General features: G+C 45.2%; 2 protein-coding genes and 1 non-coding gene across 3 annotated transcripts; all 3 read right to left on the minus strand.

The window, feature by feature from the left end:
- Nucleotides 1-23050: 23050 nt before the first annotated feature.
- LOC116649155 (multidrug and toxin extrusion protein 2-like) lies at nt 23051-76859 on the minus strand. Its single transcript, XM_032431683.1, is given in 18 exon segments — nt 23051-23068; nt 23070-23290; nt 23583-23637; nt 24611-24705; nt 32471-32603; nt 33715-33784; nt 37371-37446; nt 38237-38345; nt 51764-51831; nt 52939-53052; nt 62364-62461; nt 64187-64284; nt 65560-65604; nt 66356-66398; nt 67192-67340; nt 70212-70280; nt 76463-76564; nt 76698-76859. Coding segments are annotated over 18 exon segments (1725 nt in total).
- Nucleotides 76860-78653: 1794 nt separating this feature from the next.
- On the minus strand, nt 78654-115385 carry LOC116649156 (multidrug and toxin extrusion protein 1-like). The gene is made up of 17 exons (XM_032431685.1): nt 115068-115385; nt 108891-108992; nt 107330-107398; nt 106243-106391; nt 105341-105383; nt 104087-104131; nt 100937-101034; nt 100578-100675; nt 100359-100472; nt 100206-100273; nt 95582-95690; nt 95390-95465; nt 91614-91683; nt 91001-91133; nt 82012-82106; nt 81218-81287; nt 78654-79239 (listed from the first exon to the last, which is right to left on the minus strand). Exons 1-17 carry the CDS (start codon nt 115383-115385, stop codon nt 79004-79006), a joined length of 1893 nt encoding a protein of 630 aa, XP_032287576.1. The 3' UTR covers nt 78654-79003.
- A 24724-nt stretch (nt 115386-140109) lies between these two features.
- On the minus strand, nt 140110-140181 carry TRNAW-CCA. The gene has a single exon. It is a non-coding gene; the product is annotated as a tRNA-Trp (tRNA).
- Between the last annotated feature and the right edge of the window lie 3998 nt (nt 140182-144179).

A 144179-nucleotide genomic window follows, 5' to 3' on the forward strand; every position in this document is an offset into this window, starting at 1 on the left:
GAGGCGGTTGGCCCCACTCATCAATTGCCATCTTCCGGAGCCCCTGTCTTGGCTTGCTTTCCACCCCTCTGCACGCTTCTGGTTTTCTTTTTACCTCCCCGGCGGAGCCCTCTGGGATCTCCTTTGCTGGACCAGCCTTTGGACCACTTCTCTTTTCACAGCCCAGGACTTCCTCATCTAATCCCGTGGGTGGTGGTCAGAGACGGCTTTAAACTCAGTCTCTCGTTCCACCCTTTTCTCCAGACCCCCAAGGACCGTGTTTAACTCCATCCTGTTCATCTCTGTTTGAATGTATTAATGGGCATCTGAAGTTCACTTTAGGTAGAACTTTTCATTTACCCTCATCCACCAAATACAAGGCACACCTCCTCCAGTGTTCCCTACTTCAATAAATGGTATGTCCTTTATCCCGTTTACTCAGGCCAAAGTCCTTGAAATCATCCTTGACTCTTCTCTTTGGCCCTATCTTCAAAAAATATGTTGAATTCCAACCACACGTACCCTAGTCCAAGCCAAATCATTTCACTTGCACGGTCTATAGCACTAGGATCCTACTGCTTTCCCCGCTTCTACTCTTGGATTCTGTGGAGGTTACATATAGGTCATTTCTCATTTCTATACTTGCCCTTGTAGACTACTGTACCGTGGGGGCCCAGAGTGTATAGACTACTTTCCCCAGGTTCTCATGCCGGAGCTTCTACCATTGGGAGGTGTAAGCAGGAAAAAAGAAGGTAGGAGGTGGAGAGTAACCTGCTTGCTTCTGGATTCAGTAGTGTAATAGTTGCTGGCCACTTCTCCGGTGAAAGGGGAGGTAGGATCATTCCTGACTCCAGCAGTTCCATCCTCTGTCCAGGCAACCGTCTGTAGTAAATAGAGGATGACGGTGACAGGCACCAGAACTGATGCAGCTCCCGCGGGTTTCGCCAAGGGTATTTTTAGCAGCCTCTAATCTTTGATACCACTCCATTCTTCCATTTGCTATGTGACTCCTAAAATTCTGCCTGAAATAACTAGAGTGGTTTCTCTTTCCTGGGCTGGACCCTGACTGACACACTTTGCTACAGCCTTTTCTCCAGCCAGCTGTCGTGGGTCCTTGTTTATGCCTGTCTTCCCCATTCGAATGTCTTATAAAGGCAGGGACTTTGTCTTGCGTGTTCACTGTAATATTAGCATCTAGTGTAGAACGTGGCCATTGGTTGGTATTCAATAAAGATTTATTGAAAGAATGAATGAATGATACACTGCTGATTAGTCTCAGTGTCTTGGCACTGTCCACATTTGCGGCTTCCTCAATAGCGTGTAAAAATTGAGGCTTATTTAGAATCTTAGGGAAGGAAGAAGTTGTCATGACCATCAAACTCTTCTCTACTTCTCCCTTGCCTTTTTTTGGCAAAAAGAAAGGGCGGGGGAAGGCAGTTCACGGGCGCCTGGGTGGCTCAGTTGGTTAAGCGACTGACTGCCTTCAGCTCAGGTCATGATCCTGGAGTCCCTGGATCGAGTCCCGCATCGAGTCCTGCATGGGGCTCCCTGCTCGGCAGGGAGTCTGCTTCTCCCTGTGACCCTAACCCCTCTCATGTGCTCTTTCTCGTTCTTTCTCAAATAAATAAATAAAATCTTTAAAAAAAAAAAAAAAGCCAGTCCACATGGAGATACCATGGTTAAAGGGGAGAGTGCAGGCTTCTTACATTCAGGAAAAGCTATAATCTCTAACACACACCAAGTCTTTAAGCCAAGTCCATAACTAGCAGAGATGCCTGTGAATAACAGGCCAGCCATCTAATGTTAATATTTAGACTTGTGGAGCAATGTTTGAATTATCCCAGAGTTCACCACAGAGTATACCCAATTATCTTTTTAATCTGATCTGCGTGGCCATTTTTTAACTCATTATGTAAATCATTATGTAAAGGACCAGCTAATCGAAATGCAAATCTTGCCCAATTAAAAAAAATGTAAATGATGAACATAATTCCAAAGTGAAAATAGAATGGGAATCAGTATCCTCTAAGGCAGGTTAATCTCTAAGCGGCAGGCGGAGAGCTGCTTCAGCTGAGGATAAGGCGCGAGGATTTCTTTAAAAGAATCTATTGTGATTCTAATGGCACAGTCACGGTAAAGAGTTTGACTCTTCACCGATTCTTTTTTTTTTTTTTTTAAAGATTTTATTTATTTATTTGAGAGAGAGAGAATGAGAGACAGAGAGCATGAGAGGGAGGAGGGTCAGAGGGAGAAGCAGACTCCCTGCTCTGCGGGAAGCCTGCTTCTCCCTCTCCCACTCTCCGTGCTTGTGTTCCCTCTCTCGCTGTGTCTCTGTCAAATAAATAAATAAAATCTTTAAAAATAAATTAAAAAAATAAAATCACATCCAAATACTTTCACAGAACAAGGTGATATATGTATGGAACCAGTGAGAGACTGGGGATTCTTTGACCACATTCCCAAGTTGAAACATTCTCCCTTTCAGCCTTTGAATATGATAAACTCATTGATTCAAGTAGCTGTGGGCCAATGAAATCACCCCTGCAAGATCCAGGACCAGGAAGTGAGGGCTTACAAGCCATTTCTTCCAGGAGATGTAGTAGACTGGTGATTTTAGTATGCCTGCCCATCATACTCTTCCTACCTCCCTCCCTTTTTGTTGTAAAAGAAAGTTTCTTTATCAAGGATAATCCACTCCATGACCCCTCATCCTCACCTCAGGGTTTCCATATGACCCATGCCTGTCTGGTGAGAGTATCAAATCTTCCTAGCCACAGTGATTGAGTCAGGAATATCCAGGTGACCCAGAGACTTTTGTTAGAACTATCATGAAAGAGACATGCTTTTCTTTTTTTTGTTTTTTTTTTAGTTAAGGACTCTCTACACCCAATGTGGGGTTCGAACTCACAATCTTGAGATCAAGAGTCACATGCTCTACCAACTGAGCCAGCCAGACACCCACCCCACCCCGCCCAACCAACAACCCCCCGGGGACATGCTTTTCCCTATGGGATCACCAGCTAATTTGCTGGCACTCTGAGAGAAATGACTTGCTGAGAAGAAAGCTAATACAGAGGAAGGCAGAGCTCAGAGACAGTGTCTTACTTAGTAAGATTAGTTGTATCTGGTAAGGCTTGAAGCTAAAGGTTCATCTGTGAAGTACATCTCCAGTTTCCTAAGCCAATAAATTTCCAAATGTTAGGGACCCGAAATTTGAATTGAATCTTTGCCACTCGCTACCAAAAGACACTTTATTATAGAGAGACTTGCTACACTTCACTTAATTCTGTTCTCCATGTCCTTTGATTAATTCCACTCTGGGATAAAAGGAGTAAAAAGATCTTAAAAGTGTGAAAATATACGTAAGCAATCAATATACTCCTTGCAGAGGAGCATAAGGTATGAGCAAGTCATCCAACTTCGTAGGAATCCAAATTAGGGCCGGAAGGAAGAGAGAAGTCCTGGGCATACACTCACAACCTTAGCCCCTCTGAGGTTGAGAGAATTAAGGGTGTGTATTCTATCTTTCCCTTTAAGAAAACTCTTCCTGCTGACAATTGAGATCAAGTGTCTAAACTTTGCATACAGGCTACAATTGTTTTAAATAATAAACATTACATTTTTTATTTGCTGTGACACAAATATAAAATAGTGTGTGAATTAGAAATGTATACGATGAAGGGACGCCTGGGTGGCTCCGTCAGTTAAGCGTCTGCCTTCTGCTCAGGTCATGATCCCAGGATCCTGGGATCGAGCCCCATGTCAGGCTCCCTGCTCGGCAGATAGTCTGCTTCTCCCTCTGCCCCTCACCCTGCTCTCGTGCTCTCTCTCACTCTCTCAAATAAATAAAATCTTAAAAAAAGAGAAATGTATACAATGAATTATTAGAGTCAACCCACCTATGTGTCTACCACCCAGAACATTACCAGCATCCCAGTTACGCCCCTACCCAAACTCTGCTACAGAACTTCTGGGTGAAAGCAAATAATGTCGAACATGTTTAACTTTCAAATAATTTTCCAACATGCTTACACCAATTTATATTCCCCACTGATAACATATGACAGTCTATTAGCTTTACAGCCTCTCTGTGCCTCATAATGTCGGTTTTGAAAAATGAACTCTTCTGGTGGGTGTGTAGTCTTAGGTCATGATGATATTACCTTATATAACATTTCTTGTTAAATGTATCTCTGGGTGTTTAATCTTTTTGTTGCCATTGTAGGTAAGGCCTTTCTTTTCATTATATACTCCAGGTGGCAGTTGTGGGCACAAGGGAGGGCTGTTAATTCCTGTATGTGAATTTTGTGTCTTGTTAAAATTTTGAATTCCTCTTAATCGTTTCCAGTAGTTTTCAGCTGATTCTCGTGGGTTTTCCAAGGATACAATTGTATCACCTACTGAATAAGCTTAATCTTATATTCTCCATTCCAGGTTTATACCACTGATTTCTTTCCCTGCTTAATGGCTTTAAGAGTGTAATAAACTGACGTGATAGTAGAAATGCTGGTTGTGTTCGGGACTTCAGAGATAACGTTTCCAATGTTTTTCTACTAATAGTATGCTGGCTTTAGGCTGACATACACACACATGCAAACACACACACACACGAGTAAGTTTATGTGTTCATGTTTTGTAAAATCATGTTCAGGAAGTATCCAGGGAGTCTGCTTTATTGAATGTTCTAACAGGAATGGTTGAGCATTTTGTTCAATGACTTCATAGTGCTCATAGAGATGATCCTCTAGTTTTCCTCCTTAGATTTATTTTTTTTTTAAAGATTTTATTTATTTATTTGACAGAGAGAGAGACACAGCGAGAGAGGGAACACAAGCAGGGGGAGGGAGAGGGAGAAGCAGGCTTCCTGCTCAGTAAGGAGCCTGACATGGGGCTCGATCCCAGGACCCTGGGATCACGACCTGAGCCAAAGGCAGACGCTTAACGACTGAGCCGCCCAGGTGCCCCTCCTTAGAACTATTTTGATGATAAAAGATATTAATTGGTTTCCTCACGTTGAACAATTCTGGTTATGTGCTATTTTATTAAGTTGCTAGATTTGGTTAATATTTTATTTAAGAATTTTTCAGGGGTGCCTGGGTGGCTCAGTCAGTTGAGCATCGGACTCTTTGTTTTTAAGATTTACTTATTTTTTTGGAGAGAGCACAGGGGGAAGGGGCAGAGGGAAACTGAGAGACAAAATCTCAAGCAGACTCTTTGCTGAGCATGGAGCCTGACCCAGGGCTCAGTCCTACAACCCTGAGATCATGACCTCAGCCCAAACCAAGAGCCAGACACTTAACCCACTGAGCCACCCAGGTGGCCCAAAGCATCTGACTCTTGATCTCAGCTCAGGTCTTGGTCTCAGGGTTGTGAGCTCAAGTCCCACTGGGCGTGGAGACTATTTTAAAAAAAAAGAATTTTTCAACGATATTTTTAAGTAAGATTAGTCTATAGTTTGTGTGTGTAATCTTTCTTAGGTTTTGATATTAATGATATTAATATTATTCTTAACTTCATAATTAATTTTTTTTTCCTTTTGGTATGCCCTGGAACAATTTACATAGAATAGGAGTGGTCTGCTTTTTAAAGGTTTGGTGGAATTCTTTTATGAAACTATTGTGACCTGTGTTTTGGAGGAATTTATTCTTACAGATTTCATGATTTTTTTCTCTGAAAATCAGTCTGTTTAGACTTTCTATCTTTTGTTGGGTCAACTTTGGCAAATTATATGTTTTTTAAATAAAGTTATCCATTTAATTAAGATTCTAAATGTATGGAATTGCATACATGTGCTTCTGGGATAAACTGTTATATATATGTTCTGCAATTCAATCCACATACGCATTCTCTATAGCTATCCTTCAGTAACAATGATTGCTTTTTTCTTTAGAAAAAAAAGATAAGAGGACTGACTGAAGTCTGTAATATGTATTCAAATAGCTCATTTTTTTCTGTATCCAACCAGTACACTTTACCATGTAAAAATTTTGAATCTGTCCCCATTTCTCTGTGAAATTTTAATCTTGAGGCTGTCCTAAGATCCTCCCTGTGCCCACACAAAACAGGTGCTTAGTTTCTTATTTTAACTTTTTGGAAATGTTATTTGGTGGCTTAATGAATAACTGTCTTCAATGTCATCTCTCTTTTTGGTACAGGCTGGGGGCCTATGGGGCATTTGACTGATATCCAGCAGGACTTTGTCATTCTCTATTTGGGACACAACAACTGCCAAATGTTTATTACTGTCTCATCTCTACCAAGAATCGTCCTAAACACCAGGAAGTACCATTTAACCAAATTGCAAGAGCCTCTGCCCTAAGAAGGCTGCTGGGGTTTTATAATTCAACTTTAAAAAAGCAAAAAACATAAAATCTCTTCCCTATTAGCCTCTAAGCTTCTTTAGAATAAAGACATGTCAGTTCTTCGTCCACAAAAGTACTTCTTGCTATTGTACTTAGTAGGTACTCAGATTTCTAAAATTACCCTTTTAAATTATTAAAGTTATACTTCAACAATATGGAGTACTTGTGAAAATGCATAAAAATATAAAGCAGAAATTTTAAGATACCTATAATTTCACCCCTAACATATAAAAACTGAAGCATTTCAATGTATTCTATTCCAGTATTTTTTCTATTATTCACAGATGTAGGGTTACACTGAATATGTGATCTCCCCCATCCCACGTTAAAGACATGGTTTTTAGTGCCTCTATAATATTTCCTTGTATCATTTCTTTAATGCTTCCCTGATAGTAGACATTCAAATTGCTTCTCTTTATAAATAAGATTTTTTTTTTCCTAAGATTTTATTTATTTGACAGAGACACAGCGAGAGAGGGAACACAAGCAGGGGGAGAGGGAGAAGCAGGCTTCCCGCTGAGCAGGGAGCCCGATGCGGGGCTCGATCCCAGGACCCTGGGACCACGACCTGAGCTGAAGGCAGACGCTTAATGACCGAGCCAACCAGGCGCCCCTATAAATAAGATTGTGATGAGCATCCTAGGTGTATGAATTACTAACATCCCTGAATCTTTCCTCAGGACAAGTCCTAGGAATAGAATCACTCCATCAAAGGGTGTAAATTGTCAATCTACCTGCTTCTCAATTGAAGAGTTTTGTTGAATTCTCAGGGGTTTTGTTGAATTCCAGGTTTGTTTCATTACCAGGAGTCCACAGAGGACCAGCCTCCATGTGCCTTTGCCAGTGCAGGGCCCCGGACGTGTAATGAATGAATGAATGGACTAATTCTCAATCTATGCCATATTCCATCTCTAACCAACAATGACCTATTTCCTGAGAGCACGCTTCTGCCCGTGTCGTAGAATTGATGGTGTTTTACTTGGTGCTTGATCTTTGAAAGGTGCGGTCTCAAGCCAGGGTTCGCCAGAGAAGTAGAACCAGCAGCAGATATATACATCGGTGTTTATATCCATTTGTTACGGCAAACTGGTTTATACAGTGCTGCTTAAGCAATCTCTGTGAGGTTGTTGACAGGGCCTCTGGAGCTGGAGCCTGGAGTTGGTGGGGGAGGCCATTGGGAAGAGAAGATGAATATAAAGCAGAGGAGATCAAGGGCAGGCAGGGAACCCCAAGAAGCTGGGACCCCATGAGGAGAGACTGAAACTCCCATCAGTTCCTGTGGCCTTTAAGCTCGGGGACAGAGGCATACCGCTGAAGTTAGCTGCCATCAGGGGGCTAAGAGCACCCCATCTGGCCCTGGAGTCCAAGAAACTGGAGGTAAGGTAGGGCAGGTGAACTACTGCCGATCAGCATCAACGCGCCCTTCTTTCCCTGGGTTTTGCCTACTTCTTGCTAGGCCTCGTTCATAGGTATTCAGATTTTCTCTTGGTGTATTTGTTTTCACTATTGTGAATATGATCTTTTTTTTAATTAAAATTTCTAATTGGTAATTGATGATGCAGAAAACTCTTGGGTTTTTGAAAGCTGACTTTGCATCTTACAAGTTTCCTAAATCCTCTTAATTCTAATAATTTTTCAGCTTTTCTCTAGTTTCCGGGTGGGCAATCTTATCACATGCAAATAATTGCATTCTTGTCTATCTCCTTCCAGCATTGGCACCTCCATTGTTTGACCCGTCTTATTGCCCTGGTTGGGTTGAAGAGGAGCGGTACCAGCAGGCTTCCTCACTATTTCCAGAGTTAACTGTGAGGTTTCCTCTGAGGCACTTAATTCTGTGAGCTCTCTGCTGCTACAGTGTTTATGGAGAAACGAGTTTTCAGGGCTTTATCCTTGGGCAAATGTGGCTGCCACCAGCAACTCAGCCTACTGAGGAGGGATAGGCCTGTCTGTCCCAAATCCCCCAGAGAGCCTACTTGAATTATCCTGGTGATGCCCCAGAACTCCCTACTGTTCTCCGCATTTAACTCTAAGCTCCATGATTCCCTAGCATTTTGTTGGAAACTGCTATTATAGTACCCTTCTACTTAGGGTTTGGACTGCGTCTTCTCCTAATTTTCTGTCAATCTGATCCCATCAGCTTTTTATCACCTAGGCATTCCCCCAAATGTCTAGTTCAGTAATGGGATTTTTACCGTGTCAAGGGGACTCGGAGCAGGAAGAAGTGACGTTAAGTGTTTAGTCTGTATTGACACCTAATCTCCCCTACCGCTAAATTTTTTTTTTTTTAAGATTTTATTTATTTGACAGAGAGAGACACAGCGAGAGAGGGAACACAAGCAGGGGGGAGTGGGAGAGGGAGAAGCAGGCTTCCTGCGGAGCAGGGAACTGAGCCACACAGGCGCCCCGCCTACCATTAAATTTTTAACCTTTCTTCTTCATTTCCATTGTTTCCTGACCACAGCATATAATTGTTTTTTGAACCATATCTGAGACAGGAGAAGCCAAAGCTCCCATTACTCTTCCAACTTACATCTAGCCCCTCACCAAGAGGAATCATCACTAATCATAAGTGGGTCGGATCCCGGGGCCCTGATGAAGCCATATTTATTAGTGGAGTATGAGCTTCTAAAAATTAAGGAAAAAAACGAAAAAAGGAAAGAGGAAAAAAGGAAAAAGAGGAAAGCTTTCATTGCACCAATGTGGAACTATCTCTAGAATACATTGTTATGAAAAAAACCAAGACGATGTACAGTGGTATGCTGCCATTTGTGTAAGAAATGGTGGGAAGGAACATACATTCATATTCCCTTACTGTTGCTTAAAGAAACAACTGGAAGACTGCAGAAGAAACTAGTGAGGGGCGCCTGGGTGGCTCAGTCATTAAGTGTCTGCCTTTGGCTCAGGTCATGATACCAGGGTCCCGGGATCTAGCCCCCCATTGGGCTCCCTGCTCAGTGGGAAGCCTGCTTCTCCCTCTCCCACTCCTCCTGCTTGTGTTCCCTCTCTCGCTGTGTCTCTCTCTGTCAAATAAATAAAATCTTTAAAAAAAAAAAGAAAGAAACTAGTGTTTCCTCTGGGCAAGTGCCCTTGAGGGCAAGGGTGCTTCCTGAGGAGAGGAGTGGAGGCCTGCTTCAATAGCGTTCAGCTGTTCACGTAGGGCTGCTTTTTTATTATTTATTTTGTTTATTTTCCCTTCTGTAACTCTACTATCAAGTGAGAATTTTTGCATCCATGTTCATCAGGGATATTGGTCTGTAATTCTCCTTTTTGGTGGGGTCTTTCTCTGATTTGGGGATCAAGGTGATGCTGGCCTCTTTATAAAAAGAGTTTGGAAGTTTTCCTTCCATTCTGATTTTTTGAAACAGCTTCAGAAGAATAGGTATTAATTCTTCTTTAAATTTTGGTAGAATTCCCCTGAGAAGCCATCTGGCCCTGGGCTTTGTTTGTTGGCAGATTTTTGATTACTGCTTCAATTTCCTTGCTGGTGATGGGTCTGTTCAGGTTTTCTATTTCTTCCTGGTTCAGTTTTGGTAGTTTATATGTCTCTAGGAATGCATTCATTACCTCCAGATGGCCTGATTTGTTGGCATATAGTTGCTCATAATATGTTCTTATAATTGTTCTATTCGGTGTTGGTTGTGATCTCCCCTCCTTCATTCATGATTATATTTATTTGGATCCTTTCTATTTCCTTTTTTTTTTTTTAAGATTTTATTTATTTATTTGAGAGAGAGAATGAGCGAGACACAGCACAAGCAGGGGAGGGGCAAAGGGAGAGGGAGGAGCAAGCTCCCCATTGAGCAGAGAGCCCGATGTGGGACTTGATCCCAGGACCCTGGGATCATGACCTGAGCTGAAGGCAGACACTTAACCAACTAAGCCACCCAGGTGCCCTCTTTTCTTTTTGAAAGTCTGGCCAGAGGTGTATCAATCTTATTTATTAATCTTATTAATTCCTTCAAAGAACAAGCTCCTAGTTTCATTGACCTATTCTACTATTCTTTTGGTTTCTATTTCATTGATTTCTGCTCTAATCTTTATTACTTCTCTTCTGCTGGGTTTAGGCTTTATTTCCCATTCTTTCTTCAGCTCCTTTAGGTGTAGGGTTAGGTTGTGTATTTGAGACTTTTCCTGTTTCTTGAGAAAGGCTTGTAGTGCTATATATTTCCCTCTTAAGACTGCCTTGGGACGCCTGGGTGGCTCAGTCGTTAAGCATCTGCCTTCAGCTCAGGTCATGATCCCAGGCTCCTAGGATCGAGTCCCATATGGGGCTCCCTGCTCAGCAGGAAGCCTGCTTCTCCCTCTCCCACTCCCCCTGTTTGTGTTCCCTCTCTCGCCGTGTCTCTCTCTGTCAAATAAATAAAATCTTAAAAAAAAAAAAAAAAAAAGACTGCCTTTGCTTCATCCCAAAGATTTTGAACAGTTGTGTTTTCATTTGCACTTGTTTCCATGAATTTTTTAAAATTCTTCTTTAATTTCCTGGTTGACCCTTTCATTCTTTAGTAGGATGCTCTTTAGCCTCCATGTATTTGAGTCCTTTCCAAATTTCCTCTTGTGATTGAGTTCCAGTTTCAAAGCATTGCGGTCCGAAAATGTGCAGGGAATGATCCCAATCTTTGGGTACCGGTTGAGACCTGATTTGTGACCCAGGATGTGATCTATTCTGGAGAATGTTCCATGTGCACTCAAGAAGAATGTGTATTCTGTTGCTTTGGGATGGAATGTTCTGAATTTATCTGTGAAGTCCATCTGGTCCAGTGTGTCATTCAAAGCCTTTATTGCCTTGTTGATCTTCTGCTTAGATGATCTGTCCCTTGCAGTGAGAGGGGTGTTAAAGTCCCCTACTATTATTGTATTATTATGGATGTGTTTCTTTGATTTTGTTATTAATTGGCTTGTATAATTGGCTGCTCCCATGTTAGGGGCATAAATATTTACAATTGTTAGATCTTCTTGTTGGATAGACCCTTTAATTATGATATAGTGTCCTTCCTCATCACTTATTACAGTCTTTGGTTTAAAAGCTAATCTGTCTGATATAAGGATTGCCACCGCAGCTTTCTTTTGATGTCCATTAGCATGATAAAGAGTTTTCCACCCCCTCACTTTCAACCTGGAGGTGTCTTTGAGTCTAAAATGAGTCTCTTGCAGACAGCATATTGATGGGTCTTGCTTTTTTATCCAATCAAATACCCTGTGTCTTTTGATTGGGGGCATTTAGCCCATTTACATTCAAAGTAACTATTGAAAGATATGAATTTAGTGCCTGTAAGGTGACTATTACTGTATATTGTCTCTATTTTTTTTCTGGTCTCTGTTACTTTGGGCTCTTTCTTTGCTTAGAGGACCCCTTTTAGTATTTCTTGTAGGGCTGGTTTGGTGATCACAAATTATTTTAGTTTCTGTTTGTCCTGGAAGTTTTTTCACTTCTATTTTGAATGACATCCTAGATGGGTATTCTTGGCTGCATATTTTTCTTGTTTAATACCCCGAATATATCGTGCCCTTGTATAATTTGCTCCAATATACCTTCTGCCCTTCTCTCTCTTTCCTCTTCTTCTGGGATCCCAATTATTTTAATATTGTTTCGCTTTATGGCATCACTTATCTCTCGAATTCTCCCCTCGTAGTTGTTTATCTCTCTTTTTCTCAGCTTCTTTATTCTCCATCGTTTGGTCTTCTGTATCACTAATTCTCTCTTCTGCCTCATTTATCCTAGCACTTCAGAGACTTCATTTTTGATTGAATCTTTTAATAGCCTTTTTGATTTCAACTTGGATAGATTTTAGTTCTTTGATTTCTCCAGAAAGGGATTCTCTAGTGTCTTCTATGCTTTTTTCAAGCCCAGCTAGTATCTTTATAATCAGTATTCTGAGCTCTAGTTCCGACATCTTACTAATGTCCATATTGATTAGGTCCCTGGCAGTCGGTACTGCCTCTTGTTCTCTTTTTTGAGGTGAGTTTTTCCGTCTTGTCATTCTGTTCAGAGAAGAATAGATGAATGAGAGAACAGAGTACTAAAATGACAACAACCACCCCAGAGAAATATACACTAAACAAATCAGAAGAGACCCAAAACTGGGGAGTGGGAGCAGAATATAATCAGGCAGGTGAGCAGAATAAAGCAATACGCTGGATTCTGTGCGTATTTTGGTCTCTTTTTTTTAGAAGACTAGATCCCAAATTTGTGAAAAAAGAAAAACTTGTATATGTACAAAAATAAAATAAAATTAAATACATTGAGAGGATAGAATATAATTGTAAAGATGAAAATTTAAAAAGGCTGTAACAAAGCAAAACAAAAAAAAGGGAGAAAAGAAAAAAAGAGAGAATATGATCAGCGGGTGACTAGAACAGAGCCATACACTAGATTTTGGGTGTATTTTGGTCTGTTAGAAGAACTGCATCCCAAAATTGTAAGGAAAGAAAAACTTATATATACACAAAAATAAGGTTAAGTGCTGTGAAGGGATAGACTATGACTATAAAAATGAAAATTAAAAAAAGATTTTAAAAAAGGAATTGATAAGTTGGTTGAAAAAGGAAAGAAGAAAAATTTTTTAAAAAGAGAAAAAAAAGAAAATTAAAAAAATTAACTTTGAAAGACTACAGAATCATGGTAAAAAAAGCCATGAATTCTATGTGCATTATTCCCCCAGTGCTGGAGTTCTGCTGTTCTCATTGATCGGTAAACTTGGTCTTGGCTGGCTGTTCTCGCTGATCTTCTGGGGGAGGGGCCTGTTGCCGTGGTTTCCAAAAGTCTTTGCCAGAGGCGGAATTGCCCCGCCCTTGCCCCGCCCGGGCTAAGTAATCTGCTCGGGTTTGCTCTCCGGAGCTTTTGTTCCCTGCAAGCTTTCCGTACAGCTTTGGAGGCGGAGAGTGAAAATGGCGGCCTCCCAATCTCCGCCCCGGAGGAGCCGAGAACTCGGGGCCCCGCTCCTCAGTGCGCCCCCAGAGAAAAGCCGTCAGTCACTCCCGTCTCCCCGGTCTCCGGCCGCACTCCGCGCTCACCAGGCCTGTGACCGAGCGTTTCTATCTCTGGCACCCGACCCCGTGTGGAGTCTCCAAACCCAGCAGATCCCCGCGGTGCGCTCCTGCGCCGCTCCTCCTGGGGGAAGAAGGGGAGTCTCCCCGGATCTGCCGCTTGTTGGGTCCCTGCTGGAGGAGCAGTGGCCCGACTGTGCCGCGGATCACGGTTTATGGCAACCCCGAGCTGAGAGCCCGCGCCTCGGCTCCGTCTCTGCAGCTGGCTTCCCCACTCCGATACCTGGGAGCTCTGCTGCACTCAGGCACCCCCGGTCTTTCTGTGACCCCGAGGGTCCTGAGACCACACTGTCCCAGTGAGGGTTCCACCCCCGCTTAGCCACTGGAGTGACGTTCCTCATCGGAGCCGACTTCTAAAAGTTCCGATTTTGTGCTCCGCGGCTCTATCACTTGCCAGAAGCGGCCGACGGAGGCTCAGACCCCCCGCAGTCTAGCTTCCCAAATATCGCCTCGGATTCACTTCTCCGCACGTCCTACCTTCCAGAAAGTGGTCGCTTTTCTGTTCAGAGAGTTGTTGCTATTCTTTTCTTCGATCTCCTGTTGAGTTTGTAGGTGTTCAGAATGGTTTGATCCCTATCCAGCTGAATTCCTGGGACCAGATGAAATTTAGGTCTCCTACTCCTCCGCCATCTTGTATAACGCTATTTTTAAAAGCAAATTTAATTTTACCGAAATTCAACGAAAGAGAAAGACCAAAGTGAAACTGAATTGCCAACTTTCAAGTGAGGTTTCATCACATAAGATATTATTGAATTAAAATATCCCTTAAAGTAAAACACTTTTAAAATTTTATTTAAGAAAAGAAGTTGGAGGCTTATTTATACCATACATTTTAACCCTATGCAGGATCTACTCATAGAAAACTTAGGAAATTAAAGAACTTGCACTTTCTCCCACCTCCCAATTTTTATTTAATTTTTTTAATACCTGGTAATCCCCTTTATCTATTTCACCCATCCCCCCACCCACCTTACCTTCCCACTGGCAACCACGTGTTTGTTCTCTGTATTTAAGGGTCTAGATCTTTTTTGGTTGTTTCTTTGTTCATCTTGTTGGTTTTATAGATTCTACACACAAGTGAAATAAAATTGTAATTGTCTTTCCTTGTCTGCCTTATTTCACTTAGCATTACACCCTCTAAGTCCATTCATGGTGTGGTTGCAAGTGGCAAGATCTCATTCTTTTTATGGCTGAGTAATATTCCATTTCATATACATATATATGTATATATATTTTTTCAAATTACTGTTTTGCTCTCTGTGTAAATACCTAGGAGTGGCATTACTCAATCATCTGGTATTTCTATTTTTATTTTTTTGAGAAACCTCTATGTTATTTTCCTTGGTGGCTGCACCAGTTTGCATTCCCACCACCAGTGCATGAATGTTCCTTTTTCTTCACATCCTTGCCAACACTTTTCATCTCTAGTCTTTTTGATTCTAGCCATTCTGACGGGTGTCATGTGATATTCTCATTGTGGTTTTGATTTCCATTTCCCTGATGAACAGTGATGTTGGGGATCTTTTCATGTGTCTGTTGGCCATCTGGACGTCTTCCTTAGAAAAATGTCTATTCAGGCCCTCTGCCCATTTTTGTTTTTTTGGTGGTGGTGTATAAATTCTTTATATATGTTAACCCCTTATTGGATATGTCATTAGCAAATATCTTCTTCCATTCTGTAGACTGCCTTTTTGTTTTGTTGATCGTTTCCTTTGCTGTGCAGAAGCTTTTTATTGTGGTGTAGTCCCAGTAGTTTGTTTTTGCGTTTGTTTCCCTTGCATGAGGAGACATATCCATAAATATGTTACGGCTGATGTCAAAGAGATTACTGCCTATGTTTTCTTCTGGGATTTTTATGATTTCAGGTTTCACATTTAGGTCTTAAATCCATTTTGGGTTTATTTTTGTCTGTGGTCTAAAAAAGTGGTCCTTTTTACATATGGTTTAGAATCGTATGTTTCAAGGTTCATCCAAGTTAGAGCATATATCAGAATTTCATTCCTTATTAAGCCTGAATAATATTCCATTGTATGTATACACAACATTTTGTTTATCCATTTACCTGTTGATAGACGTTTGGGTCTCTTCCACCTTGGCTATTGTAAATAATGCTATGAACATTGGTGTACAAATATCTGTTTGATTCCCTGCTTTCAGTTCTTTTGGGGTATATAACCAGAAGTGGAATTGCTGCATCATATGGTAATTTATATTTCGTTGATAAGACCACACATACTATCTGCCACAGTGGCTAATTTACATTCCTTTCAGCAATGCACAAGATTTCCATTCTGTCTACGTCCTTGCCAGCACTTTTTTCTGTTATTTTTATAATGGCCATTGTAATTGGTGTAAAGTGAAGTCTTGTGGTTTTAATATGCCTTTTCCTAATGACTAGTGATGTAAACAATGTTCTCTTGTGTTGATTGGCTATTTATCTTTCATGGAAAAATGTCTATTCAAGTCTTCTGTTTTCGAATTGGGCCATTTGTTTTTTGTTGCTGTTCATCTGTAGAAGTTCTTCATATATTCTGGACATTAATCCTCTTCATATATAGGATTTACAAATATCTCCCTCCAATCAGTGGGTTGCCTTTTCATACTCTTGAAAGTATCTTTTCATGCACAAGAGTATTTAATTTTGATGAAACCCAGTCCATCTATCTTTTCTTTTGTTGCTTATTCCTTTGGTATCATACCCAAAAAAATCATTGCCTAATCCAGTGTCATAAAGATTTTCCCCGGGGCACCTGGGTGGCTCAGTCATTAAGCATCTGCCTTTGGCTCAGGTCATCCTGGGATCAAGCCCTGCATTGGGCTTCCTGCTCAGCGGGAAACCTGCTTCTTCCTCTCTCACTCCCCCTGCTATGTTCCCTCTCTCACTTGCGTCTCTCTGTCAAATAAATAAATAAAATCTTAAAAAAAAAAAAAAAAGATTTTCCCCTATATTATTGTTGTTGTTGTTGTTTTACAGTTTTAGCTCTTATAATTAGGGTTTTATTTTTGCCCATTTTGAATTAATTTTGTATATGGTGTTAGGTGAAAGTCCATCTTCATTCTTTTTCATGCAGATTTCTGATCTTTCCAGCACCATTTATTCAAAAGACTGTCCTTTTCCCCATTGAACGGTCTTGGCAGTCTTGCTGAAAATCATTTGACCATATATATAAGCAAGGATTTATTTGGGGTCTCAGTTCTATCCACTGGTCTATATGTCTGTCTTTATGCCAGTACCACACGGTTTTGCTTACTCTATCTTTGTAGTAAGTTTTGAAATCAGGAAGTGTGAGACTTCCAACTTTGTTCTTTTTCAAGATGTTTGGGCTGTTTGAGTCCCTTGAGAGTCCACGTGAATTTTTTTATGGCTTTTTCTATTTTTGCAAAATGTCTTTGGGCTTTTGATAGGGACTACATTGTATCTGTAGATCACTTTCGGGGCTATCATCATCTTAACAATATTAAGTTTTCCAGTCCGCGAACACAGGATGTCTTTTCTATTTACTTGTCTTCTTTAGTATCTTTCAGCAATGTTTTATAGTCTTCGGTGTAGATTTTTTGCCTCCTTGGTTAATTTACTCCTAAATATTTTATCCTTTTTGATGCGATCATATAATGGGATTGTTTTCCAACTTTCCTTTTTGGACTGTTCATTGCTAACGTATAGATAGAGATACGACTGATTACATGTGTTTATTTGTATCCTTCAACTTTGCTGAATTTATTAGGTCTAACAGTTTCATCAATCTCAGGTTTTTTACTTTTAAGATCATATCATTAATGAAGGTAGATAATTTTACTTCTTCCTCTGCAGTTTGGGTACCTTTTTATTTCTTTTTCTTGCCTAATGCTTTGGCTAGGCCTTGTAGTACTGTGCTGAGTAGAATTGGTGAAAGTGTGCATCCTTGTCCTGTCCCTGATCTTAGGGGAAAAGCTTTGAGTCTTTCACTCTTGACTTTGGTTGTGAATTTTTCATAGAAGGCTTTTTTTTTTTTTTTTAAAGATTTTATTTATTTATTTGACAGGGAGAGAGAGAGAGCTAGAGAGGGAACACAAGCAGGGGGAGTGGGAGAGCGAGAAGCAGGCTTCCCGCCGAGCAGGGAGCCCGATGTGGGACTCGATCCCAGGACCCTGGGATCATGACCTGAGCCGAGGGCAGACGCTTAACGACTGAGCCACCCAGGCGCCCCTCATAGAAGGCTTTTATCATGTTGAGGACATGCCCTTCTATTCCTAGTTTATTGTTTCTTTGCTTACTTTTAAAGTCAGTGTGTGAATACTGATATAGTGGGATTAATTATCCTATTTGTTACTTTTCTACGTGCTGCCCTTGTGCTTTCATTTTTCTCTTTCACTTTCTTTCTGCCTCCCCTGGTTTTAATTGAGCATTTTATGATTCAATTTTCTCTCCTCTGCTAGCATATCAATTATATTTTTTCTTAAAAGTTTTTAGTGGTTACCCTAGGGTTTACAACATACATTTACAATGAATCTAATTCCTCTTTTTTTCTTTTTAGGTGGGGTGGGGGGGCAGAGGGAGAGGGAGAGAGAAAACCTTAAGCAGGCTCCTCACCCACACAGGGCTTGATCTCACAACCCCGAGATCAGGACCTGAGCCGAAATCAAGAGTTGGACACGCAGCCAAATGAGCCACCCAGGTGCCCCTCTAATTCTTCTTTAAAATAACACTTCATGGGTAGTGCAAATGCCTTATAACAGAGTATTCCCAATACCTCCCTCCCAACCCTTGTAACACTACTGTCACTCATTTTAGTTATCCATAAGATATAATAGCCAAATACATTGTTGTTATTATTTTCAACAAACTTTTTCTCCATTAGATCAATTAAGAATATGAAAAAAATATTACCTTCATTTCTAAGACTGTTCTGTTCTTTATGTATATACAAGTTTCTGATGTATATCATATTTCTTCTCTCTTAAGAACCTCTAACATTTCTTGCAAGGCAGGTGTACTGATGAAAAATTTCAATTTTTATTTGTCTGAGAAAGTCTTTATTTCCTTTTCACCTTGAAGGATGATTTCCCCAGATACAGATTTCTAGGTTGATGGTTTTTTACTTTCAATACCTTAAATATTCCACTCCATTCTCTTCTTGCTTGCATAGTTTCTGCAGAGAAGTCTGATATAATTCTTCTGCCTGCTCCATAATGGGTAGTATTTTCCCCCTCTGACTTCTTTTCAAGATTTTCTCTTCAGTTTTCTGCAGCTTAAATACAATATACTTAGGTGTAGAGTTTTGGGTATTTATCTTACTTGGTATTCTTTAAGTTGGATCTGTGGTTTGGTGTTTGTCATTATTTTGGAAAATTCTCAGTCATTAACTTTGTCTTCTGTTTCTTTCTCTTTTTCTTCTGATACTCCCATTAACTGCACGTTACACCTCTTATAATTGTCCCACAGTCCTTGGATGTTCTTTTTTCCCCCATTCTTTTTCTCTTTGCATTTCATTTGGGAATTGCTATATCTGAATATTTAAGCCCCCCCCCCCCCATTCATGTTTAGTTCTAATTCCCAAGGGTGATGGGATTAGGAAGTAGGGCCTTTGGTAAGAGAATGGATGGGATTAGAGTTCTAAAAGAGGCCCCAGAGGAATCCTTTGTCCCTTCCACCACGTGAGGACACAGTGAGAAGGCACTGGCTATGAACCAGAAGAGGACCCTCAACAGGATGAGACCATGCTTGCATCCTGACCTTGGACTTCCCAGCCTCCAGGACTGTGAGCAGTAAATTTCTGTTGCTTATAAGCTACTTGGTCTATGGGTATTTCGCTATAGCCCCCTGAACAGACTAAGACAGGAAGTTTTTATTGATATTTCTAAAAACTCACTGATTCTTTCCTTGGTCATGTCTAGTCTATTAAAAAGCCCACAAAAGGCATTTTTTTTCCCTGTTACACTGTTTCCTATTTCTAACTTTTCCTCTTGATACTTTCTTAGAATTTCTCTCTCTCTAGTTTACATTACCCACCTGTTCTTGCATGTTGTCCACTTTTTCCATTAGACCCTTAGCATATTAATCCTAGTTATTTAAAATTTCCAGTCTGATAATTTCCAAAATCTCTTCCATATCTGAGTCTGGTCTGATGCTTGCTCTGTCTCTTCAAACTCTGTTTTGCCTTTAAGAAGCGTGCCTTGCAATTGCCTGTTGAAAGCGAGGCTTGATGAACTGGGTAAAAGGAACTGAGGTCAATAGGTTTCTGATGTGAGGATTTAGGTTTATCTGCTTGGGACATAAGCTATGTGTATTGTTTTTGCAACTGTAGCTGCCAGGGGCAAAAATTTCCCCTGGTGTCTGTTGATTTTCTCTCTCCTTATTTGTCTTTGGGCTTTCCTAGAGTTAAGTAAGGTTTGAGACATGCCGTTCTTTTGACTGTCATCTCTTGGTATGATACAGGAGCTCTACTGATGTGATGGTAAGGTGTGGGGGAGGGAAGTGTTCTACAGTTCAATGATAAGGTCTCAGTCTTTTAAAGAGCCCGCATCTCTGGGCTGTTTGCTTCATACTCTTACTGAATGAGTCTCCATTTCACCCATCCCCTAGGATGAGAGAAGGGGAGAGAGGGTGGAGATGGGTATTTCACTTCTCCTTGTGGAAGGCTGGTGGGGCTGGAGTCTAGTTTTCCCTCCCACCAGGTTAGGTTCTGACAAAACCCAAGGTAGTTGGTCTCTGGTAAAATAGTTTCCCTTGATGGCAGGCTGTGGTTAAATAGCACAGAATGCTCTGGGCATATTCTTAAACGGTTCCGTTTCCCTTATCTCCTATAGAAGCATGAAAGGATTTTTCTCTGATCTACACCCTGAGAACCTGCTGGGGCCCTGAAGATAAAACTCATGGGATTTTATGGGGCCCACCTAAGACGAAACCCCCTTGAAATTTTTAACTCATAAGCTTGTCTGCATTAAGCCTCCAGCAATTTGTCAATTAGAGTTTAAGTTTTCCTATCTGTTACCAGCTCCTGCTGCCTCCACTTGGGTAAGCTGTATCTGCCAGTCTCTTCAATTTGCGGAGAAGTTATCCTCGTGACCTCAATTCTCTGATGGAGCTAACAAGAGTGGCTGATACTCAGTTTGTTCAGCTATTCTCCTTTTGTTATTGTGATATCTGTGTCCACAGTTTCTGGTACCAGAGCTTCTAAATCTCTTGGAATTTCCTGAGTGATAGGGGTGAGAGGGGCATCTTTTGTTATTCATGATGAGTCCCTTTTAACCTTATCTGAGCTTATGCTAATAAATTAATTCTTGGTGGGCCCCTAGATAACTTCAGGATGGGGAATGGTCAACAGAAAGACCAACATATGATTAGAGGGTTAGGACCTGCAGTCCCACCCCCCAACCCCCAGCAAGGGGAGAGTGGTTGGAGATGCGTCCAATCACCAACGGCCAGTGATTTAATCAACCGCACCTCTGTAATGGAACCTTCATAAAAACCTCTAAGCAACAGGATTTGTAGAACTTCTGGATTGGTGAGCACATTGAGGTGCTGGGAGGGTGACATGCCCAGAAAGGGTATGGAAACCTCTGAGCACCATCACCCCTGTACCTTAATCCCCTATGCATCTCTTCCATTTACCTGTTCCTGACTTGTAGCCTTTATAATAAAACAGTAGCCATATGTAAAGCATTTTCCTGAGTCCTGTGAGCTGTTCTAGCAAATTATCAAATCCAAGAAGTGGGCCATGAAAACCCCCAACTCCCAACTGACAGCTGGTCAAAGTTTGGTTGGCCTGGACTTGCAATTGGCTTCTGAAGGTGGGGGTCAGTCTTGTGGGTCTGAGCCCTTAACTTATGGGGTCTGACACGGACTCTGGGTACTTAGTGTCAGAATTAAATGGAATCATCAGACCTCTGGTTGGTGTTGGGAGATTTGGAGAACTGGTTGTTGGTGTAGGAAAACCACACACATTTGGTGTCACAGGTGACAGTAAAAATAAGTTCTAGAATTCTTGATTGAGAATTCTTTTTTTTTTTTTTAAAGATTTTATTTGAGAGCGTGGGCGAGAGAGAGCAAGCACAAGCAGGGGGAGGGGCAGGGGGAGCGGGAGAAGCAGACTCCTCTGAGCAGGGAGCCCGGTGTGGGGCTCGATCCCAGAACCCTGGGATCACGACCCGAGCTGAAGGCAGACGCTTAACCGACTGAGCCACCCAGGTGCCCCTTGATTGAGAATTCTTGATGACCTCCAATCTCCTGACATGTCACACTGGAAACACAGTCTTCTATTTTGTTTTTAAATTCTTCCATAATACTTTTTAGATTCCAAGAGTACTTAAAAATTTTTTTCTTATCATGTGGCAACGGATTCCTAAGATATGATGACAAAAGCAGAAGCAACAAAAGAAAAAACAGATGAACTGGGCTTCATCAAAATTAGAAACTTTCTGGGTGCCCGGGGGGCTCAGTCAGTTAAGCGTCTGTCTTTGGTTCAGGTCATGATCCCAGGGTCCTGGGATTGAGCCCCATGGCTGGCTTCCCACTCAGCGGGGAGTCTGCCTCTCCCTCTCCCTTTGTCCTTCCCCCTGCTTGTGCTCTCTCTCAAATAAAACCTTTACAAAAAAAAAAAAAGAAAGAAATGGAAATTAACACCACAGTGAGACACTTCATACCCACTCAGATGGTATAATAGTTAAAAAACCCAGCAAATCACAAGTGTACTAGATGTACAAAATGCCACTGAATTATACACTTTAACTGATTAATTTTATGTTATGTGAATTTAAGCTCAAAAGTTTTCCTGCATGTTTTATTCTAGAGCATCCTGTTCTAGATCATGGTTGCAATATTTGGGGTTATCCTTTTCCTTTCCCTATGAAGTCTCAGTTTCTTTTCAGTTGCTTTCTTGTATAACTGGTTTTCACAGCTGTCTGGTAATCCTAGGCTCCTTGTTCCCATTTCAGAGAAAGAGATGAAAAGCCAATGGGGACACTGGTCACTTGGTGGGCTTTGTGGAGGGAATCCCCAATATTAGTACTTATTTTTAGTATTTTCTATTTGGGTTGATCAAACTCCCCATAAAGGCTTTAAAAATCTGCTGGGAGGGGACAGCATTTGGGGAGCTGAGCGGCAGAAGAGAACACAGATTGGATTTTTAATATGCAAGTTGCCACAAAAATGTGTTCAAAGGCCCCAAACTAAAAGTTAGCATTTCGATAGATTTTATAGCCTCAGATATTATTAGCACGCATTTTCAATTTTAAGGTGTTTATTTTATAAAAGCTTATACAATACCTGAGATAGGACTTCAACAGGCACTTAATACACACCCACTGATAAGAGTAAATATATTAACAGAGAAATACAAACAAAGCTGGATCAGCAACCAGTTTTAGAGGGCAATGAACTTTCCTGCAAGAGGGAAGATACTCAACATAAGAGTGCAGAACACTTCCAGCAGGGAAAATCAAATTGACAGATTTACAAACCATGATAGAGTTAACGTTTGGGAGAAACTCAGAAGTCTACCTCCTTTCTTGATCTCCATGAGGATAGTGCAGATTCTCGGGATAACTAAGAAGACATCACTGATATCCTTTCCACCCACAGCGGGGAGCGAGACACCACTGTCCATGTGACCAGGTCACCTCCCACACTTCACAGATCAATAATAATGATCCTGTCTAGTTTGTGGGCTGGTGATAATCCTTCTATTTTAGCCACGGTCATTGAAAAACCCTTATTAAAATGCCTGCTAAAAGAATAGCAATGGCAACAGCTAGAGCTATTCCACGATAGAAAATCAACTGGCTCACTGTCAAAACACCCCCAATGGTGGACACGGCATACTGGTTGCTCTCTTCTAGTACCATTAGTTGGAGGGTCTGGCTCTCGGGTGTGATGATATCAGGCAAAACCACTCCATCGGTTACTTCTTTCTCCAAGACGGGTAGATCTGATTGCAGACAACAGTGGAGTATATACACTTATGTACAGGGTTCAACAAAGGGATATTATGGAAAGTTACGTAAGAATACGTTGTAGACAATGACCAATTATTGATTGGTATATGTGAAATTACATTAAGAACATTTCACAGGAGAACCCAGAGTTGATCACCCAATTATTAAGCAGAGACAAGGTTTATTATGCAAGAGAGCAGGATCTCATAAACTAAGTAACTCTGGCTACATTAAGTTTTGGCCTCATGAGGCAGATCAAGGGCCCTAGACCGTGTTGTCTGTTACCTGCTGGTGATGGTGTGGTCTCTTTGATCCCCTTCAGCCCAGCTCGGACCTGTGCCTGAGAATAAGTGTCACAGAAGTAAATGAAGTGTAAGTCAAGTTAGGCAAATATTCTCTTGTTAAAATTTCACCTGAGCTACTGATGAAACCACCCCTAAAGCGCTCTAACATCTAGCACAGTCCTCTCTGGCCAATGACCATAGAACATAACACTGGACAACCACTATTCTCCCCAGTGCTCAGATCACAATAATAACGTAAAAAAAAAAAAAGCAACTTGTGCCTGTAGTTGCAAATTTAACATTATTTTTCTTACACTGTGCATTTCAGTGTTTCTAAGCACTGATATAAGGAATAAAGTCTAAAGACAAATGGTGTTATCATATAAAGGATGGTTTATGTATGGCCCAACTCAATGTCCTGTACAATTCACTCCCTCCATAGATCACACAGATAGGAAAGACATCATACAGCACAATTAGGAAAACCAAAGGCATGTGAGACCTGGAAGGGTGGGGGGGACAAAACTGAAGCAGGGACGCTTTGTGCACTAAACTCATCCCCCCTCCCCATCAGTACCACGTCCCCTACGCCAACCTCCCATCCATCTCATTTCGACAAATAAACACAGCTCACAATTCACACAGAGAGATGCCTATCATACAGTCAGGATCCCGTTCCTCCACCCGTAGGTTATGGTTCTGCCCCCAAGCACTCCTCACTGATCATAGATACTTAGCACACTGCTTTTTAGGAAAACATGGACCAAAAATGTTTCTAAAAAGAGGCCTAAAAACAGATAAATCAGTATAATTGTTAAGCCCTTGTGAGTAGACACTGAACTAACTGTATGAGGAAGAAAACGCGCTGAAACATGATGTCCTTCTGCCCCCTAACTCTCATATTAGACGCTTTCCATGAATCGAAGCAAGTCATGCTGCCAGTGGCATTCTTAGCATTTTGACCCTCGAAGATTCCTTACAGCTACGGGGCCAAGAAAGAGCCACACTTCCAGAAGGACGCGCTGTTACCTGCTCTGCAACTCTCTTCCAGTTCGTCCTCCAGATGAGCACCATATAGAAAAGGGCTTGAAAGAAAACACAGATGATCAATCCAGACCAGAGACCTAGGGATACAGGATGAGAACCTCGGCTTAGATGTTCTTCAGTTATTTTCCCGTCATCATTAACATTCTTCCAAAATTACTGTGTCCACAGAGTTAAAATAACTTCCTTAGAAATTTACATAAGCATGGACCGGGAGTAGACTCAAGCTTACCACTGATCCATCAGTGGAAATCACTCTGCCAATAAGCAGTGAAAACACCTCAGAACCGTTCGCTGCTTGTATGTTGATTAAACAAATATGTCCTGGCTTTGTTTGTGGCAGGTCTTGTTTTAAGGGCTGGAAACACAGAATTGGACAGGCTGCCAAGATCAGGGCCCTCCTGGAGCTTACATGCTACTGGGGGAGACGAACAGCAAACGTGCTAGCTGGAAGGGTGAGGAGGGCCACGGAAGACACCGAGCAGAGCGCCGTCATAGTGACCTACGGCCCTGAGTCCGCGAGGAGGGCAGGTGGCTCTCTCCCGTGGGGGAGGGGAGGGGCAGCTGTGACAGCTACAGGACAGGCCCTGCAGGCAGAGGGAGGCGCAGGCCCAGGCCCAGGGGAAACCAACTGCGGTGCGGAAAAGTTTACTGAGAATATGAATGGATCCATTAAAAAAAAAAAGATATAAACAATGCCTATCCACTTATGAGAAGAAACTATTTAAACTAAAATATCCATTATATACCAAAGTGGATATAAAAATATCCACTCGTATATCAACAATTTCGCTACAGAGCAGGCTGCTTTGGTTAGAGATGGAATATGGCATAGATTGAGAATTAGTCCCTTCATTCATTACACATGCGGGGCCCCACACTAGCAAAGGCCCAACGGAGGCTGGTCCTCTGTGGACTCCTGGTAATGAAACAAAACCTGGAATTTAACCAAACTCCTGAGAATTCAACAAAACTTCTCTTCAGTTGAGAAGTAGGTGGATTGACATCCCTTTGAGGGAGTGATCCTATTCCTAGGAATCCGTCCTGAGGAAAGACTCAGGGATGTTAGTAATTCATACACCTAGGATACACATCACAACCTTATTTATAAAGAGAAGCAGTTTATTTACTTATTTTTTTAAAAATTTTTAAAGATTTTATTTATTTATTTGACAGAGAGAGAGAGGGAACACAAGCAGGGGGAGCTGGAGAGGGAGAAGCAGGCTTCCCACCAAGCAGGGAGCCCGATGTGCCTTGGGAGCCTGCTTCTCCCTCTCTCTCTCTGCACCTCCCTCTGCTGTTCCCCTGCTTGTGTTCTCTCTCTCTGTCAAATAAATAAATAAAATCTTAAAAAATAAATAAACAAAGAGAAGCAATTTAAATGTCCACTATCAGGGAAGCATTAAAAATGATACAAGGAAATATTATAGAGGTACCAAAAACCATGTCTTTAACATGGGATAGGAGGAAATTACATATTCAATGTAACCCTACATCTGTGAATGATAGAAAAAATACTGGAATAAAATACACTGAATGCCTCTGCTGTTACAGCTCAGCAGTATAATTAAAGGTAATTTAATTTTCCGTATATTTTAAGCATTTCCCAAAATTTCCATACTGTTAAAGTAAAATTTTAATAATTTAAAAGAACTTTTTAGGGGTGCCTGGGTGGCTCAGTAGTTAAACATCTGCCTTCGGCTCAGGTCATGATCCCGGGGTCCTGGGATCAAGCCCCACATCGGGCTCCCTGCTCGGTGGGAAGCCTGCTTCTCCCTCTCCCACTCCCCCTGCTTGTGTTCCCTCTCTCACTGTCTCTCTCTCTGTCAAATAAATAGATAAAATCTTAAAAAAAAAAAAGTACTTTTTAACAAATCTGAGCACCTACTAAGTACAACAGTAAAAAGCCCCTTAGTGAACAAAGAGAGGGAGATCTGCTTATTCTAAAGAAGCATTAGATTCTAATAAGAGAGAGGTTTTTGCGTTTTGTTTTTTTAAGTTGAATTGTAAAAAACTAGCAGCTTATTAAGGACAGGGGCTCTTGCTATTTAAGTAAACGGTACTTCCCCCATGTTTAGGGCCAGTGTTTGGTAGCACTGTGAGACAGTAATAAATATTCGGCAGCTGTGTGTCCCAAAGAGAGAATGATGAAGCCCAGCTTGACATTAATCAGCTACTGCGCAAAGGCCCCCCGGCTGTACCAGTCATTAAAAAGAGAGATGACATTAAAGACAGTTATTCATTAAGCCACCAAGTAACATTTCCAAAAAAGTCAAGATAAGACACTAAGCACCTGTTTGTGTGGACATAGGGAGGAACTTAGGACAGCTGCAAGATTAAAATGTCACAGAGAACTGGGGCAGATTCAAAATTTTTACATGGAAAAAATGTACTGATTGGATACAGAACTAAAGAACCTATTTGAATACATACTACAGCATTTCATCAGTCCTCTAATTAGACTATTTTTTTCACTAAAAAGAAAAAAAATTCACTGTTACTGAAGTCTATAGAAAATACAGATGTGGATATAGATGCAGAACACATGTTTAACAACTTACCCCCAAAGCACATGATAGATTACTCTGCACAATTCTGTACATTTAGGATCTTGATGATGGATAATTTTCTAAAAAAAAAATAGTGATTTGCTAAAGTGACCCCCCAAAAGAAAAAGGTCTAAACAGACTGATTTTTCAGAGATAAAATTGAGAAAGCTATAAAAAGGATAAACCCCGGGCGCCTGGGTGGCTCAGTTGGTTAAGCGACTGCCTTCGGCTCAGGTCATGATCCTGGAGTCCCTGGATCGAGTCCCGCATCGGGCTCCCTGCTCGGCAGGGAGTCTGCTTCTCCCTCTGACCCTCCCCCCTCTCATGTGCTTGCTCTCTCTCATTCTCTCTCAAATAAAAAAAAAAAAAAAAAAAAATCTTTAATAAAAAAAATAAATAAATAAAAAGGATAAACCCCTCCAAAACATGAGGTCACAACAGTTTCAAACCTTTCTAAAGCAAATCGTTCCTATACTATGTAAATTGTTCCAGAGCATACAGAAAGGGAAGAAATTTAATTCCTTTTATGAAAGGAGTATAACATTAATATCAAAAGCTAAGAAAGATTACACAAAAAATAAAACTACAGACCAATCTTACTTATATCATTGCAAAAAAATCCTTAAATAAGATATTAATAGAATCTGGCAGCTCAATAAAAGAACAGCACATAATAACCAGGATTGTTCAATATGAGGAAACCAATTAATATCATTTATCATCATAATATATTTAAGGAGAAAAACCATAGGATCATTTCCATAGACACTAAAAAGTTACTTTTTTAAACAAAAGTAAAAATAAAGTAGACGAATATAAAAATAATGTTAAAATCCTATTGTACAAGTTCTTGCCAGAACAATAAGGCAAGAAAAGAAATAAAAGGCATAAAAATTGGAAAGGAAGAAGTAAAATTATTCTTATTTACATATGATATATAATTCTTTTTGACAAAATACCCAACCATTCTGGTTGGAAATATTCAATTAAATAGACTGAATGGATACTTCTTTAACATGATTTAAGAAGCAAGTACACATACACTTACTTATGTGTGTTTGCATGTGTGTGTCTGTTAGCCCAAAATCCTGCATGATATTTATTATAGAAACACTGGAAGCATTATCTATAAAATCCTGAACAAGACAAGCATTTTCACAAATACTACAACAATTTATTGTATTACTAGAGGCATTAAGAAAAAGAAAGAAAGAAATCAGTGGTATCAAATCTGGTAAAGACAATATAAAATTATTTGTAGATGATAACAACTCTATACCTGGAAAAGCCATGAGAACCAATGGAAAACTACTGCAGTCAAGAGGAATTCCAAAGTAACAAGATAGAAAATTCACATATAGTAACTAACAGCCCTCCTACACATAAACAACAACCACTTAGATTATATATTGGAAGGGAAAAACTTCATTTACAATGGCAACTAAAGGATAAAACGTCCCAGGCTAAAATTAACAAGAAATGTGTAAAAGCTTTTGAGGAAAAGGATTTTTAAAAATGCCTGAACAGAAGCTAACACTTCCAAAATGAACATAAACAACTGAGTATCAGAGATAAACCCATTTCATGGAAACACAAACGGCCTCCAGGTCTGGGACTAACTGGTGGCTGGATTTCAGAGTTGGCTCTGTCATCTTTTGACGTGAATGGATTTATTCCCTACACACAGAAATCTACAGGTACTATTTTGAGATTAAACCCAGGAGAGAGGGGCGCCTGGGTGGCTCAGTCGTTAAGTGTCTGCCTTCGGCTGAGGTCATGATCCCAGGGTCCTGTCGACAAGACAGAGAGAGAGAGAACACAAGCAGGGGAACAGCAGAGGGAGCTGCAGAGAGGAGGGAGAAGGAGAATCCCCTGCCACGTGGGGCTCCCTGCTCAGTGGGGAGCCTGCTTCTCCCTCTCCAGCTTCCCCTGCTGTGTTCCCTCTCTCACTGTCTCTCTCTGTCAAATAAATAAATAAATAAATAAATCTTTAAAAATGAATGAATAAAAAATAAACCCAGGAGAGAAGAATTTCCCTGAGAAAGAAAGAAGATGTCTGAGAAACAGAAGCGGCCCCACGTACCTCTTCATTTGCTTGCTCTGCAGGAAAACACATGCTGAATGGTAACACCTTCATGAGAGTAATAAATATCTGAGTTAGCTACGTAGTTTACCAGAGATAATAAACGCTAAGATAAATGCCATACCCATTATAAATTCTCAACTCTTCCTCTCTGAAATAGGGATAAATCCCTCGAAGATATGAAAGATTACAGAGGCAGAACTGGTAAGACTTGGCAGCATCATTGGGGCAGAGTAGTTGAGCCTGGAAGACTAGATCAGAAAGGGGGCCAGGAGTCAGAGATGTTGGCAGGACCACCTTGACTACGTGGGGCAACTGAAATACACAGAGCAGGACCTCAGGCATGAAGTCAGGCCCAGAGATGGAGATTCAAGAGCCACAGGCACCAAAGACTGAGGTGAGGCCCTGAGGCTTTTGAGGAAGAGAATGCAGAACAAGAGAAGCAAAAGGATCATCTCCTGGGCCTTGGTGAAGGACTACATTCAAAGAGCATAAAGTAGAAAAATTGCCAAAGAACATAAGAGGAATAAATGCTAAGAGCTGGTACTATGAACTCACAAAAGATAGGGATCTTGTTTATCTTTATATTCCCAGATTCTAACATACCACAGGGCCTGAGATACACAGACAAACCTTTGTTGAATGAATGAGGGAATTATGAAAGTCAAAGAGATGGATATAATGTGCACACAACAGTAATAAGTATGACTTTGGAGGCAAACTATCTGGGTTCAAATCCTGTTTCATCACTTGCTATCTGTGGGGAAAAATTACTTAACCTCTTCAGGTTTTAGCTTCTTCATACTTAAGGTGGAACTAGTGGGAGATCATATCTTATGTGGGCATCATAAACTTTATAACATACATAAAATCTTACCATATTTCTGATAAAAGCTCTTTATGAATATTATCTTACATCATGTGAATTTCAGTTTTTACATTTTCTTTTTTTTAAAATTTTTTTATTGTTATGTTAATCCCCATACATTACATCATTAGTTTTAGATATAGTGTTCCATGATTCATTGTTTGTACATAACACCCAGTGCTCCATGCAGAACGTGCCCTCCTCAATACCCATCACCAGGCTAACCCACCCTCCCACCCCCCTCCCCTCTAGAACCCTCAGTTTGTTTTTCAGAGTCCATCGTCTCTCATGGTTCGTCTCCCCCTCCAATTTCCCCCCCTTCATTCTTCCCCTCCTGCTACATTCTTCTTCTTCTTTTTTTTCTTTCTTAACATATATTGCATTATTTGTTTCAGAGGTACAGATCTGAGATTCAACAGTCTTGCACAATTCACAGCACTTACCAGAGCACATACCCTCCCCAGTGTCCATCACCCAGTCACCCCATCCCTCCCACCCCACCCCCCACTCCAGCAACCCTCAGTTTGTTTCCTGAGATTAAGAATTCCTCATATCAGTGAGGTCATATGATACATGTCTTTCTCTGTTTGACTTATTTCGCTCAGCAAGTTTTTACATTTTCTAAACTTAAAAATAAAAGTACTGTAGAAGAATATAGAAAAATGTTAAAACCCTATTGTAGAAGTTCTTGCCATAATAATAAGGCAAGAAAAAGAAATAAAAGGCATTAAAATTGGAAAGGAAGGCAAGAGAAGAGTCTTTTTAATAAATGGTTTTGGGGAAACTGGATAGCTACATGAAAAAGAATGAAACTAGACCACTTTTTATACCATACACAAATATTAACTTTAAATGGAGTGAAGGCCTAAATGTGAGACCCCAAACCATAAAACAATCTGAATTAAGGGATTAATACCCAACTTTTTTATAGATATTTTGGGTATTAATCCCTTAACAGATACATCACTTGCAAATATCTTCTCCTATTCGGTAGATTGCCTTTTTGGTTTTTTGATGGTTTCCTTTGCTGTGTGAAAACTTCTTATGTTGGTTGTAGTCCCAGTAGTTTTTTGTTTTTGTTTTTGTTTTCCTTGCCTGAGGAGATATGTCCATAAATATGTCTAAGAGATTACTGTTTATATTTTCTTTTGGGAGTTTTATGGTTTGGGGTCTCACATTTAGGAACAATCTGAAAAGGAAATTAAGAAAATAATTCTATACACAACTGTATCCAAAAGAATAAAATATCTAGGAACAAATTTAACCAAGGGGGGCGCCTGGGTGGCTCAGTCGTTAAGCATCTGCCTTCGGCTCAGGTCATGGTCCCAGGGTCCTGGGATCGAGCCCCGCATCAGGCTCCCTGCTCAGCAGGAGGCCTGCTTCTCCCTCTGCCACTCCCCCTGCTTGTGTTCCCTCTCTTGCTGTGTCTCTCTCTGTCAAATAAATAAATAAAATCTTTAAAAAATAATAAAATAAATAAACTTAACCAAGGAAGTGAAAAAACACTGAAAATTACAAAACACTGGCTGTAAGAAATTAAAGACCCAAATACATGGAAAGACATCCTGTGTTCATGGGCTGGAAGACTTATTATTGTTAAGATTCCAATATTCTCTCCAAAGCAGTTTACAGATTCAATGCAGATAAAAATTCTAATGGTTTTTGGGTTTTTTTGCAAAAATGGAAAACCTGACCCTCAAATTCATATGGAATTCCAAGGATCCTCAAATAGCCAAAACAAAATTTAAAAAGAACAAGGCTGGAAGGCTTACACTTCCTGATCTCAAAACTTATTACACAGCTACAGTAATCAAAACAGAGTGGTCCTGGTATGAGCCAGACATAGAGACTAACTAGAAGAAAGAGTCCAGAAATAAACTCATATATCTACAGCCGACTAATTTTCAACAAGTATGCCAAGGTCATTCAGTGGGCAAAGAATAGTTTTTCAGTAAGTGGTGTTCACGTCACCTAGGTGATTGGTCATGTTGCGGGTCTGAGGCTAATGCACGACTACTTCAGGGCAAGCCAGTTCCGGCAACTCCGTCCTCCAACCCACAACGGGTGCTCACAGGACCAAGCTCTTCTCTCTTGCAGGACGGAACCCAAATGGAATTACTGACTAATTAATTAAGCCTGGCCTCATCCTGAGGGCCCAGATCATGTCTATTTCGTTCAAGACCACATTTCCAGTGTTGTTGTACAGAGGACGCAGGGAGTAACTGTTTCAGGAGAAAATGATGCCACAGGGGTTACTTTCCAGTCAACTGCTTTATATGTCAAGCAGTTTATCTTAATAAGACAGATGAGATTTGAGGTTGATCACAGAAGAATCAAAAACATACCTATTATCCCAAGTTTAGCAGCAAACATCAGAGATACTCCAATGGGAAAGCCAAAAACATAATAACCAATGGCATTCAAGATAGCACCAATCTTTTGTTTTCCTGTACCTCGAAGGACGCCCCCGCAGGTGCCCTAAAGAGAAGAATACCAAAACCAACATTGCAATCATTTACCCGTCATCACATCAGGTTTGGAATACTACGTTAATACATCACAGGTCTGGATACGGTCAGTTCTCAAAACGAAAACTACATATTATGTAAGAGATAAAAAAAAACGTTTTGCTTCTAAGGTTACATTAACAGCTTTCATCAGAAAGCCATCAGGTAACATTATTTAAATCTCTATTTAAAAATATTTTGTCAGGAGGCTGGGTGGCTCAGTAGGTTAAGCATCTGACTCTTATTTGGGCTCAGGTCATGATCTCAGGGTTGTGGGATCGAGCCCTGCGTCCGGATCCACACTCAGTGCAGAGTCTGCTTAAGTTTCTCTCTCCTTCTCCCTCTGCCCCTCCCTACCAAAATAAATAAATCTTTAAAAAATATTTTGTAAAAGCACATGTTAAAAAATGTAGAGCTTCACTGATGGAAATCTCAGCAGAAACTAGTCTGGTATCATGGCTGAAAAATATTAATGCGATCATGGGCTTCAAAAATGCCCAGAACCAGAGTGGCAACGATCGTCTTGTTTTCTTCCACATTATTCTTAACACAGCCAGTGTTCAATTGGGTACCACATCTTCAGAGTGACGTTAACAAACAAGAAATTCCTTGGGGGGAAAAAGCAAGATGGCAAATGTACCTAGAAATCACCTCATGAGGACTAATTGCTGAAATTGGGAATAAGCCTGAAGGCATCATTCCAGGGTACAGAAGAAGGGTTTTCAAATACCTACAAATCTAGAGAAAATCAGCCTAGGAAAGACTTTTTAGTGGTCAGAGTTAACTCAAGGGTGGCCTGGCCTGCCTTGGACAATATAGCAGAGATCACCTGATCACTTGGTTAGGATGTCACACAGGGCATTCAGGCCCCAGATAAAGAAGAGGAGGTTGGATGACTCTGGTTTCTTCCACCCTGAGATGCCATACTCTACCGTAACCCATCTTTTCCACAAATGGCTAAGAATGCCTGAAGCAAGAGCTCTCTCTTCTCAAAGATGAAATCACAGACGTTTAATTCAAAAGTTAGAAACACAAATTTTGCCATGTATATTAGACAGAGTAAAATCACTCCAAATACTCACCGCAAGTGCATCAAATAGATGAAAGGGAGCAAAAATAGGCATCACTTGGCTCACAAGGTAAATAATATCTCTGTTGGAGGAAAAGAAAGTAGTCAGCGACTCAAAAATCACATATAAATGGAGTACTAATTAACTACGGCTCTGACAAACCTAAGAAATTGATCAGGTATTTCGGTGAAAACACTACTTTTCTATTTGACAAAACGAGTACACAATAAAGCCTCACTAATTTAAGTTCTGTTAGTTAGAATTTGGGGTAAAAGGGACACGGTCTAGGCTGCCACTATGGAGGATAACTGTTGAAGTTTTGTTTATAAGTATAAAAATGTGCAGGTTGGAAAAAAAGGTTTCAGCCTGTGTATGGTAATCTTCCCCTGTGAATGGGAGTCTTCCTCAAAACTGGAGTTGAAAGTCAGTGTTCATACAGGAAACATTCATGGATCCTCTGAACTCTGATTATGGTGGGAGATCTGCCTGGGGAGGGACTACAGCGGAGGTCCTGAGATTTTGGAGAGAGACACAGCAGAGCTGGAGGTGACTAAGGTCCTGCACGATGGAGCCAATGTGGTTGTGAAGACATGAGACAGGCAATCATGTGCTCCCTGAAGGAAGTTGTCCTGCTTCCCTACCATTCACCCTAAATGGGAAGACTGCTGGTCGACAGGACCACCACTACAGCCTGGGGTCAGCCCTCTCACCAGGAGTCACCTCTTTGGCATAGACATAGGACTGTAAAGTGACCTACTCTGTACACTATTCTCTACTAATCAAAACGACAATGTGGTCTTTCCTTCAAACGGACATTAACCCAGTGTTCACCAGCCACTGAAGAAAATCCACAGCACAAAAAAACGAAAGACCAAAATGAGGGTGCAGAATAGTTGACACAAAGAGCTGACATTTCTCTAAGCAAACACAGAACGCAAGGAAAAAGAAGCAGATGGAAAAAAAAAAATGAAACAAAAAAGATGAACACTAAAATAAAATTTTCTATTTAAGGACCAGATAAGGAAATAGACTTGGCAAAACCCTAAATTTCAATTTGAAAGATAAAGCTGAGGAAATATGCCAAAACACAGAGACAGAAAATGAGAGGAAAGAGACAATTCGGATTAACCCGTAAGTTCTACCATTTATATAAATTACCCAGAACTAAAGAAAAATCCAGTGCTTCAGACTGAAAGTCTGTCAAGTGCCACACTGAATAAAAGAAAAAAGACTCACCTATACCTAAGCCCATCCAAGGACAAAAAGAATATCTGAAAGAGCTCCAGAAAAAAAATTTTTCCTTCAAAAGATAACAGATTAGTATGAAAAGTCTGTATCTGGTGGACTAGGAAGCTCCAAGAATCAATCCTTTTACCAAAACAATTCTTGAACTGGCAGGAAAGGTCAAAATCAACTATTTTCAGAACTCTGGAGTACAGCTGAAAACTTGCAGCAAGAGTGCTTGGTGAAGGGCGCCTGGGTGGCTCAGTTGGTTAAGCGACTGCCTTCGGCTCAGGTCATGATCCTGGAGTCCCGGGATCGAGTCCCACATCCGGCTCCCTGCTCCGCGGGGAGTCGCTTCTCCCTCTGACCCTCCCCCTTCTCATGCTCTCTCTCTCAAATAAATAAATAAAATCTTTAAAAAAAAAAAAAAAAAAAAAAGAGTGCTTGGTGAAGCAAGAGGCTAGTAAGTATGCATGAATTTCGGTGTTTTGCAGAGTAGCTACCATTTCCCATCCCCTGGTCCCAGGACAGGCAGCTGCAGGGACGGCTGCCTGCATTCCTGATGTGGCTTACTGGCTGCATGTTGGACAATAAGGATCGCTTCCTCCAAAAATCAGAGTTGCATGTTTTGCTCTCCTTGGCAGTTCACTAAGGGATAGGGATAAAGGCTGCCCACTGTCTCAACCCTTTTGGACTGAAGTGCCTTCCCATGCAGTGCCTGTCAAATAATTTAAAGAGACAGAACTTCTAAAAAATATTTCTTTTTGGGGCGCCTGGGTGGCTCAGTCGTTAAGCGTCTGCCTTCGGCTCAGGTCATGATCCCAGGGTCCTGGGATTGAGCCCCGCATCAGGCTCCCTGCTCGGGGGGAAGCCTGCTTCTCCCTCTCCCTCTGCCTGTTGCTTGTGTTCCCTCTCTCGCTGTCTCTCTCTGTCAGGTAAATAAATAAAATCTTAAAAAAATAAAAAAATAAAAAATATTTCTTTTCTTATTGGATCAAGACATTTAAGGAAATCTGTCAGGCCACTGGCTGACTGAGGAGATAAGAGACACCATGCATGACAGGGAAAACAGTCTTTGTAAAAAGTGGTTTGGAAAATCACTAAACAAATGGACAACTGCAGAACAGCAACGAGAACAAGCAAGAACAGCAGTACCCAAGGAAAGAGAATCTGATTTCCAGAGTTATCTCATTACAATATTCAAAAGGTAATTTCAACAAAAAAATCACAAGCATTCAAAGAAAGAGGAAAGTATGGCCCATGCACAGGTAAAAGATAAAAATGTCAGAAACTGACAAATATTGTCAGAATCAATTTTTTCAGAACTCTGGAAATTAACCAAAGGCTTACAGTGACCTGGGGAGTGTTTCTTCAAGAAAAGTTGATGCATCTTGGTAATAATGATGAGCTTTGTGGTGTTTCAACTGACCTTAGTACCATCCCCTGCTCCCAGCTCAGCTGTAACCTTGAAAAATAACAGCCCATATTTCCAAGACTGGAGGAGGAAGAATGAGTTGAACTTTTTGAAAGCTTCATTCCCAAAGAACAGTTATTATTTTGCAGATAGACCACCTGTCTGGTTGTTCCTTAGAAGACTCCACTTGAAAGGCTGTCTTTATTTCATCTGACTCAAACTGGCCCAGTGCTAGTGCTGATCTCTGAGAGGTGTTTGTCAAAAGTATTATTCAGTAATAAAACCGAATTTCGGGGCACCTGGGTGGCTCAGATGGTTAGGTGTCTGCCTTCGGCTCGGGTCATGATCCCAGGGTCCTGGGATTGAGCCCCACATCCGGTTCCCTGCTTGGTGGGGAGCCTGCTTCTCCCTCTCCCTCTGCTGTTACCCCTGCTTGTGCTCTCTCGCTCTATCAAAGAAATAAAATCTTAAAAAAAAAATGAATTTCTTCAGAGGAGTAATCTGAGGCAACCAGTGCAAATTACTGAAGCTTTTTCATAAAGAGGATCTGGTTTATTCAAAAGACACTTCATTATATCAAGATAATTGTGCAAACACATAATTACAGAAAACATGGTAAAATTCAACCTAAGATTGAGTTAGTGATCTATACAAATTCCGCCCTTTTGATTCAGGTGTGCAGGGAGTCCATGTGCTGTGCACTGGAAGGTGCCTTTCTGGGGATGAAGATATTCCATGTGCTTTTTCTGTGTCTCTCTGAACAAAACCAGCATTGAGCACAAGAGAAACCCCACTCAGGTTTGATAAATAAAGAAACTGGGTATTGGAGGAATGGGGATGGTTACCATGGGCTTCCTTCACCCAAATTCATTCAAATTTAGTACTGTGGTTCTCATTCCTGGCTGCACTGCGGATTTTCCTACGAAGAAAAATAGTACTCACCTCTTAGAACCAGAAAAGTACACTGAAAAAAAAAAAAAAGAAAGCAAGCATGAAACAGAAAACATTTCTCAAAAAGAGGAGTACATACCTGTCACTGGTAAATATGTAGGCAACCACATCTTTCAAAGCTGCAATTAAAACGCCCACTACGAGTGCGCAAACACCTAGAAAATACAGAAGAAGCAACCGGAAATGAAAATTCTCCCAAGTGTAATAAATCCTAATGCTGGATCCTCAGGAGATAGTTGTGTCAAAGAGTTAAGAAATGTGATAATTTAGGGCGCCTGGGTGGCTCGGATGGTTAAGCGTCTGCCTTCGGCTCAGGTCATGATCCCAGGGTCCTGGGATCAAGTCCCGCATCGGGTTCCCTGCTCAGTGCAGAGCCTGCTTCTCCCTCTCCCTCTGCCATTCCTTCTGCTTGTGCTCTTCTGTCTCTCTGTCAAATAAATAAATAAAATCTTTAAAAAAAAATAGAAATGTGATAATTTAAAGTGTTTCTTCTTAACTGTCTATGAAGAGAGCAAAGATGATCATATGATTCTGACTCCTTTTTCTAAGGCAGATTCATAGGAAAGATGTCAGTAAGATGTCAATACAATCAGAATCATCTCTAACTGCTCAGATTCCACAACATTAAAGCTGCTAGAGGAGGCAGGGATCCAGGAACGTGGAGAAGCAGTCACCGAGACTTTGGTCAGAAAATAAGCCTGCAGATGATAACAACTGGAACACTTTTCAACAGTACCAAGTGTAACATTATGTCATTGGTACCTAATGATAGAAAATCATAATGAGAAGTTTTATTTAACTGAATAAACTGGAAAGAGCTTAAGGAATACTTCAGTTGAGTTTATACAGGTAAATCAATTCCCTAGAGAAATTCTGATGTGTGTATTTTAACTTAACAGACAAAACTCAGGGCTGGCGCCGGGGAGCCGAACCGCTCGAACTCACCCGCACACAGGAGAACGGTGACGCTGGAGTGCCGAGCCTGCTCAGCATTCCCTGCACCCAGAGCATTGCCCACGCGGACACTCGCCGCCACACCGAAGCCAAGGGGCAGCTGAGAATGAACAATCACAAATCATAAGAAGTCAGAGAGCCTGACGGTTAGAATATTAGTGCCCCAGAGTCCAAACGCATGGGAACCCTAGAGACAGTAATCTGTGTTCTAGAACTGGTTCTATCACATCCGAGCCATGTGAGCATAATCAAACTGCTCAGTCTCACTGACTCCCAATTTCTTCATTGCTGAAGAAATCTAGGGGCTGCCCTGACTGCTCCCTGTTGTCAAGTACATCAGGGCAGAATCCCTTAATGAAGCGGGACTTGAAGACAAAGCATCTCCTTTATTGGCTAAACACATACCATCAAGACTTAATTCAACCTAGCTACATTCTACAAGAGATTTAACGTATTACAAATATATAAATAATAATCTGTAAAAATTAAATGAACCCTGTGAAAAAGCACTTAGAACAAAGCCTGGCACACCATAGGAACTCCATCAACATTGATGGAATCGGACTCCATTAACTCCATCACGTCCAATATCCCATACAGCTAATAATCCAGGACACTGACTTATGTCCCTTCAAAATAACAAAATTTTATTTTTCATCATTCATTATGGAAATCTGAAGCTATAAGCTTCCTTGCTTCTCGAATAGACCATTATTCACCCTTCAGGGTCATCCTTTTGACCTCCTATTATTATTCTGTAAAACAGTGTGGCCCTCGGGATCTGTTCAGGTTGTTACAGAAAACTCTGGTTTTAGCTGTCATGTCTGCTGACAATTTATACATCAGCTTGAACTTCTCATTCCTACTCGAAACAGCATCTTCCCAACGACCTCTAACTTGTTACTGTTTTGATAACTGGCCTGAATTGGTAAAAAAAAAAAAAATTAAAATAAATAAATAAATAAATAAAATTATATATATAGAGAGAGACAGACAGACAGACAGACAGACTCACTACAAACAGCACAGCCAGATCCCGCTGCCTACCTGGACCTCCCTCGCAGCCTCACCTCACACAGAGAGACTAGGCTAAAATAGAAAAGCAAAGTGGGGGAGCTCCCTGTGTGGTATGAGCACCTCAGAACCAAGCCCTTCTTGTCTTGGGGACGGTGGGGTGGAGCAGCAGTTGGCTGAGGAGGTCAGGCTGCCTGCTCCCCGTTCCTCGCCCACAAACCCTAAAATGAAGATGTCACTTGATAGATACCACCTTTGTACTCCGTTCCCTACTGGTCCTTCCCACTTAGGGGAAAGGTCTGTTGGAGAAAAATTCCCAAATAACAAGGTCAGAAAAGCCATGCCAGCCATTTATAAATCACTGTATTGATTCTCTCATAAGTACAAAGGGACTAATAAAGATCATCAGATCTTTGAGGAAAACCAAAGAACATATCCCCAAAAAAGACCAAGATAAATAAAAGACCAACTGAGCTCAGAGGGAACAATGAGGTGATTGAAAGCATGGAAGAGGGGCGCTTGGGTGGCTCAGTCGTTAAGCAGTTGCCTTTGGCTCAGGTCATGATCCCAGGGTCCTGGGATCGAGCCCCGCATCCGGCTCCCTGCTCGGCGGGAAGCCTGCTTTTCCCTCTCCCACTCCCCCTGCTTGTGTTCCCTCTCTCGCTGTGTCTCTCTCTGTCAAATAAATAAATAAAATCTTTAAAAAAAAAAAAAAGAAAGTACGGAAGAGAACGTTTGAAGGTTCACTTAGTATCCTAAGACATTTAACAGATAATGCAGCATAAAACAAGAACAGGTTCCCATAAAGAAGGGATTGTAAGAGAAAAAGAAAGGGTTCTTGGAAATTAAAAACAAAAGTGAAAAGATTTAATAGCAAAAAGACAGAGATTTTTTTACTGGATGAAAAAAAAACAAGTTCAGTACTGGAGGTCAATCGCCACCTAATAGGAAATTAAAAAGAGAGAATAGAAAAAAGGTACAGGAAAGGGAGAAAGAGTAATATTTTTAAAACTTCTCAGAGTTGAGAGAAACAAGTCTTGAGTCAGAAAGGGTATACCAAACGCTGATAAGCAGGGTAAGCAAAGAAGAACCTTCACAGAAAAACACACTTGAGAAATTTCACAACTACATGGATAAAGAAATAAATGCTAGAACTTTCAAAGAGAAAAACCATGTTGTCACAAAGGAATAAGAACCAGATTAAGATCAGACTTCACATGAGTAACTCAATGCCAGATGAACATACAGTAATGCCTTAAAAATTCTGAGGGAAGACTGCTTTGAACCTACAATTCTATACTCAGCCAAGTTACTGAGCAAGTATATGGGCAAAATAAAGGCTCTTTCAAGTATGCATGGCTCACAGTTTACCTTCCATATAATCTTAGGAAAAAGTTCTTTGACTAAATAATCCAAATTTTTTTTAAGAGGGTGGGGAGGGGCAGTAGGAGAGGGAGAGAGAGAGAATCTTGAGTAGGATCCACGTTCAGTGCGGAGCCCAATGTGGGGTTTGAACTCACAACCCTGAGATTATGATGTTAGCTGAAATCAAGAGTCGGATGCTTAACCAACTGAGCCACTCAAGCGCCCCAATAATCCAAATATGTTTTTAAAGGAATATAATAAAGTAGAAGTGAGATCCAAGAAACTGTAGACTTAACTCATGAGGACAGTGAAAAATAATTGTGGTATTAAAATAAATAAATAAAGAAAAGAAAAAAAAAGAAAAATAATTGTGGTATGACAGCTGTGGGGCACCCCAGGAAGAAGTCTAGAGCTCAGGGACACAAATTAAAGCAGGGAATCAAAGAGCCCTAAGCTCTTCAAGAAGAAAAGGGAATCTTACCAAACGGTCTAACACTGCGTGACCTCAGTTGAAGGGTGAGGGTATACGCCGCTCTGTCGACAAGAAATAAACCCTATGAAAAAGGCCTCCAAAACTTAAAAAAAGGCTGTAGAGAAAAGCCATAGTCTAAATATGAAGCAAACTAAAATACATGATTTTGATAACTGATGAAAGCAAGAAAAAAATAATACACACCACCTTTTACTTGTAAGTGTCTCTTTCCAGTGGAAGTCTAGGTGTCTACTGGGATATTTCGTCCCCATCCAATGCAGACTATCACTTGGGTCCGCACATGATTCTATACAAACAATCCTAATATCCTAAGTGTTACTTATTGGTTTCTAGACTTTCAGACAAGTTCTAAAACATGAAAGAGATGACGGAACACAATTCAAAGGTTATAGCCTTTACAAAATAAAGACAAGGACAGAGCTGAAAGGCAGCATGACGCCATGATTAAGAACTTGAACTCTGAGGGGAGGCCTCTGGGATCAGATCTTAGCCAGTTACTTCCCTGAACTTGGACAAATTCCCTTCTCTGGATCCCAGTTTCTCTGTCCGTAGACAGGTGGGAAATAGCAGGAAGTACCTCACATGGCATTCCGTGAGTTACTCTTTGTAAAGTGTTTAGAATGGTGCCTGTCCCATGGCATGTGGCTGTTATTAATACCTTATGGGATCTGGGAGGCAACTAAGAAGAGAGATGTAAAGAAATATAAGTACACAATGTTCCTCATCTTTTAACTTAAGAGATTAAGTTGCAGTGTCTATGAAGTTGATGGGTCAAGGAAGAGAGGTCTACCTTTATTATTTCAGGTCACAAAAGTAACAACCAAGAGAAGGAGAAATAACCACCACCTCAAAGTAGAGGGAGATGTTGTGGAAAGTGAGTGGTAATCCTCATCCTCTCTAACAGGGAGTCAAAGGCGGTAAGAAATGTAGGAATAAAGCTCTGGGGTCAATCATCAGAACTAAAACCAGAAACGGTTCCAAAGTGGCCAGCTCTGGGGAACCAGCCTCAAAAGGAGGAAGCAAATTTACTTTCAGTTTGTAACCCCCTGAACTATGTGAGCATACTATGTGCTGCTTAGTATGAATTGCTTTTATAATAAAACATTAAGAATACATAAAAATTTAAAGGAAGGCAGTGAGAGGAATTTGCCACAAATACAACTGATATAAACAACTTTTGAGTCTAGGGGCGCCTGGGTGGCTCAGTCCGTTGAGTGTCGGACTTGATTTCAGCTCAGGTCATGATCTCAGTGTCCCGAGATGGAGGCCTGTGTCAGGTTCCATGCTCAGTGGGGGGTCTGCTTGAGACTCTCTCCCCCTCTCCCTCTGCCTACCCCTGCCTGCTCACGCTCATTCACTTGCTCTCTAAAATAAATAAGTCTTTATAATAAATATAAAATAATTTTCGAGTATAAAGAGTTCATATAAATTGATAAGAAAAAGAACCTCACTAGAGCCCAAACTTATAAACAGGCAAAGGATATAAACAGGTAATTAAGAGAAAACTACTTAAAGATAGCCAACCTCACTAATTAGAAAAAATTAAAATAAAGTACCCATTTTTCATATGTTCAATTAACAAAGATTTTTTGGGGGGAATACTCATTTCTAACAAAATTTTCTTCATTTGAGATTATATTCTCAAGGATACAATTCTATGTGTTAGGAAGATATTCACTGAAACAATACTGGTGATCATGAAAAACTGAAAACCAAGGCCAAGTCCAGTCACAGTGAAGCAATGATGTGAACAGGGCTATATGCAGGTGCTGATCACACCGAGGCAAATCGGATTTTTAACTGTTCTTCAGAAAAGCCTTTAAAAAATGAAAAATGTTTATGTGAAGATGTTAAGTGGCAAAAAAAAAAAAAAGCAGCGTAACCCTGAGGAAAAAATTACCCCTTTATTCCCCCCAAACTTAACTGCTCATAGTCTACTGTTTTTTTGTTTTTTTTTTTTAAAGATTTTATTTTTTGACAGAGAGAGACAGCGAGAGAGGGAACACAAGCAGCGGGAGTGAGAGAGGGAGAAGCAGGCTTCCCGCAGAGCAGGGAGCCCGATGCGGGGCTCGATCCCAGGACCCCGGGATCATGACCTGAGCCGAAGGCAGACGCTTAACCGACTGAGCCACCCAGGCGCCCTCATAGTCTACTGTTAACCAGAAGCCTTACTGATAACATATACTGTTGATTAACACATATTTTAAACGACTTATGTATTATGTACTGTCTTTTTACAATAAAGTAAGCTGGGAAAAAAAAGTCATTAAGAAGATCATAAAGAAGAGAAAATGCACTTATGGTACTTTACTGGAAAAACTCTACATACAAATGGACCCAGGCAGTTCGAACCTGTGTTGTTCAAGGGGCAACTGTATTTGGATTTAATTCCACCATCTTATTCTGTATGAATTATAATGCTTTCTTTTTTGCTTCGTGATCTTCATTATTTTCACTGCCTTATGTTGGATTGATCTTGTTTTCTTAATTCCCTTTTTTATCTGGGCCACTGGCTTGGAAATACATTCTATTTCCTCTCTCTCGGTTAGTCCCCTTAAAATGTCAACATGCATACCAACTTTAAAATTTTAACTTAATCAGCTATCTCCCACCCTCTTCCCTGATGTCTAGATTGTTTAAACTAAGAAAACCCTCTCCCAATCTCACCTCTTATTACTATTCAGTATTTTATTTCTACCTAATTTTGTACTGTGCAAACTGGTCGCATTTTTTTATTTGTAGTCAGTGCTAGTTTAGAGTTATCCACATTTGTCAATTTCTTTGCTCACCATTGTTTTGATACCACTGATTTTTTCAGCGACAGTCTGTGATCAGTGATGTCTCTCAGTGTTTTAATCTGTTCTCTTTATTGAGCCCTAGCTTAGCTGGGTAAGGACTGGCATTGCCCTCCAAACACTTTGATGATATCATTTCACGGTCTTCAGGGTTTTACTGCTGTTATTGAAGGGTGAGTCATCCTACCCTGTTCGTTCCCAAGCCTGTTTTGACTATTTGGGGTCCTTTGCATCTCCATATGAATTTTAGGATCGGCTTGTCCAATCTGCAAGAACGGCCAGTTCAATCACTTTGGGGGGTGCGGCCATCAGACAATACTGGGCCTTCTAATCCATGAACATGGGAAATCTTTTCATTTACTTAGGTATTCTTTCATTTCCTTCACCAACGTTTTGTAGTTTTCAATGTACAAGTTTCAGCCTTCTTTGGTTCAATTTACTAGTGACTATTCTTTTTGTTGGCGGGGCGAATGGAACTGTTTTCTTAATTTCATTTTCAGATTGTTCATTGCTAGTGTTACGGAAATGCAACTGAGTTTTGTGTACTGATGTTGCATCCTGCAACTTTTCAGGACTCATTTATTAGCTCTAGTAGTGTCAGTGTGTGTGTGTGTGTGTGCGCGTGCGTGCATATTGCTTAGGGTTTTCTGTAGATAAAATCATGACAGGTAGCTGCAAATACAGATAGTTTTACTTCTTCCTTTCCAATCTGGATGCCTTATATTTTCTTTTCTTGCCCCAAAATTGCCCAGGCTAGAATCTCCAATACATATTCATTACAATTGCCCAGGCTAGAATCTCCAATACATATTCATTACAATTTCTGAATACTGAGATTCGTGTCTTACTTCAGGTGTCTGTCTCTTATTAAATGTCTCTGAATATTGCATCCCTAACAGTCTGTTATTCTGTGTATTTCCTACTGGATGCATGTAAGGACCTAGATCTTTCATACATTCCATCTCTACTTTTTCCCATTTTTATTTATTGTGGTTAAATACACATAAAATAAAATGTACCATCTTTAGAATTTCCCCCTTATTACTCCATTAATTTTTATATATTTTTTTAGCCATATAGTCATTTTTATATGTACAGTTTAATGGTATTTTTTTTTTAAAAGAGATTTTATTTTTGGGCACCTGGGTGGCTCAGTTGGTTGAGCGACTGCCTTCGGCTCGGGTCATGATCCTGGAATCCCGGGATCGAGTCCCACATCAGGCTCCCTGCTCAGCGGGGGTCTGCTTCTCCCTCTGACCCTCTTCCCTCTTGTGCTGTCTCTCATTCTCTCTCTCAAATAAATAAATAAAATCTTTAAAAAAAAAAAAAAAGAAAAGAGATCTTATTTTTATTTATTTGACAGAGAGAGAGACAGCCAGAGAGGGAACACAAGCAGGGGGAGTGGGAGAGGGAGAAGCAGGCTTCCCGCCGAGCAGGGAGCCCGATGTGGGGCTCGATCCCAGGACCCTGGGATCATGACCTGAGCTGAAGGCAGACGCTTAATGACTGAGCCACCCAGGCGCCCCTACAGTTTAATGGTATTAAATAGATTCATAAAGTTGTGCAACCATCACCACCATCCATCTCCAGAACTTTCTTCACCTTGTGAAACTGAAATAAAAAATAAATAACTCCCCATTCCTCCCTCCCAACCCCTGGCAACCACCATTTTACTTTGTCTCTGATTTTCACTACTCTAAGGACCTCATATAAGTGGAATCACACAATATAGGCATACCTTGTTTTATTGTGTTTTGCTTTAGTGCGCTTTGCAGATACTGCGATTTTTTACAAATTAAAATGTAGCAACCCTGCGTCAAGCAAGTCTATCAGCACCATGTCTGCATCACATTTTGGTCTTGCAGTATTTCCAACTTTTTCATTATTATTATACTTAAGATGATCTGTGATCGGTGATCTTTGATGTTACTGTCATCATTGTTTTGGGACACCACAAACTGCATCCATTTAAGACAGCAAACCTAATTGAGAAATGTTGTGTGCACTCTGACTACTCCGCAATCAGATGTTCCCCCATCTCTCTTCCCTTTCCTCAGTCCTCCCTCTTCCCTGAGACACAAAAATATTAAAATTAGGGCACCTGGGTGGCTCAGTTGGTTAAGCGACTGCCTTCAGCTCAGGTCATGATCCTGGAGTGCCAGGATCGAGTCCCACATCAGGCTCCGTGCTCAGCAGGGAGTCTGCTTCTCCCTCTGACCCTCCTCCCTCTCATGCTCTCTGTCTCTCATTCTCTCTCTCACAAATAAATAAAATCTTAAAAAAAAAAATTAAAATTAGGCCAAGTAATAACCCTATAATGGCCTGTAAGTGTTCAAGAGAAAGGAAGAGTCCCTTGTCTCTCACTTGAAATCAAAAGCTAGAAATGATTGAGCTTAGTGAGGAAGACCTCTCAGAAGCTGAGACAGGGCTGAAGGTGAGGCCTCTTGCCCCAGTCAGCCAAGTTGTGAATGCAAAGGAAAAGTTCTTGAAAGAAAGGAAAAGTGCTACACTGAACACACAAATGATAAGAAAGCAAAACAGCCTTATTGCTGATGTGGAGAAAGGTTTAATGGTCTGGAGAGAATGCCAAACCAGCCCCAACATTCCCTTAAGCCAAAGCCTGGCCCAGAGCAAGGCCCTAATGCTCTTCAATTCTGTGAAGGCTGAGAGGTGAGGAAGCCGCTGGAGGAAAGTCTGAAGCTAGCAGAGGTTGGTTCAGGAGGCTTAAGGAAAGAAGCCATCTTCATACCATCGAAGTGCAAGGTGAAGGAACAAGTGCTGATATGGAAGCTGCAGCAAGTTCTCCCGAAGAATGAGCTAAGATCATTAATGAATGCGGCTACACTCAACAATGGATTTTCAGTGTACGTGAAACGGCCTTATATGAGAAGATACCATCTAGAACTTCCATAGCTACACAGAAGTCAATGTCTGGCTTCAAAGGTCTGACTCTCTTGCTAGGGGCTAACACAGCTGGTGACTAAAGCGGAAACCAATGCTCATTTACCAGTTTGGAATTCCTAGGGCCCTTAAGAATGATGCTAAATCTACTCTGCCTGTGCTCTATCAGTGGAATATCAAAGCCTGGATGACAGCACATCTGTTTACAACATAGTTTACGGAATATTTTAAGCCCACTGTTGAGACCTACTACTCAGAAAAAAAGGTTCCTTTCAAAATATTACTGCACATTGACAATGCATCTGGTCACTCAAGAGTTCTGATGGAGATGGACAGTGAGATTAATGTTCTTTTGAGGCCTGCTAACACAGCATCCACTCTGCAACCCATGGATCAAGGAGTCATTTTAACTTTCAGGTCTTACTATTTAAGAAATACATTTCATTAGGCTATTGCTGCTACAGACAGTTATTCTTCCGATGGATGTGGGCAAAGTAAATTGAAAACCTTCTGGAAAGGGACTCCTGGGTGGCTCAGTTGGTTAAGCGTCTGCCTTTGGTTCAGGTCATGATCTTGGGGTCCTGGGATTGAGCCCCGCATCAGGCTCCCTGCTCAGCGGGTAGTCTGCTTCTCCCTCTGACCCTCTTCCCTGCTCATGCCCTCTCTCTCTCTCAAAATAATAATAATAAAATAAAATAAAATAAAAATCTTAAAAAAGAAAAAAAAAGAAAACCTTCTGGAAAGGATTCACCATTCTAGATGCCATTAACATTCATCAACATGGGAAGAGGTCAAAATATCAACATGAACAGGAGTTTGGAAGAAGTTGATTCCAACCTTAATGGATGACTTTGAGGGGTTCAAGACTTCAGTGGAGGAAGTCACTGGAGATGTGGTGGAAACAGCAAGAGAACTAGAAGCAGAAGTGGAGCCTGAACATGGGACTGAATGGCTGCAATCTCATGATAAAACTTGAATGAATAGCTGCTTCTCATGGATGAGCAAAGAATGTGGTTTCTTGAGATAAAATCTACTCCTGGTGAAGATGCTGTGAAGATTGTTGAAATGACTACAAAGGATTTAGAATATTACATGAACTTAGTAGATAAAGCAGCAGCAGGGTCTGAGAGGATGGACTCCAATTTGGAAAGAAGTGGATGAAACACTATCAAACAGCATCCGGTGCCACAGAGAAATCACTCATGAAAGGAAGAGTTAATCAATGCAGCAAACTTCATTGTCTCATTTTTAAAAATTGCCACGGCCACCCAACCTCTGGCAGCCACCACCCTTCATCAGTCAGCAGCCATCAACATCAAGACAGGACCCTCCACCAGCGAAAAGATTACAACTTGCTGAAAGCTCAGATGATGGTTAGTACTCTTTAGTGATGAACTCTTTTTAATTAGGGCATGTACATTTTTTTAGACATGTGCCATTACACACTTAACAGACTACAGTATAAACATGACTTTTATATGTACTGTACAACAAACAAACAAAAACCCTGTTCATTCACTTTATTGCGATCTTCAGTTTGTGGTGGGGTCTGGAACCAAACCTGCACTATCTCTGAGGTATGCCTGTATGACTGGTTTATTTCATTTAGCATAGTGTCCTCAGGGTTCATCCATGTTGTAGCACCCGTCAGACCCTCCTTCCTTTTTAAGGCTGAGTAATCCTCCATTGTTTGTCTATATCGCGTTCTGCTTCTCCACTCATTTGTCGGTGGACATTTGGGTTGCTTCCACCTTTGGCTCTTGTCAATAATGCTGCTATGAACATGGGTGTGCAGATAGCTCTTGGAGATCTTGTTTTCAGTTCTTTTTATGTATATCCCGAAGTGACATTGCCGGATCATATGATACTTTTAATTTTTTGAGGAACCACTGCACTTTCTGTCCATAGTGGGTGTGCCATTTCACATTCCCACCAATGGTGCACAAGGGTCCCAATTTTTCTGTACCCTCACCAACACCTGTTAGTTTTGTTTGTTTTTTTTTAATAGTAGCCATCCTAACGGGTATGAGATGGTATCCCAATATAGTTTTTTCGTAAATATTTCCTAATCATCAGTGATGTTGGGCATATTTTCATGTCCTTATTGTACGTCTGAGTATCTTCCTTGGAGAAACTATTCAAGTCCTTTGCCCACTTTTGAATCCGGTTGTTTGTTTGCTACTGAGTTTTAGAGGAGTTCTATGTTCTGGATATTAATTGTCTCCTGGTGAAGATTTGTGAATATTTTCTCCCATTCCATGGGTTGCCTTTTTATTCTGTGGATATTATCTTCGGATGCACATAATTTTTCAGTTTTCGTGAAGTCCAGCTTGTCTGTTTTTTCTTTTGTTGCCCATGCCTTTGGTGTCATGTGTAAGAAATCATTACCAAATCCAATGTCGTGAAGCTTCTGCCTTACGTCTTCTTCTAAAAGTTTCATTGTTTAGGGCTTACATTTAGGTCTTTGATCCACTTTGAGTTAATTTTTGTATATGGTGTGAGGTAAGAGTACAACTTCATTCTTTTGCATGTCGATGGATATTCAGTTTTCCAGTACCCATTACTGAAAAGACTGTCCTTTCCCCATTGAATGGTCTTGGCATCTTTGTTAAAAATCATCTGATCACGTATGCATGGATTGGTCTTTGTATCTAATTCCATCTATTTATATATCTTTGTTTTATTCTGGAATTTCCATCGATTGGTCTTCAAGTTCATCATTTGATTTTCCAGCTTTAACTAATCTGTTTATGCTATCAAGTGTTACATTTCTATGGCTGTAATTTGTAATTTTAAAAATCCTACCTGGTTCTTTTCCAAATATTGTTCTTTTGGTTTCAGCTCCTTCTTTTGTTTAATGACTTTAAACATAATACTTTTCTATTCCCCAATTATTACTCCATCATCTCAAGCTCTGAACTCTTAATTTTTCTGTTTGTTGTATCTGTTCAAACTCTTGCTCATGGTGGGTTATTTCTTTGTATTTTGTAATTTTGATTGTAATCTCACCCCTGTGGGAACTTGTTTTTTTCCACAGGAATAATGAAGAAGTATTGCCTTACTGCCTCTAACAAAGTAAAGCCTGTGACAAGAAACAGAAAGTGGAATAGTGGTTGCCAGAAGCTGAGGGCAGGGGAAGTGGGTAACTGTGGAATGGGTAGAGTTTAGAGTCTTATGGGATGAAAAGGTTCTGGAGCTTGGCTGCACAACAATGTTAACACGACTAAATTGTGCTCTCTCACGCACACTCTCAAATAAATTAATGAAAAAAATGGTAAATTTTATGTTATGTGGTTTTTAGCACAATTAAAAATAAAAATAAAACAAAAGGAAGGCTATGATAGAGCAGGTAGAAAAACAGAAGCTCTGAAGATGACAAATGTAGAAGATGGTTACTGTTGACCACGTACCTATACACAAGCTCTAGTAGCTCCATTTAAATCTAAAAGCAACACCAAAACCCTCCCTTGATGGGATTCTTTCTCACCATCAACTACCAAACCTCCAGGCAGAACTGTCTACCTCAGGAGCTTCTGCTCCTTCGCCATGGTTCTCACTTCCCATCTAAGGTCTCCGATGACCCGAAAGCTAAGGAACACTTTCCATCCTCACCTTATGGGACCCCGCAGTAACCCTCCACCCAACTGTCATTCCTTCCATGAATGGTTCTTCATTGCTGGCTTCCTGCATGACACGTTCTCTTGATTTTCTTCATTCCACACTGGCCTGTCCTCCCTTTTGGCTGAGTTGTCCTATTCCTGACTTCTACATCTTGGGGTTTGCTCCTCGACACTCACCCTTTTGATTCTTTAATGATGTCATCAATCCCCACTAAAAAAAACCCTGTTTTCATTTTTGAGAATAAAAGAAAAAAACATGGAAACAAAAATGGCCCATAATCCCACTGCCCAGATGGCCTCTGTTGAGCTTTAAAAAAAAAAGGCGGGGGGAGTATTTGTACAGGTTTGGAATATTCCAAAAGAATCAAGAGGTACAAGGCGGTTATTCAAGCCAGAAACTCGGGGGCCGTTTGTGATTCTTCCTATTCATTGCCTTGCCTTCCACATCCAAACCCTGGTCATGTCCTACCAATTCTGCCCTACAACACAACTAACTCACCCACTTTTCTCCCCATCCACCAGCAGCCTCCTTCGTGCTCACCTGGGTGATTCCAGTAGCCTCCATCAGAACCCCCCCAAACACCTGTTCTCCCCTAAGCCAGCTTCTACAGGTCACACCTTTCTTTCCTCACGAATCCCTTCAGCCCAGTTCCTATTTTGGGTCCCTGAACACACCATGTGCCCTTTTCCAGCAGCTCTCAGCCTCCGGCTTCCCGGGCTGGCTCCCTCTCCCCTTTCCAGAAGGACTGTTTCCAACTGCCTTCCCTAAAAAGGCATCCATCTCTATTTTTATGCATCTCAGACTTTTTTTTTTGCTTCTTCTATGGTACGTGCCATATATGTTTGGAATGCCTTCATGTATCTGTTTACTTCTTTGTCTCTGTCTCCCTACCAGACTACAGGCCACGAGAAGGCAGGGACTGTCTCCATCTCTCTATCGTACCCTAGCACCAACTCCATATTTGTTGAATAAACATGCCAGGCATTGTGCTAAGTGCTTTAACACATTATCTATCCTATTCAGTCTTCACTCCCTACACATGTATTATTTTTTTCCCATTTTGTACATGAGAAAACTGAAGCTCAGGAAGGTTAAGTAATGAGCCCATAGTTGCAGTTGGGAAGCAGCACGGCAGGACTCAAACCCAGCATCTGGCTCTAAAATCCACACACCCCCCCCCCCCCCAGTATGCTGTGCTCCCTCTCCTGCTGTCTACCTCTCCTCTCTCCTCAGCGCATGGCATGGGATGGCAGGCTGAATGGATGAGTGACAATGGCCCAGCAGAGTTTATGCAGAGATGGTGCTGGGTCTCACCCCTTAGGTTCTTACCATGTAGGCTGCAGAGGCCAGTTCGTAAATGATGGCCTGGGCCCCAAGCTCTGTCACACTAATCAGTCCTGAAATGTTGGCACAGACACACATAAAACACATCTTAGAAAGTGGGCTAAAGCAAACATTTTCCTTAGGAAACTAGAATATATCTTAATTTAAAAGAAGCGAGAGGGTGTTTGGATAGCTCAGTTGGTTAGGTGTCCACCTCTTGGTTTCCGCTCAGGTCATGATCTCAGGGTCGTGATACTGAGCACCGCAGGAGTCTGCTTGAAGGCTCTCTCCCTCTGCCCCTCCCCCCGACTCGCTCACATGCTCTCTCTTACTCTCTCAAATAAATAAATCTTAAAAAAAAAGAATTTAAAAAGAAGCCAGGATTGGTCCCAGAAGCATAACCCAATGGCACAATTCACTATCCAGACTGTGCTGAGGAGAGCCCCAGATGTCCACTTCCAGAAAGCTTCCAAAAACTAGGGCAGCTAAGACCTGATACAGGTTCAACCCATAAGCCCCTGTTCCACCAAGGAACAAAACGTCAGGTTTAAAGTAGAAAACCACGGGGCTCCTAGAGTTGCAGGTCATTGCTTGGGGAGCTGTAGGGTCACAATGTGGGAGGGGAAGAACGGAGGGTATGGAACTCTGTATAGACGTGGTGGGACTACTGGAGTATTCAACTGTCCCCAGAAACTGTAACATCAATCATTATCATCCTCTGTCTCTATTATTTCCTCTATTACTTTACTAGCAATAAGATGGGTAAGGTAAATACCTATGACCGAAATTATTATAGCTGATAGAACCAAATCAGTCACTCTGTGTTTGTAAATGGTTTAAACACTTGCACGATGCCTAGCAAAAGTCAGCAGAAGCAGAGGGCCTGAGTGAGTCAGGAGACCCAGATTCGGGTTTCTGTTCTCCCTCCCCATGACCTTGCCAAACCTTTTAACTGCGGCCTCCCTTTCCGTACCTATAAAGTGAAGGGCAGTGAGGCCAACCTAAGCCCCACTCAACTTGAATACGCTTACGGTCAGACAAGGATTTAAACCTATGTTGAAACTTCCATGAGCGCTTGACACAATGGAAAGGAAGGAGAAGTAAGGCCTATGTCTCTTGAGAAGCTCTGGAGACAAGAGTGGCCAGGCTGTTCTGGGATTTCTACTGGATTGTTGACAAACCTGCAAGGAAAGTTCCGATCTCAAAGGTCCACCACTCAATGCACACCATGAACATACTGGGAATAGCCAGCTGGATGTAGGAGCCCCATTCCTGCAAACAGTCCCAAGTCCAACCTGGAGAACAGGGAAGAAAGAAAACAGCTTTTACCTTGCAGCAGTCTCTGATGCCAACAATTCTATTTCACATGCCTGCCTCCTCCAAATGGCCAGAGACTGGGAGTAACCACAGTTGTCCAGAAAAATAATACATTTAAAGAGGTCAAATAAGACCAGAGTTCGAGATGGTGGGAATAGGGCTGGCAATACGTAGTGAAACTGAAGTATGTATATGCCCTCCCACCCACACATTTCACACCTGGGTGTAAGTGGCAGAGAGACTTTCAGAGAGCTCTGTAAGAACACATGTAGGCTGTTCACTGAGGCAGGTTGTGGTTGTGGGCTACTGGGGGCATCAAAGAGATCATCACTGGGAAGCTAGAGAAGCAAACTATGATCAATGCGTATTACAGTTAAAAGCAGAACACCAGATGCATATATGGCAATATGGTTAGATCTGAAAATCTACTGCTCACAGGCAACTAATGTAAAAACAGATCCTTCCAACTACATCAAAATTTAAAACTTCTGTGCATCCAAGGACACAATCAACAGAACAGAATCTGGCAGCCCACGGAACGGGAAAAAATATTTGCAAATCATATATCTGATAAGGATATCTGGATATCATAATAACCAGAATATACAAAGAACAACAACAAACAATCCAATTAAAAAATGAGCAAAGGACTTGAATACACATTTCTCCAAAGAAGATACACAAATAACCAACAACCACATGAAAGAATGCTCAACATCACTAATCATTAGGGAAATGCAGATCAAAATCATAATAAGATGATATCTCACACCCATTAGAATGACTTCTTTAAAAAAGAAACAAAAAATAACATGTCTTGGTGAGGATGTGGATAAACTGTAACCCTTGTGCACTATTGGGGGTAATCTAAAGTGGTGCAGCCACTACAGAAAGAAAGTGTGGTGGTTCCTCAAAAAATTAAAAATTAAAGTATCATATGATCTGGAATATCACCTCTGAGTATACATAAAAAGACTTGAAAGCATGACCTCCAGGTCTGCTGGTATCTGCACACCCACATTCACAGCAGTATTATTCATAAAAGCCAAGAGGTGGAAGCAGCCCAGATGTTCATCGACAGATAAGTGGATATGCAGAATGCGATACAGACATACGATGGAGTATGATTCAGCCTTAAAATAGGAAGGAGGGTCTGACAGGTGCTACAGCAAGGATGAAGCCTGAGGACACTATGCTAAGACACATAAAGACAAATACCGTATATAATTCCACTTATATGAGGTATCTGGGGGAGTCAAAGTCGGACACAGAAAGCGGAATGATGGAACGGTGGTTGCCAGGGGACGGAAGGAGGGGGAACGGGAGTTTCTCTTTAATGGGGACAGAATTCCAGTTTTGCGGTATGAAAAAGTTCTGTGAGATGAATGCTGGTGATGGTGGCCCTACAGTGTGAATGTCCCTCACACTACTTAACTACATGCTTAAAAATGGTGAACACCATAAATTTTATGTTATGTATATTTCACTATGACTTAAAACAACAGAATATTGTGCTAAGTCAGAGAGATCAATAAACTTCCGTAAAGGGCCAAATAGCAAATATTTTCAGCGTTGCAGGCCAGATGGTCTCTGCCACTGTAGCAATGAGGGAATAGCGACAGGCAATGTGCAAGTGATTTGGGGCGGCCGTGTTCCAACCAAACTTTAGTTACAGAAACAAGCTGTGGCTGCATTGGGTCGGTGGGGTCGTTTGCCAATCTCCGTGCCAAATGAAAACAATTTATGGGGGGAGAAAAGAAATCTAAACTATAATACTATTAGGCAAATATAAACATACAGAAGGCCCAAAAAAACCACTTTGCATTTTTCAAAGATGCAAATCAAAAGACATATATTAAGCACAGAGAGGGTGCCTTCAGAGAGGAGGGTGGGAATTGTGAAATGGAGGCAGAAAACACTCTAAAATGGGAGAAGGGCCCCGTAAGACACAATGGCATATGTGTGCCATGAATTTGAATGTGAGAAACTCAATGCTTTGGATCTAAGGTCCAGGACACGAGAGGGAGAGAAGGGGGAGGGGAAGAAGGCACTGAAAAACACTGAGGAGTTTTTGTACATAAGGAAAAAGAAAGACACCAACAGCCATCTTGCCACTCACCTTATTGGGTCCCAGGAGAAAAAGAGAGGGTCTGGGGCCCCACCCCATCCCCCCAAATTTGGAGGTGAAGGCTTGATGGGAGAACAACATCAAGAACCAACCAACAAGAGGAACATGGCAGAGAAGTAAGAGACCTATATTTCATCTGGTCCCAGGAATTGAGCTAGATAGGAATCAAACCATTCTGAACACCTACGAACTCAACAGGAGATCGAAGAAAAGAATAGCAGCAACTCTCTGAACAGAAAAGCGACCACTTTCTGGAAGGTAGGACGTGCGGAGAAGGGAATCCAAGGCAATATTCGGGAAGCTAGACCGCGGGGGTCTGAGCCTCCGTTGGCCACTTCTGGCAAGTGATAGAGCCGCGGAGCACAAAATCAGAACTTTTAGAAGTCTGCTCCGCTGAGGGACATCGCTCCAGTGGCTAAGCGGGGGGTGGAACCCTCGCGGGACAGTGTGGTCTCAGGACCCTCGGGGTCACAGAAAGACCGGGGGTACCTGAGTGCGGCACAGCTCCCAGGTATCAGAGCAGGGAAGCCGGCTGCAGAGACGGAGCCGAGGCGCGGGCTCTCAGCTTGGGGTTGCCATAAACCGTGATCCGTGGCACAGTCGGGCCACTGCTCCTCCAGCAGGGACCCAACAAGCGGCAGATCCGGGGAGACTCCCCTTCTTCCCCCGGGGATGAGCGGCGTGGGAGCACACCACAGGGATCTGCTGGGTTTGGAGACTCCACACCGAGTCGGGTGCCAGAGATAGAAACGCGCGGTCACAGGCCAGGTGAGCATGGAGTGCGGCCGGAGACCGGGGAGACGGGAGTGACTGACGGCTTTTCTCTGGGGGCGCATGAGGAGCGGGGCCCTGAGTTCTCGGCTCCTCCAGGGCAGAGACTGGGAGGCCACCATTTTCACTCTCGGCCTCCAAAGCTGCACGGAAAGCTTGCAGGGAACAAAAGCTCCCGAGAGCAAACCCGAGCAGATTACTTAGCGTGGCCCCAGCAAGGGCGGGGCAATTTCGCCTCCGGCAAAGACATTTGGGAACCACGGCAACAGGCCCCTCCCCCAGAAGATCAGCGAGAACAGCCAGCCAAGACCAAGTTTACCGATCAATGAGAACGGCAGAACTCCGGCACTAGGGGAATACTGCACATAGAATCCGTGGCTTTTTTACCATGATTCTTTAGTCTTTCAAAGCTAATTTTTTTTTCTTTCCTTTTTCAACCAGTTTCTTATTTTATCAACCCTTTTTTATTTTTATTTATTTATTTTTTTTTTTAAAGATTTTATTTATTTATTTGAGAGAGAGAATGAGATAGAGCATGAGAAGGGGCAGGGTCAGAGGGAGAAGCAGACTCCCTGCTGAGCAGGGAGCCCGATGTGGGACTCGATCCCGGGACTCCAGGATCATGACCTGAGCCGAAGGCAGTCGCTTAACCAACTGAGCCACCCAGGCGCCCTTTATCAACTCTTTTTTAAAACCTTTTTTAATTTTCATTTTTACACTTCATTGTATTTAATTTATTTGTGTGTGTGTGTGTGTGTTTGTTTTTCTTTCTTTACAAATTTGGGATGCACTTTCTTCTAACAGACCAAAATATACCCCAAATCTAATGTTTGGCTTTGTTCTATTCACTTGTCTGATCATATTCTCTTTTATGTTGTTGTTGTTTTTTCTTCTTTTTTTTTTGTTTTCTTAAAGGCTTTTTTTTAAACACATTTTTTTTTTAAGATTTTATTTATTTATCAGAGAGAGAGAGCACCAGCAGGGAGAGGGGCAGAGGAAGAAGCAGGCTTCCCCACTGAGCAAAGAGCCTGACGTGGGACTCAATCCCAGGACTCTGAGATCATGACCCGAGCTGGAGGCAGACATTTAAATGACTGAGCCACCCAAGCGTCCCTGTGAAAGGCTTTTTAAATTTTCATCTTTACAGTTACATTCTATCTTTTCAATGTATTTCATTTTATCTTTCTATGTATAAGTTTGTCTTTCTTTACAATTTTGGGATCTAGTTTTCTAAAAAACAGACCAAAATATACACAGAATCCAGTGTATTGCTCTATTCTGCTCACCTGTCTGATTATATTCTCTTTTTTCTTTTTTTTTCCCCCCTGGTTTCGGGTCTCTTCTGATTTGTTTAGTGTATATTTCTCTGGGGTCGTTGTTGCCATTTTAGTATTCTGTTCTCTCGTTCATTTATTCTTCTCTGAACAGAATGACAAGACGGAAAAACTCACCTCAAAAAAGAGAACAAGAGGCAGTACCGACTGCCAGGGACCTAATCAATATGGACATTAGTAAGATGTCGGAACTAGAGTTCAGAATAATGATTATAAAGATACTAGCTGGGCTTGAAAAAAGCATAGAAGACACTAGAGAATCCCTTTCTGGAGAAATCAAAGAACTAAAAGCTAACCAAGTTGAAATCAAAAAGGCTATTAATAAGATGCAATCAAAAATGGGAGCCTCTAACTGCTAGGATAAATGAGGCAGAAGAGAGAATTAGTGATATAGAAGACCAAACGATAGAGAATAAAGAAGCTGAGAAAAAGATAAACAACTACAAGGGGAGAATTCGAGAGATAAGTGATACCATAAAGCGAAACAATATTAGAATAACTGGGATCCCAGGAGAAGAGGAAAGAGAGAGAGGGGCAGAAGGTATATTGGAGCAAATTATAGCAGAGAACTTCCCTAATCTGGGGAAGGAAACAGGCATCAAAATCCAGGAGGCACAGAGAACCCCCCTCAAAATCAAAATACAAATAGGTCAACACCCCAACATATAATAGTGAAACTTGCGAATCTCAGAGACAAAGAGAAAATCCTGAAAGCAGCTCAAGACAAGAGCTCTGTATCCTACAAGGGTAGAAATATATAAGACTGGCAGCAGACCTAACCACGGAGACCTGGCAGGCCAGAAAGGACTGGCATGATATATTCAGGGTGCTAAATGAGAAAAATATGCAGCCAAGAATACTTTATCCAGCTAGGATGTCATTCCAAATAGAAGGAGTGATTAAAAAAAAAAAAAAAACATCCAGGACAATCAGAAACTAAAAGAATTTGTGATCATCAAACCAGCCCTACAAGAAATATTGAAAGGGGTCCTCTAAGCAAAGAGCACAAAAGCAACATAGACCAGAAAGGAACAGAGACAATACACAGTAACAGTCACCTTACAGGCAATACAATGGCATTAAATTCACATCTTTCAATAGTTACTTTGAATGTAAATGGGCTAAATGCCCCCAATCAAAAGACACAGGGTATCTGATTGGATAAAAAAGCAAGACCTATCGATATGCTGTCTGCAAGAGACTCATTTTAGACCCAAAGACACCTCCAGGTTGAAAGTGAGGGGGTGGAAAACTCTTTATCATGCTAATGGACATCAAAAGAAAGCTGCGGTGGCAATCCTTATATCAGACAGATTAGCTTTTTTTTTTTTTTTTTAAAGGTTTTTTTTTTTTTTTAAGATTTTTATTTATTTATTTGACAGAGAGAGACACAGTGAGAGAGGGAACACAAGCAGGGGGAGTGGGAGAGGAAGAAGCAGGCTTCCCGCGGAGCAGGGAGCCCAATGCGGGGCTCGATCCCAGGACCCCGGGATCACGACCTGAGCCGAAGGCAGACGCTTAACGACTGAGCCACCCAGGCGCCCCAGACAGATTAGTTTTTAAACCAAAGACTGTAATAAGTGATGAGGAAGGACACTATATCATAATTAAAGGGTCTATCCAACAAGATCTAACAATTGTAAATATTTATGCCCCTAACATGGGAGCAGCCAATTATACAAGCCAATTAATAACAAAATCAAAGAAACACATCCATAATAATACAATAATAGTAGGGGACTTTAACAGCCCCCTCACTGAAAGGGACAGATCATCTAAGCAGAAGATCGACAGGGAAATAAGGGCTTTGAATGACACACTGGACCAGATGGACTTCACAGATATATTCAGAACATTCCATCCCAAAGCAACAGAATACACATTCTTCTTGAGTGCACATGGAACATTCTCCAGAATAGATCACATCCTGGGTCACAAATCAGGTCTCAACCGGTACCCAAAGATTGGGATCATTCCCTGCATATTTTTGGACCACAATGCTTTGAAACTGGAACTCAATCACAAGAGGAAATTTGGAAAGGACTCAAATACATGGAGGCTAAAGAGCATCCTACTAAAGAATGAAAGGGTCAACCAGGAAATTAAAGAAGAATTTTTAAAAATTCATGGAAACAAGTGAAAATGAAAACACAACTGTTCAAAATCTTTGGGATGCAGCAAAGGCAGTCCTAAGAGGAAAATATATAGCACTACAAGCCTTTCTTAACAAATAAGAAAGGCCTCGCATACACAACCTAACCCTACACCTAAAGGAGCTGGAGAAAGAACAGCAAATAAAGCCTAAACCCAGCAGGAGAAGAGAAATAATAAAGATTAGAGCAGAAATCAATGAAATAGAAACCAAAACAACAGCACAACAGATCAACGAAACTAGGAGCTGATTCTTTGAAAGAATTAATAAGATTGATAACCCCCTGGTGAGACTTATCAAAAAGAGAAAGGACCCAAATAAATAAAATCGTGAATGAAAGAGGGGAGATCACAACCAACACCAAAGAAATACAAACAATTGTAAGAACATATTATGAGCAACTATATGCCAACAAATTAGACAATCTGGAAGAAATGGATGCATTCCTAGACACGTATAAACTACCAAAACTGAACCAGGAAGAAAGAGAAAACCTGAACAGACGCATCACCAGCAAGGAAATTGAAGCCGTAATAAAAAATCTCCCAACACACAAGAGCCCAGGGCCAGATGGCTTCCCAGGGGAATTCTACCAAACATTTAAAGAAGAATTAATACCTATTCTTCTGAAGCTGTTTCAAAAAATCGAAATGGAAAGAAAACTTCCAAACTCTTTTTACGAGGCCAGAGAGGGTCCTGGGATCAAGCCCCCACATCAGGCTCCTTGCTCAGCGGGAAGCCTGCTTCTCCCTCTCCCACTCCCCCTGCTTGTGCTCTCTCTCTTGCTATCTCTCTCTCTGTCAGATAAGTAAATAATCTTTAAAAAAAAAAACCCACAGGAAATCAGCAAATACTCTGAAACAAAAGAAAACAAATACATAACACACCAGATGAGATACAGCAAAGGAGCACTCCAACAGAAATTTATAGCTGTAAATGCCTAACGTCAAAAAAGAGAGAAGCTCTCAAATTGATAAAACTAATCTTACACATTGAGTTTCAAAACAGAAAAAGAGCAAATGAAACCCAAAGCTAGAACAACATAAATACTGAATATTAAAGCAGAGAAAAATGAAATACAGAACAGAAAAATAACAGAAGAAACCAAAAATTGTTTCTTTGGGGGAAAAAAACCAAAACAGATCAACGAAATTGACAACACTTTAGCTAAACTGACCAAGAGAAAAAGAGCAAAGACTCAAATAACTGAAATCAAATATAACAGTGGGGACGTTACTACCAACTTCACATTAATAAAAAGGATTTTAAGAGAGTACTAGGAACAACTGTATGGAAACAAGTTAGATAACTAGATGACATGACAAAATTCTTAGAAACACGGGAATCACCTAAACTGACCCAAGAGAAATAGAAAATCTCAACAAATCTTTAATAAGGGATTGAATAGGCGATGAAAATTTCCCAACAGAGAAAAGTCCATGACCTAGGGCTTTACTGGTGAATTAAAGCAAACATCTGAAGAACTGACACCAATCTTTCTCCACCTCGTCCAAAAAAGAGAAGAGTAAGTAACACTACTGAACTCATGGCCTCGTTCTATGAGGCCAGCATCCCCTGCTACCAAGGCCAGATTAAGACAACCCAAGAAAAGAAAACCACAGAGCAATATCCCTTATGAATATGGATGTAAAAATCCTCAACAAAATACTGGCAAACTACACCCAGCAGCATATTCAAAAGATTGTACACTGTGACCAAATGGGATTTATCCCAGAAATGCAAGTAATGACTAACACCAATCAATGCAATACATCACATTAATAAAACGAAGGGGGAAAAACAAATAGTGTTCATCTCAGTTAATGCAGAAAAAAAATCCAACAGCCTTTTATGAACAGAAACACTCAACAAACTAGGAATAGAGGAAATTTTCTCAACCTGATGAAGCGCTTCTATGAAAAATCCCACACGTATCATATCAATGCCTAAGACTGAAAACTTTCCCCCTGAAATCAGAAACAAGACGAAGATGCTTGCTTTTACTACTTCTATTCAACATTGTGCTGGAAGTTCTATCAGACTGATGAATCAAGAAAAGAAATAAAAGGCACCAAAACTCCGAAGAAAGAAGTAAAACGATCTCTATTCACACATGGCATGATCCTGTATGTAGAAACACCCAAAGAATCTACAAGAAAGCCGCTAGGGCTAATGAATGACTCCAGCAAAGTTTCAAGGTACAAGATCAACAGAAAGTAGACTGGAATTACCGGGGGCTGGAGGGAGGGAAAACGGGGAATTATTGCTTAACTGGTACAAGGTTTCTGTTTGGGGTGATAGAAATGTTTCTGAAATAGATGGTGGTGATGGTTACGCAACATCATGAATGTACTGAAGAGCACTTAAAATGGTTAAGACGGCAAGCTTTACATGAGATATACCTTAGCACAATTTTAAAGATTAGAAAACAAAACAAAAGAAACCCATTTTACTAAATTTACAAATGCATGTTAAACTATTTAAGGGAATTTAGCTAACCTGTAAGTAGTACTGATTGTTTAAGAGAGTTCAATCTGTTCACTTGAGTTGGTAAGACATTAATCCAACTTCACTTTAATATAGCAGGGTAAATTGCAAAGAACAGTTAGGATTTTTGTATCCACAATTTTAATTCATTAAGTATCAATTCTTACAACCCAACAGCTGCCAACAGTTTTCTATGACCAAAAGCTGCCTTCATAGATATAAAATCTTTAAAAAATCTCATATTGACCTGTAATTTTTTTCACTACCTTAAATATTTTCTGTAATTTTTAAATTTCCCAAAAGATCTAAAAATAAAAAAAAAGAACAACTCTCTGTGGGGGGAAACAATTCCCCAAGCCAGAATTACATCCTTCTGAATAATAAATAACAAAATGTAAGAAATCAAAGTCCTCGTACCTCCCCAAGTGTCGACGTGGATTTTTTTCCACCACACATACAGGAAAAGAAGAGCAGACAGGAGGAACTGGGAAGTGGTGTTTGCCCAGGCAGATCCTCTGAAGGAGAGAACGTGATCATTCCCTGTGCGTGTCTTCCGTCCAAGTACAAAGAAACAGGCTACCCCCGAAGAGCTTTGGCTTCATTAGAGAATCACAGTCTTTAGAAAAGCCTAGAACCCATGGGCTATCTTTTAATGATACAGCACCCACTTATGATGGACTTGTTTTCTTTCCACCAACACTGAATTTTGTGGAAGAGCCAAATGTGACTATTCGTCAACCCAAAAAACGAAAGAACATAAACATGTCACCATTCTTTGTCCTCACAGCCTGAAATAACCCATCGGATAAATTCTTACACATAATTAGTTACATAAAGTATCAAAACACAGCTACTGTGTTCAAAATACTGGTCTAAGGTTCATAGTTGTTTTATTTCCCAGGATTATAATAAATTTGTTTGCTATTACAAGATAACCTTAGAGCATCATTGACAGATGACATTTTACCCCACAAATAAAACGATGCACAGAGAGCCCGGGACTGCTTGCTGTCTATTTTTTCACTTTACTCTTCTGACCAATCCTTGAATTTTATCACTGATTAATCCATTCCCATGGATTCTTCTCCTCTTACCCAACTACCCCCAACAAACTGTCCTTCGTAAAGCTGTTCAAGAAACTTTTTTTTTAAAGATTTTTATTTATTTTGTTCAAGAAACTTTGAAGAGAGGGTCTGTAATGTGCACCTGAAGGGGAAACCCGGACCCCCTACTCAGGCGTTTATGTGGGTTGATGTCACCAGCTCGCAAACCTGCCTGCCGACTCTTACAGCCAAAGCCTCTTTCAGTTTCCTGGCATAAGGAAGATGTTACCAACATTTTTTCATTCATTATTCTTTTATTCCACCTCTCCACTGTCCTTTACTTAATGGCTTTTATATATATGTTTCCTACTGCAACTAACAGTAAGAAATAAATTTCCTATCACTACCTGGTACCCACAATAATATGTGTACGCACAGGAGCACACACACACAGAAACAAACGTCTCATGAAAATACCCCCATACCTTCTCATTTTCTATTCTATTCTATTTCATTTTATTTCATTCATAATACACCTCATTTTTTAAAGTGTCCATCATGACCCACTAAACTAGTTTTTATTTATAAAGAACCACGCTGCCCTAAAGCATCTAAAAACTGCCAGGGCTCAGGGCTGGGTCTCCAAGCGCTGGTGGGACCACGTCCGCCACATGTGAGGGAGAGTGGCTCTGGGCCAGTGCACCAGAAGGTTCGACCGAGGGATGGACCAACAGCATGGCGCCTCCGTGAGAGGTCCAATCTGACACTGCCTTCTACGGGGGACCCTCCTATTCTCAAGCTTCATAAAGATGGAACTGGCTCAGTTTCTTACAACTCAGAGAGAGCAGGAGAATCCCTACAGTCCTCTGCCCCCCTCCTGCCTTCGCTCGGGGCACCCATCTCCATCTGCACAGGCTCCTCGGGCTAACTCCACTCCGACATGCAGGTGTCAGCTCACACATCACTTCTTCCACAGCATTCTCCCTCATCTCCCCCAACTAAGCCTCTCACTCCTTCCAACAGCCTAGGCTGGCTGCCCCTCCCGGTGCCCTGAGCACCGGCCCCCGCCCTATCATATGGAGCATCTCTCAGTGCTCCCTCCGGGGCTGCCTCACTCCCCTGTATCCCAGCCCCTGGGACTGGAGCCAGCACACAGCAGACACTCAGGATTTGGGGAATGAGAGGGTCACTACTTACACCACGCCGAGGTCCAGGGCATAGAGCAGGAGGGCATTCATGCCCACGTTGATCACGTTCACTGCAATCCCAGTGATCACTTGCGGCATGATGATGCCCTAAAATCCCCAGACAAATAAGAAAACAAATAGCATTTTCAAGAGCTAATCAGTTAGGTGGTGTGAAATAACGGAAAACATACATATTGGTCTCTGCCCCCGCCCCGCCCCCGGTTCCCAGCACAGAGCTCCTAAATCCCTGGTAATTTCCCCAGTGATAAGAGCACTAGGGGAATCCTTTGTTCTAATACATGGTTTTCAACACGGGTTCTTGACACGGAGTCCCTAAATCCTTTGGAATGTCTTGGGTGACAAGGGTGCCTTTTGTCGTAATGAGGGGACTCTCAGTGGGCTCCTGGATGGGAACTGGTCACGAGAAACACCAAGCCATGATTAGAAGCTTGACTTTTTCAGCCCATCTCTCATTTTCCAGACAGGGGAGAGGGGCTGGGAACAGAGTAAATGGTCAATCCTGCCTATGTGAGGAAGCCTCCATAAAAATCCCAAAAGCACAGGGTTCAGAGAGCTTCCAGGTTGGTGAACATGAGGGCGTGCTGCGAAAATGGCACCCCTTTCCCACAGACCTCGCCATCTGGGAGTTCGTCGGCATTCTTTGCCATATCCTTTGATAATAAACTGGTAAAACCCAACCAACCAGCAGTGTGTAAATGCTTCTGAATGACCCGCTGGGCCCCAGGTGGTATCACAGAGAGAGAAGAGAAGGAAGGATCGCATGCACAGCAACTCGGTTCCTGGCATGCGGCGTCACGGGAAGACCATTTGGGAGACACTTCTTGGCCAAGTGACTTCTCCACAGGGCCGCGGTGGGGGTTCATGAAATCATCTCATACAGAACACCCCCAGGCCGGGCCCCTAGCAGGCGTGCGGTGAAGGTTCCACCCAACCCCCTGGGCTTTACAGGGCCATAGCTCCTCGCTGCTTCTGGGTCTGTGGCCCACTCTACCCTGGTCCTTGGATAAACATTTTCTTTAGGATTCTCCATGTGTTTAAACAGAGCTGGCCACCATCAGAGTAGAGCGGCTTCTGTGGACAGAAGTCACATGAAGGCAAGCAGGTGGCTCACGGAAGAGGTAGGGGGTGGCGTGTGCGGACTGCACAGTAACACCAGGGGCGGGCGCAGGAATCTGACAGCTGGAGACGGGCGTCTCCTGAGCTGGACAAAATCCATCTACGAGATGTCACGTCTCCCCAACAAGGAGCTCTGGGTAGAATTCCGGGAAAAAAAATTGTGAATTGCTTTCATGGAAAACTCCCTAAGAATATTTATTATACATTTCCAGTACCATGAAGTAAAAATAGAAAACGAATCTGTACCTGACTTTGTAAGTACCTCGTCTGCAGCTGGAACAGGAATGCTGCCTGTAAGATGAAATAGAAAGACAACCTCTTGTTAATATGAAAGTATAATTCTAATTCCAACAGTTTCTGCCAATTCTGTTTTTCAAAAAGGTATTTCTTCTTGATGAGACCTCAAATTTGGAGAACCAGAGCCACACCAACCAATGCTAGGATGCTGTTTGGAATTTTCCAGAAAGGACTCCCCGACGAATGGACAAGTCGACTTCTAACTGGCTGAAGCAGGAACCGCTCACTCCTTTGACATCTGAATGGCTCCCAGGGTGCTAGCTGGGGGTACCTTCCCCAGATCCCAGGGGAGCCCCGGAAACACCCTGATTAATTTGCAATCGAAAGTAACCATGGCATAAGGAAGGAAAGTTCTTCTCCTGATCAGTGTAAGCTGTGGGACCTCAAAGTGGTACAAGCTCTGAGAATCAGTAAGGGAGGGATGGCAGGTCCAAGACATACTTGTTGAATGTACACAGGAACAGCACTATGATAAAACAAAGGAGGGAGGCACACACATGACCACATTCATGAGCTGCTTCGTGCATTGCAACGCAGGGCGCCTGGCTGGCTCAGTCGGTTGGGCGCCTGCCTTCTGCTCAGGTCATGATCCCGGGGTCCTGGGATCGAGCCCCACATTGGGCTCCCTGCTCATCCGGGAGCCTGCTTCTCTCTCTGCCCCTCCCCCCTGCTCTGCTCTCTCTCTCTCTAATAAATAAATAAATATATCTAAAAAAAAAAAAAAAAGAATATCCTTGACACTTACAGGAAGAGCCGGAATAAAAATCATCACATAAATCTGGGCTATCCTGAAATAAACAACAAACAGCCTTCAGTTAATATTCAAACAATTGCTGGTCCCATTTCTTCAAATTGAATCCATACAGTATTTTCTAAAAATTAAAACTAAAAATAATTTAGATGGGGAAATTTAGTAACACTCTTAAGAGACCTTTTCTACAACCCAAATTAACACTACATCAGGCCTGCTGAGGGTCTGCTTTCTAAAGGGAAGCCGGACTTCACATCTTTCAGCTCCTTCTTAGCAGGAAAGGTAGAATGAACACAGCAAAATGAATTGAAAGTTGGGCAAAATTTAGAAACGTTTTGAGTCAGGACTGTAGGTGTGTCTCACACTAAAGCCAGAGGAACGGTCTTCTAGGAAAGGAGAGATGCCTCCCTGGATCCCACGTACCCTGAAGACGATCCCAGAGAGCTTGCTGGAATTGTAGGTTTAAAAAAACCCCAACTCTAAAAACAAAAGTGAAGGCAACTGTGTTCCTATTCTGCTCTGGGAGGAGAGAGATACTCTGTGCGTTTGCAAAACACCACGATGGAGGAACTCTGGGAAAGGTCGACTCGGGCCAAGGGTATTACGTTCTTGTCTTGTAGCTTTTCACTTTGGGCACGGCACCAGGTCACCGTGTCACCCCGTGTCAGGTGGACCCCACCAGCCCTCTATCCTGTGGTCTGCACATCACAGCTTCCATTTGCCACGGAGTTCGAGTCCAGGGAATCGGCTGAACATGTCAACATGGGTAAGAGGACCAGACAGTGACTTACTCTGAACCTGGGGTTCTGACATTAAGAGGCGCTGCTGACCTGGAGACTTCGGGGTCTTGTTTCAAGAGCAGGAGGATGCGCTCCGTATTGATGAAGAGGGCCCAGCAAGGAAAGCAACACAGCACCAAGATGAGGATTCCTCTTTGAAGGATGATCCCCACGCGTCTTAGGTTCTTGCCTCCAAAGGACTTGAGAGAAGAAACACAACAACGTTAAAGAATGCTAAGGTGTGCTGAGAGCCATGTGGGAGAGGTCCGGCGGGGCGGCCCGCGTGGCTGGGACCGGGGAGGGGCCCGGCAGCAGGCCCAGCGGCCTCCACAGTGCGACAGGGTCAGCGGGAGGTCCCAGCAGGGAAACGACAGAACCTGCTGAAGTCTAGGAGGGACGAGGGTCCAGAAGCCAGAGGTGAGCAGCCACCGGGCGGCCAGAGTGTGGAGCAGAGAGCGGGTCCGGGGAGGAGCAGGCCCCAGACAGAAGCAGACCCGACCGAGGCCGAGGGGCCGCGTCCCCACAGTGGCCTTGGCCGAGTCTGGGCCTCGCGGAGCTTTTCTCACGCTCCCTTTCCTTCAAGTAACCCGAATGACCATCTCTTTCCACACCCAAAAAGGGGTCAACCTTAAAGCACAGTACAAGAGGCAATGGAAACAGGGCGCCTGGGTGGCTCAGTCAGTTAAGCGTCTGCCTCCGGCTCAGGTCATGATCCCGGGATCCTGGGATCGAGCCCCGCATCAGGCTCCCTGCTGAGCAGGGAGCCTGCTTCTCCCTCTCCCACTCTCCCTGCTTGTGTTCCCTCTCACTGTGTCTCTCTGTCAAATAAATAAAATCTTTAAAAAAAAAAAAAAGAGGCAATGGAAACAAATTAAATAAAAATCATGGCAAGATAAATGACATAGGATATTATGTAGATATTAAAGGGACAGTGTGTACCTACTTCACTCCATGTGTTCTCCAAAACACATGGTTTAATGGGAGGAAAACGTAATAAAACCACGTAGATTTTAGAATGGTGTTGGTGTGTAAGCGTACACAGATGGAAATATTTGGAGGACATTCACTGAAAAGTTAATAGAGTTAATGCAGAAGGGTTAAATTTTAGTGATTTTTTCCCCCATCTTTTTCAAATACTTTTCTAGATAACCTAAAGTTTCTATATGTGCTTGACTTTTAACTACCTTCTTATTTTATTTTATTTTTTATTATTTTTTTTACAATCTTTTTAAAACGCTATTTAAAATCCAGGTAACTCCTTTGCTTCATTCTTGTGAAATAGTAAAACTGGGCATGATTCTTAAATAAAATCCAGGTAACAATGTACTATTATGGAATATATTTACTAATACAGAAAGATGTCCATTAGATGTTGATAGGTGGGGCAATAAATTAAACATACAGTCTTTTCTTTTTTTTTAAAACCATATGAATAAAAATAACAGAAATGGTGCAAAAAGGTACAAAAAACTAGTTTAAAATAAAAATTCATATCCTGGGGCACCTGGGTGGCTCAGTCGTTAAGCGTCTGCCTTCAGCTCAGGTCATGATCCCAGGGTCCTGGGATCGAACCCCGCATCGGGCTCCCTGCTCGGCGGGAACCCTGCTTCTCCCTCTCCCACTCCCCCTGCTTGTGTTCCCTCTCTCACTGTGTCTCTCTCTGTCAAATAAATAAATAAAATCTTTTAAAAAAAATTTTTATAAAATAAATAATAAAAATAAAAATAACAATTCATATCCTATGCCATGCCAATCCAGAGCTAACTTTAGCCTAAATTACATTAAATCCTTTAGAGCCATGTTTAGCTTAGCCCATAAAAACTATCTCAGGACACCTTCATGCACAAACTGCTGGGGAGCTGAGTGCAACAGCTCAGAAGACACCACATACGCTGAGTGCTGCTCCTTCCTTGGGATATAACCTTGTCCTCACTCTCCCAGGCATTGGGGTTTGAAGACAGGACTCATCTGATACATCCACCCACCCATCTATCCATCATCCATCTATTCACTCATCCATCTACCACCCACCCAACCATCTATCCATCCATCCATCCCTCTACCCACCTACCCATCCATGCATCATCCATCTACCCAACCATCTACTTAACCATCCATCATCCATCTACCCAAGCACCCATCCACCATCCACCTAAACATCTATCCACCTGTCCATCCATCATCCATCTACCCAACCATCCACACAACCATCTATCTAACCATCCATCTGTCCCTCCACCCACCCACCTGGCCATCCATCATCCATCTATCCAACCAACCATCTGTCCACCCATCTACCCATCTCTGCTTGCTTCTCTGCTTTCCTCTCACTCATTCAACAAACTTCCAGGGTACCCACTACATAGCAAGCACAAGGCTGAACCACAGGGATCCAAAGACTGAATGGGAGAAAGCCTTTCTCCCCAAGCACCTCGGATCCTAGTAGGGAAACCACTATGGTTGTAAAGCGGATGGGTGAGATGGAAGACGGAGCCAGGAGTAAAAGGCCTGGACCAGAATCTGACCTCTGATTATGCTAGCACACCAACCCAGAGTTCCCAATCCCATGACAGCCAATGAGGATGGAAAGAAGCAGATTCTCTGCTACACATGGAGATGGGAGATAAAGAAGGATTCTGATTTGAGCAGAGGGTGGTGTATTCTTGTGAGAGAAACAGTTCGGGTGGGAAAGCCTGACGAGTTTAGTTCTGGTCGAGCTGAGTTTGAGGTGTCTGGGACGTGACCGACATTCAAGCCTGGCCCTCAGGAGAGAGACATGGGGGTGGGAGAGGGAGCTGTGAGTCTTCAACATCGGGTGAGGGAGGACAGTTTTAGGGTGGGAGAGATCACAACGGGAGAGAAGAAGGAAAACCCAGCCCCACCTGAGCACACAGGCCCCGAAGACACAATTAGGAAAGCCGACCCTCCTTGTATCTGCAGCCGTCAGCAGCATGGTATTTGACAAAGAAGAGGCAACAAAAGCCACGGAGGGGACAGTCCCCTACGTTGTGTCCCACAGGAAAGGGAACTGACCACAACAGGCGTGTGGGGGAGGGCAGGAGGGGCCTCACCTGAGACATGAGTGTGTCGCAAGCCGAGGCCAAGCCAGTCCCCACAGAAATCCCAGTAACGTTCACAACCTGCAAGGAACAAGAGAGTTGCAGCCAGGACTCCGGGGCCCGGCCGGGGCAGCCTCGAGGCCAGCAGGCCCCTCCACACCAAGGAGTGACGTAAGGCAGCTTATCTCGAAGGAGCACCCCGCGATCCCACACTGAAGGCCTTCCACTGTCGACTGTAAACACAACTAAAGCCTCCGACTAACGGATCCCAATCACTTCGAGTCAACCAGCGTGGGTCACAACCTAATTTTTCTCAACCCAGCACCCGTTACAGCGTCTACGTGAAAAAGTTGTGACTGATACCTAACAGCAATGCCCCTGGGCTGCGACGTGCATTTAATAATAACGACAACAAACCCGCACTGAGCGTATGTGACAAGAAGGCCCCATCCCAGGCCCCTACCACGCGAGGTGTCGTGAGCACTACTCCCATCTTACGGGTCACTTGAACAAGTCACGGAAAGCTGCGTTCATTCAGCTGGTGGCCTGAGGCTGGGAAGTCTGGCCCCAGGCTTCAATCCTCTAGTGAGAAACGGGGACTCATTCTGTGTCACCCTCTCGCCTCGGCCTCACCCGGGGCCCCTGACCATTAAGGGCACAGACAGTAACCTGCAGGTAAGGGTCAGAGCCCAAGGTGCTGTTTTGCAATGACAGGGGTTGGGGAGAGCTGGAGGCCCTCGTTTTCATCCCCGGTCTCACATTTAGCAGGGAGGTCAACCCCCACTGAGTTAGCTTCTTGGCTGACCAAGGTCACGGACTCTAGCCCCCCGGGAGTCAGTGACAGGCCACATGCAGAGTGAGTCCCCTGGGCCCTGGTCCAGGGAGCAGTAGGAGGAGCCCACACCCAAGACACCCTGTGCTCTGCCTGCCAGTCCAGGGCAGCGTCGGGGCTAAAGCTCCAAACACGCCTCCGCCTTCCAGGAAAAGAAAGGAAAGCACGGCTATTCCTCTTCCTCGACGGCTTCTAGTGTCTCCCCAGGTCAAGTCCGTTGTCAGAGCCTGCCTTGATTCCCGTCACGGGCTGCTAACCCTGAGCTCAGACATCATCCCTTCCCCCTAAAAACGACCGCCTGCATGCTCAGCTGGTCCTCCACTTCACCCAAGGCTACAAGAGACACTCCTCTGACTCAACATCAGGAAAGGCCATCCTTCCCCCGAAGAGATAGCTCAGTAACATCTGGGGCGTGCTGGGAATTTCTGGAAACTACCAGGGCAGGGAGTCCGGAGGGCCATCTGCAGCTTCTCCCGTGCGAACCCCTCCCAGCTGAGTCTTTTTCTATCCATGTTTCTTTGACCCTATCCTACCGCTAATTATTTACCCTTCTGTCTTGAAGGTATTTTTATAAACCAATTCAAACTCTTCATGAAACACGGTTCTCGGGGCGGGGGGGGCACCTGGTGAGCTCAGTGGGTGGAGCATGTCACTCTTGGTCTCGGGGTCATGAGTTTGAGCCCCATGTCCGGGGGAGAGGTTACTTTAAAAAATAAAATCTTTTTTTTTTTTTTAAAGTTCTTTTATTTAAGAAACAAACACTTTGGGGCGCCTGGGTGGCTCAGTCAGTTAAGCATCGGCCTTCAGCTCAGGTCATGATCCCGGGGTCCTGGAATCGAGTCCCACATCAGGCTCCCTGCTCAGCGAGGAGCCTGCTTCTCCCTTGCCCTTCCCCCTGCTCATGTTCTCTTTCTCTCTCTCTCTCTCTCTCTCACAGATAAGTAAATAAAATCTTTTAAATTAAAAAATATACATATAAAAAAGAAACACTTTTGTAAGTCCTCTCATTCCAGGTACAGAATTTTTCACAAGGCAAAACACTCTTAAACGTATCTGGCTTTCATGAATAGTTTTCTTGATATTGGGCCTGCTGTTGTCTCAGCAATTAGTTCCAGTTTAACAGCTGGTTAAAGGCACAGTCTAACCGCCCACTGCCCAAGGAAGGACAGGCACAGACCCCCTGACCTCAGACCTTAGCTACAGAAATTCCTCTCTTTGGGATATACCAACCTTCCCACATTCCCTTTTCAGGCCTATTGACTGAATTTTAGGTTTCTAGTTCCTCTGTACCTATTAATCCTTTTCTTTAAATAGTAGGAACTCTTCTTATGCTCTTATCATCGGGTGACTTGGGACGGAAAAGCATAAAGGAACAGCACTGGGAAGATGATCAGGAGGTGCCCAGGTGAGGCCCAGCTCACAGTTCCCCAGAACTATGTACTTCTCTGAAATACCCGCTTGGGCCAGATCTATGCCAGGAACCAGGCTTGGCAAAACTTAACATGAGCTGGTAGATCAGCAGGAGGGCATATAGAGACAGAGAATGTGGCAGAGCACCCCAAGGACAGGCCCTGCCTGAGCTTCCCTTCCGGGAAAGCGTTCTGCAGATGCCCCTAAGCCGCGTCTAGAAGGATCCGCCCCAGCCTCACATGCAAGTCAAAGAATGCAGTGGGCAACCACAGGCAGGATGCCCCATGCCTGGATTTCACTGTCTGGTGACGGGACCAATGAAGGGGGTTAAGCCGGGGAGTGGCTTGATTTTTTTTTTTTTTTTTTATGGCTGGGACCGGAGGAGGACGAGATGGGAATCAGGGCCGGGGAGGGGCGGCCCAGGGCTGGCAGGAAGGGTGAAGGCTGGGCCAGGATGGTGGTAGCAGGAAACAGAAGAAGAGGAGTCATTTTAAGAAAGGCGGGAAATGAAGTTAGCAGGGCTTGCTGGCCGATGGGGAGGTGGGGTGTAAAAACAGAGGGGAGTGTCTAGGTACTGTCGGGGAGGATGGCCATTAGGGCTTCACACATTTTCTGAGTGTGAGAGGATCCTGGCGAATTCAAGCCGATAGATCCTGAGGCGCTTAGGCACGGGCAGGGGCACGTTGGTCAAGGAGGGAGACACAAATTTGAGAGGCACCAATGAACAGGAGGAGGAGGGGAAGAGACAGAGGTACGCCTGTCAGAGGGGCGCAGGAGAACCGAGGAGAACTAGCAGTGGAAGCAAAGAGGAGGCAGAGTCCCCAGGAGGCCAGGAGATGCTGAGGCCAGGTTAGGGAGAGGCCTCTAGAGAAGGGAGAACAGGGGTGTCACTGACAACATTAGTCAGGGTACGTTAAATAGAGTGGTAGAGAAATACAGGCCAGGCTGCAATGGGGAGAAAAGGAAATAGAGACGTAAGACAGACTTTCTGGCAAAGAGCATAAGTGGCTAGAGGCCAGACAGGGGGCTGGGCAGGGAGACAGGCAGCTGGAGATGGTTTTTACAGAAAAGGAAAGAGTTAGATATGTTTATCAGAGTGCAGAGGGACCAATTAAAGAGAAGAAATGGAAGAGGAAGGATGGTTCTGGAACACAGGCAGAAGGCTGGTCTTGAAGAGGGGAGTAATGGAGATCCGGTGTTGAAGGGCAGGTGAGGGGAGGTCAGGCATGGACTGGCCCACCATCCCGGGAAGGAGAGAAGATGGCGGGGCCACGGCATGGGAAGACCCCACGAGGTCAAAGGGCAGGTAGGAGGTGTGGGGAAGTGACAGGATAAAAGGTTGCTAGCGGGAAAGTAAAGTTTAAAACATCTACCGTGGGTCCATGCTGAGGGACGAAAATGTGCAGTGTGTGAGTCCTGAAGTGGATTTGGGGGGTCCCGGAAGCCAGTGAGATGGAGGGAGGTGGGGCCCACACACCCAAAGAGATGAGCACGCAGTTTGATGAACACCGCCTTTTCCGGCCACTGGATAGCACTGACAGGGAGAAGTACAGGATGATACATCTGGAGGGAATGTCCAAACACAGGCACTGCAAAAAGACAGACTATTCAATAAAGGGTGTTGGGAAAACTGGACAGCCACAGCGCAAAGAATGGGACTGGGCCACATTCTTACACTATATACAAAAAAATATCTCAAAGTGGATTAAAGGCCTGAACACAAGACCTGAAGCGATTAAACTCCTAGAAGAAAACACAGGCAGTAAGCTCTTCGACATTGGTCTTGGCGATGATTCTTTGGATTTGACACCAAAAACAAAGGTAATCAGAAGCCAAAACAAGCAAGCGGGACTACACCAAACGCAAAAGCTTGCGCCTGGTAAAGGAAACCACCAACGAAATGGAAAGCCAACCTACAGAATGGGAGAAAATATTTGCAAATCATGAATCTGATAAAGAGTTCATCTCCAAATAGATGAAGAACTCATCCAACTCAAGAGCAAAAGAAGCCCAAACAATCCGATTAGAAACTGGGCAGAGGATCTGAATAGAAATCTTTCCAAAGACAACACACAGATAGTCAACGGATACTAGAAAAGATGCTCAACATCACTCATCCTCAGGGAAATGCAAATTAAAACCACAAGGAACTATCACCGCACACCTGTGAGGGTCTGTGACAGGAAATAACATGTGTTGGAGAAGATGGGGAACCTTGTGCGCTATTGGAGGGGATGCAAACTGTTGCAGCCACTTGGGAAAACAGTAGGAAAGCTCCTCAAAAACTTAAAAATAGAACTACCATATGATCCAACAATCCCACTCCTGGGTATTTAACCAAAGAAAACGAAAACACTAACTCAAAAAGATATCTGCACCCCCATGTTTGCTGCAGCATTATTCGTAAGCCAACATCTGGAAACAACCTAAGTGTCCACTGATGGATGCATGGATAAAGAAAAATGTGGTCCACACCCATGTGCACGTGCATGCGTACACATGCACAGTGGAATATCATTCAGCCATAAAAAAGAAGGAAATCTTGCCATTTGTAACAACATGGATGGACACTGAGGGCATTATGCTAAGTGAAATAAGCCGGTCAAAGGCAAATGCCATATAATCTCACGTGTGGAATCTAAACAAAGGAAAACTGAACTCATAGAGACAGAGAGCAGACTGGGTATTACCAGAGATTGGGGGGGGGCCTACAAAATATGTAAAATGTGGGGATGCAATGTACAGCATAGTGACCATAATTAATAATACTGTATTGCACATTTGAAAGTTACTAAGAGTAAATATTAGAAAGATTTCATCACATGTAAAAAAATCCGTGTAGAGTGACAGACGTTAACTAAATTTATTGTGGTGATTCTTTCACAATATATACAAATATCAAATTGTTACATTATATACCTGTATGTCAATTATATCTCATAAAAAAATTAATTAAAAGAAATTTTTAAGAAAGGACATGGGGAAAGAAAGGTTTGGAAGCTGTGATAGGAAAAGTTAGACCCCCAAATGTGGGCCCTGTAGAGAAACAGAGAGAAAGTGTCCCTTCAAGTTTCCAATAGTAACCCACTGTTACTATCTGTTCACAGCCAAAAGAATGACCAGGAGTACAAGGTGTCTCGGGCTACAATGGACCTATGTGGGGAGAGGGGTCAAGTTCATCGTCTCCAGGGGACACAGTAAACAGCCTGTATTTAAAGCTTCTCTGCTTTCTTGACTCTTTCTAGAGGCCCCATCTAAACTTTGAAAGGAACCAGAAATATTCCTTCACCTGAATTAGTTCACTCAATAACAGACCTGTAAATAAAATGTCTGATTCCACATACTGAAGCCATCCCAACCATAAAGCTGAAACGAGAAACTTCTGTGGTCCCGCCACAATCTTAGGGCATATAAGCACCTCCGGTGGGGACGGAGGGGACAACTTCTAAGACTGAGAGAGACCACCTTTGCCATCACCACCTTGGAAGTGTTTTTCACTTTCTCTGAAAGCCTGGATGAGACGCAAGAGGGAGGCACCTTTCCACCACATCACTAACCAAAACCCAGGGACAGAAGACTTCAAAGGAGGTGCAATTTCAATCCACGGCCCACAGGGAGACACGTTATTACGAGTGTGAAATACTGCGCCCATGATGAATTGTGTAATTCGGAGTCATGGCAGACAACCTACATCACCTCTAAGTTCTTTGGTTTGATTTTATAACGGGAAAAAAAAAAAATGCGGTGCTGTTCGATTCACCAGCACAGTTTCTACCATTGCTACCAATTCCTTGCAATCCCGGGCCGCTAGGCCACGGCGGGATGGCTACAAAGACGAGAACTCCTCCTTAAGTAGCTGACCCAATCTTCCTTCAAATCTAAAGATAAGGCAAAGCAAGGTACCCCTGGGTCAAGGTCCGACTCTGCAAGGGAAGACAGCAGCCGTGTAATACAGTGCAAATTCCGAGGCTTTAGCACGGGGTCGACCCCAAAGAAAAGATGAAAGCAACGGAACACCTACCGACACCGCGAGCGTAACGGCGTCCAGCTCCACTTTGCCCAGATGCCCGCAGAAGATGGAACTGACGACGCTGATGAGGAAGATCATCAGCTGCGCCAGGAACTGCCGAGGGAAAAGGAAAGACAGCACGAGCTGACACCGACCCCGCCCGCCCGCCGGCCCGGGGGGGGGGGGGGGGGGCCCCCGGGGGGCCGGGGCCGGGCCGCCGGCGGGGGGGGGGGGGGGGCGCACTCACCACGGGGCCCGCGAGCGCCACCAGCGCGGCCGCCTCGTGTCGCACGTCGGGCGGCAGCGCGCCCCGCAGGCCTCGCAGGCAGCCGCGCCAGCCCGGGGCGTCGGGCCGCTGGGCGCTGTCCGGGGGGGCTGCGGCGGCGGCGGCGGCGGTGGGGGGCTCCATGCTGGCGCGGGCACTGGCGCGCGGGAGGCGGCGGTGGGCTGGGGGCGGCCCCGCCCCGCCCCGCCCCGCCCCGCCCAGCGCGCCCGCGGACCTCCCCACCTGCAGACGCAGCTGGGGGTGGGGATGGGGATGGGGCGGGGGAGGTGGGCGGGCCGCGCCACCCGGGGCGCCCCCGCCAACCGTCGCGGTGCGCAGATCCCCGGGGGCTGGGGGCGGGGCGCGAAGACCCTGAGGGGTCGGCCGCGATCTGGGGGCGTGGGAGGCCGCGTGGGGGGCGCTCTGCGAGGACAAAGGAGACTGTAGGCCGTTAGAGTGAAAGACGCTGGGGGGGGTTCGGAGAGGGCGAATTCGTAATTCCCCGCTCCGCACCTCCGGAGCGCTTTGCTGCCCTTTCGGGTGACCTCTCCTTCTGCCTCGGGTTACGGGTGTGTTAAAAGTATTCCCCCGGGGATGCGCTCCTCGCAGGCAGTTTGGGATCGGGAGATAAGCCTCCCCATCCCCCATCCCCCATCCCCGGGGCTCCTACCTGACGAAGAGGGGCAGATACTGTGAGAAGTCTCTAGAAGGCTAGGGAGTATCTGTCGGAGACCGGAGGAGGAGGGTGTGTATGAACTTCCTAACAAAGAACTGAGAGAGGAGACGTTGCTGGGGCCCAACCTTAAGGGCAGGCCTTTATCTTCGCCCCTGCAAAATGGTCCTCCAAGAAGCAAGCATTTGAGGGTGGAGATGCCTGAAGGTGGCCCTGGGTGCTTTTTACTCGTGGTAGCAAACTTTTTTTGATCTGGTCCATTATCTGTTCTTTCAAGGTAAAGGCCAGGCCTAGCTCTTTGTATCCATCTAAGCACCCAGTGTACTTAATACTGAGGCTTGCTGCGGGGAAGGCTGAGTCCAAGTAGGACTTGGTTACTGCTTAATCCAAGGCCACTATTTAAGTCTTGGGCTCTGACCCCGGAGACGAATTAGCAATGGTAGTTTGGACTTTCACAGCTCCAAAGACGTGAAGGGAGGGGGGCGGGGAGGAGGGAGCATTCATGGAAACCCCATCCTTTTGAGACACAACTACACAAAACCTCCTGGATATACCATGTTTGCCACCCAAAGTTGGGGTGCCTTTTTGGTGCATTTTTTTTTCCTTTTTAAAGATTTTATTTGACAAAGAGCACAAGCAGGGTAGTGGCAAGCAGAGGGAGAGAGAGAAGCAGGCTCCCTGCTCAGCAGGGAACCGATGTGGGGCTCCATCCAAAGACCCTGGGATCATGACCTGAGCCAAAGGCAGACGCTTAACCAACTGAGCCACCCTGGTGCCCCGCTGGGGTGCCTTCTTAAAGACAAAGACAGGACCCCCGCCCCTAGCCTCCCCTCTCCTGGACCCCTCTTTTCATTTCTTCTGCCTTCCAACTTTACAATCCCCCCTTCTATCAACACAGGAAAGGGTCTGACTTCTTCCTTTGCCTGGATTAGCTCTTCAAACCCTTTATTCCGCTCTGTGTGAGGCCTACCACTCTAGAAAAATGAAGTGCTGGTTCTCAGTGAGGCCCACAGCTTCCTCTTTGTCTCTGCCAATCCATGTCAGCCCAAACAGATTTTAAAACAGGTCCTTAACAGGAAGCTTGCTCATCAATGCCACCTGACTCCTTTCTGCTTAATCTAGGTCTTCTCCCCTTTTGGTTTCCTCAAGCGACACCATTGCCCATAGCGCCTGAGATGTGGATCCCAACTGAGTACTAACGAATGCCATTCGCCCGTTGAATAATCACTGAAGGCACAAGGGAAGATATATTGCAAAATACATTTTAAATAACTCAAACAGTAGGAAACCTTAAGCACTCCGTACAGGGGTTTTAACTAAAGAAACAGAACTATCAAAGTTATGAGATGAATGCAGTCACAGTACACAGTGGTCCTTGGCTGAGACAATGGTGCATGAACTGAATGATCATCACTCTAAACTTTCACACTGTCTTGGACAAGAACATAGTTTGTACCTTAGTTCCTTTTCTTCATTAGAAAACGTTAACTTTGCACTCTCAATTCTTGAAACCCATGGGCACAGTTGAAACTAACCTGAGAACAAATTCCCACCATTGGGCCTATGAATTTTTCTAAGTATCACTTGACCTGACTCTCCCTCTCTCTTTTGCCTATCACTCAACTCTGACATATACTCTCACTAAAATCCCTACGAGCAAGACGGAAATGACCCCCAGGAGCAGAAGCCCACGCCGCACCACCAACTGTGTCCCAGTCAACATAGTCTCGTCCCTTGGATCGGCCTCAAGACGTTCTTCTTGGCTCATCTGCTGGTCCAACTGAGTCTCAGCTCTTCTTCCAACAACTCGCATTAAAATTCCTCCACGGTTCTCAGGGCCCACTGAAGCGACTGAAGGGAAAAAGGAACTTAGTTAGCAGTGTAAAAGGATATTTTTTTCATTTGTATAAAAGATGCCATATATATGTGTTCCTAGCCGGGGGAAAGTTTATTCAGAAAGTAGTTGCTACCTTGGATAAATAAAAGAAATTCCATCTCAGAGGACCTCTCTGTTTGTTCACTCACAAACTCTGACTGAATCCTATTGTTATCGGCTTGGGTCTTCTAGGGAGCTCTGCCCCACCACAAGAGCTAGAGGAATATGGGGGCTCTCGAAGTTAAGGTTCATAGGGGAAGTTTTCAGGGGGCCAACACTCATCTAATTAGCAGTCCAGAAGGACAACAAGGCCAACGGAGGAGAAGAATAACCAAAGAAATAATTCAAGGCCATCCCCAGAACTGAAGAGAGATGAGAATCTTCGCGTAGAAGGCCTACTGAGCATCCAGCAGGATGGTGACTCAGATGGACATCCAGTCTTCCCACACCTCCCGAAGGAAAAAATAAAGGCAGTTAACCTAACAGAACAAGAAGATGATGGGCATCGGACTTCTTCGTAAAGCATAGTGGATATTAGGAATGTGACGATGCCCTCGCAGCTGTGAGAGAAAACAATTTCCAACAGAATAACACCAGCTCTCACTCACAAAATGCTTTCTCCTCAACGGGGGAGTCAGCTTCTCCCTCTCCCTTGGCCCCTCTCTCTCAAATAAATAATCTTTTTAAAAAAATGCTTTTTCCACATCGGGCATCGTTCTCAGCACTTAACATGTACGAAGCTCACTTGCCTCTCACGACAGTAGTATGAGGTACTATGACGTATTATTACCCTGCTTTTATAAATGGTACATGGTAGAAAATTTGGACCAATCATCCTCTGAAGATAATTATGAAAGCTGGACAAAATAAAAGTATCATCTTGAAAGTGTCAAGAGTGCTACCAAGGCAACAAAAAGTCACCAGGGCAAGATCTAGGGGAAGCTGGAGACCCAGAGTTGGGAGCCAGCCTTTGGGGCCGCTCTGGACCTGAGAATTCTCCATCTGGACTGAGCAAAGCTTTGGGGAGTTCAGTCCCTACCGAGGAAAACCCCTCTGTACTTCAGGCTGAAACTCAAAGGCTGTGTCCAAGAATTAAGGACGAACCAGAAGTCAACCAGCCCTCACCCCTGTTGCCTCCCAAGTCAGCTGGGTGGTCCAGGAAACTCAGTTGTTGAAATTGCCCTACACAGCTAGTAACCCTAAGAGTTTGACGCAAGCAAAGGAAAATCCTCTCTGAAGACCGGTATCATCGCTGGCTTCCAATTACTTCTACAGACAATGTTCAAATACAAGATCGGGAACACAATCAAAGATAACCAGGCACACAGGGGACCAGACAAGGTAAACGAGAACTATGGGAATGGCAGAATGGGGGCCAGCTGTCATTCAGCCAGCCCGTGAGCTCAAAGGGGTTCGGTTAGAAAGAAGCAAGGAACAGAGTGTGAGTCCATGACTCACTGCCCGAGGAACTGGGAATCGGCGGGGGCGGGGGGGGGGTTACTAATTGGACAGAAGGAAAACAATACCCACAGTTGCATGCTGCCCCCCAGAAGCAACAGTTAAAAACAATAATCTGTTTAAAGCCCACCTGTGTGTTGGCCTGGGGGATGGGGAAACCCCACGAACACAAACATGTCAGTCTCTCCAAGATAAGGTCACAGCACAGGATCACCAAGCATTAGAAATGCCTGTGAAATGCTTCTATGAGTAAGCCAAGGAATGGATGACCTGCAACCTCTAATCATCTATAGTAGTGTATTAATATCTGGAATGCAAGCAAACTACCAAGTCTGTTTACCTCAGGTTTGTGTGACTTTATCATTTGTTTCTGAAACTTTATTGCCCGAGTTCAGTGGGAGCTCATGGCAGCAAATCTGGTTGTGTCCCACCGATGGCCCCTTCAGGACCCCCCGGGAGAGGCCTGTTCCAAGAGCTGAGGCAGTTACTCCCTACCTGGGTCCTGACAGGCAGCAGAAGTCCCATCCTGGGCCACAAGGAATCTCAAATTGGCATGGATCTGAGCCTAGAAGATGAAACTCGAAGTAAATCCACAAGGCTTTATTTAGTGTTAATAGAACATAGTGTTAATAGAACATTTGACTTGACTACCCAGTGTAGGAAAAACCAAGGCATTTTCTTTAGCTGACATGTGGTTGGAGCTTCTCTAGTCTGTAAGTATGGAATTGTCTTTCCGAATGATTGACACGGCATCCGTGGGTGGGGGAAAGATGGATGGAAAAAGCACATGAGGGGGAAGGCGGGGCCCAAGATCATAGAATCCCTTCCTTGCCCTTCCCTTTACCTCTTTTATCTACCATCTATTTTCAGACCCACACTGACCCTAGCAAGTTGGAGAGACAGATGGACGCAGGTATCTTCATGAAATATTTGGGGATCATAAAAAAGTGTCAGGATAAATTCGCTGGCATTCCCACCTATCTCTCCTGTTCCAAAATTTCTTGTCCTAAAATTGGCTTTTCAGGCGTAAGGGTGGTAGCTTAGTATGAGACGCAAGGAAGAAAGGAACCCCTATTTTTTTATTCAATGCATAAAACAAAGGGGAATGGATTAAAATCCAGGGTCATCTGGCCCTTGGCGTCTGAATTAAATGCAGCTAAAACAACAAAGACAAAGTAGGATTGGCGATAAAAGGGGAAAGACCCTTCCAAAATGAGAGAGCGAGCCTGAGCTGATTGTTTGTTTTCTAGGACAGGAATTTTTACCCGGCCAGCAATGAGCATAGTTACCTCCTCACAGGCTTTTTTCCAATTTAGCCGAGCAATAAAGCCGAGAAAACACAGAGACTGCGTGATCGCACAGATGATGATCCCTGACCACAGACCTAGAAGTGGAAATATTTAACAGAGGTTAATTCCGTGGGAAACCGGCTGCCCCTGGGGAATAAGCTGGTCCCATGTCACTTCTGAGAATCTGCTCTCATGGCCTGGTGTGGAGCCCACAGTGAGCCAGAGACCTCGCACGTGCTCTCTCCTCTGGTTTCCAGAAGGTTCTGGGAGGCCCAGGGCAAGTCCCTGCCCAGCGTTCTGGATCTCAGACCTGACGTTCAGAGGCTATTTTTGGCCTGTGGGAGCCTAACAATTAAGAGAAGTGCCAGTTATAAGGAAATGAAGTTCCCAGGACAAACTATTTCTAACTTCTAAGAGTTCTGTACTTCCGAACTGCTATGTTCTATTTTCCTAGACTGACATGTTCAAAATGCAGAGGTCAGCAGCCTTGTATGTTCCCTCCCTTGGCGCTTCCTGCAGGCCCTTACGGGCTTTGGGCACAGACTTCCAGAGCTCCCAGGACACGGTCATCCGCAGAGAGAGATGACCACACAAAAGGAGAGGCTGAGTGGGAATGGAAGACGGGAAGAGCCTTGTGGATCCCAAGGTACCATCACACTCTACCTAGTAAACCCACACAAGACACAGAGGGACGCCCCAAGCCAGGAGGGTTTCTTTGGTCAATGGTGAGGAACTGAATATTCAAACGGGCAATCGTCAGACCGTAGGTAAAAACAGAACTCTGATCCACAGCCTACAGCAACCCGTCCAGAAAACCAACCCCTGATCTACAATAAAAAACCCACGAAGCCAGCCGGGGACACATCAGACTCCAGGGACAATCCAGGGAACTAAATCATAACTTCTGCAATAACTGACCCAAAATAGCCACGACTTGATTAGTAATTGACACCTTCCCTAATTTTCGTCCCTGCTTCCAACTTAGGACCAACCAGAGAGAAGCAAACGTGCACCCCTGACCAATCCCACCGGACGCCTCAGTTCTACCCAGCTCGCCTCCAGCTTTCCCAGGCCATCGGGTCCACCTGAGCCCTCCCCTTTGTCCCACGGCAAAGCTCTCCCACCCCTCTGCCTGCCTCTGGGTCTCTGCCAAAATCCAAGTGCTGGTGGCTGACTCGCTTGCCGCAAGCTCAGAATGAATGGCCTTTGCTTTTTGCATCGAGCTGGTCTTTACTTCCACAACCCATCATGGAGGCCCCCCAAGACCTGGCCCATGCTACCAAACATGGACCCCAGCATCCAACCAGATGTGGAACCCACAGAGGCTCCTTGTGCCTTTCTGCTCGTGGTGTGTGCAGTCCAAGAGGACGTGGTAAATTGGGGCCAGGTCCACACCCCAATCTCTTTACAGTGAGCTCCTTGGCCATTTCCTCTTTGGTTTGGTACCTGGATACCATTGGTTCCCATTTGTTTGGTGTCCTTGGTGGTGTCAGGTCATTCTTTTTCATCCTTTTTGCTGTGTCTTGTGCTATTTTTTTGCGGTGCTGGGTTAAGTGTTGTCACAGGCCAAGACTAGAGTCCAGGACACAGCCCGTCACGTGCGCCGATCTCCTAGACCCATGAGTTTGTGGTTCTCACCCAACAGGCATCCATTTGGACCAACTCTGCTGCGGGCTACCAGGAAAACCAGAGGAGGTTCTCCTGTTACAGTTTCGGGTCCTGAGACCTTGGCCTTGATCCAGAGAGCACTCTTTTTTGGTCTTCCGCCCGCCCATGCTACCTGTCGTTTGGGAGTCAGAGAAGGTGCTGATATGTCAACAATAGCCACCCTTTTGTCTCCTTAGGTCCGTGAGAAAATTAAAACTGAAATCGGAGCCCTCATATGAAAACAGAACCTGATATGAAAAATTGCCCTTGCGCTGAACGACAACACCTGGCAGAATACTTGGAAAGGACTTTGGGACAAAAATGAGACAAGACCCAAAGTAAACGTGGGGCCCTGCGGAGAGACAGCTGGGGGGCCCATCCCCCAACCGCCCCCAGCCAACCACCTACTACAAGGACAACTTGCAGATACTGTGAACAGAAGGGACACTAGGAAAGATAAACCAAGACAAAGAAAAGTCTCTTGTTTCAGGTCAGCGAGAGTGCTTGCGGAAGGCAAAAAGCACTCATTAAACACTCCAGGGGAATTAACTGTAAATATAGATGGTCATCGTCATCAACGCCTGATGGACGCCTGCCACTCTTTCTATGTACAACCCTGTCACCCCTGCCCAACCTCGGCCTCAGGCTATACATACCACACGGGTGATTGGTATTTCAAATAAGCCACAGATTTTCCCAATCTCCCAATCTTTAACTGGAACCCTTGAACCCTTAAGAAACACGCCTTCCGGGGCGCCTGGGTGGCTCAGTCGTTAAGCGTCTGCCTTCGGCTCAGGTCATGATCCCAGGGTCCTGGGATCGAGCCCCACATCGGGCTCCCTGCTCAGCGGGAAGCCTGCTTCTCCCTCTCCCACTCCCCCTGCTTGTGTTCCCTCTCTCACTGTGTCTCTCTCTGTCAAATAAATAAATAAAATCTTTAAAAAAAAAGAAACACGCCCTCCTGCTGTGATTACCACCCCTGCAGAATTTTAGAGGCAAAGACTGACTTTGCAGATGGAACTGTGGTATCAAAGGCACACCGGAGGGAACCATGTCTTGAGGTCCCAGAGGACTCCTCTATTCATAGTCAAGTCAGGGCTGTTCTGGATAGACCTTGCCTCCTCTATTACATTGGACGCGGGCCCCAGACACGGATCTTGACCCTGCACCTGACATTCCATGGCCTTAATATTCTACTGACATAGCCCAATAATTGCAGCAAGATGCGTAAAAGTTCAGATGGCTCCTACCAAATGCTACCTAACCTCCTCCAGCATCCCTTCAAGGCAAACGAAGGGAATCAAACCTAGAGCTGAAAGTCATAGCTAGAGGTCTTCTCATTCCCTGGACTGGCCCTTGTAACTGCCACTAAAAAAAAAAGAAAATCAAACGAATGAAGCCAATTGATTTACGCCAGACCTCGGGGTCATCACCAAGATGGTGATCCCTCACTCACCACTAATACCTAACCCAGTACCATCCTGACATCAATTCCGCCGGAAGCCACTTGCCACAATGTGCTGGGTCTCGGGTCTGCCTTGCTCACCGAGCCAATAACGCTTTGCTTTCACTGCAAAGGACAGCACTGGATCCGTACAGTCAAGCCCCCCCTTTTTTTCTCCGTTCCTCAATCAAGAATCATAAACACCTAAATTTCCCTTGTGATTCAGTTCTGGTACACGTGGGTACCAGAGCTCCTACTTTGTGCAGAGGAGGAAGCCCGCCTTAAAAAATCCCGTTTTCTTGTTCTTAGCCTTGGCACAAAAGGGACACAGTTTCAAAAACAAAATCACAATTTTGCGAGAACACAGTTCATTTAGGGTCTGACCTATGTAGGATTTCTAGGTTTAGCTGGATATTGCAGACAGCAGGAGCCAAATTTCCCTGAGATTGCAATACCTCTTTATGAATTGACTAAGTCCAGAGTGACGGGCCCTCTGCTCAGGAGGCCCCTACATAAACAGGCTTCTGGAATCTGAAGAAGGCTTCTCTACATCCTCTTTAAAGCCCAGGCATCCCTAACTACAAAAAAAGCCATTTTGTCTATTTGCACCTGGGCCATCTGGACAAACCCTTGGGGTTTTAACTCAAGCTCAGGGAAACCATCCAAAGCCCAGTGTTTACCATAGTCTTACTCCTGACCCCAATGCAAAGGCTTCTCCCTCTTGTCTTCAGGCAATAGCTTCCATGCCTCAAAACCTGTGGATGCTTCTGATGAGCAAGTTCTAGACTCCCCCCCACCCCCAGACCTCACAGTTCCTCATGAAGCACAGATACCACTGCTGAGAACACACAGCATTTTTCAGCCAGCGGATTAACCGCTTAGGAGATTCTGTTGGTACATCCTTTCCTCTCACACTACCATTCGCCCCCCCAACCCCCCTGAGCCCTGCCACTCCCCTAAACTCCCAGAAGCAGGGCAGCCTGGTGATTGTCTTCCCTGCACTAGGGAACTCTCCGTACCTCACTCAGCTTTATTCGAGACCCTTCTTGACAACTCTGACCTAGTAGTATTTGCTGGTGAATCGCACCTTAGCACTGAAGCTGGACGTTATCAGGCAGGATGTCTACCCCTAGTGGGAGCTCTCCTTTGGAATACAGTCCCCTCCACCTGCAAGCACCACGGACGGCAGACCCTACTGTGCTTCCTAAAGCACGTCAGCCAGCAAAGACCAGAGAAGAAACATATGTGCAGACAGCAGATTGATGCTTTTGGAAAAGCAGCCCCTGATTTGGGGGTGCTTGGGAAACACAGCGGGTTTCTCTCTTCTGCTGGAACCCCCATCATAGATGGACAGCAAGTTAAGGAACTTTTTTTTTTTTTAAGATTGATTTATTTATTTGAGAGAGAGAGAGAAGCATGAGCGGGAGGGACAGAGGGAGAGAAAACCCCAAGCAGACTCTGCGCTGAGCACAGAGCCCGAAATGGGGCTCGATCCACAACCCCGAGACCATGAACCAAGACCAAAAGTTGGGATGCTTAACCAGCTGTGCCGAGGCGCCCCAAGGAGCTTTTAAATGCACTTCTATTTCCCAGACAGGCGGCTATTTTAAAGGTTGTGATCCACGTCGGACAAGAAAATGTGGAAGCTGAAGGAGACCTTCACACATCATTTATGCCAGTAAAGCTGCTTTAACCAGGCTCTAGTCCTATGTGAGGCCTCAAAAGATCAATCTCTGGAGAGTTCAAAGAGGCCATTATAAAACATCAACGGGGAGTCTGCTTCTCCCTCTGACCCTCCTCCCTCTCATGCTCTCTGTCTCTCATTCTCTCTCTCTCAAATAAATAAATAAAATCTTTAAAAAAAATTAAAAAAAAAAAAAAAAAAAACATCAACGTTACGGGGCGCCTGGGTGGCTCAGCCGGTGAAGCGTCTGCCTTTGGCTCAGGTCATGATCCCGGGTCCTGGGATTGAGTCCCACATTGGGCTCCTTGCTCAGCGGGGAGCCTGCTTCTCCCTCTCCCTCTGCCTGCCGCTCCCCCTGCTTGTGCTCTCTGTCAAATAAATAAATAAAATCTTAAAAAAAAAAAACTATCCTGTCTTCATCACCCGCCATCTTCTGGTAAAAGTAGAAAGGACCAATGTCATCCTTAAATTGAAATTAGCAAAACTTTCAGAAACCCTTGAGCTCCCTTGGCCAAAGGTATTCCCAATGGTCTTGCACCCTATATACAACATACAGTCAACTCCCTCGGACACATCGGTTATCCCCTATGAATTAGGAACTGGAAGGCCTGTGTCTAGGGATTTCACCCCCAATACCAGACCGACCAGACTGACCGGCTTCATGCAAACTATCACCAGGGTCCTACCGCCAACAGCTTAAGGCTGCCTTCCACAACGTCTTCCTAAACAGCTTCTTCATAATCTTTACCCAGGAGAATTCATCTACTGGAAAAGACAGCAGAGAGAAACTGCTCCTGAACCTTGTTGGAAGGGACCCTATCAGTGGTTGTGATGCTGGTTGGTTGCATTTTCTCCCAAGTCCTGAATGTTTCTGTGCAGCCGCTCTCCCATGGGTTGATTGCCATGATGGACAACATCAAGGAGCTCAAGAAGACCTTGCAATACAGTTGACTATGAAGATGATTAATAATCCCAATGAAGATCTGGCTCTCTAGTTTTCCCTGAATACCCTGAGTCTCTAGTTTTCCCTGAAAGAGAGACTGAGGTCCCGAATACACAGACAAGGGTCACACCATATATAAAAAAACTATGATCCACCACCTGCATGCAGCAATATACCCAGGAAACCCCGATCTATGACAAACACCCCCAAAGCCAGCCTGCTACCCATCAGATTTGCGGGAGGCCACTGCTATCTCTCGGGATACTCCAGGGATCTCAACAATAACTTCCTTAACAGTTGACCCCAAATGGCCAGAACATGATCAGTAATTGACAGCTTCCTTAATTTTTGTCCCTGCTTCCAACTTAGGGCCAAGCAGAGAAAACCAAAGCTGCACCCCTGCCTGACCAATCACACAGGATGCCCCACCTCTAGTCATCCCACCTCTTTCCCAGGCCACCAGCATCCATATCAGGGTATACCTGATGCTTTCCCCTGTTCCCCACCACGAAGCTCTCACTCCTCTGCCTGCCTTTGGGTCTCTGCCAAAACTCTAGTGATGGTGGCCAAGTCCCTTGCTGGAGCAAGCTCAGGATAAATGGCCTTTGCTTTTCCCATTTGGCTGGTCTTTATTTCCACAGCCATCGAGATCTAGGTAAGGGCAAGGTGACTAGACTGGGTTTACAGGTTCAGGTAGGCAGATTTGGTGCATAGTTTACGCTTCTGCTCCTTGATACCAATCACCCCCATATCACGTTTCAGGAGTGATCAGCCCGATATTTAGAAGAGTAAAGTTGATGGCCACCTGCCATTCCTATAAGGAACTAATAACAGGAAATACACACACACACACACATATCAGTGTTCCCAATCCATAAAAACTACCAGTTCCAGTGTTTCCAATCCATAAAAACTACCAGCTTACCCTACCCCCCTAAACAGAAAATAACCAGCTATCTCTAGCTGTAATTTGAAAGTGATGAGTTACATTTCCAGGAAATTCACTATACACCGTTTAAAAGATTTTTGACTCAACCTAGAAATCCCAAAACATGATGAGTATCAGAATCCCCTAGAAAAGTGTGTATTTGAGGGCGCCTGGGTGGCTCAGTTGGTTAAGCGACTGCCTTCGGCTCAGGTCATGATCCTGGAGTCCCTGGATCGAGTCCCGCATCGGGCTCCCTGCTCGGCGGGGAGTCTGCTTCTCCCTCTGACTCTCCCCCCTCTCATGTGCTTGCTCTCTCGCATTCTGTCTCTCTCAAATAAATAAATAAAAAATCTTTAAAAAAAAAAAAAAAAAAGAAAAGTGTGTATTTGAAAAGCCTCCCAGGGGATTCTGATGGGGACTTCATAATTCGCTGGAGCTGCCCGAGAGAGTATTAAGGGTAGCCTTATGATGCTTGTCCTACACTCTGTGTAGATACACTCTGGACCCTACCAATGGTGACACAGTATTCGAAACCAGTTCGTATTATACTTCTTTTCTGGAAGAGGTGGGTGGCAGGGATTGACTAGAGTCTTTTCACGGAGCCCTCACCTGCCCAGAGATCCCAGCGTTTTTTAAACTGAGATATAACAGACATATTAGTTTCAAGCGTGCAACATCACGATTCAGTATTTGCGGATATTGCGGAATGATCACAATAAATCTTGGTAACCTTTTGCCACATATTGCTACAAAGTTCTTTTTCTGACCATGAGAACTTTCGAGATCTGCTCCCTTAGTAACCTCCAAACATGCAATACAGTATTGTTAACTATAGCCACCATGCTGCCCATTCCACCCCCAGAATGTACTTTATAACTGAAAATTTCTCCCACGGCACTTCTTTTAAGGGATTCTTAACTCCCTCTACTTTGCACATACTAGGTGTGCTTTTCTCAAGTGAACAAGTGGGCCTTGTACAGCACTGGGAACATAAGATAAGTGTATATTTTTATTTTTTTAACTTATTTTTTTATTTTTATTTTTTTAGATCTATATTTTTAAGTAGGTTCCTCTACAATTTCCCTTAGCTACGCCACTGGCGAATCCAAAATATGAATAATGCCAGAAACTCAGCTAAATAATTTCCTGCACCATGATGAAAGTCCAGTGAACTTTGCATTGGCAACTCCATTCTTCGAACATCTCCCGTATTTTTCATTAAAATATTATTGACCTTGAGAACAACGTGCAGCATAATGGGATGGGGAGTTCACTCGAGGTATCAGATGACTTCTTACCGCTCCGGACCTGCCAAGTACTGATGGATAAATAAGTCCATCACTACTTCACCCAAAGATAACATGTTCAGGTTTTAATAGAATCATTTATTAACTGCCAATGTATTCCAAATAATTATTTTAGAAATCAAAGCTGGGCAGTCTTTTGTTTCCCTACTCTTTTAAAAGATCAGCTCTGGTAATTCCAGATGCTGTGGATTAGGGTCTTTCCTCCACAGGTGGTAAGGTGATAAACAGTCCCCCCTGCCTTCTGTAATGTTCACACACATCACACCCATGCCCTTCGGGATGAGACCTGCAAGACACATGGCTTAAAAGGTCATACCAGGCAGGAGGTGGAAGGTATAGAATGGCCATGAAGGTGACTTCCAGAGCACAGCTCCAGGTGCGACAGGGGGGCATGAATGTATACAGACATTCCCACACCATGTACGTTGTCAGAGTTCTGGAAGAATCACAGCAAGGCTGACCCCTGGCCTCTCCCGCCTCACCCCAAACACTCCAATAGGGCCAGTTTATAATGGCCTCAACTCGTCCTACAGACTCGCCCTCAAGGTCTCACCATAAAAGGGCTGTCACCAAAGGACAGAACTGGGGCCACCAAAGGTACACTTCTGAAGGTGTCTTCAGCACTCCTGCTGTCACCAACGTGGAAGAAGTGAGAACTTGATGACACAGGACAGGGAGAGGAGTAGAAAAGTCATCCTGGGGCACCTGGGTGGCTCAGTCGGTTAAGCGACTGCCTTCGGCTCATGTCATGATCCGGGAGCCCCAGGATCGAGTCCCATATCAGGCTCCCTGCTCTGCAGGGAGTCTGCTTCTCCCTCTGACCCTCCCCCCTCTCATGCTCTCTCTCTCTCTCTCTTGTTCTCTCTAATAAATAAAATAAAATATTAAAAAAAAAAGAAAAGAAAAGTCATCCTGCTTTGCTCAAATGCATCAGTGTGGAAGAGGAGTAAGAGGGGCGTGAACTTCCAGAGCCAAGTCTCCCAAAAAAGCCTACATGTTCCAAGAGTCATTTTTGGGGCCCGTGGTAAAGGCTTACCAACCACTCCCATTCTGGCTACGAACATCAGCGAAATCCCGACGGGGAGACCAATCATGTAATACCCAATGGTATTGACAATGGCCCCAACCCTCTGGTTGCCGCTCCCCCGCAGGACACCACCACTTGTGCACTGTAGGCAGAAAACATCCACCTGTGAGAACGTTGCCAAGGCTTCGGAAAGACTCCCATCCCGAGCACGTCCCATCCCGAGCATGTCCCATCCCGGGGGGACTCGGACTTAAAAATCCATAATCACATTATCAGTGTTCTTGTCAAGCGAATACGCTAAAAATATTCAGTATCACCTACCTGCCCCACCCTAGCTGCTCTCTTCTGTTTAAATTTACCACCATCAGAAGAAACACATAGATCATAAAGGTGCTGAAAGGGAATACTGCAGGGTGGCTGGGTGGCTCAGTCGGTTAGGCGTCTGCCTTCAGCTCAGGGCATGATCCCAGGGTTCTGGGATCGAGTCCCTCATCAGGGGCCCTGCTCAACGGGGAGTTGGCTTCTCCCTCTACCCCTCCCTCCCCCACTTGTGCGCGCGCTCTCTCAAATATAAATAAATAAAATAAAATAAAAAATAAAGGGAATATTGCATAATACTTACAGCAAGAGCTTCAAACAGATAGGAAACAGCAGAGAAGGGCATCACCTGAGCCACCAGGGCAACGATTTCTCTGTTAGGAGAAGAAAGCACATGGTGATCAGGAGTAGACAGACATGTGGGGAAAAGCAGACTATGTGATTCAGGTGATGGCACTTGGCTTCTACATAAACAGGAGAGGCTCGTGCATTCCAGCCAACACCCAATTCGGGGACAATCCTACTGTTTCTTGGCCCATAGGGGAAACCAACCCTACAATGCATCGCATGACTTTTAGAAGAAATACATAGTCCAATCAGCTGATGCAGACAGTTAAAGCAAATGAATTATTACTCCACTGCCCCCACAAAAACATAAAATTTGGATTATAATGCCATCTTTCTTTTAACATGATTCCATGCATATCTCTTCCTGTGTCTGGATGAAGCACAACAGAGAGGTTAAGGTTCTCTCTGTGGAACCAAGGTGAGCAAATTATAAATGCCATGGATACAGTTTACAGAATTATCCGTAGTTCCTAAAAATAGTCCTTAACCTCTACAGCTACAGACTTTAACACCTATACTTGAGGAGAAACTAGAAAATGCTGCCACTGACCCAGGGAGGCAAAAAAAAATCCATAATACTCTTGAGTGATTAACAAATAAGCCTAGAACATTGTCCGGCAATAAATATTTGTTGAATGAATTAAAAAAACAAAAACAAACAAAAAAGAAATCCAGCACGGAACAAGACAATCGCTCCCCCCCTCCAAAAAAAGGACAGAAACACAGTTCTTTTCTTCAGGTGGAATTTTATTTTTTGAATAAGTAACATATGCAACAGTTAAAAGAAATCAAACAACGTGAAAAGGGTATTGAGAAAAATCTTACTTCCATTCTGTTCCCAGCCCACCCATTACCACCACCGCCCCCGAGACGAGGCAACAATCCTTGGTACTGTTTGTACTTGTCCAGATACAAATGCATACTCTTATCTTCCCCTTCTAGTCTCCGTCATTTCATGTTCTAGCATTCTCTGCATAATGTTCCACAACTTGATTTGTCCACCTGATAGGATTATATTCACTTTTATAGTCTATCAAAATGCACTGTTTTTTATATGCTGCCGAATTCTGTCCACTAACATTTTATTTTGGATTTTAAGATAGGTATTAATAAGTGATATTGGTCTGCAACTTTTTTTCTTGTACAAACTTTGTCAGATTTTGGTACCAACCAATGCTCTATTTTTGCTTCCTAAACGGAACGTGGAAATTTTCCTTTTTCTGGTCTCTGCAACAGTTCAACAGTATTGGAATCACATTTTAAAAGGTTTTATAAAATTCTCCTTTGGAACCCCCAGGGATTAGTGCTTTTTGAGATTTTTAAAATAAACATTTCTTATTTCTTCTAAGGAAATCGGTCTACTTAGACCTTCTATGTTTTCCAAGGTAAGTTTTGGTAAATCATTTTCCTAGAAAATTATTTATTCCTTCCAGATTTTTTTAAGTTTACTTGCAAAAGTCATGCAAACTAGTCTCTCATGGTTTAAAAAAATCATTTTTTTTTTAGTAATTTCCCCCTTTCTTACTTTGCGTCGAGAAGCTCTCTCCCTTTTTCCTCTTCGATTAGGTTAGCTGTCCATGTTGTTGTTAGAATCTATGTCACCAATTCACCAGTTTCCGTTGATCCTAGCCAGTTCATAAATAATTTGATTTTGTGGGTTTTCTCGGTCTCATAGTATCATCAAAGATACGGTTTGTGGGCCTTTTGTTTTCCTTGCTCTTGCCTGCCCTGCATTGATTTCCTGAAGTGGACAGACTCAGGATCAAACGTCTGCCCTGTGCCTACTGAAACCATCAGCACACATACGCATCTGATAACGTTAATTCTGATTCCCTTGCAAGAAAACGAGAATGATTTCTGGTTGCTCTTCCATTCACTCTGAAGTGAGGGACACTTCAACATCGTATTTCCCCACAGCGAAATGGCTGAAACTGAAAGAGGACAACCCAACACCAGAAGGCAAAAGACAGGGGCGCCTGGGTGGCTCAGTCAATTAAGCGTCAGCCTCTTGGTTTCGGCTCAGGTTGTTATCTCCGGGTCGTGAGATCGAGCCCCGTGTTGGGCTCCATGCTGAGCACAGAGTCTGCTTAAGATTCTCTCTCCCGGGGCACCTGGGTGGCTCAGCTGGTTAAGCGACTGCCTTCGGCTCAGGTCATGATCCTGGAGTCCCTGGATAAAGTCCCGCGTCGGGCTCCCTGCTCAGCAGGGAGTCTGCTTCTCCCTCTGACCCTCCCCCCCTCATGTACTCTCTCTCTCTCATTCTCTCTCAAATAAATAAATAAAATCTTTAAAAAAAAAAAAAAAAGGGCGCCTGGGCGGCTCAGTCGTTAAGCGGCTGCCTTCGGCTCAGGTCATGATCCTGGGGTTCTGGGATCAAGCCCCACATCGGGCTCCCTGCTCAGCGGGAAGCCTGCTTCTCCCTCTCCCACTCCCCCTGCCTGTGTTCCCTCTCTCGCTGTGTCTCTCTCTGTCAAATAAATAAATAAAATCTTTAAAATAAATAAATAAGTAAATAAATAAATAAATAAAATCTTAAAAAAAAAAAAAAGATTCTCTCTCCCTCTCCCGCTCGTTCTCTCAAACAAATAACCTTTAAAAAAAAAAAAAAGTCAAAACACAAATACCTGCAGAATGAACTGGGAACGGCAGTCCTATCCACCAGCTGCTTTTCAAATCCATGAAGGAAAAGTCAATTTTGCATTTTGTAATTGCTGATAAAAGAACCCCAAATCAGGGGCACCTGGGTGGCTCAGTCAGTTAAGTGTCTGCCTTCGGCTCAGGTCATGATCCCAGAATCCTGGGATCAAGCCCCGAATCGGGCTCCCTGCTCCGCTGGAAGCCTGCTTCTCCCTCTCCCTTTGGCCCTCCCCCCTGCTTGTGCTCTCTCCCACTCTCTCAAGTAAATAAATAAAATCTTAAAAAAAAAAAAAAAAAAGAATCCCAGATCAGAGTGATCCTCACAAGATAGACACATAGTCAAAATGCACCCGTTAGTCTCACTGATGAAAGCAACTAACCCAACAGAACCCGAAAACCTCAGAGCGGATCCATCCCTTACAAGAACTCTTCTCGGTAATCAGTCTGATAATGTGATTTGAGACAACTCATTAGGGAGATTTTAACTTCAACTGGAACTGACGAGTATATTACGCAAATTGGACACACCAGGCACTTGGGCCAGATTCTGGATACCAAAGTCATTTGTCACTGGGAACGAAATAATTAACTGGACGTGTAATCAATGGGACCAGAAAGGGGTTTCCTTCTTTAAAATAGACGCATATGCTCGGGCGCCTGGGTGGCTCAGTCGGTTAAGCATCTGCCTTCAGCTCAGGTCAAGATCTCAGGGTCCTGGGATCGAGTCCTGCATCGGGCTCCCTGCTCAGTGGGGAGTCTGCTTCTCCCTCTACCTCTGCCTATGTGATCTCTCTCTCTCAAATAAATAAATAAAATCTTTGAAATACATGCATATCCTGACCTCCAGCAGCATCTATCCACACCCGGGCCCAATACATTGGTATTCTGGATGATAAATTAGCTCCTAGAGTTAATCTTTTCTTCCCAGGTAACAGCGATGGGTTTCTGATCTTGCAAATGGCTCAGGGACCCCCCCCGCAAAAGATGCAGCACTCCCAGGAAGGCATCTACCCAACCACTTCTTCACCGCAAATTTCACATTTCAAGAAACTCTAAAAAAAATAAAAATAAAAAAAATAAAATCTCCGCACTCACCGGTCCGTAGTGAAAATGTACCCCACAAGATCCTTACAGCCTAACATCAGGACACAAAAGGTTACAGCGAAGAGTCCTGGAGGTAAAAATGGCAGAGAGACAGCACAGTGAGAAAGGAGGGCTGCAGGGAACTGGGGCTGAGCTTCCCGCGCAAAGACCTTTCCAGTGATCAATGACGGAGACTCTAAGCACCTGTGACCAGCAGGGCGACAGCTGAGGACTTCTTGGCCTGCTCGATGTTTCCGGCGCCCAGCGCGGTCCCTACCCGGACGCTGGCAGCCACACCGAAGCCTGCAGGTATCTAAAATGCAAAAGGAAACATGTAATAATGACAAGGAAAGAGTGAGCGGGGAGCAGAGATGCAGCCCTGCCTCTGGGCTCAGTTCTGAGCCCAACCGTGAACCTTCTCCAGGGCAGAGGGACCTGGTAGATCATGCTGCACACCTCATTGGTAAAACTCAGTGGGAAAGTTCTGAGAAGGCTCATTTGCAACATCCCCTTGGTATAGAGGGGTGCCCCCAGGCTAAGGTGAATCGGCATCACTCACTGGGCTTCTAAGGTATGCAATGGGAGGGTCCTGCACAATCGCATTCCTCCTCCTGCCTGTGGGAGGATGCACTGCCAGGAGCCCAAGCTAAGTCTGAAAGACCATCAAGGGATTAAGTTTAGAAGACAAGGGCGCCTGGGTGGCTCAGTCGGTTAAGCATCTGCCTTCAGCTCAGGTCATGATGCCAGGGTCCTGGGATCGTGTCCCACATTGGGCTCCTTGCTCAGCGGGGAGTCTGTTCCTCCCTCTCCCCCGTACCTCCCCCAGCTTGTGCTCTATCTCGCTCACTCTAATAAATAAATAAAATCTTAAAAAAAAAAAAAGTTTAGGGGCACCTGGGTGGCTCAGTTGGTTAAATGACTGCCTTCAGCTCAGGTCATGATCCTGGAGTCCCAGGATCGAGTCCCGCATCAGGCTCCCTGCTCAGCAGGGAGTCTGCTTCTCCCTCTGACCCTCCCCCCTCTCAGGTGCTCTCTCTCTCGTTCTCTCTCAAATAAATAAATAAAATCTTTAAAAAAAAAAAGTTTAGAAGACAGAATCCTAAAACGGTGACCTCCCCCTTCCCCAAAATGTTGGGTAAAAAGGAACTTAAGAATTAACAGAAAGATGCATACCAAGCTGATAGCAGGCTACCCTTTTGGGAGGGGAAGGGCAGGATGAGGAACAGTGTTAAAACAGATACAGGAAGGCAGGATGGCATTGTAGTTAGGAATGGGAATTTCTGAAGCCACACTGCCTGGGTTCATGTCCCGGCGCAGCCATTTATCAGCTGTGTGACCCTGAGCAAGTTACTCACCCTCTCTTGCCCTCAGTTGTTTTCTGTGAATGGATCCTGTAATAAGAGCCTAGCTCGTAGGGTTACCGTGGGGATGGGATGAGTCCATTATGTGCTAGCTGCTTAGAACAAGGCCTCACGTATGGTAACTGTTCAATAAAAATTAGTCATTACTAGTATCTACAAATTTACCACTGGACAGAAATCTCAGACTGAGGAACACAGAAGACTTCCAAGACAGAGTCCCCACCAGGAAACTCGCCAGTGGGAGCAAACATACAGCTCTCCCACCCAGTATTTATTAATTACCAAGGGAAAGAAAATGACTTCGTGATGGAGAAAACCCAGCAGACACCACCTTAACCAGGAAATCAGTTAATATCATCAGTCGTGGAACAAATCCACGTCACCGGCCTCCTGACAGAACGTGTGAGCAGAACACAGTGATACTTCTTTCGTATTCCTGCCAAAAATGCAGACTTCCAAACTCTTCACGAAGAAGCGTCAGCACGACAAATTGAGGGAAAGTCTGTATAAAGTGGTCTCTGTTCTTCAAAAACATCAAGGTCAAGAAAGACAAAGAAAGGCTGAGGATCTGTTCTAGATTAAAGAAGATTAAGAAAGCATAACACTTTAGGGGCACCTGGGTGGCTCAGCTGGTCGAGGCTCCGACTCTTGGTTTCGGCTGGGATCGTAGTCTCGGGGTCATGGTCTCAGGGTCATGGTCGTGGGTCATGGGATCGCGCTTTGGGCTCTACACTCAGCAAGGAGTCGGCTGGGTGTTCTCCCCCTCTGTACCTACCTCCCACCCCCACTCACGCTTGCGCCCACATGCACACTCTCAAATAAATCTTTTTAAAAAGGGAGGGCACCTGGGTGGCTCAGTCAGTTAAGCGTCTGCCTTCGGCTCAGGTCATGATCCCCGGGTCCTGGGATCGAGCCCCGCATCGGGCTCCCTGCTCAGCTGGGAGTCTGCTTCTCCCTCTACCCCTCCCTCCCTGCTCGTACTCTCCCTCTCAAATAAATAAATTAGGGGCGCCTGGGTGGCTCAGTCAGTTAAGCGGCTGCCTTCGGCTCAGGTCATGATCCCAGGGTCCTGGGATCGAGCCCCGCATCGGGCTCCCTGCTCGGCGGGAAGCCTGCTTCTCCCTCTCCCACTTCCCCTTACTTGTGTTCCCTCTCTCCTGTCTCTCTCTCTGTCAGATAAATAAATAAAATGTTTAAAAAAAATTAAATTAATTAATTTTTTAAAAAGCGTAACACTTTAGTTCCAGAATAAAAATAGTTATAAAGGACATTATCAGAACAATGGATGGTATTTGAATACGGATTGTGGAGGCGATAGATGTTTAGATACATAGATTGATTGATAAAGTGAGGAAATGGGGCAAAATATAAACAGTTGGGGAATACGAGTAAAGGGTACAAATCCTTCTTTCGATAGAGAAACACAAGTGTAAACTCTTACAAGCCTGTTGGAAAGCACATGGCAATATATGCAAAAGACTTAAAACTGTAATTAATTTTCACTAATAGGAATTTATCTTAAAAGAAATAATCAAGTATATAAAGATATTTGTCCTAAAGTGTCTCTGCAGTGTTATTTATAATATTAAAACATTAAAAATTAAATATTCTGCAGTAGGAGACTGATTTAAAAATTATATGTTCAAGGGCGCCTGGGTGGCTCAGTTGGTTAAGCGACTGCCTTCGGCTCAGGTCATGATCCTGGAGTCCTGGGATCGAGTCCCACATCGGGCTCCCTGCTCGGCGGGGGGTCTGCTTCTCCCTCTGACCCTCCCCCGTCTCATGTGCTTTCTCTCTCTCATTCTCTCTCTCTCAAATAAATAAAATCTTTAAAAAAAAAAAATAAATAAAAATAAAAATAAAAATTATATGTTCAAGGAGACGCTGGTAAGAGTTTTGATTTGGATATAGTTACTGAACATACCGAAATTAAAAATATGTATAAAACATCAAGTGTTGAAGTGATGAATACAGATTTAAAAAATCCCAGGAGAAGAGAATAAAAGGAAAAACAAAGAGCACAGATCCTCAAGAGAATGATTCTTTAAAAAAAAAAAAAAAAAAAAGGAAATACGGGGGCATCTGAGTGGCACAGTCGGTTAAGCATCCAACTCTCGGTTTCGGCTCAGGTCTGATCTCGAGGTCGTGAGATCAAGCCCCGTATCAGGCTCCACACCCAGCATGGAGTCTGTCTGAGATTCTCTCCCCCTCTGCCCCTCTCACTTCTGCCCACTCCCACCCCCCACACAGTGCTCACTCTCTAAAATAGATAGATACATCTTTTAAAAAAAATAGGAATTACATATTTTATGTAACTTTTAAATATAACCAGCCTCAAGGTGGTGGCTGTTCTGCATCAGGCTACCTGGGGAGGTAAAGACCACCGTTTGTCTTCCATTTTATGTAACTTTTAAATATAACCAGCCTCAAGGTGGTGGCAGGGGGGACTAAGCATTAGTGTGCTGGCTTTAGTCCCTTTCACATTACAATTCTCCTTTTCTAAAGCGGCACTTGCTAGAGATGAAAGCCCTTCGGAATTTCCAGTTGCCGTTTTCAATAAAAGTCACAGGAAAGCCTCTGACAACTGGGATTCTTCTCTAGCACATCAAAATCTGTTCCCTTTCCAAGGCTGAGTAATATTCCATTGTACAGACAGACCACATTCTGCTTCTCCATCCACCTGTTGATGGACTCTTGGGTCGTTTCCACCTTTTGGCTATCGTGAATAATGCTGCTGGGGACTTTGGCATGGGTATCCGCTGAAGACCCAGCTTTCATGTCTTTGGGGTCTAACCTAGGAGAGGCTTAAGAAGCAGCAGACCCAGGCAGGAGTGGAGTTCGGGGAGACACAATGAGCTAGGCTCTTCTTGCCATGTACCTAGTGCCATCACCCTTCAGGCCCCCTCACCTGTCCCCCCCGCCCCCAAAGACATTTGTGTTGTAACAACTGGAAAAGATACTTCATGTTTGGCAAGTGTGGCAATCAAGGACATGCATGACCAGCACTGAGCAACTCATTCTTCCAAACTTCCCAGGGCTCACAGGGAAGATCCCATTGTTCCAAATGGACCCTCCCTGGCTCTAGGATGAAATTTTCCTTTCATCAACCAGTTTAAAAACTACTTATGTGATGAATGCCTATGCTCGTTCTTAGGACTGTTTTTTCAAGGGAAACATCCAGCACCTCTCTTTTCAATAAAAGTCACAGGAAAGCCTCTGACAACTGGGATTCTTCTCTAGCACATCAAAATCTGTTCCCTTTCCAAGGCTGAGTAATATTCCATTGTATGGACAGACCACATTCTGTTTCTCCATCCACCTGTTGATGGACTCTTGGGTCGTTTCCACCTTTTGGCTATCGTGAATAATGCTGCTGGGGACTTTGGCATGGGTATCCGCTGAAGACCCAGCTTTCATGTCTTTGGGGTCTAGCCTCTCCTAGGTTAGACTGGCTCCCAGACACTCACCATGTACAAAATGACGGTCAGTTCATACACGACAGACTGGGCTCCCAGCTCCACCATGCCGAGGATGCCTGGTGGAGAAAGGCAGCTGACACCCTGCTTCCGGACGGGGCCCCCACATTTACACCAGCCGTCGTCACCTGTCCCCACACTGACCGCTCAGTAAGCTCCCGATCTCGTAGGCCCACCACTCCATGCACAGCATGAGCATGCCGGGGATGGCCAGGCTGAAAAAGGAGGCCCAGTCCTGCAGACACTCACGGGACCACCCTGTAGTGGGGACACAGACATATTAACAACACGTGGGTGGCTGGGCTGGACCTCAACTGAAGCTAAAACCTGTGTCCGACATGGAAGACAAACGGTGGTCTTTACCTCCCCAGGTAGCCTGATGCAGTTTCCTCCCAAGGATGTAGAAGAAGAGGAGCAGTGCCAAGATGAACTGGGAAATCGTATTTGCCAGTGCTGACCCGCTGTGAAGAACAGTCCCAGTGAGGGAAGGTGCCCGTCCTCCGCCTGCGTAAGCCCTGAACTCATCTTCTTTCTCAGCCTCGCTGTCCATCCCAGACAGTGTATTCCAGGGCGGCCCAGGGAGGAGACCACACACGGACACGTGACCAGGTCTAGGCACCCCCCTCCCACCATCCTGCCCTGGAAAAGCCACACAGTCGGTCATTCCTTCCCCCGTCCCAAGATCATTCCTTCCCCTGTCCCAAGAAATCAGTTGGACTCACATCACCCCAAGCTGCAGCTGATGAAGAAACAGATAGTTGATGAGGGCATTGATAAGGTTGGCCACTGCTCCGGTTAGGATCTGGGGCAGTACGATTCCCTGGAACGAGGAGAGACCACACCCCGTGCTGGAGACCAAGGAGCGGGACTGCCACTTGGTCCCCAAACACACAGGCGAGACGGTGGGCTGCCACAAGGACCTCACTGGATGCCCATCCTTGCTACTCCTACCTTCCTGCCTCCCACTCCCTCCTCCCAGAGGCGTGAAGCATGGAGCTCTGGCCACAGGGATGCAGGCAACAGAGGAGAAGGTAGCAGAGAGGCGGGAAGACAAATCTGTTTGCCTCCCAGACCGCAAGGACTAACGGGGATTGGGGATAAACAAGTCACCCTCTGCACTGGACAGCGGGTGAAAGCTCAGCACTTTCTTGACCAAATGGAAGTTCAGTGAGCTGAGAAAATCTAAGATGAGCTCACAAAGCTAGAGTGTGGGAAGGATTCCATCACACCTGGCTCCACTCACAAGTACAAGGCAGAAAAGTCCAGGCTGTCTGGCATCTCAATGAAGACTTCCGGCAGAAGAGAACGACGCACACCGGCTGGGGATGTACAAAGCCACCCCGCCGAGCATCGGGACAGAATCACGGACACGACGAAGCCACCGGTGACGTTCACAGGAGGTGCTGCTTCTCCCAGGTGCCAACTGTCACCCTGGCCCCTTCTCTGAATGTTTTTTCTGAGAAACCTGGCTCTCTAAAATCCCAGACCACAGGACATTTTGCTGAAGTCCTATCGCTAAACCTAAAAGATCCCTCACTTCCCTGGGGGATTGACGTCACTCACACACACACACAAAAAAGTAGCCGCAATTTCCATCTTGCAGGGGGTGGGGGAGAGCTTCTCATGGATTTCTGGACATGGCAATCTGCATCTCTCTGAGCTCCCCGAGGAGGGAGGCCTTGGGTCCACTTGGCAGGGCAGACCTTTTCCTGCTTTGCTCTGAGCTGACCAAAACATGGCCTCCCCTGGACTGCACCTGAGCTCCAACCTTCAGAATCATAGCACTCTTCCCCCTTTGTTGGGTGAGAACCACACTCCCCTGATCTCCACCATGGCTGGTAAACCCGACTCTGCCGTGCTGCGGGTTTGTCTCTAGTGGTCTCAGTAGTCCTGGGCTCGGGGGCCAGAACAACGATCGTGGCCAACCACTACTATGGGTCACTAATTTATCAGGTGACCTGCTTAGTTTTTTAGCAAAGGAGGCAGGTGACCACACCTGCCTTTCAGGTAGAAGGTAAAAGCAGCAGCATGGCGTGGGGTTGGCCCAGGGAAAGACCGGGAGCAGGGAGACTCAGTAAGAGGCTCCTGAAGTTATCACAGAAGGAAGAGGAAGAACAAGAGAGGAACTGAAGCATAGGGGGGTAAAGGGGGGGGGGACAGGCAGGACCTACAGGACCATCACTGATGGGCCGTGGGAGTGAAAGAAAAGATGGGAGTCCCATGTGAGGACAGGTTACCCAAAGAGAAGATTTTGGAGGTCACTGACTGGGAGGGAAGGCGGGCAAGTGGAGGCAGGCCTGGGGGATGAGAAGGTCAAGGGCACAACGTGCACAGGCCTCCCACGGGCAGCGGGCAAGACTGGCAGTTAGAGCTGGAAATGTGGGAGCCACGTGCACACAGATGGAAACCAAAAACATGCCAGAGAAAGCTTCCCACAGAGGAAGGTCAGCAGAAGCCAGTCCAGCCGCCTTCTCTAACTCTCCCCACTAAAAGTCTCAGCAGCCCCCCGGTTTCATCTGGGGCTCTCCACCGTGTTAACTCTGCCCCCAGACCAGCTGCTTCACCCCAAGATGGAAGCTGGGTTACATGCAACGCTTGGCTCTCCCGCCCATCCCTGCACCCAAGGATCATTTCATTCTCTAGGATCCACCCCGGCATATGTCTCCCGTTCCTCCCACAGGACATCCTTTCTTGTCAGAGACCCACGGCATCTCTTGTTTGGACCACGTCTGTAATTCTCTCTTCCCCCGGCAATTGATTGGTTTCCCACCAATTGAAATATCCGCAACAGAGAACAAACACAAGGCCCCATACGCTGAGCCAGGGCCAACACACCTCTCTGGTTGTGTCCCTCCACCCGAGTCGTGGCCTCTGCATTTCCACCCTTCGGTGACCCCGGATGCCTTGAGAACCCCACGTGTTCTCCAAAACCCAGTTCACGCCTCCTGGCCCCTCTCAGCTCCGGGCTCCTACTTCTAGATCTTTCCTTGTCCCTCCAAGGATCAGAGAGAGGAGTTTTCACTTCCACTCTCCTCACTGAACCAAGCTGGAGCCTGCGGTCAGGAGCCCCTGCGTTTGCTGGGAGACTGACTGTCAGGGAGAAGGTCCTGAGCAGACTACAGCCTCTACATGGCTTCAAGCAAGGTTATGGGCTGACAGCAGATGGAGATTTCTGCCTCTTTACAGACACCGATGAAGTTTTGAAATGTTTCATTCACAGGGTAAGATCTTACACTTAAGAATACTAAATAGATGGAAAACCTCCTCCCTTCTCTCTTCCCTCCCTTGGCCCCTCCATGTGTCCTGGAGAGCCAGCCCCCGGGGCTATGACCCACTGCCCGGTACCCTCATTTACCTGGATTCACTTGGAAGCAAGTCCATGGTCCCACATCCGCTAGCATCATAAATCCATACCTACCGTCCCGGGGCTGTCAGTCACGTGTGGAGGTCTAACCGACATGAGGTATCATTACAACGTGGGCCTTCACGCCCCACTGAGGAGAGTCAGGCTGAGAGGTTGGCTCCCTGGAGCCCGACAGGTGCCCTCTGCAGGGCCCATGGGCACACACCCTTACTGCCAGGGAGCCAGGTAAGAGCACAGAGCCAGAGACCACTCCAGTGCTAACCCTAACCGGCCAATGGCAATTATTTCCGAGGGGGAACCAGGTAAGAATTTTCCAAAGCCAACAATAACGTATCCTTTCCTTGATTTCACCTCATAAGCCTCTCCACACCAAAGTCCTGCGCCTACAACACGGGGAAATGTACTTCAGTGGCTCCTGAGTATTTTCAGGGCCCCCCCCAATCACTGAAAGGCATAAACTCCCACGAGCCCCCCTCCCCCCACAAAGAGAAAGGAGAGTCTGCATTACCTGGTTGAGCAAATATTTAACTTGTAAAGTATAAAGAAACGTTGCCTACAAGAGAATAAGAGACGAAGGTTAACATTTTGGCCTCGGCTTGGCTGCCCTCTGCTTCCACATGGAGCCACAGAAGCACCCCATGTCAAGAGGGGGACCGGGGGCGGGGGGCGGCAGCCAGGGTGTCTGAGGCCAGGGTGTTCCAACATGATCCAAGAGACCCTAGGGTCTGGGAGAGCGGTTCCCTTGAGTGCATGGCAAGGATTCTTCCAGGGGTGGTGGGCTATCAAGGAGGCCCCTGGGCAAACTCTAAGGGAGGCACCCCTCTTATGGTATAGACTAGGCAACAGTCCTATTTGGTGGAACAATTAAAAGAATATTAAGCGTTAAAGATTTCAGTATAAATTGAAGACCACAAGGCCAATCAGGAGAGCAGATAGCTACTCTTAAGAGCTGAATTGTATCCATCCAAATTTCCAAGTCAAAGCCCTAACCCCCAATGGGACCTTTATTTGGCGATAGTCTTTAAAGAGCTGATTAAGTTAAAATGAGGCCATTAGAGTGGCCCTAGCCCAATAGGACTGGTGTCATTATAAGATGAGAGACCCTAGGGCTGCACCTGTTCAGGGGGACCACCAGGAGAAGAGACAGCAAGGAGGAGGCCATCTACAAGCCACGGAGAGAGGCCTTCGAGGACACCAACCCTGCCACGCCTTGATTTTGGACTTTCCCGTTTCCACCAGTGTGAGAAAAATTGATTTCTGTTGTTTGAGCACCCAGTCTGTGTTTTGTTACGGCAGCCCATGCAAACCAAGACAGCCATACCGCCCAACTGAGTAAAATGAGCTTTGATTGTTCACTGACCACGGACTACTGTGTCCAACACGCACACACACGGAGGGAGCTATGCGATCACGCTCAGCAAGGAAAACAAATCTAAAAGTTCAGAGTGAGGCCCTCAGGGGGTTCTGACACGGGGAAGAAATTACCACCACCCAAAAAAAAAAAGTCTGAACTTCTTTTGGTGGATGATTCCGGAAGTTCGTAGGAGTTCGGGACAGGGGCCTCCTGGACTTGCCTTGACCCAGGTGTTCCTTGAGGGACAGACACGTGTGTCTTTCATGAGCATAATGAAAGCCACGGTTCTTGAAGGAGCCAACATCACATGTATGAATCCTGGAAGACTGACCCAACACACAGCTCCCAGCTGCTGCCTTCTACCAGTGAACCTCAAGAAGGGGGCCTCGTAACCCCTTGAAAACTTACAGGAAGAGCTGGAATGAAGACCATGACATAGTCCTGGGTCAGCCTACATAACGAAAAGAAAAAAAAGGTGGCAGGGGTCTCCGTTTCAAGGGAAGGGCAGGGAGGATAAGCTACCTAACACCCCCTTTCCCATTCTTGGCTCTTTCCGAATCAAGGAGCTTCACGTGCTGGAGCAAATGTGAAAATGGACCCACAGACCTCATCATCTTATACCCAGGTTACTTCTCTTGGTTATTCCAAATCTTTAGGTCTAGGAAAGGGTTTTTCAAACTCAGCACGACGGCCAGATAATTCTCTGCTGTGCATAGGAGGATGTTTTGTAGTTATCTCTGGCTTCTCCCCATACTAGTTCTGACAGATTACCAGAAATGCCTCCCGACGTTGCCAAAGGTCCCCTAGGTTCACAGCCACTGATCTAGGACGAGAACTTGTTTTAAAGGTTCTTATGAACTAAGCCAGCAGGCCTCAAAACTTGGCAGCACATTAGAATCATCTAGGGGAACTTTGAAAGACACTGATGCCCATGCTGCCCCCAAGGCCAATTAGAACAGAACCCTGAGAGGGGAGGAGGACCAGGTATGGGTGGGTTTTTAAAACACCCAGGTGATTTGAGTATCAACCAGGGTCAAGAACCACAAAACCATGAACAAACGCCATGAACTATCTCAGTCAAGTGGAGGACGTTTGCAAGTCTTGTCTCGCTCCAAACTTTTTACCCTGAAGTCATTCAAATAAGGAGGGGTCTAGATCTTAGGTATCAGGCGTGGACAGCACTATGGCCTGGCAGAAGTCAGCTAGGGAACGCTGACCCCCCTCCTGGTGTGTGGCCTTTGCTAAACTTGGATGGGACCATCTTTCTGCCAAGATGGACCCAACCCCGCCACGGCGTGGGCCCATCTTACCTGGACACGGCCGGGTCCTGCCGGAAGAGCAGCAGCATCTGCTGGGTGTTGAGGAAGAGCGCCCAGCAGGGGAAGCAGCAGAGCAGCAGCACCAGGGTCCCCCTCTGCAGGATGACCCCCACGTGCTTCAAGTTCTGGCTCCCATATGTCTGGGTGCGCACAATGCAAACAAAGCCATTAGCAGAGGAACGGCACACCCCCCCCCAACCCCCCAAAAGCCTTCAATCACATGGTCCTAGGACTTTGCCACACTCTTTAGGTATTCTTGGTTCTCACACTTGGCTGCCCATTAGAATCACCTGGAGAACATTTTTAAAACACCAATGCCACGATCCCACCAAAGACAGTCTAGATTTAACAGGTCCAGGGTGGGGCCCCAGAGAGCGGTCGTTTTTAAAAGCTCCCCATGAGATTCTGATGGCCAGTCAGGGTGGCATCAGCTGGTAACCTCTTAGAGATGCGGTATCTTGCTCCCACCCCACCCCCCAACCTGTGAAGCAGAAACTCTGGGGTATGGCCAATGGGGGGGGCCGAAGCCCGCTCCCACGGGCTTCCAAAAGCCGAACTGCGCACTTCTCTCCCTGGGCCATGTTCAGTGACATCTGTGTGGCAGCCTGAGACCAGCTATAAAGGAGTTCCTTCTGCCACCAGAATGAGCAAACTATGCAGGTCAGAACATTTGCCCTCCTCCCGCCCAAGACACGGACATTCAACATTTACCAGCATGCCACTGGCGGGAGGCCCCCGGCCTGTTTTAACAAGCCCCCCAGAGAGCTCGGGTGGGCACTCAAGGTCGAGAAGCACGGGACGGTGCCAAACTCAGTGATGTGGAAAGTGCTAGGACGGGCTTGCACAAAATGTCCCCTATTTGGTCAAAAGGTAGTGTAAGCCAGACGCGCAAACACGACTTCCCAAGCCTGCAAGGCACCTGGCCACATTTCCAAAAAAGCAAGCACTGGAAAGTGGAATTGAGGGGTTGCTGTCGGGGAGTCCCTCCCTCTGTGCACAAGACCCTCCCCGCTTCCTGCCGGTGGGGCCCTCCCAGCTCCCGTGTCCACAGTCAGAGTCACCTGCGGCTTCCGCTTACCTGGGACATGAGCGTGTCGCAAGCAGAAGATAAGCCAAAGCCTACAGAGACACCAGCGACATTGATGACCTAGAAAGAAACCCAAGACGGCCACGCAGTATAAGGGAGACAGAAAGGCGCATTCTCTGTCCCCACTGATCAGAGGCCGCCACGTGCCTCCAGCAACCCTCCCAAGTCACCCTACCCAGCTCTGTCCTCCCCCTGGAGGGCTTGCACAAATCCGCTGGGCCCGCTTAATTAAAAGACGGGCACAAACTTGGGAGAGAGAAGAAAAATCTCAGCCAGAGGTTATTATCAAACCCTTTTCTTTCCCAAGTGCTGGGCATTTTGGTCCCCAATTTCAGAGGAACGGGAATCGTCCTTAAGGGGAATGCCATGTCGCACATTAGCAGTTCTGGATAAGTCCACTTGCCCCAGACCAAGCACGGCCTGGGACAGTATCCCAAAGGACTCTAAAGGGCTCAGAATCAAGCCTCTGAAGTCAAGGTCAGAGAGCTCCTGGGTGTACTTGTCTTGACCAGGGACACCAACTAAATCCCCGGGTCCCTGGAGCTCTGGGGAGCCCAGGGAAGCACCCCCAACACCTCATGGGCGTGGCATCACGGGATGTCCGGAACCTGCCATCTGCAGCTGAGTCTGCAGGGCACTAACCAAGGACAACAGCCCCAACTGGGCTCAGCCTAGAAGCACCAGCCTTCTTACACTTCCTTGGCTAAAGGGCACCTGCTAGAGGCTCGCTGAATGCATTTCTTGCCCCGGACTTCCAAACATTAAAACCCCAAAAGGATAATTAAGCCGGGGTTGCCCATGTTGCTCCCTGAAAGCAAGACAATCCATATATATACCTGGGGCCAACTCAGAATAGTCCTGCACAGTTCAGAGGCAGCAAACGCCAATGGCTAGGGGGACCAGGCAGATACGGCAAACGTGTGCCTGAGCAGGGCAGCAGCGAGGCGGAGCCGGGGAGGCAGAGAAGCAGCGGGACACACATCTGCTGAAAGCCACGGACTCCACCTTTCTAGAAACACCTAGCTGGCCAACGAAACAAGTCGGCAGGACCATTTGGCCACACATAGCCAGTTAGCCCCTGACAGAGGTCGATGACATCTCTCTTTGGTTTGGGGGATTCACATCTAAGATACAGAGAGGATTTGGGGTTCCTCCCAATTTTAGGTTTAGACACTAGGATCCAGGATGTCATCTTCCAGTTCTATATCATGGAGATGGAAGTGGGGGGCAGGAGTCAAGAGCTCCACGGATTACAGATTTACTGATGTGGCAGACAGAATAACAACCCTCCAAAGATGTCCCATCTTAACCCCCGGAGCCTGGGAAAATGTGAACTTACAGGGCAAAGGAGAATTATAGTTGCAAACGGAAGTAAGGTGACAGCCCGGCCAACACCTTTTTTCAGTCCAGCAAAACCCATTTGAGACTTCTGACCTCCAGCACCGAGATAATGAATTGTGCTGGTTTAAGCCCTTAACGAGTGGGACTTCCTGAGAGAGAAAACTCATACGGACGGCTTTCAGAAAGGTGTGTTAGCAAGTCCCGTACGTACCGCGATGGCAAGGGTGACAGCATCCAGCTCCAGCTTCCCCAGGTGGCCACAGAACACAGAGCTTATGAAACTGATCAGAAACACCATCAACTGCGCCAAGAACTTGGAAGAGACACAAAAGAAGCTATAGGTGAGTGCCAACCATCACAGGGGGAGGAGGGCGCGAGGTCCTGGGGCACGGGGGCGCCCCCCACCCTCTCCAAATCGACTCCAGTCACAAGTAAAGAAACCAAGGGGCGCCTGGGTAGGGCGGTCGGTTAAGGGTCCGACTCTTGGGTTTCAGCTCAGGTCGTGATCTCAGGGTCGTGAGATGGGAGTCCCGAGCTGCGCTCCACACTCAGTGCAGAGTCTGCTTGAGATTCTCCCTCCCCCTCTCTGCCCCTCCCGATCGTGCTCTCTTGTTCTCAAATAAATAAATCAACCTTAAAAAAAAAAGGTGAAGAAATCCGGCCGTTAGTGAGCCTCTGCCCACTTTCACAGACAAACGTGTGACTTCTGGTACGCTTCTTGAAGGATATTCAAGAGTTCATTTGCAACCGCGATCAGCATCCCATTTTTGAGAACTTCCCGGCTTTTTGAGTTGATTTTTCATGTTAAGATTCTCAAGCCATAGATCACAGGTCTATTTTCTCTGAAATTCTCAGAGGCCGCCTTCTGGGATAACCCCCTTGTCATCTCACATTCCCAGGGAGGACTGGAGGGAATACAGCCTTCAAAAGCCAGCACGAGATGCCACAAACAGGAACCCCTGAGCTAAGAATGGGGTTCTCCAACCGGAAGGTCAGTGGGCTCTGGAATCTTGCGGTGAGACATCCCCCAATCTGCCAAGCACCTTTAATTCTTGAATCCTGAGAAGACTCAGGTGGGAGGGCAAAATCTGCTCCCGGAACCTTGAGCCATTCTTCCTCACCATTCCAGGAACTACCATGAGTTGCTCCACAATCCTAGAGTTGCCTGTCTGGACACTGACCTTATTTCCTTAGGGTAATTCCCAACCACCTTGCACCCCACCATCGCCACCTGCCAGACCCTGGGCATGCAGTACCTCTCGGGAAAGCCCCTCTCCCAGGGAGGCTTACGTGGTCCGAGAGGCACTGAGGTCTCACTCCCACTCCCCCGAAGACAGAACAGGTGCCTAAAGAGTCACAACTGTGGACAAGGTGCCCTCCTTCTTGGGCCCCCAGCGGCACAGCTTCTAGTCCAATAGGACCTTCTGCTACCGAGAAGAGCAGAAGGAACGCTTTTAGAACGCACTGCAAAAGTAAGCCAAAGACGAGACAACAGGCAAGGGACAATGAAAAGCTGGGGGCAGGGGTGAAAAATAAAAAGCTGGTATGAAAAACCCAATTCTAGAGAACCTAAAGCGAGAGCCAAGAGACCCTCGTCCCCCCACCCCCAGTAGGCCTATTCCAGGGGATGGCCACGATCTAGGCCATGTCACCACCCTACAGATGGGCTTTGTGGTTTCATCCAGCAGAGCTTGATGTCTGTTTGACTGTGAGTTTTTATAACTTTAAAGGTCACAGGGCGCCTGGGTGGCTTGATTCAGGATGAAGCATCTGCCTTCGGCTCAGGTGGTGATCCCGGGGTCCTGGGATCAAGTCCCGTGCTGGGCTCCCTGCTCTGCGGGGGAGTCTGCTTCTCCCTCTGCCCCTCCTCCCGCTCATTCTCTCAATCTCTCTCTCTCAAATAAAATAAATAAAATCTTTAAAAAAAAAAATAAAGGTCACAGGATCCTTTTCTTTTTTTTTTTGTAAACTCAGCATCCCTTTCAAATCTTTCCAGGTCATTATCCTCTCAGCCATGTCAACTCTTACAAATAGTTGCGTCATGGAATCTGTTTCCCCCCTTTCCACAGAATGGCATACTTCTGCTACACGATGCTCCGGTCCCCCACAAGCTGTTTTCGTGGCTTTGCATAAAGAACGTGCTCAGCCTCATCTAGGGTCAGGCCTTTGGGCCACTTCCCTGATTTTGCTATTACTAATTGCACTACACGGAACACCTCTCGTACTTGGGCGGGGAAACGGGCGTTTTCTTAGGGCAAGTGCCCAGTCCAAGGCTGGGAAGAGTTATGTTTCCTAGACGAAAGGCCAGGGAGTCTGGCTGAGTTAAGCTCATCCATGTGAAATGCTCAAAACATTTCTTTGTTGGGGCCACTGAAGCCTTGCTGGGGTGACAGTAACATGGGGTTCAGGTTGCACAACACAGAAACGTTTTCTGACCATCAGTCCCAGGGAGATCTTGGCTCCAGAGCTGATATTTGCTAGCCGTGCATACTTGTTTTCAAATCCTGGTTTTAAGCCCTTTGGGTGAGCTCTTGGCCATCGCTGTGGTTCACGTACATAAGGATCACCTGGGGACATTGCTCAGCAGGCCCATGCCCTGCCCTAGCTCAAGAGACATCCCAGATGTCTTTGGGGCTGTGGGATCTGCCTTTCAACACCCCCACACCCATCCCATCCACACCCAGTCAAGACGCGGCGGGGTCAAGGACGAGATCCATCACGGGGCCTCTTGCCATGCCTGAGCAATTAGCCAATTCTGTTCCCCCACGTGTCTCAAGGATGACTGTCTCAACAACAGCCTGATGGGCAGTGACTAGCTGTAGACAAATGTACGATAGAAATCGCCAGACTGACTGTGCCTCTGTTGCTTCCTATCACGGAGGCCCGGCTCATTTTTTTAGCCAGGCAGCAATAACCACAACTGTTGCCACCTGCAGGCTTTGGAAGGGTGCTCTCCAGGGCCAGATGCTGCGGAGGCAACACGTATAGGCTCGCCCAGTGAGCACCGTTCTGGAAGCCCTGGTCTCACGCCCCTCCCGTGGATGCCTGAAAGCTCACCCCTGGCATCGAAAGGTCAGCCCTGGAAGGAGCCTCGAGGTCACGGAGTACAGCCTCTTCGTTGACATATGAGAAAACCCAGGCAGCCCCAAGTCACACAGCTGGTTAGTCACAGAGGCACAACTGGGACCCAAGTCACTTGACTTACGGATGGTCAACTGGGGTCAACATCTTTGGAGCACAAACTACATGCCAAGCAAGATGAACACTGTCTCTCCATTTCTACCCCCGTGGAACCCACCATAGAGCCCGGAAAGAGGTTCAACGTGAAATAACACCACCAATTACACAGCTGATGGGCACTACAAAGAAGACAGAGGAGCTCTAAGAGCACAGCCTGGGAGTCAGAGAAGGTTCTGGAAGAAATGAAACTCCACTGAAACCTGAATGGTGAAGAAGCAGGTGAAGGTGGGCTGTCCGTCTGGGGAGAACGTTCCAGGCAGAGGAAACAGAGCAGCCCGAGGGTATGGGGTCTGAGGCAAGGCTGGGGGAAGGACCACCGGGAGCCAGAGAAATAAGATAAGACCCGGGCGCCTGACAGGAGCCCTACCCCAGAGGACCTCACAAGACCAACAAAAGGGGGTGACAAGCTCACATGCCCATTCCCCTCTAAAAGAGGACTTTGGTGTCTGGCTCCACATGGAGCATTTGGGGCAGCGTGAGCTGAAGAGGGGAGAGGACACAAGGAGGCTGCCGTGGTCCAGACTGGGATCAAGGCGGAAGGGGGATGAAAATGTGCATCCAGCTGAGAGACAGTTAGGAGGCCTGGGAAAGGAAGGGAAAGAGCCAGGGAGGGTCCCAGACCACCCCCAGGCCTCCTCCGCCCACCTGCCCCCTTTGAAATGCCTCCCATTCTTGCAGACCTTTATCACCTTAGCCTAGACCATCCTATGCCTGTGGCAGCTTCCTCCTACTGAGCTTACATGTCACCAAGAACTTTCCCCACTGCCTATAGGATAAAAATCAAACCATTAGCCTGCATGCCTCGTGTGCAGTCTGGCCCGTCCGTCCAGAGGCCCCTCACCCTGTGGGGCCTGCTCTGGTCCTTCCGCCCTGGAGCCCTAGAAGGTTCTCCAGCTCCCTCTCAGATGGTCCTTTGTGCACACAGCCGGAAACCAGCTCCCTCGGTGTGGACCCAGGCTATTCTACTCCATTTCCAGCCTCGGCAATGGTGTGCACAGCCCATGCTCCCAGAGAGCGAGCAATCCCTCTCTGGGATTATTTTTCAGGACTCCGACTGAGCCTGGCAATAAAGATAAAATACTTAAAAAAAAAAGAAAAGAAAAGAAATACAATCCTAACGAAAAGAAAGCGTGATTGAAATGCCCAAGACTAAGTAGTTATCAGCTACCCCTCCTTTGCAAATGTTTTCTGCAGAATAAATACAATGTGTGGTGACACGCGTTCCGACATGCACCTCTTTCCCTTGTGTTCTCTCTTTATAGGCCTCATTGAAAGTTCGATGGGAGCGAGGTAAGGGAAGTCTGAACACCTGAGCCTGAAGCCTATCTCGGATCCTTAAGGGTCAATGCTCATATAAGAGGCCTGGAAGGGAGACAGGGAATGGGAGAGGCAAAATCACAGGAGATTCAGACCAGGCATCCCACCTAATGGACGGTAGATCCTTGGAGAGCAGAGTATGGGACACTGAGCACAGAGGAGGAGGAGGAGGCATCTTCTCCTCCTCCAAGCCCCTCAGGAAATAGAAAACTCACAGCAGATGGGAATAGAGCTGTACAAAGACCAAGAGGAGCTCCATATACAATTCCTAAGAGACTGAACAGGCGCCAGAATTCTATGACTTCACTGGGTAAAGCAGTCACATACAAACCCAGACACAGAAGACTGGAAGGAAAACACCCAGATTATCTCTGGGTGGTGTTTTCCTTTGCTTCTTTGTCTTGGCATTCCAGGTTTTTTTTCTACGAGGACAAATTTTGTAATGAACGCAGTCATATACATCTATGCACACGTCTATACACATCTATCTATACACACACAAACATAAAGGGCCCAGCAGTTAGGCCAGTGCTCATCCCAGAGACCTGGAAGGTCCCCTACATCAAGGGGGGCCAGGTTACTTCGGGGACCTGCAGAGACAGAGGACCTGTCCTTGGAGAGGCTGGGTCTCAGCAAGCTGCCTCGTGGTGTTTGCTTGTTGTACTGTAAGAACCTTATACAGACTTTTCTCACAGCAACCCTGTGAGGGAATTTTGGGCACGGATTATTCTCCTCAGTTTATGGATGGATAAGCAGAAACTAAAAGAAATTAGAACTACTCAAGTTCACACAGCTGTTTCCTAACCTGCCTTCTGAGATCAAAGCAGGGAACTGGGGGCCAGGTATGGAGATTCCAAACCATGCACTCTTTCCGTTTTTCAAGAGAGCTTCACAAACACCTTTTTGCTGGATGAATTTTCGTTCCGTGGCATTATCTTGCCCCCATGCACACCACAGCAAGTATCACAGGGTCCCACAAACAGCGCTGTCACCGCGCCAGGAAGACGCACCCGCCCACCCTACCCTTTTCAGGCGTGGAATGTCTACTCAGCGGCCCAAAACGTATGCCTTAAAAACACAACGGATTCGTCTTGTCCAATGAAATGACTCACTCTGTTGACTTGAAAACCACCCAAGCTGTCAGGAGAACAGGGATGGGATTCTGTTTCTTGTGGTTTTGAAAACCCACATAACTTTTAAATAGATAAGGCAGAAAAAACCCTAACCTAATGATGAGAAAAAAACCTCAACCCCAAAGAGAACCACATTAAAGACTTAAGAAAAAACAGTAACGGGAAGGAGTGTGTGGGACAGGATGCCTCTGGTCTCGTCTTGCAGAGGTTAACTGAGATTCTGAAGGATTTGGAGATCGCGATCCAAGAGAGACAATTTCACCTCCTTCCTCCCTGCCTCAAGGTAACTTAGCTGAAGTCCCGACTGGACAGCCAGCATTCAACCAAGTTTCAAACGCCTGCGGAAACTTGCTCGCTTCGCCAGAATCCTCGCCCAGGGAAGGCGCCCGGGAGAGCCTGCAGGCGAGCAGGTCCCGGCTCCCTGGGGACTCCCAGCGCCCGGGCGGGGACGGGCTGCGCGACCTGTGCGGTTTGGGCCCGGAGGAGCCGCCCCCGAGAGGGTGCAGAGCGCGGCCCGGGACGCACGCGGAGGCACAGGGACGCGCGCCCGTCGGGCTCTCTCCGGGCACCGCGTCCCCCGGCGCCCGCCCGCCCGCCGCCAGCTCGCTCTGCCCCGTACCCCCGGGTCACCCGCGGCGACACGCGTACCGGGCCCCCGACCCGCGGGACCCACCTCCCACCGAGGCCACTTTACTTACCGCGGGGCCCGCCAGAACCAGGAGAGCCCGCAGCTCCTCTCGGAAGCCGGACAGCAGCGGGCAGCGCGGCCCGGGGCGCTCGGGGGTGGCTCCGGGGCGCTCGGGGATGACCACGGGGCGCTCACGGGTGGCCACGGGGCGCTCGCGGGTGGCCACCGGGCGCTCGGGGGTGGCCCGGGGGCGCTCGGGGATGGCCCGGGGGCGCTCGGGGATGGCCCAGGGGCGCTCGTAGGTGGCCGTGGGGCGCTTAAGGGTGGCCCCGGGGCGCTTGGGGATGGCCCCCTGGCCTTCCGGTCCGGACTTCTCTGCAGTCTCCATGCGCCTGACGCTCTGTGTTTGGGGAGCGCAGAGGCGGCATCTGGGAGGGTGCAGGGCCGCCCCCGCTCCAATCCCCGCCCCGGGCCGCCCAGCCCGCATCGCGAGCCGGCCCGCAGCCCCGGGCCCAGCCGCGCGCGCCTCCTGTCCAGCCGCGACCTTGGGTGCATCCCTTGCACCTCTGCCGCAGTGTGGACGCCCGCAGGTCTCCCAGAGGCCCACGGACTCCTGGACTGGGAAGGCAACAGGTTGCAGAACGTCTGGAAACAGACGGAAAACGTTCTGGGGGCCTGGGGCCTCCAAGCCTCGGAGGCCAGGGCTTGCCCAGGCCCTGCGCCTCCCCCCGGAGCTTTGAGGCTGTGAAACGTCGGGCCAGGAAGAACCTAGAGCTCTCACGCGGCCCGGGCAGCCAGCCAGGGGCGCGGGTCGGGCGCCCTCCTCCATCGCAAGCACCTCTGCTCTGGCGGGACGCGCTCTGCAGAGTGCGCTCAGCACCTGCTTTGCGGCTGCGTTTGGAATCTGCGTACTCCTTTCCGCCCACCAATTGTATCAACTTAGAATCTTCAAAAGAGAGCAACAAGTTCACAATTTCCAAATAGAACTATGGGGGAAGGAGAGGTTGTGAGTGTCAACAAACTCGGATTCAGGAGACACCTGCCACGGTCTCCCTGGGAGCAGAGCCACTTGCTTGCCTCCTAGAGCCTCAGTTCCCTCATCTGTAAAATTGAAATAGCATCTCCATCACTGGTTTGGGTGAGGATTCAATGAGCTTGTGTAGGTGGACCACGTGGCCTTCAACCTGCTACACAATAATTGCCTAACAAACGTTCCTCACCAGGACAGGATGATTTCCGTAATAGTCGAAATTCCTTCTGTCGTAGAAGTGATCCAACTTTGGGGGCTCACATAACCAGAAAGTTTGGGTTCAGGGATTTTAAAACAAGGTCTTTAGTGCTCCCCCTCTCCCCCTCTCTCTTCCTCTCTCATCTTCCCACCATTTTTGATTCTCTTCTTGGTTTTGTGTGTGTGTGTGTGTGTGTGTGTGATTTTTTTTTTTTTTCTCTGTAGGCAAGCTCTCTTTCCCTGGAGGGGGCAGGGTGGCCTCCAGCAACCCTCACTCCTTTCTTTCCCACCCCCTAAGCCAGATAATAAGACCCGCCCTCTTCTAGCTCCAAACAAAGAGACAAAAAAACAGGGAGGAAACCTATGTATGTAGGTTTCATATGCAGGTTTCTTGCCCACTTTGAAACAATCATCCTGGGCAGGGAAATAGGGTCTAATGTTTGGCTTGCCCTAAAGGGCTGGGTGCTGTTGATAAGGGAAACAAAGGCAAGACAAATGTAGCTTAAATTAAACCTCCTGAGAGCTTATGTCCCACTGATAGATACCTGAAACATACAGAGGTTGACCTTACTCAAGAAACTCATGGCTGTCTTCCTGCCTGTTTCTGTTTTATTAAAGACTAAAAATAACCTTAGCTTAACAGCAGCCAGCCCCTCAAGGTCCTGAAAGCCTTGCTTTCAAATTCCTTAAGAGACTTATGCTATCCCTAAAACCCACTAATTAAAAAGTATACAATCAGTCACTCCTCACAATCCCAGTGCCACTCTTTTCTGTCCACGGGTCGTGTCCCCGTGCTCTAATACAATCACCTTTTTGCACCAAAAACATCTCAAGAATTCTCTCTTAGCCATTTGCTCACAAACCCAAAAACTTCCAAATGTCATCACTGTGACTGGTAACTAACCACCAGAATTACATGTAGGGAGTGGAGGAGGAGGCCTGAGTCCCAACAGACAAAAGTCCCAGGCTGGACGCTAGATTGCCAATCACTGCTATTCTTGAACAGCCTTCTGCAGTCCTGGCCAATGCAATAAAACATATAACAGAAATATAAGATATAAAAAGAAGAGGTAAGAGCATTACTTGCAATTACAATTACACACAATCCAAATAAAACAAATGGGAAAGAAAGCTAATAGAATAAATAACGGGGCTTGACAAAGTTGCTACACGCAAGTTCTTCAACAGATAATATCGGTCTTTTAAATTGGTAATACCATATATGAAAATATTGGAAGAAGAAATCTCACAGTAGCAACAAATAAACCTTCCTTGTGATGTAGAACAGAATTCCCTCCTTAAAGGGGTTGTGTACAATGACTTCCTTCCAAAGAACGCAGTGTGCAAAGAGGGGGAAATACTAACTTTAGAGTGGAGAAAACTGGTAAACACTGCCTCAGCCAGATGATCAAGGTCACTATCAAAATCATACCGATAGATGCAACTGTCTTAGTTCCCTATGGTTGCTGTGACAAGTTATCACAAACTTAAAGGCTTAAAACAACAGAAGTTTATTCTTTCATAGTTCTGGAGGAAGGATGTCTAAACTCAAGGACTTAGGGGTGCCTGGGTGGCTCACTTGGGTAAGCATCCTACTCTTGATTTCAGGGTCCTGGGATCAAGTCCCATGTCAGGCTCCATGCTGAGCACGGAGTCAGCTTGAGATTCTCTCTCTCCCTCTGCCCCTCTCCCCACTTGCTCTCTCTCTCAAATAAATAAATAAAAATTTTTCTTTAAAGAGCAGGGAGCCTGATGCAGGACTCGATCCCAGGACCCTGGGATCATGACGTGAGCCGAAGCTGAAGGCAGACGCTTAACCATCTGAGCCACCCAGGCGCCCTTTAAAAATAAAATAAAATCAAGGACTTGGAAGGGTTGGTTCCCTGTTGAGGGCTCAGAGGGAGAATCTCTTCCATGCTTCCCTCCTAGCTTCTGCTGGTTGCCTGCAATCTTTGGCATTCCTTGTTTTGTGGCAACATAATTCCAATCTCTGTCTCTGCCACCACATGGCATTCCCTGTGTGTATACCTCTATGTCTCTTTTTTATTATAAGGACACCAATCATGGGATCAGGACTCATTCTAACTATGACCTCATCCTAACTTCATCACATCTGCAAAGACCCTCTTTTCAAATAAGGTCACATTCTTTTTTTTTTTTTTAACATTTTATTTATTGGTGAGAGAGAGCACAAGCAGGGTGAGCGGCAGGCAGAGGGAGAAGCAGGCCCCCTGCTGAGCAAGGAGCCCGATGCGGGACTCGATCCCAGGACCCTGGAATCATGACGTAAGCCTACATATGAAACCTACATACATAAGTTTCCTCCCTGTTTTTTTTTTTTATGAAAAAATATATTTTTTTCTGGAAAAGGAAAGTAATGGGGAGAGAAGTCGTTCTGTCAGTTGATCATCAGTTTAAAATAATACACAGCAAAGATTAGACAACTTGATCCAGGGAATGGTAGGCAGCCAAGAAATGGACTTTATTGATGAGCTTTTTCTTATATTAAAAAGTCATATTTATGAAGAGCCACTGGAGTCCATGAAGAAGTAAAGGATTACTTCATGAACGGTTGTGGAAAAGCATACTTACCTTAGACAGCGCTGGGATTTTGACTGACATTGCATTATATCTGCAGATTTATTCAGAAAGAATGTACCTCATTAAGATACTGAGTCTTCTAGGTTAATCATATTCCTACTTCGATTCATTTCTTTTTTTTTTTTTAAGATTTTATTTATTTGACAGAGAGAGACACAGTGAGAGAGGGAACACAAGCAGAGGGAGTGGGAGAGGGAGAAGCAGGCTTCCCGCGGAGCAGGGAGCCCGATGCGGGGCTCGATCCCAGGACCCTGGGATCATGACCTGAGCCGAAGGCAGACACTTAACGACTGAGCCACCCAGGCGCCCCTCGATTCATTTCTGATTCCCCTAGATGAGTAATGTATTGAGTTTGCTGGTGACATATGACAAATCGTCATTATTATGATCATACGTGTCTCTTGATAAGAGATTTTTTTTTAAATCATGTATTGAAATTACTTTTATCTGCTTTTTGTCCCAGTATTCACTGAAGGAATCACATTTTCTTCTTTTAGGATTTTTTTTCTTTTTTTTAAGATTTTATTTATTTATTTGCCAGAGAGAGAGCGCACAAGCAGGAGAAGCGGAAGGCAGAGGGAGAAGCAGGCTCCCCGCTGAGCAAGGAGCCCAATTCGGGACTTGATCCCAGGTCCCCAGGATCATGACCTGAGCCGAAGGCAGATGCTTAACTGACTGAGCCACCCAGGCATCCCTCTTCTTTTAGGATTTTAATGTAAGTTCTTCCTAGGTTCCCTAATGATTAACCATCACTGTTTCCTAGAATAAACTTCCTTTGATTATGACGTAGTATCTTTGGTGTATGGTGCTGAATTCATTACGAGTGTTTTATTTGGGATTTTTTAGATCTGTGTGCATAGGTTAGACTCTTTTGTATCTGTGTTCACTGTCTTTGTCCAACTTAGGCTATCAACACCATTTATAACCTTGTAGAATCAGTTGTGAAGCCTTCTCTTTTTAATGCTCTGTAAGTATTAAAATATCGTAAGAATTATCTGTTCTTGGGGCGCCTAGGTGGCTCAGTCATTAAGCGTCTGCCTTCGGCTCAGGTCATGATCCCAGGGTCCTGGGATCGAGCCCCGTGTCGGGCTCCCTGCTCAGTGGGAAGCCTGCTTCTCCCTCTCCCACTCCCCCTGCTTGTGCTCGCGCTCTCTTTTTGTCAAATAAATAAACAGAATTATCTTTTCTTTGAAGGTTTGAAGGCATTCATCTAGAAGACCGGCTGATGCCTTTTAGGAGCTATATTTTGTCTGAACATAAGAAAAAAAAGAAAAAAGGGGGCAAGTTTCTATTTCTTACGAGGTCGCTGGTCTATTCGGATTTTCTACCTCTTCTTGAATCAATTTCAGCCAATGATAAATGTTCGTGGATTGTGGCTGTAGCAAAAGACCACAAACTTAGTGGCTTGAAACAAGAGAATGTAGCTGAGGTCCGAGGGTTCAAGAGCACCTGGCTCCGGGGCTCCCAAACAGACCAGGTTCGGCCACTTACTGCTGACAAAATCCAAAGGCGGAGAGACAGTGGTGGTGAAACAGGACAGGAATTTATGTCAGTGAGACCAACACCGGGGAAGACCATGAACAGTCTCAGACTGCCTCCGAAGTGCTGAAAATACTTCCAGGTTTACATAAGGAAAATGCAGGACAAAGGTCGGTGGGTCCCCGCAGGTGGGCAATAAAGATCAGGTAGATCATTGTCACCTGCGGGAGGGGTCCTGCTGGCTCAGGGCAGTTGCTGATTGCTTAACAGGGTAGTTAGTTCGGTTCCCAGCACAGGATGATTTGCCTACAGGGTCTTTTGCTGGAGGTAAGAGATAAGCTGGAAAGAAGAACTTAATCAGTTAGAATGTTTGAGGTCAAAATGGAGATTGGTGGAGTCCTCTTTCAAAAACTTTATTTTGCAGAGGTCATAAGTCTGAAATGGGTTTTGTGGGGATAAGATCAAGATGTGAGCAGGGCTGCAATGCTGCTGGAGGCTCTAGGGGGAAATCCATTTTCTTGCCTTTTCCAGCATCTATTGGCTGCCCACACTTCTTGGCTCATGGCTCCTTCCTCCATCTTTGAAGTTCATTGCTCCAACCTCTGCTTCACCAACACATTGCCTCTTTCTGATTTTTTACCCTCTTGCTCTCCTCTTGATAGGACCTTTGAGATTACACTGGGCCCACTTTATAATCCAGGATGATCTTTGCATACAGGATCCTTAAATTAATCCCGTCCGCAAAGTCCTTTTGCCTGGCATTGTGTTCCCTCTCTCGAGGACAGAGAGAGAGGGAACACAAGCAGAGGGAGTGGGAGAGGGAGAAGCAGACTTCCTGCAGAGCAGGGAGCCCGATGCGGGCCTCGATTCCAGGACCCTGGGATCATGACCTGAGCCGAAGGCAGACGCTTAACCCACTGAACCACCCAGGTGCCCCAAATAAATAAAATCTTTAAAAAGAAAAAAAAGAATGGTCTTAATATGAAATAGACAGGACGTGTCTTTGGGAATTTTAGAAAAGACTTGAATCAGTTAGAGACACGTGATGTTCTTGAAGAAGACCGGTCTTTTCCAAGTATCAGGTTTTAGTACACTGCAATATATTTCTTTTTTTTTTTTTTTTTTTTTTTTAGATTTTATCCATTTATTTGACAGAGAGAGATAACGAGAGAGGGAACACAAGCAGGGGGAGTGGGAGAAGGAGAAGCAGGCTCCCCTCTGAGCAGGGAGCTGGATGCGGGGCTCGATCCCAGGACCCTGGGATCATGACCTGAGCCAAAGGCAGACACTGAACGACTGAGCCACCTAGGCGCCCCGACTGCAATATATTTCATGCTTAAAAAATTTTTTAAGTCACTCAAAAAGCATTTAGGAGTATAAAGAGGCAAAGATATGAAAAAACATATTTTTTTTTCCGGAAAAGGAAAGTAATGGGGAAAGAAGTCATTCTGTCAGTTGATCATCAGTTTAAAACAATACACAGCAAAAACTAAACAATTCGATCCAGGGAATGGTAGGCAGCCAAGAAATGGACCTTATTGATAGGCTTTTTCTTATAGTATTCTTAAGCATTGTATAATTGTAATGTAATGCTCAGAGGTTCCAGGGGTTAGGGTGTGGACATCTTTGGGGGACATTATTCTGCATACCACACTCACCATGTTCTCAACATGTCTTTGGTTTTCCTGTATTCTTTATTCTGATGAACTCTTCATTATATAGGGGGTATTTTCTTAAATCACCACGTTTTAGAAAGGATATGCAATGTATCCTTTATAAACCCTTGCACGCCACCCTCGTTTTCTTCTGTTCACAATTAGAGCTACTCCATTGCTTCTAGCATTGTGTGTTACAGCCGAAAAGTCCAAAGCCACTCAGATTCTTTTTATTGTAGGAAACCATGGCGATCGCTGTGGCTAATTTTCCAATATTCTTTTCACTCCAAAAGATTTGCCTTCGCTAGTCATGGTAATCTCATCTTCCTTGTCAGGGCTCTGTCTTGGAAACGGACACACATGCCTCAATCCTGGCCATGAAACATGACAGAGAATCTGATGCAAGTTTCTGGGAAAGATATCCTTCTTTCCTAGAAGGAAAAGGCCCTTATTTTCCCCTTCAGGTGTTGCTATATCTAGTTGTGATGCCTACAAGTCCAGCCATTATGCTGCAACCCAAGGATGAAGCCAATACTGGAGAAGGGTAAAGCCAAGGGGGTCACAGATACGAAAGACTCAGAGAGCTAGAGAGCACTAGCTCCAGAGAGATTATAAACAGATCATTGTGAAAGGTAAGTTACTCTCATTTGCAAGAAGGGGAAAGGCTTGTGATGTTGTGATTTATAATAAGATACGGATCCTGTATTTGTTCATCCCATTTCTGGCACAGAGCTCCCAAAACCATTGGAATCTCCTAAGTGATAAGAGCAATCAAGATGCCTTTTGTTCCATTCATAGTGACTTCTGGACCTCACCTAAGGGTGAGGGCTGTTTGCTAGTTGAGCCAACTATGATTAGAGGGTTGGAGCTTTTGGGTTCACCTGCAACCTCCAGGAAGGGGAGAAGGGTTGGATCCAGGTTGAGTTCAATCACCAATGGTAATGATTTAATTAATCATGCCTACTTAATGTAGTCTCTGTAAAATGGCAAAAGGATGGAGTTTAGAGAGCTGCTGGGTTGGTGAACCAGTGGATATTTGGGGACAGAGGCCCTTGGAGAACATGGAAGCTCCCCACCCTTCCCACATACCTTGCCCTGTGCATCTCTCCCATGAGGCTGTTCCTGAGTTACATCCTTTTGTAACGAACCAGTCATCTAGTAAGTAAACTGTTTCTCTGAGTTCTGTGAGCTGCTCTAGCAAATTAATTGAATCTAAGGTGGGGGTCATGGGTACCTCCAATCTATAGCCTGTTGGTCAAAAGCACAGGTGACAATCTGGACTTGTGATTGGCATCTGAAGTGGCAAGTGGTGTGGGGGGGGTGTGAGGGGACAGCTTTATAGGACTGAGTTCTTTACCTGTGGGATCTGATCCTATCTCCAGGTAGATGGTATCAGAATTCACTTGAATTGTAGAATGCCCTGCTAGTGTCTAAGAACTGTTTGGTGGTGTGGGGAACCACCCCTTTGAGACACACACACACACACACACACACTGGAATTGGATGCAGAAGGCTTCTTATAAATGTACACACACAGAAAGAGAACAAACCACCTGTTTTATTCACTTCACCCACAGGTCACTAAGCAAAACACAGAACCTTAACACTAACTGGCTCGTGTTGCTGCCACTCTACCATACAACCTCTCTCCATCCCAGGGAGGAAAAAACTACTTTTCCTATTAAGTGATTTGAGCTCATCCTGGTAAATGAACAAAAAAATAAAACTCGGCTTCCCAGGAGCTATCAGAATCCCCGTGATAAAGGAAGAAATAAACTAATGACCAGAATTCCTGTTGTCTGCCATCTGACAATGCTCACCAAATGGTCCGACCATAACTCTCCCCCACCCCCTGCCATGGGGACGTAAGTCGCTGTAGGAGGGTCGGAACCAGACCAAAACCAGACTTGGCCAAGAACCAGATATAACCTGGGACAGAAACAGAGCCAGGATACACACAGAAAACACAGGGTTGGTGAGAGCCAAGCTTTATTGCTTCGTGAAATTCAGGCTGGGCTGGGCCAGGGCAAACCGCCCGTCAGGTAGAGGCCGAGTTCAGGCAACAGGCTTGAGCAAAGGAAACTTGAGCAAGGCCAAAGGGCCACAGTGACCACTGAGCTGAATGCAAACAGGATCGCTAAGCGACCCCCCTCAAAATGGCCACAGACCCTAGCTGACCAGTTACAACCAGGCACAGTTCTTAAGATTACCAAAAAAGGAAAAACTCCCTAGGTTCCTATACTCCCTCACTCCACCCTATAACTATAGCCCCTCACCACCGCCTCGTGGCAGATAGTCTCTGCTTTGCTGCCCCTCCCGCTGCTCCCTTGCAGCGTATTCAATAAACTTCTCTCTCTCTTGCTCTGCCTTGAGTAAATTCTTTCACTGCCTACACCACCAGCCCCCACCCAATCAGGATGCCCCACGCTCGGAAGTGCAGTTTTCTTAGCTCTGGTGGGTAAACACCTCCAGGTTCTCAGTGGACCCTTCAGAGGTGACAGGGAGACCTGGAAATAGATGCATTTTAGACAAGAGAAGAATGTTATCTGCAAAATTGTTCCAAGATCAGATCTGAGAGAATAGATTGCCAAATAAGGAAACACTACAGGTATGTGAAGAGGAGAAAAAGTCAAGATCTCTACGGTTACCAAGTCTGTCCATGACACACATTTTTTTTTCACATGAAAATCATATCCATAAAGTTGGTGACATGCCTTCAGGTGTCGGCATTACAGAAGTTGAGGAGAGGGACTTTAGGTCAGGGAGGAAACAACTTATAGGACTCAGGTCTCATTAATTTGGGGAGCCAGAACTTGACAGAGTGGGTTTGGGGTTTGGCTTGGCTTAGCTCAGGGTCCAAAGTGTTTGGTCTGGAATTTGCTCCTTCCTGCCAGATGTCACGTACGCACTCACTCACCACGTTAGCAGTCAGTCTGTCAGCAGTTAAAGCTGCTTCCCCAAAGAACGTGAAATCTAGAAGCCCTGACGGGTATGCCTGAGCCCTCCCTCCGTCGGGCTCCTCCTCCATGTCTAACTCTGGTCCAGTTTGGATGACTGTACCTATCACACTGAGGAAAGCAGCCTAACTGATACTGATACAGAAAGCTCTTTTCTGGGGCACCTGGGTGGCTCAGTCGGTTGGGCGTCTGCCGTCGGCTCCGGTCATGATCTCCAGGTCCTGGAATCGAGTCCCACATTGCTCTCCTTGCTCATCAGGGAGTCTGCTTCTCCCTCTCTCTCTCTCCCCCTCTGCCCCTCCCCCACCCCCACTCTTTCTCTCTCTCTCTCAAAGAAAGAAAAAAAGCTTTTTTCTTCTTCTTCCTTCTTATATGGCCAATCTTGACTTTATCCTTGGGATTTTTTTTTTTTTTTTAAGATTTTATTTATTTGACAGAGACACAGCAAGAGAGGGAACACAAGCAGGGGGAGTGGGAGAGGGAGAAGCAGGCTTCCCGCTGAGCAGGGAGCCCGATGCAGGGCTCAATCCCAGGACCCTGGGACCATGACCTGAGCCGAAGGCAGACACTTAACGACTGAGCCACCCAGGCACCCCTATCCTTGGAATTTTGATATTTCACTAGAATTTGTCTGAGATCAGGTCTTCCTTTAACTTCTCCTGACCTTGTTGGACCCTTTATTCATATGCTTCTTCAGCTCAGCAAAATGGCCTTCACTGACTAGTAAACCACCACCAATAGAGTAACGTGCCCCAAATTCTCACAAACTCTGAGGCCTCTGATTCCAAGTCTCCTGTGCTTTTCACGATGTCCCCTCACCGTTTTCTGGTGGGTTTTGTAAAGGCGAACACACTCTTTAGCCAATTTGGGTGCTATTTTGTGTATCTGAGCTTTGAGTCGTAAGCATCTATGAAGCATTGAAGTAGCTTTGAATGTATTTTACACCACGGGGGTACTCCTATGGCTCGGCACTTAAAGAAGAGGGGAAGGTGGTTGCCTCCCAGGGCAAGCATAAACTCTGCAAAGTGGCAACATCAAGATAATTCCAGTCTAGGCGCCTGGGTGGCTCAGATGGTTGGGCGTCTGCCTTCAGCTCAGGTCATGATCCAGGGGTCCTGGGATTGAGTCCCGCATCGGGCTCCCTGCTCAGCGGGGAGCCTGCTTCTCCCTCTATCTCTCTCTCTCTGTCTCTCATGAATAAATAAATAAAATCTTTAAAAAAAATAAGATAATTCCAGTCCACATGTACACAAAACTCTAGCAACCCGGATGTCCCCAAACTCTCCAACCTTATCATCTTAAAAGTAAAACTTAAGTGGTAGAACCTCATCTTGCCTAGAGTGGGAAAGCCGGCACCCTTCCCGATACGATCTTCAGAAAGGCCTTTGTGGTAAGTTGGGAGAACAAGACTTGGTGATTGATTAAGGCTAACCAGGGGCCACCCCTTGAAACAGGATGAGTATAGGCCATGGTCGAGAAAGAGGGGTGGGAAATGATCCATTAAAAGCCCTGTGGCTCCTCTAGCATAGAATAGGGGAGGAATGGGTGCAGAGCGGGCTACTGAAGGCGAGCGTCTGACATGCGTGCTCAGCGGAAGCCCGTGTCCCTGCCCGAGAGAGAAGAGGATGGAACTCCACTCCCCTTGGGGTTGGAGTACTCAGATACGCCCACATACACCTGGATGCGAATGCCTGCCAGCCCCACCAGCTCACACCTTGCTGTGACCTGATGTAGCACCCGGGGATTTTAGACCCAGTTAGCCATCGTACAAAGGTGTGGCCGCAATTCCTTACGATCAAGATAAGCGAACTCCAGGCAAGGCCAGAGGTCAACACCTGCGCTGGTTGCTGCCACAGTGATCTCAGGATGTTGGTCACTAGGAGGGCCAGGCCTTGCTCCACCACGAAGGAGCTCAAGCCCCCAAACTGGTCAGGAGCTCATTGACTCAGGGCTGCCCGCGGTGGGGGCAGGGCAGCGCCAGACTGGGGCTGGATCTGGAGGCTAAAAGGGGACACCCTAGGTCCTTCTCTGGGACAGCGTGACCCAAGCCCATTCAGTTCCCCACCAAAGGAGACCTCTGGATTCTGGAAGAAGCAGCAGCATTGAGTGGAAAGAGCCACCCACCTGTAAATCAGGAGACCTGGGTTCTAGCCTTGCTGCTGCCATTTCCTGGCTATGTGACCACAGAGTGGCCACCTCACCTTGAATTTTAACATTCTTGCCACTAAATGATAAGAATAATTCCTACTCGGTCTATTCCCATAAACTTTTTTTTTTTTTTAGATTTTTTTAATGTAATCTCCACCCCCAACGTGGGGCTCGAACTCACGACCCCCGAGATCAAGCGTTGCATGCTCTACCCACTGAGCCAGCCAGGTGCCCCTCTATTTCCACAAACTTATTGAGAGGATCAAAAGATAAAATGTGTATAAAAGCGCACCACGAACTCTGCTGAAGGATGCAAATACGAGCCACCCTCCTCCTCTCCAAGATATAAGGAGTCTTCGAGATTCTCTAGATGGCTCTGTGTACCCTTTATGACTATCACGGCAAACTGTCCTGTCTTCCTCTGGACACCTTCAGTGATGGACCTCATGATTTGTATCAGTTTCCTGGGGCTGCTGAAACCAGTTGCCACAAACTTAGTGGTTTAAACAACACCAATGTATTATCTCACAGTTCTGGAGGTCAGAGGTCCAAAGTACGTCCCACGGGACTACAATCAAGGTGTTGGCCCAGCTCCATTCCTCCTGGGAAGCCTCAGGAGAGAATCCATTTCCTCGCCCTTCTTAGCTTCAGGAAGCTGTCCATGTTCCCTGGCTCTAGGCTTTTTCCTCCATTTTCCAAAGCTAGTAACACAGATTGAGTCCTTGTCAAATCACATCACTCTCCACCTGCATCCTTAATTCCCCTTGGCCATGTGATATAACCTATTCACAGATTCTGGGGATTAAGACGTGGACTTCTTTGGGGGCCACTGTTCTGCTTAGCGTACCCCAGAAGAAGGAGGCTCTTCATTATGCTGAGACATAATATAAAATCCCCACCCGCCAGTCCTACTTCTGCTTTCACACTATGTGTGACTTCTCTGCTTCCCACATGATAGTTCTGGAATGATCTGAGCCAAGGATACTGTTTCTCCCATATCTTTTCTGTTCCAAAAAAAAAAAAATTCTGTAGTTTCTTCTGGGGTGTGTGATCTGTCATTGACCCCCTTTCTACTGAAGCCCCCACATCCTACAAAAGTTGAGGTGTCTGGAACCAGTGATGTATCGCTGGGTATAGTCTGTTCAGAGAATCCCAAACTCCCTTCATTAGGAGGCTGGGAAAATTGGTGAAGAGTGGACAATCTTTACCAACCCCTTTGATGAATTCTTTTGAAAAAAAGAATCACTGTAGCTCAATATACATAAATAAAAGTGCACAGATCATGGTTGTCCAGCCTGGTGAATTTTTGCAGAGTGAACACACCTACGTAACCCATAGCCAGATTAAAGACAGAACATTACCAAGCCCCTCAAAGCCCCCTTGTGGCCTTCTAGTCACTAATCTCCCCAAATAAATCCACTATCTCGGCTTTTAGCTGCATGTTAGTGGGTTGAACTGTGTCTCCCCCACACTCCGCAAAAGGTGAATCCATGTCCTAATCCCTAGAACCCACGAATGTGACCTTATTTGGAAAGCTCTTCGCAGATGTCATTAAATTAACCATCTGGAGAAGAGCTCATCCTGGATTACCCGGATGGGCCCTAGGTCTAATGACAAGTGTCCTTACAGGAGACAGAAGAGGAAAAGACACACATGGAGAAGGGCATGGGGAGACAGAGGTGGGGACTGAAGTGAGATGGGCATGGGCAAGAAACACCTAGAGCCACCAGAAGCCGGAAGGGGTAACGATGGATTCTCCCCTAGAGGCTTTGGAGGGAACAAAGCCGACATCTTGACTTTGGACTTCTGGCTTCCCAACTGTGAGAGAATGAATTCCGTCTGCTGAAAGTTATCAAGGGGGGGCAGCGCCTGGGTGGCTCAGATGGTTAAGCGTCTGCCTTCGGCTCAGGTCATTTTCCCAGGGTCCTGGGATCGAGTCCCGCATCGGGCTCCCTGCTCAGCGGGGAGCCTGCTTCTCCCTCTGCTTCACTCACTCTCTCTCTCTCTGTCTCTCATGAATAAATAAATAAAAAATCTTAAAAAAAAAAAGTCATCAAGGGGGGCGCCTGGGTGGCTCAGTTGTTAAATGTCTGCCTTCGGCTCAGGTCATGATCCCAGGATCCTGGGATCGAGCCCCACACTGGGCTTCTTGCTCAGCGGGGAGCCTACTTCTCCCTCAGCCTGCTGTGCCCCCTGCTTGTGCTCTCGCTCTCTCTCTAGCAAATAAATAAATAAATAAGTCATCGAATGTGCAGAGATAAGTCATGAAAACCCTGGAAAATGAATACAAGCACAGATGCACTCTTTTCTACCGATGTAAAAAGAATTTAGATAGCACGCATATTTTGTGTCCGACTTCTTTCATCCACCATTATCTCAGCGGTGAGCTTCATCCGTGCTCAGGTGTGTAGCGGTAGTTGGCTCATTCTCACGACTATATACTAATCCACTGTTGGAAAATGCCCCCGGGCAGGGCAGGACATTTCCATTTGCTGCACTTCCTCACCAACGTGTGGAATTTCTCATTTTGGCCATCTCGGTGTGTGTGTGTAGTGGTAGTATATTTTGCTTTTAATTTCCATTCCCCTAAGGATTGAGATTTGTCATCTTTTTTTTTTTTTTTTTTAAAGATTTTATTTATTTGTCAGAGAGAGACGGCAAAAGCAGGGGGAACGGCAAGCAGAGGGAGAAGCAGGATCCCTGGAGCCCGATGCGGGGCTCGATCCCAGGACCCTGGGATGACCTGAGCCAAAGGCAGACGCTTAACCAACTGAACCACCCAGGCGGCCCAAGCATCTTCTTTTTCATCATCTTTTCTGTATCTTTCTACTGGGTCTGCTAAACGTTGCCTATTTTTCTTACAGATTATAAGAGTTCCTCATATATTTTAAATATAAATCCTTTGTGGACTATATATATATATATATATATATATAACAAGTATGTACCACTATTCTCTGAGTTGCTTCTTCCTCTTTTAATTTCTTCTGATGAATTTGAGGACTTTAAAGGTCAAGAATTTAGGTCTTAAGGGAACTAAAATTCTACAAAAGAAGGGAAGATGATACTTTCCCATATAGCATACAACGCCACACCCTTTGGATTTTTAGCACTTGGTTAAAGAAAGCGAAGGGCAGCAGGCATTTGCACTGGCTTGGAAGAAGTTTAAAAGAGGGTTAAAACACAACATCAAAGATAGATGACTATCCTGCCCTTCATCCCTCCAGTCCAGAAAGTTCTATGCAGCTACAAATAGCAACTTGGAGTCATTCATCTAAGGGACCATGTTTGTAAGAATCACAAAGACCCTCAAATTCTTTTTTTTTTTAAAGATTTTTTAAATTTATTTGACAGAGGGAGACACAGCGAGAGAGGGAACACAAGCAGGGGGGAGTGGGAGAGGGAGAAGCATGCTTCCCGCTGAGCAGGGAGCCCGATGTGGGGCTCGATCCCAGGACCCTGGCATCATGACCTGAGTCGAAGGCAGACACTTAATGACTGAGCCACCCAGGCACCCTCTTTTTTTATTTTTTTAAAGATTTTATTTATTTACTCGTCAGAGAGAGCACACAAGCAGGGGGAGGGGCAGGCAGAGGGAGAAGCAGGCTGAGCATGAAGCCAGATGTGGGGCTCGATCCCAGGACCCTGAGATCATGACCTGAGCCGAAGGTTAACCATGCTTAACCCACTGAGCCACCCAGGTGCCCCTGCCCCCAAGAATATTAATAACAATGACAACTGAATTGTGTCCCCACCAAAACTCCCATGTTGAAGCTCTAACCCCCAATGTGACTGTATTTGGAGGTAGGGCTTTTAGGATGTAATTGAGGTCATAAAGGTGGGGTCCTAATCCGATGAGACTGGTGCCCTAATAAGGAGACCGCCTGCATTAGAGAAAAGTCCATGTGAAAAGACAGAGCAAGATGGCAGCCATCTAAGAGCCTCAAAGAGGGTCCTCAGCAGGAACTGAGCCACCCGGCACCTTGATCTGGGACTTCCGGCATCCAGAACTGTGAGAAAATAAATTTCTGTTGTTTAAGGCTCCCAGTCTATGGTATTTTGTTACGGCAGCCCAAGCTGACTAATACAACAATCATAAAAATGTCATGTCATTACTCATAATTTGACATAATGACATTTTTTTTTTTTATAATAGAATTAGCCACTGCCATATTCCAGGGCTATGCTAAGTGCTTTCATCCATAATCTCCTAATCTTCACAGCAATCCCAGAGGGGTTTTTAGCTTCTTCAGAGGGGCTCCTTTAGGGTTTGAATGGCTAAGTAACTTGCCTGAGGGTAAGCGGTTACTAAGCGGCAGAAAGGGGACTGGAAATGACTTCTGCCTGATTCCAGAGACAGCGGAAAAATAGAAGGTCATAATTTAATATCAGATAATTGAGAGACAGGAATACCCAGCAAATGCACTGTGTAAGCCGGCTGTCCCCAGGCACAAAGCAACAAAAACAAACCCCATATTTTCAGATGTGGGGATTCAGAAAAGGTACCCTTCATCTCCCTCTTGTCAGGAGCAGCCTCAACCCAAGAGTCTATGAAATTTCTACATTAATAGTGATTCCAGGAGTTTTGTTCTCTAAAGTGCCTCAAATCTATTTAATTTAGGTCAGAGGAAAACATGGGAGCAGCAAAGTTGGAGAGAGCTAGAAGAGTTGTAACAAGTAGCCAGTAAAATCCTTGCATTCAGCCCATTGGACGGGGGCGCCTGGGTGGCTCAGTTGGTTAAGTGTCTGCCTTCAGCTCAGGTCATGATCCCAGGGTCCTGGGATCGAGCCCCACATCGGGCTCCCCACTCAGCGGGGAACCTGCTTCTCCCTCTCCTTCTGCTGCTCCCCCTGCTTGTGCTCTCTCTTTCTCTCAAATAAATAAATAAAATCTTTAAAAAAAAGAAGAAAGAAACTAAGGCTCATAAAAAAGCAACTGGCCAAACTAGGATTCGAATGTAAATATGTTTAACTTCAAAGTTTAGCCTTTCCACTAAGAAACACGCATTTCATCTATTTTAAAATATCAGAGACCAGACATCATGTATGATAAAAAAAAGCAAGAGATTCAAGCTCCATTCAATCACGAACTATCCCTATTTTTCCAAAGTAAAAAAAAAACAAAAAATCAACAAGTGAGTTTCAAATATTTTCATTTTCTCACCTTAAAATTCTGTTTATAGGACTTGCTAAAAATGGAATTTGAAGAGTTGTAAACTATTTCAGTGAGCAAAGTAAGGCCGTTAGATAGAATATAGATGCCTGTGATGCTTATAATATGTAATATAAACTCTTTTTTTTTTTTTACTATTTTATTTATTTATTTATTTTTTAATTTTATTTATTTATTTGACAGAGAGATAGAGAACACAAGTAGGCAGAGAGAGAGGGAGAAGCAGGCTCCCCGCAGAGCAGGGAGCCCGATGCGGGACTCGATCCCAGGACCCTGGGATCATGACCTGAGCCGAAGGCAGCCGCTCAACCGACTGAGCCACCCAGGCGCCCCTGTAATATAAACTCTTAAAAATAATATAAAACATTTAAAACAGATACAGCACCTGCTTGCTGTGCTATTCCTAGTTGTAAAGTAATGACGTCATCTGGGAAAATTACTTTTCATCCCTTTGCACAGATCCTGTCTGTGAGTCTGTCCTGAGGCTTCCTCTGGGTTGACTTTGATCCATGATTTCTTTTTTTTTTAAGATTTTATTTATTTATTTGACAGAGCAGAAGCAGGGGGGAGTGGCAGAGGGAGAGGGAGAAGCAGACCACCCCCACACACTGAGCAGGGAGCCCAACGTGGGGCTCGATCCGAGGACCCTGGGACCATGACCTGAGCTGAAGACAGACGCTTAACCGACTGAGCCACCCAGGTGCCCCTGCTAAGTGATTTCTGACCCAGCTCCCCCCTGGGCCAAGGACATTTCGTTATCATGACAGCACCTTGCAATGCACTCTGCCCCCTACTTCATTCACTCAGCCGGCCACCACCCGGACCCCCCAGTCCAGTGACCAGCGCGCTTATTTGGCTTTTCTATTCTCTGAATAATAGGTTTTGACAGCACACCCCAGGACGCAGGAAGACTTTCCCAGGGAATCTGTGACAAGGTCAGTTTTAAGGAACTGATTTTCCAGACTCAATTTCCTTGTTACAACCTCCCTGCCTGAGAAAAGCGCTGTGGGTTGAGTGTTCCTTTTGGTTGTCTTTGCCCTTTCTATGTTCAGTCTTTGTCACCAGAAAAGCCACCTTCTCCCTCGGGTGCATTGCCCCAGGGTGTAAAAACTTCGGAAGTGCCAAGTAAAGAGGCAATCTGACAATTTCAAGCTCTGTTATCAAAACTTGTAATACATTTGTGTTGTTTGTATGGGCGCTGTGCTAATATGAATCATAGTGATAATTTAATCCCAAAGAAAAATTGTTAACGCTTAGACCTCTAAGGTCTCAGGAAATAAGCATTTTAATTTTCAATTTATATTTGCGTTTTTGTGGAGAGAAGTATGACAGGGTGGTAAAATAAAAGACATCCAGCATCAAAGTATATATTGTCCTAAATTTGTGGAGGGAGGAACGGAAATACAAAGAGAAAAAGGAAACATGCAAAATTTCTAACCAGTACATAGGAGTTTGTTCTTGTCTATTTTAAATGCATCATAGTATCAAATCGTGGTGGTGTTTATACTTCATGGGCTATATTTAGAAAATGATGTAACTGCTGATTTTAACATGTTACTATTTATAACATGCTGGCTCTTGCAACGATTTTAAATTATAATAAAAGTGTTAGGTGCCAACTAGAAAATGTGCACAGGTTACATCGTTTTCCGGGAAGTCTTTTAGGGGTACTCAAACAGAAAAGCTCGAAAGTACTCACTGAGTCAGAGGAAAAAGATGTTCCAAGTTCACGGCCCAATTTTTCCTGGGTTTGCCACTTGCGCCCTCTGCTGGTGAGCTGCATCTCTAAGGCGGCCGCGCTGTCTTCCTGGTCTCTGCATTTCCAGCCATGGTCAAAATCCTGCAGGTGGGGGGCCCTGACCAGAGCCGGGGTGCCTGTGGTTGCCACTGTGGGTAAACCCGTTTGGATTAGCATGATCCCTTCACAGCCCACAGGGCACAGAATCACGCGGGCAGGTAGGCAGCAGAATGCTCTCCCGTCCAAGTGCTGAGCTCACGTGACCTTCCTTTCCTAGCTGATCTAACGAGGAGTTTCTGGCTTTGAAAATAGTAATAATGTTGGAATAATAACTCTCAACTCACAATCTACCTCTCATGACAGTAACCAGCCCAGGAAGGCTGTAAGTGGGACTTGTAGGAAGTCAGACTGCCATCTCTGGTAATAATCCAGGAAGCCAAACATGACCTCTAGAACAATCAGCCCCAAATGGCCAGGACTTGATTAACCACTAACAGCTTCCCTGAGTTTTGTCCCTGCCTCCGACTTAGGATCAGCCAGACAAAAGCAAAGCTGCACCTGTGACCAATCACATAGGACACCCCAGTTCTAGTTAGCCTGCTTCCAGCTTCCCCAGGCCGCTGTAAATCTCTCCCACTGCCCCCTGCCCGCCTCTGGGTCTCGGCCGAAACACAGGTGCTGGTGGCTGAGTCCCTCCTACAGCAAGCTCAGAGTAAATGGCCCTTGTTTTTCGCATTTGGTGGGTCTTCATTCATGTCCACACTTCTTCCTTTCCTCCTCCAGTTGGTCCTCCACATCAGCCAAACTCAGTTGGAAGCCAGAGGGTGAGGGTCACATGGATGGGGGCCACAGAGGAGTCACATGGGAAGGTCACATACTGGGTCAGATGCACAGGTGGGCTATGAATGGTGACATAATGAATGGGGCACCCATGAGAGAAGTCACATTAGGACAAGGTCAGAGACAGTGGGTCATGCAGGTGACATACAGAATTCACACATGCGGTCGTATTGGGCTTCCAAGTGAGCCCCTGTTTACTCCACCCATCCCCACACCAGCCACCGCCAGGGGCATCCCATCCCAGAGCTCTTAGATGTTGAGGTCAGAGATTTTGTTCTAGAAACCTGCTCTCTGCCTGACCTTTTAGCTGTCCCGGGTCCCTCAGTGTGCATGCCTGACTCCCTGCCCTTAAAAACTATCCATGTGCCAATGTTCCTTGGAAGGTCTGTCTGTATCCTCAAGGAGGACAACACTCACTGATGTTCATAACTTTTTTTCTTTGACTAGGTAATATATTCATAACATATTCATATATATTCATATATTCAAAAATCTAAACAACATATAAAATGAATGTGAAATGTTTCGTTCCTACGTTTGCCCCCTTTCACCTTATTCCTAACTGGTTGTTGGTTGATTTTATAAAAACGATTGGTTTCTTTTATTTTTTTTTAAGATTTTTTATATTTATTTGACAGAGAAAGACAAAGCAAGAGAAGGAACTCAAGCAGGAGGAGTGGGAGAGGGAGAAAAGCAGGCTCTCTGCTGAGCAGGGAGCCCGATCCGGGGCTCGATCCCAGGACCCTGAGATCATGACCTGAGCCAAAGGCAGACGCTTAACGACTGAGCCACCCAGGTGACCCAAAAACTATTGGTTTCTGTACATTAATTTTGTACCTCATTATCTTACTTACTTCTCTTTTTGTTTCTAGTAATTTTTCAGCTGACTCCTTTAGGTTTTTCAGTTAAGGGATAGTATCATCTGCAAATGGTGATCATTTTAGCTCCTTCTTTGCACTGTCCATAACTCCAATTTTCTTCTATTGTCTAAGTGTCTGGGTTCTGTCTTTGGTCTATGAAGTAATTTACAAGTATTTTTAAACATCCTAATTTTAGTATGCTTTTCCTTGTTGGTTTCTAAATTAGTGGTAAATGGGTCAGAGAAAGTGACCTGAATGATACCAATGCTTTGGAGTTTCTTGAGATTTCCTTCACGGTCTAGAAGGTGGTCGCGTTTATATAAAATGCTCTGTGTGAACTCAAGAACAGTGTTATCTATTTGTTGTATGCAGAGTTCTATCTACGTCCATTGGACCAACTTTATTAATTTATTATTATTATTTTTTTTATTTGAGAGAGAGAATGAGAGAGAGCATGAGAGGGGGGAGGGTCAGAGGGAGAAGCAGACTCCCCACTGAGCAGGGAGCCCGATGCGGCACTCGATCCCGGGACTCCAGGATCATGAACTGAGCCGAAGGCAGTCGCTTAACCAACTGAGCCACCCAGGCGCCCTATTTATTATTTAAACCTTGATGTCTTTAGCTGATTTTTTTGTCGGCATACTCAATCAATTATCTCTACTCTGGGGTTAGTGATTATCCTACATTTTAATATACTTAACGTGGTTTTTGGTTAATAAATATCTTTCCTTTCAAAAAATACTTTAACCACTTTAAGAGGCTGTACTCCCAGATCATGCTGACTCTGGCTTCCATGTTATTCTTGTCCAGTATTGTAGTTCTATTTTGCAAATCTACACATTTGTGTTATTTTTTTGTTTGTTTCTGTATGGTCAAGGTTTATTAGCTAACCCCCATGTTTACCATTTCCTTTACTCACCGGGTCCTTCTTGCCTCTCAGACCTTCCGTCTGGGATTGTTTTCCTTCTCCCTGAAATATACCCCTCAGAGAGTTCTTCAGGGAGAGCTGCTGGGCGTTCCATTTGTTTGAAAATATCTCTATTTTTTTTTTAAGATTTTATTTTATTTTATTTTTTAAGTCATCTCAACACCCGATGTGGGGCTCGAACTTAACAACCCCAAGGTCAAGAGTTGCATTCTCTACCAACTGAGCCAGCCAGGTACCTGAAAATATCTCTATTCTTTTTTTTTTATTTTTTTAAGATTTCACTTATTAATTTGAGTGAGAGGGAGAGGGAGCATGAGCAGGGGGAGGGGCAGAGGGAGAAGCAGACTCCCCACTGAGCGGGGAACAGACGTGAGTCTCCATCCTAGGGCCCCAGGATCATGACCTGAGCTGAAGGCAGACGCTCAACCGACTGAGCCACCCAGGCGCCCAAAATATATCTATTCTTGAAAGATAACTTCCCAAGTACATAATTCTAGGTTGGCAATTGTTTTCTTTCAATGCTTTGGAATTATAGATTTATTTATTTATTTATTCTGGGGCGGGAGGGGCAGAGGGAGAGAGACCCAAGCAGACCCCACGCTCAGTGCGAGCCGGACATGGGATGCAATCTCACCACCCTGAGATCACAACCTGTGCTGAAACCAAAAGTCCCATGCTTAACCGACTCTGCCGCCCAGGCATCCCAGTGCTTTAGAATTAATAGTGCACTTCTGGATTTCACTGTTGCTGCTCAGAATTCGGCTTCAGTCCAACTCTTATTTATTTTTTTTTTGTAGAGAATTGGCTTTTTAAAAAAATTTTTATCCCCTGGTTGTTTTAAAAATCTTTACTCCCAGGCGCCTGGGTGGCTCAGTTGGTTAAGCGACTGCCTTCGGCTCAGGTCATGATCCTGGAGTCCCTGGATCGAGTCCCGCATCGGGCTCCCTGCTCAGCAGGGAGTCTGCTTCGTCCTCTGACCCTCCTCCCTCTCATGCTCTCTGTCTCTCATTCTCTCTCTCTCAAATAAATAAATAAAATCTTTAAAAAAAAAAAAAATCTTTCCTCCCATATTGGGCAGTTTCCTTACGTTATATACAGGTATGGCTGTCTTTTTCCTTATCATACTTGGGAGACAGAGTGCTTCTTGTGAGTGAGAACTCATGTCTTCCATCAATTCTGAAAAGTTAGTAGCTACCATTTCTCCAAATACTACCTCTCCCCTACGGTCTGTCTCCCTCAGGGAACTCCATTTAGGCTAAGATTAGACATTTTCATTCTATCTACAGTATCGCTTCATTTCCCCCCATATTTTGTATCTCTTTGCCTCTTTATTTGCCTTCAGTGTAATATCTTTAATTCTACCTCTGTATTAGTTATCTGTTGCTACATGGGAAATTAACCCCAAACCTTAGCATCTTAACATTTATTATTTCACACAGTTTTTGAGGGTCAGAAATTCAGGTGTGTCTTAGCTGGTTGGTTCTGATCTGGGGTCTCATATGAAGTTGGAGTCAAAATATTGGCTGCGGCTGCAGTCATCCAGAAGCCTGACTGGGGAATCCTCATGAGGTTGTTGCCTGGAGGCTTCAATTCGTCATCAAGTGACCCTCTCTGCAGGATTTCAGAAATGCTCTTGCAACATGGTAGCTGGCTTTCCTGGAGCAAGTGATCTAGAGAGAGGCAGAAAACCACAGTTCTTTTATGACTAAGTGTCCAAAGTCACACACCATAACTTCTACTTTTTCTATTTGTTAGATGAAAGGCATTAAGTTCAACCCACACTCAAGGGAAAGAGAATTAGGCATCACCTTTTGGAGGGAATGCCAAGATTTACAAACATATTTTGAACCACCAAGATATTTTATTTCATTAATTATTTTTTTTCGGCTCTGTCTAATCTGTTGGATAATACACCCGTGTGTTTCTAATATCAAATATTAAATCTTTCATTTCTAGAATTTTCTTTCTAGTTATTTTAAAACATACCGAGTCGTTCCTATTGTCTCTTGTTCTGTTAATTTTTTAGTCCTCTCTTTTATTTTTAAAGGATTAAACATATCCATTGTGCCCTCTGTATTTGAGAATCCCCATATCCGAAGTCTGTGGATCTGATTTTGCTGGTTCTTACACAAAAGGTCTTCTCTCTTAATTGATTTTATTTTAAAATATGAGTGTATTTTGACTGGAACTTTAAAACTAGAAGGCCTGTTTTGAGGGTGTATTTCTTTTAGGGAGAATGTACCCCTACTCCCACCAGCATGCTGTGGGTCCTACTAACCTACTAACCTGGGAAATTATAAAAATACTTTCTTGAGGTGGAGGTTTTGGTAGAGTGAATTCTGACCTGAGACCCATGTTTCATATTAGATTCTATGTACCCTCTAACCAGATTTAATTAACGTTAACATTTTGGGGGTGCTTATTTATTTATTTAAAGATTTTATTTATTTATTTGACAGAGACACAGCGAGAGAGGGAACACAAGCAGGGGGAGTGGGAGAGGGAGAAGCAGGCTTCCCGCCGAGCAGGGAGCCGGATGCGGGGCTCGATCCCGCGACCCTGGGATCATGACCTGAGCGGAAGGCTTTTAACTACTGAGCCACCCAGGCGCCCCTGGTGGTGCTTATTTAAAAAAAAGAAAAAGAAAAAGTGAGACTCTGCCACCATCCCTTCTTCCTCATTACCCAGAGGTAACCACTATCCTAGAATTGGTGTGAAAAATCCTCATCCATATTTTAATATGGATTTATAGCAAGTATGTATCATTAACACATACAGTAGGTGTTGAAATTTTTATGCAACTTGCTTTTCTCCCTATACATCTCTCTACTGGTGGATAGGTAGCGCTTTTTTGGTTTTGTTTTTTTGTTTATAACTATTAGCAAACAATAGTGAGGTGAATATCCAGGCCTATGGCTATGGCTAAATCCACAGAGCTTTCTGCAAGTGGTGTAACAATCCAGATGAGAGGGAACATTTGGGGCGGAGGGGGAAAAAGAGACGGTCGGGGCGAGCAAGAAGACACCTGCAGAAGGCACTCAGTCCTTCTTGGGACGGAGGGGCCACTTCCTGGACGAGAGAACCCTCCCCCAGGGGCGAATTCAATCTTCCCGCAGGCGGTGTTCGAAGGGCCCAAGTGCGTTGGGGGAGGGGAGGAGGGAGGCGCGGGGAGGAGGATGGGCGCTGGTAACCCCAGGGGCCAGCGTTGAATGGGCAGGGGGTGCGCAGCGCAGGGCGGCCTCCAGCGCGCGGACGGGGGTCACTCTGCGCTGGCCGCGGCGCCTCCTATCGGTCGCCAGAAGCAACCTCTGCCTCTCGCAGTCGCATGCGGAAACCCTGCATTCGCGATGCGGGGACAAAAGAGCGGGGTTTTCTGCCTGCTGGGAGTAGAACAAGGGTCGCCTGAGGCCAGATTTCTCCCATTCGGGCTTCTGCAGCGCTCCTCCCAACCCCTGTACTTGGGGGGTGCGGGGTGGGGAGGGAAAAAAAAGAAAAAAGGTAACCCTGACCCCGACGTGACTTGAACACGCAACCTTCTGATCTGGAGTCAGACGCGCTACCATTGCGCCACGAGGTCACAGCGAGCGGACGACTCTGCGTCGCTAAAGACCTCGGCGCGGCGGCACCGTCCCGCGGCTCTGAACACCTAGGCCGAGAGGCGCCCGATCCCCCCCCCCCCCCCCCCCCCCCCCCCCCCCCCCCCCCCCCCCCCCCCGCGCACACTGAAGGGGAGGAGCGCGAGCCGCCCAGCTCCTCGGCTTCCGGGAAACCCGCGCGCCGGGGCCGCAGAGCCCGAGCGCCGCGCCGCCGCCCCGCCCGCCCCGGCGGAGCCTCGGTGACCCGGGGAAGCGGGCGGCGGCGGCCGGCAGCGGGGCCCGCCTTCCGTGGGGGCCGACTCGCCCGGCCCTCCGCCCGTCGCCGCGGGTCCGAGGACACTGCGCGGGGTGGCGGCGACCCCCCCCCCCCGCCCCACCAAGCCGGCACACGGTGGCCTTGACCCCCAGGCTGGGAACACGCCACGGTTTTATTCTTTGCAAAGTGTGAAAGGAAACATTTTCTTTGACGAGGGTCACACCAATATCGGGAGGACATTTCGAGTCCTTGGAATCCCCAAGAGGTCGCCGGAGGTCGCCTGCTCTTATGATCGTACGCGGTATTTCTTTTTGCAGAGTTTTACTGGCTGGGTATAATCCCAAATAGAGGCTTGATCTTTGAATTGAGGGATAGCACCCATAGGGGAAATAGCCCTACACTTTCACGAAGTGTAAAATATATGTGTGTCCGGCACCCAGATCAAGAAAGAGAACATTAGCACCCCCCCCCTCTGGTCACTTACAAATTCATTTTCGAGATGGGATTATACTGTACATAACCTTTTGTCAGTGTCCTCGCTTGTCATTATATTGCGCACATATTTTAGTTAATATTTTTTCCTAGCATGATTTTAAGCGGCTCATTGTCCACCTCATGGGAGTCTTAAGTCCCTGCTTTTGGAGAGCACTTTTTCCTTTTTTTTATTAAATAAGAAAGATAAAATTATTAAATAAGTGAGTAAATAAGCTCTTGAATTTAAAAAAAAAAAAAGGCCATTAATAATAGAGAGCACTATCCTGGTCTAAGAACATCAGGCATCAATTAATTGAATAAGTACAACCCCCACGAGGGCCTGATGTTCTGAGAAGGAACGATCCGGAATGGGCCTCACTCTTTTTTTTTTTTTTTTAATATTTACTTATTTGACAGACAGAGAGACAGAGAGGGAACACAAGCAGGAAGAGCGCGAGAGGGAGAAGCAGGCTTCCCGCTGAGGAGGGAGCCCTATGCGGGGCTCGATCCCAGGACTCTGGGATCATGACCTGGGGACCCTGGGATCATGACCTGAGCCAAAGGCAGACAAAGGCAGACGCTTAACGACTGAGCCACCCAGGCGCCCTGGGCCTCACTCTTTGTAGGAGGGAAAGAGGAACTGTGTCTGGGGCTCTCAGTAAAGCCAGTGGGGGGTGGGGTGGGGGGGTGGTGAAGGGCTCTCTCACTATCCTGGTTACTCGGGGACAGCTAAGGCCACCAGAGCTTCTATGAATCTTGGATAGGAATCTTGGCAATTTTTGTGTTTGTGGCCAGGTGTGAAAATAGCAGGCATTTGGGATTAACTGTGAGTCCTGCGGCAGCTGCCCCAAGGCTGTCAGAGAAGCAGAGACCAGAAGGTTCTATCACTGTCCTCAGGGGGGAAGAGTCAGCTAGCCCAAGATTACTGATTCCATCTACGGGTATCCTTATCGCTTTTGATGGCCCAGAGGTGAATTGGACCCTGATTAGGGGAAGGTGTGGGGAGCAAGGGAGTGACAAATGCTTCTCAGAGATCTAAGAAGTGACTGAAATGCTAGAGCTCTGAGGTTTGGATTCTCGGTCAGGCTGATCACAAACTTCCTTCCCTGCTCCCCCATGAGGTCCTCCAGCATTGGCCACATAGCTAAGTCACTGTGAGGAAAAGCCAGTGCCTTTCCCACAGAGGTCATGAGTCCAGAGTCTACTGGAAGGGATGCTTCACATCCAAGGAAACACTAGAGACACTCTTGAAATCCCTGCTCAGATTTTTGGATATACTTGTCATGTCCCGGCCCTTCTGCCCAGATGTGGAACCAAAAGCCAGTTTTTATTCTAAACTACAGTGTGGTAATGTCATCAGGTGAAGGGATTAAAGAGATTTGTGCAGATAGGGTTACAGGATCCTTTTAGAGACTTGGGCACCTGGGTGGCTCAGTCAGTTAAGCATCTGCCTTCAGCTCAGGTCATGATCCCAGGGTCCTGGGATCGAGTCCCACAGCGGGCTCCTTGCTCCTTGGGGAGTCTGATTCTCCCCCTAGCTCGTGCTCTCTCTCTCTCTCAAATAAATAAAATCTTTAAGAAAAATAAATAAAAGTAAGACTCATGCTTGCCAGGGCCAATCAAAGTGAAGGGGATGAGGCAGTCATGCCCATGGGCAGAGTTGAAGCCTCTTATTTATAATTTTGACACTTTGTTCATCTTGGATTTGGCATTAATTTTTTAAAAATATTGTATTATTTATCTTAACTGCTGAGTTTTTTGGCGCCACCCACACTCCTTGCATTTGGCACCCAGGAGAGTGTCTCACTGGCCTCGCCCTCATCCCAGCCTGTGGCTCACTGAAATTCTGGGACTGCCCAGAAATCACAAAGGACGGCTTCTTTATTTTAGAACTAAACTCTATTAAAAACAAAAACAGAAAAGAAAAACAAAACAAAACAAAAAAACCCTGTAAAATACAGAAAATTTCAAAATTACGTGTAACAGTTAATGTCCAATTAAATACCAAAAAAAAAAAGGTAATCACCAACACTGGCGAGGGTGTGGGGAAAACGAAGATCTATGAGAATTCATGCAAGACTGGAAAAGAATGTCGATCAGTACGAGCTGTGTGGATTGTGATGTGACAACTGTTTTAAAATTGTCCAGGCATTTCCTCTTGTAGAGATGTACCAAAGAAACAGTTAAGGACAAATGCAAAGATGTACCTTCATGATTGTTCTCATCAATATTGTGTTTATAATAATGAAGCACTGGGAGCCATCTTGATGGTTCTGTGGTCCAAGTTCAGTCTGGATTTCCAAGGGAGCGAGGCAGGGAAGGTGGCCTTGTTGAGTGCATGCGTGTATGAGTGACTATACATTTATTCAAGGAATATGGTAGGGAGAAGTCCAGAAGTAACTGCGATGGAGAAGGAAGGCTGCAGACATTACGCTGAGGGCTGCCCACCCCCGCCACACACCCCCCCACCCGGAGAAAAATATGTTAACTTTGGCTTTTCAGTCTCTGCTTAGTTTAGCACCATCTCAGACCCAGGCGATTGCTCTCTTAGAAAAAGTTTTTACTTGGCTTCTGTTTCCTAAGGGGCTGAAAATGTTCCAACTCTCCAAAGCCCATCAAAGATGTCCTAGATCTTTCTGATAGACACATTCCTTTTCCAGCACATTCCAACAGGGGCTTGACGACGGAGGCCCGAGAAGGGTGGTGCTCTGTGGAGTGCATTTTCTCTCTATCATGCAGCTCTGGGGAAACAGCCTCATGGCAGGCCGGCTTCTTGGGAAGCATAGGTGGAGACTCTGAGGAGAGCCAAGAATGTATTTTGGGAGGAACAGTGGTGAAAGGAGGAATCGTGTCTTTGGGGGGGAAGCTGAACTGGAGGGGGGGTGGGGGGAGCTGTCGGGGCGTGACGCAAGCTCTGCCACCCCGTGGAGAGAGCTTGGGACAAAGACAGCCTGTGGGACAGCAAGCTGCGGTGGCCAAAGGCTCACAGTGGGAGGCTGTCTGCTTCCTTCTCCCCTCTTTGGAAGGACAAACACCCTTGGCACTGATGAAGCATTTAGAATTTCATCAGAAATACTCCCTGGGAACCAGTGTGGCACAATCCAGAGCCCTAGGCCAAGGACAGGTCTCCAAACTGTAGCCTCCTGATGACCTGACGTTAAAGGAGGCCCCTCATAAACCAGTGAGGGGGAGATGGAAGTTGAGTCTGGACGCTGCAGAGGCAAAAAAAAAAAAGACTGCAGATTTGGG

Source organism: Phoca vitulina, unplaced genomic scaffold, assembly GCF_004348235.1.
Source record: "Phoca vitulina isolate PV1807 unplaced genomic scaffold, GSC_HSeal_1.0 scaffold47, whole genome shotgun sequence".
NCBI lineage: Eukaryota > Metazoa > Chordata > Mammalia > Carnivora > Phocidae > Phoca > Phoca vitulina.

Coding starts and splice junctions, on each gene's coding strand:
- LOC116649156 (XM_032431685.1), bottom strand. CDS start 115,385: ATGGAGACTGCAGAGAAGTCCGGACCGGAAGGCCAGGGGGCCATCCCC. Junction 91,684..95,389: donor TACATTTTCACTACGGACCG/GTGAGTGCGGAG, acceptor TTCTCCTAACAG/AGAAATCGTTGCCCTGGTGG. Junction 79,240..81,217: donor TGCTGCCTGTCAGGACCCAG/GTAGGGAGTAAC, acceptor TTTTCCCTTCAG/TCGCTTCAGTGGGCCCTGAG.